This window comes from Lampris incognitus, chromosome 4 (genome assembly GCF_029633865.1).
Source record: "Lampris incognitus isolate fLamInc1 chromosome 4, fLamInc1.hap2, whole genome shotgun sequence".
Classification (NCBI taxonomy): Eukaryota; Metazoa; Chordata; class Actinopteri; order Lampriformes; family Lampridae; genus Lampris; species Lampris incognitus.
The window spans coordinates 25573053-25716372 of NC_079214.1; the positions used below are offsets into that span (position 1 = coordinate 25573053).

The following is a 143320-nucleotide window of genomic DNA, read 5'->3' on the forward strand; positions in this document are numbered from 1 at the left end:
ACAGATATGTTAAAATCTCCCAGAATCAGAACGCTATCATAGTTTGATATTTCAATTAAGAGGACTTCAGAGAACTGATCAAGAAAGCCCTACACAGATTTAGGGGGTCTGTAGATTAAAATGCAGCTTTAAGGTTCCCTCTACTAAATAGCAGGAAACTCATGACACAATAACACAATGACTTAAAAGATGAAAAGTCACCCAAGGAAATGAGTGAGAAATTGAAGTTGTCATTATAAACAAATTAAAGTCTTTCCCCTCTACCAGATGATGCCGGACGGTTGAAAAAGGAGAAATTGGGGGGTGAGGATTCTATCACAGGGACAGTCACAAACATTAAGCCAGGTTTCTGATATCATAAAAAGTCAATTTTGTTAGAGATGATAAGATCCTGGCAAGTAAAAGATTTATTGGAGGGGGACCTTATATTGAGCAGACTAAAATTAACAGAGCTACCAAGGTTTATTTGTAAAATTTGGGTTGGTAAAACAGTATGTTTGACCAACAGCCTATTCTAAAGACTGGGCCACCTCTGAATTAAAACATTTTAGCTAGCCAAAGGTTTTATTAGGACTGTTTTAACGTGATATATCCTACCGTTGTATTGCATGAAGACATTTTAAATGGGGGGAAACATTATTGCACTTTTGTCTTCAAGATAGTCCTTATGCAACACAAATTAAACACTGCCCAGTGCATCTGTTTCTAAACTACGTCTACCAGGTAATACACAATTTATGCAGTGCTGCTGCTGCATGCATCTAAGTTTTCCAAGTGTCTTCCCACCATGGAAATAAAGTATCAGGAGACAACGTTCATAAAGTCTTAACTCTTAGCCCACAGAAGTCTGGAACATGTTGGACAATGACTGCGAGTCAGGATCACTGAAAGGGTGGGAGCGATTTCCTGGAGTCTATTCTTTACTTGTTGTGTGGAACGCTGCAGCACATGTGTGCTATGGATATTGGTCATAACTGAATCCAGGGAGTAAAATGGGCTCTTGGCCTATATATGCAAATCTACAATGTGAATTTGCTTTTGTATTCTGCAAGTAGCTTTGCAAGTGTTTGTCCCATTTATTAAATTCAAATTTTCAGCATCTTTTAAAATCCTTTAGATGAGAAAGGATCCATTAAGGATGAACCCGTGACTTGAGCCACCTTAAGTCCCTTAAACTTCTTCTTCTTTCGGCTTGTTCCCTGTTTCCCAGGGGTCGCCACAGCGGAATCGACAGTTTCCATCGGTACCCTGTGAGGGCACAACACCGATGGCGGTCTTGTCAAGTCCCTTAAACTATATATTCATAATTCCATGTTTACATTTGTGGGTAACTATGACACATTGCATGCTGGAAAAAGCAGAAACATGATGAACTGAGCATGAGCCCTTGTGCTGTTGGTGACTTTAACATTCACCCTGCACAATGCGGCTCTTGTGGATTTCTCTCATTCCTGAGAAAACGAGTTCAAGCTTATCAACATCTCAGTGTCTCTCAGAACAACAGCACATGCACACAAGTGTAAACACCAATAAACACAGTGAACTTGTCTGTCTCAATGTCAGACCATTTAACTTGTGCAGTCTTGCTTACTTACTCTACTCTAAACTAAGAAACACAATATGATGGATTTTAGAGTCATCTTTTATTTATCTTTGACAGGAGATATTAAGATGACATAAAGTATCAATGCTGAAATGTTTTCACAAATCTCTGTTTTGTGACTAAATTGGGAAACCAGGCTGTAATGACCATTTTACTATGTGTTAAATTAAAATTTTATGGCCTCACAAGCCTCAGAGAGACTCCTTGGTACTAAACACACCCATGTTTTGTCTCTGTTAAATCACTGCATATTATATATTTGTGCACCAATCTACAAATTTACATCCACGAGTGTTTCCACTCTCTACTTGCATGAACAGTTTGTTATCACCTCCAACATGCAGCACAGTGTTGACTCGGGACTCTTGCTAATTGTAACCATCAGGCAGGCGTCTACTAAAACTTTGCACACATGCCGGTCCATAACCATAATCACACACTAAGACAATGTGTTTGTCAGTGGCTCTCCTAAATCTCCTATGTTTACCAGTCACGGCTGTTCAGCACTGTTCGGCCTGCAGTATAGACTTAACTTCAGCTCACAGGCTTAGACTATCAGCACGTTCAAATGATTGAGAGATAGAAAGGGAGAGAGAGGGAGAGGAAGTGTGATCCCATTACAATCCTGTCCATCCTGGGAATTTCCTATGGCCAAATTTAGAGCCCAGCAGGGCAAACACCAGAATGCTTTAACCTCACCAACTCAATTTACCATGAACTTTTTTTTCAACATTTCCAAGAGTTCTCTTGTGAGAGAGAAATTACAGAAATTACATCAGTTTTGTACATGAAGCAAAACAAGTTTAATGTGAAAGAACTTTGTGAATTATAGTTGACCAAAACACTCTGCAGCTGGATGTTCTTGGCGATACCGACATGGAAAACAAACAAGTGACTCTTTCCTCAACAGGAATTTGTAAAGTATGTTGCACCTAAAGGTTTAACTCATAGCTTAAAAACAGTAATGTGTGCTATGCTTTGCATTCCTTTACGCAATCGTTTTCGAGAGAAGATGTCTCTCTGAGAACGCCCTGTCAGGCAGTTCACAAAGCGTTGCAAGCCAGTCAATCTTGGCATTTATATGTGTGAGATAAGCAGTTATGTAACCGTGAGTGCTGGTATCATGAGCTTCAAAACCTGTTCCAGGACCTGCACTGAGGTTTGGCTTCATAGATGTTCAGCTTCAACCGCTTTGCCATCGTCTGGCTCCCAGCAGTTATTCTCCACAGCAATGCCAGGTAGTTTGCTTGGTCAGGGACACTGCCAACTACAACATGTTACAACAAAGACACCCAAAGCTTTGCGTTTTGCTTGTTTTTGTTTGTTTTTGAGCTTGAAATCTAACTAGCAACTAATTCATTAAAAAAAACTTAAAGCTACAGAAAATCACCCACCCCATTCTTCTTTTTTTTCCCTAAATTTATCATTTTCTCCCAATTTAGTGTCCAGTCGCTCCCTATTTTAATTCAAACACCCACCCTCGTACTGCATGCGCTCGCCAACTGCGTCTTTCCGGCCGGAAGTCTCGAAGGCGACTCCGCGCCACTTTCGTGACAAGGCGACTCCAGGCCGAAGCACTGCTTTTCGTCACACACACAGAGACGCGTTCTTGTGACGAACACAACCCGACTCCGCTCCCCTCCCGAAGACAATCATTGTTGCTTTATCAAGTCCGGCCACAGTCGGGTCTGACGAGACCGAGACGCGAACCTCGGGTCCCCAGTGGGCAACTGCGTCGACACAAAGCCGATGCTTGGACCGCTACACCACCGCGGACAACACCCATCCCATTCTTAACAAGACTTTTAAATATGCATTTTTAGATAGGATGTTTTTGATGAATCCATTATTGATTATTTGTGTCGAAATGGGTATGGGGCTATTTTTATTTTTCAAACTGTATCATTTTAGGGCGTCCGGGTGGCGTAGCGGTCTATTCCGTTGTCTACCAACACGAGGCTCACCGGTTCAAATCCACGTGTTACCTCCGGCTTGGTCGGGCGTCCCTACAGACACAATTGGCCGTGTCTGCGGGTGGAAAGCCGGATGTGGGTATGTGCACTGGTCGCTGCACCAGCGCCTCCTCTGGTCGGTCGGGGCGCCTGTTCGGGGGGAGGGGGAACTGAGGGGAATAGCGTGATCCTCCCACGCGCTATGTCCCCTTGGTGAAACTCCTCACTGTCAGGTGAAAAGAAGCGGCTGGCAACTCCACATATATCGGAGGAGACGTGGTAGTCTGCAGCCCTCTCCGGAACGGTGGGGGGTTGGAGCAGCGACTGGGACGGCCGGAAGAGTGGGGTAACTAGCCGGATACAGTTGGGGAGAAAAAAAGGGGGGGGGCTGTTATTTTATGTCCTTCTATCCTTGGACACTTCATTGTAAACACTCATCTATTTCAGTTTTCTGAAACTGCCGTGGGAGTATGAAATGAAATAGAATAAAAACAAAATGTAATTCCAGTCTTGCGCCTCTCTTTTACTTGATGGGGCTTGAAAGACTAAATGCAAACACATGTAGCATAGAAGGGATAAGTTGTGTGGCGAGATTTTGGACACCCATACTGCTGCTGGACTGGTCGCTGAACGCCGCAGTTATGCAAACCAAACTAACCGATGCTCTGAGGGTTACAATGAGGGACATGGAACTAGATCCTTCTGGATCTTGTTTGTTTTTGTTTTTGTTTTGCATGTGAGTGTGTGTGTGTTAATGTGTTTGTCTGTCTGTCTGTCTGTCTGCCTGCGTGTACGTCTGCGCCGTCCCCATCTCTCCGGCTCTCTATGGGCGATTCCTCCCTACACACCTCTGCAGAATACATCCAGAGTGCAGGGGAAATAGCAGCCAGTCTGCTGTGGTCGACTCAGAAAGCAACTATAAACAAAACAACACTATAAATCCTTCAGACCTCTAACTCCATACTGTTAAGGCTTAGAGCGTCATATCATCACCTCACCTTGGTCAGACAGTGGGTGCACACGCCTGCACATGACATAAACACCCTCTAACCACCCTGGCAACACACGCAACTCTGGATCTGAAAGTATCTGTCTGTAAATATAAACTTTTTGTCCTCTTCTCGCAGCGTTGCCATGCTCATCTCTCCTCATTCGTGTCCCTCTGTTACCTAACTTGAGAAAATAATGGTGACATGGCACACTCATTTAATCAAATCATTGTGCACCTCCACTGCAATTACGCCGTTCTTCAAAGCCGCCCTTTCAGCCTCAGATTTATTTCTATATTTACTGCTGCGTAAGCGGTGCCCACGAAAAACAGGCTCGGGTTCTATAAGGCCCTTTGTGTCTGCTGTGCTTATTGTGAGAATTTGTTTTCAAAAGGGCAAGCCACTGCAGACATAAAGGCCGAGAAGTGAGTGGGTTTAAATCCGCACCAAGAGTTGGCAGAAAAGTTGTCTTCTACCTTCTGTGGTTCACCAGGACCGTCTGTGTTTTCGCTAGAATGCAGAATTGGCCACAGGGGAAAGACACAACTAGATGTTGTTTAATCCATAGATTGCATTGTACAGTTTACTTTCACACACCTCACTTTTCCTCTGTAGTGGGGAGAGGCCACATTAAAAAAAACAAAAACAAAAAACAATAGGAAGTCACTAGAAACATTATGGATACTCCCTGGATTATCATGTTTAAAAAACCTATTCAGTACCATGTGTTACAGACACCCAGCTACTACCAATGTTCCCTCTGCCCACCTACCCCAAGTTACGCATGTAGTTATATAAGAGCTCATCGGAAAGGGAAAGTAAGCTCATTCAAACCTCACTTTCCTCAAAACACCCCTGAGAGATTTGTTTTCCATAGCCACTCATCCAGTACTTCACGTGGATTACAAGAGAGCATGGAATAGTACTATGCCAACCAAATGGTAAAAATCTGAGAGAGAAATAACAACATGAAGAGAGCCATATCCTGTTATGGTGGGCCATGGGAGAGGCTTGGTTCTGCTGGTCTGGACCAGCGGGTCACAGCCTCCTTTTCCTCACCCGTCTGAATCACTGTTTACATAGACAGGAAGGCTGGCCGCTACAACACCATCTGCTGCTGCTAAACGTCTCAGAGTTGCCTGTGGCTTTAGCAAGGAGGGGTTTGTTTTTCCCCCTACAGCTAAGTTTCTAAAAGCAGAGACAAGTCAAAACCAAAGCCAGGGATTGAGAGGAGCAGAGCCCAGCCTCAGAAACCACCGCTCGTCTGGCCCCTCAGCCCTTACGCACTCAACACACCCCCGCCTTCTGGGGGCAAGGGGCCCTATTCAATTAAATATCCTAACCCAGTTTTCTGGAGAATGAGACAAAACACATCAGTGTTGCAACAGTACACCAAATTGTGTCAATCCATTGTGCTTGCAAATTGACTTAAAAAAAAAACTCACAACAAAAAACAATATCAGAATACGCAGACTGCATATTCAGAAAGTGATCTTGCCATCTTTTCAACATTACCGGTATCAAGATTGACTTGTTCCTTGAGTCTAGACCCTTCCTTAGCCACATTGTGGTGCCAGTGTTGTTTCCGCTCCAAATAGGAGTGGGCGGGAGGGTGGAGTATGCCATGTTGGTTTTGAATGAGTTTCCTGCTGTAGTAATAAGAGTAAAATTAGAGTTTTATGTGAGCTTTAGGTTAGATAGAAACATGGCTGTCTTGAAATGGTAAGGAATTTAACCTACTTCCCTGTAAAGAAACACCCTTCTGTTGGGATAGTAGCATTTCTAAATTCTCTAAAAACAAAATGGTTGTAGTCCACTGATTATGAAGCAAGTGACAACTTGAGGTTTATTTGTGAAGAGCAATTACTGGAGATGGAAAGGACTGAAGTCACAAATCAGGAACCATTTTATTTAGCCAAGTTAGTTTGCACATACAAAGAATTTGACCCGATGGGATGCTCACATAAAACATACAAGGCATTAAACAACAGCATATAAGAAGACATATAACATTACATAGAACAATATCTTGGAATTTCTAAGTTTAGTAAGTTAGAAGTAAAGAATTTTGGGTACTAGCCAATGCAGCTACTTTACATTCAATGAAGTCAAGACCAAGTCTCTTCTTTGGGAGGTCTCTGCTGGCATCTAGTGGATTGTACAGGGTCACATACTCTACATCATCACCCCGCAAGTGGAACTTCACACCATATTATACGGATCAGTGGATTACACATACAACCATGCAGACAGACACATCTTCCACACACACTTAGTACACATTTGTAAAGACACAGATAAGGACCTCTATCTTGTTGATTATCAATGAAATTGGACATCTCAAGCACATTCTTCTTTTGTACAGAAATGTATCAGACAGGAGCATACAGCTTCACAGCTCTAGGTGAGACAGGCACTAGTATTCTCAAGTTTAGAATACATTACTCTAAGAAAAGTAGAATAAATAGTTCAGGAACTCAGTTTACAAAAACCCATATGTGTTGACTTTACCACTAATTGTACCAACCCACTTCAGTCCAGACATTATGGACTCAAGTGTATCGTAGTGGATGGTAGGCAATGTTGCAATTTAACCTCCATAATGTCTGTACAGCAGGAAAAAAGTCAACAAAATGTATGTAGACTGCTCATTAAATTTAAATCTACACTAACAGAGCATAAAGCCCAAGTTGAGAAATTACACCTGGAATTAAGGTGCATAATGATGCACAAAAAAAAGGTAAAAATTCAAAGCATAGGCAATATATGAATTCCACTCCAGGTCAACTTGAAAGCTACAAAAAGCTCTTTAGTAAAAATCTATTTTTTACCATTCTCAACATGGCGCTATTGTATATGTGTCATCATACATTGGACAGCGTGATAAACAGCATTACTTAATGTTTTAGTCCATTTCTTTGGTATGTGGTGCGCTTGGCAATGCCAAGGTTATTGGAGCAGTTGCAAGTGGTGAGCCTATGTTCTTTTGGCGGGTTTAGCAATGAGCTGCCTTTCTCTCTCAAGCTCCTTTTCACGTTGCTGCTCTTTTTCCAGTGCTTCCTTCTGTTTCTGCTGCTGCAGCTTCAGAGCTCTTTTCTGTAAGAGGAAAGACCCATCAACATCCAATTAATGAAGCCAGCAATTTATTTATTTATTTAAAATTTATTTCTGATTTTTCCCTTTTTCTCCCAATTTAGTGGCCAATCGATCCCTATTTTAATTCAAACACCCACCCTCGTACTGCATGCGTTCGCCAACTGCATCTCTCCAGCCGGCAGTATCGAAGGAGACACCTCCCCACTTTCGTGACAAGGCGACTCCAGGCCGAACCACTGCTTTTTCCAAAACACACAGAGACGCATTCATGTGACGAACACAAGCCGACTCCGCCCCCCTCCCGAAGACAGCGCTGCCAATTATCGCTGCTTCATCGAGTCCGGCCATAGTCGGATCTGACAAGACCGGGGCGCGAACCCAGGTCCCCAGTGGGCAACTGCATCGACACAAAGCCGATGCTTAGGCCGCTACACCACCGCGGACCAGCAATTTATTTTTATCCATCATCAACATATGTACTTTATATTTTCACCAAATAATATTGCAAACCACGAATTTAGCCAGTTTGTAGAGTATTAACAAAAAGTATTGTAAAGCAAAGCTGACCTTTAGTTTTGTTGTTTTCTCATGGAGCATTATCATCTCTTTCCGTATGTTCACCAGTTTATTGTGGTAAACTTTTGCCTCTGTAAACTGATATCAACATATTGGATGATAAATGATAAGTCATGCCTTCCGGCTACAACGGAGAGAATAAAGGAAGGATCATAACAGGTAGCTAACATACCAGTGAGTTGAGGTTCAGCAGGGCATTACACTCTCTGAACTTGGTTACTTCCTGGTCTAGGGTTTCTAGTAGTATCACCTGGTTTTTCCTAGTCAAGACAAAAATGACAGAACAGCACAAAGAAATAGATTTAAGCTTGGATAGTGTCTCACACAAACAAACTGAAATTGGAGGGAACAAGTGCAGCCATCATAATGACTCATAACAAGATTGTTAGATCAGAATGTTAATCAATGTTTAAACGTTGTGTCCAGATGAACTGATTCAACTTTCTTTGTAAGATTAGAATGCTTTTTAATTCAACTTAATACAAGATATATATGGATATGCATATCTTTTAAAAAGTTGGACATTTAGGGGGTTTAAAAGGACCTTTTAGGCCATGTCTTAGTGACTTCTTTTGAGTATTCAGCACATATGCGCCCCTTTCCTTTACTACTACTGACCCTTTAAAACAGTCATAAATTATAATGCAGGCAACAAACTGTCTAAGTAGTTTGAAAGGATAATCAAATCAGCAGCAAAAAATATACACTGATCAGCCAAAACATTAAAACCACTTGTGTAGGTCCCCCTCGTGCCGCCAAAACAGCTCTGACCCATCAAGGCATTGACTCCACAAGACCTCTGAAGGTGTCCTCTGGTATCTGCATCAAGAAGTTAGCAGCAGATCTTTTAAGTCCTGTAAGTTGCGAGGTGGGGCCTCCATGGATCGGACTAGTTTTTCAAACATATCCCACAGATGCTCCATCGGATTGAGATCTGAAGAATTTGGAGGCCAAGGCAACACCTTGAACTCTGTCATGTTCCTGAAACCATTCCTGAACAATTTTTGCAGTGTGGCAGGGTGCATTATCCTGCTGAAAGAGGTCACTGCCATCAGGGAATATTGCCATGAGGGGTGTCTGCAGCAATGTTTAGGTAGGTGGTACGTGTCAAAGTAACATCCACATAAATGCCAGCACCCAAGGTTTCCCAGCAGAACATTGGCCAGAGCATCACACTGCGTCCGCCGGTTTGCCTATAGCACATCCTGGTGTCATCTCTTCCCCAGGTAAATGACACACACACACACCCAAGCTGTCTACATGATGTAAAAAAAAAAAAAAGTGATTCATCAGACCAGGCCACCCTCTTCCATTGCTCCATGGTCCAGTTCTGATGCTCACGTGCCCATTATAGATGCTTTCAGCAGTGGACAGGTGTCAGCATGGGCACTCTGACCAGTCTGCGGCTACACAACTCCATACGCAGCACTAGCTATGATGCACTGTGTGTTCTGACACCTGTCTATCATAGCCAGCATTAACTTTTACAGCAATTTGAGCTACAGTAGCTTTTCTGTGGGACCGGACCAGATAGGGTAACCTTCGCTCCCCACAATGAGCTTTTGGCACCCATGACCATCGTTGCTTCACTGGTTGCCCTTCCTTGGACCACTTTTTGTAGGTACTGACCACTGCATAGCGGCAACACCCCACAAGACCTGCCATTTTGGAGATGCTCTGACCCAGTCATCTAGCTATCACAATTTTGCCCTTGTCAAAGCCACTCAGATCCTTAACATTTGCCCATTTTTCTTGCTTCCAACACATCAACTTCAAGAACGGACTGTTCACTTGCTGCCTAATATAGCCCACTCCTTGCGTCTCCTCATGGCCTTTGACATTTCCAGAGGCCATTTTCTTTTCTTTTTTTGGCTTTCCCCCCCATTTTCTCACCAATTGTATGCGGCCCCACTCTTCCGAGCCATCCTGGTCACTCCTCCACCCCTTCTGCTGATCCGGGGGGGGGGGCTGCAGACTACCACATGCCTCCTCCGATACATGTGGAGTTGCCAGCTGCTTCTTTTCACCTAAAAGTGAGGAATTTCGCCAGGGAGATGTAGCACGTGGGAGGATCATGCTATTTCCCCCTGTACCACTGCACCACCGTGCTGATCCCCAATACCATTTGACTGAAAGTTACCAAACCTGCACCTTATGACATCTCTATCCATGCCCAAATCACTATCCCATAAGTCTGTGGTGTCAGCCATATTGGATGTTCGCCATATTGGATAGAATGGGAAACCCATTTTCTTCTATCCTCTCCTATAACATTTGCCATATTTGAACAAAACTTGCTTTGTTATGTTCACTAGACACTGTTTATTCATAGTTATCAAAACAGTTCTGAAATTCCAAACTGCCACATGCAGAAACATATGAGCATTAACCGCCACCTCAATAGGAAGTAGGAAAAATTCCTAACAGTTGGTCAAATTGTCACCAAACATTGTGTGCAAGATCAATTAGGCCCTGAGGCCAAGCACACTTAATGAAGTAGTTGCGCTTCATAGGGGCGGTATAATAGAAAAAACATCCAGATGAGCCCTTCTTCTATACTCTGTCTTACTTGAACTAAACTTTGTTTCTGACTCTTTTGCCAATATAGTTCACTGATAATCAGAAACATTGAGTAGGCTGCACAAAAAGGTCACTAGAGGTCAAGGCCATCTATGATCTATTCCACTTGGCATCCGCTTTTTGCCACTTGCAGCTATATTTATTGTTATTATTATTTTTATTATTAAAGCTGCTTGTGGGAGTATTTTATGGCAGAATATTACCTTTTATTTGTTATTAGTTTTGAAAATATGCCCCCCAAGCCCCAGTGAAAGAAAAAACAAACTTTGTTGCATGGATTTGCGATTGCTCAGCACATCCTGTGCTTTTCTGTGAAATGTTTACTGGCACACAGGAAGTGGCATATTTTGCACATTAATAGACTAGCATTTATCTAATTTACATTTACATAACTCAAATTGAAATCAATTACTTATATTTTGTTGATTATACACAATTACATAAACTTAAAGAGGTCAGTGTTAGAAGCAATGCGGGAAGATCCAAAATTATTTTCTTATGTCATTCAAGCGACCTGGAACGCAATTTTGGGCATTACAGTCAACCGAAACTGTGTGATGCTTCATCTACTGCCACTTGGCATAAATTTCCTTATGTGGCTTTAACCTTTTTTTTTTATTATTATTATTGAAAATTAGTCATTTACAAACATCAAGGCATAGAAACTACAATGATAATAAACACCTCTTAACATACAAGGCACATTAGATAAGAAAGAAAACTTAATTATATAAAATTAGAATAGAAAAATAGAAAAAAATTGAACTTAAAAAACAACAACAACAATAATAATAATAAAAAGTCTACCCTCTTCTGTAGTTAGACAAAAGATCATCAAAAATTTTCAGTTCTTCCGATGAGAGACCCTGCATGTTTTCCTTTCATTAGTCTCAGAGCACTGAGATGGTTATCCACGAGGTCCATTCTATTAACAGAAAAAAAGGGTTTTATTTCCCTCCATTTCCTCCATGACAAGGGTACCAGCAAGAGTTAAAGGAAAGGTTTACAAGATGGTAGTGAGACCAGCTATGTTGTATGGTTTGGAGACGGTGGCACTGACAAAAAGATAGGAGGTGGAGCTGTAGGTGGCAGAGTTGAAGATGCTAAGATTGTAATTGGGAGTGATGATGAAGGACAGGATTAGCAACGGGTATATTAGAGGGACAGCTCAGGTTGGACGGTTTGGACACAAAGCAAGAGAGGCAAGTTTGAGATAGTTTGGACATGTGCGGAGGAGATGCTGGATATATTGGGAGAAGGATGCTGAATATGGAGCTGCCAGGCAAGAGGAAAAGAGGAAGGCCAAAGAGGAGGTTTATGGATGTGGAGAGGGAGGACATCCAGTGTGGATGCTGTGCAGATAAAACGCAGCAGCAAATTCACTGGTAAAATGAAATGCATGACCAAGTCTGAAAATCCATTGACAATGATCGTAGAAAGCTGAATCAGTCTTATTTCCTAATGCGTCCAACATAGTTGCAACGCATTAGAAAATAAGACTGATGACCACCGCATCTGCATAGACCCAAGAGACCTAAATAAGGCATTAATGCGCCTTCACCATCCAATGCACACAGTGGCGGAGGTAGCAGCACAGATGTCAGGTGCTACTATCTTCGCCGTCCTCAATGAAAAAAGCTCCTTCTGGCAAATCAAACTGGATGACGCCTCATCTCTCCACACAACATTTACGACTCCTTTTGTGAGATCTGAGTTCCCGAGTATGCCCTTTGGCATTAACACTGCCTCTGAAGTTTCCCAAAGAGCTATGGAACAAATCTTTGCTGGATACCCAATGCACCATAATCATGGATGGCATCATCGTTATTGGCAAAGGAGCTGAGGAGCATGACAAAAACCTGGGGAAAAAAAAGTGTTGGATCAAGCCAGACAGGTAAAGTTCAGGCTCAACCCAAAAAGTGCAAGTTCAGGATCAAGGAGTTGAGCTATGTCAGATACATGTTTACAGACAAAGGACTTAAAGCAGATGCAACAAAAATCACAGCAATTAGTGAAATGCCACCTCCAGAGGACAAGACAGCCAATGCTTCCTAGGGATGATTAATTACCTACACAAATTCATCCCAAGCCCAAGTGAACTGTCAACACCACTACACCAGCTGCTGTACAAGGATGTGGTTTGGAGCTGGATGCGGCATCAACAGGATGCTTTTGACAAGCTCAAAACATGTGTCACCAGCCCATCTATGTTTCACTATTATGATGTGCAAAAACCAGTAACTCTCACTTGTAATGTATCCCACCATGGTTTAGCAGCTGCCTGCCTCTAAGATAGCAAACCTGACCCAAACGGACACAAGATATGTGCAGATACAGAAGGAGTTACTAACAGCGGTTTTCGCTTGTTTTAAGTTTTATGGCTACATCTATGGCAAACCAGTTGTGATTGAAACTGACCACCAGCCTTTGGTTACAATCCACAACAAGACTTTTCACACAGACCCAGCACACCTACAGCGCATCATGTTAAGACTGCAAAAATTCAACTTAACTCTCATCTACAAAAAAGGAAAAACACCTCTACATGGACATTACCCTCTGATACACACCGCAGTGCAATCAATCTCTGTCCAAAAAGAGGAACAGCATGAGTTTGAGTTAATGGTGGTTCAGCTGATATCTTCACAGCGGCTCAAGGAACTCTGTGAGCACACAGCTGCAGACACAATCCTCCAGACACTCACCTGCTTCATTCAAAATGGATGGCCAAGATGTATATGCAGTGTGCCCATAGAGGTGAGACCGTTTTTTGGTTTCAGTGATGAACTCGCTGTAGAAGATAACATCATCATAAAAGGAGGCAAAGCAGTTATTCCTGCATCCCTGCATTCTGAACATTTGAAAGCATTACACAAGGGATACCCAGGTGTGGAATCCACAAAGAGAAGGGCAAGAGAAAGTGTGTTCTGCTCAGTAAATGAGGATATTGAGACTGCCAATCAGGCATGCACTATCTGTAAAAGCCTGATGCCCCATCAACAAAAAGAACCACTAAAACCACATACAGTTGTCCTGGTCTGTTGTTGCCACAGACATACTTGAATGGAACAACGACCATTATCTTGTGCTTGTGGACTCATACTCGGGATGGTTTGAAATTGATCAGCTCAGCAATTTATCATCCCCATGTGTGTGTGACTAACAAGCTGGAATGCCACTTCTCAATCCACGGCATAACACAGAAGCTGTACTCAGACAACGGCACTCAGTACACGAGTCAGACCTTCTTTGACTGTCAGATCTTGGGACTTCCTGCATGTGACAAGCAGTCCTGAGATGGAAAAGACTTCTATCTGAACCTGTTAAACATACAGAAGATGTCCCAGAACAAGATCCTGAGTTCACCTGCACAAAGACTGTTGTCCAGATGGACTTGAACAACCATGCCCATCTGCAAACAGCTGTTGAAACCAGTAGCAAAAGCAACAGCCAGCATTAAAGCCCAATTCACAAAGAAGCATTCAACACAGAAATGCTGCTATGACAACACCAGCAAGCCACTAGCTCCCCTAACACCAAACCAAGTGGTAAAACTACAAACGCAAAAAGGACATGACATAATGGGAGTTGTAAGGTGAAAGTGTGGTGAGCCACATTCATAGATGGTAGAATCTGAAGGAAAAGAATACAGACACAACCAATGTCACATTCTACAAGTGATGGAGCCACATCCTCCAAAGCCCATCACACATGTAAATGAATAAGATTTGTCACAACACACACCTGAACCACAGATGGACAAAACACAAATTACTCAAAAACCTGATAACACTGAACATATACCATCAGGACAATGTCAAAAATAAATAAGCTGGGCGCCTCCGTAGACGAACAGTTAGAGCGCACACCACATGGCCACATGGTCGCAACCGTCGCCGGTTTGAATCCAACTGGTAAACTTTGTTGCATGTCTTACCCATCTCTCTCTCCCTAATTCCTGTCTTCCTCTACTATCAATATCTAATAAAAGGTATAAAAAAATACCTGAACCAAAAAAAAAAACAAGTGCTGAAAAGACTCCAGTAGAGTGTACAGAAGTGTAGAGACAAAAGCCTAGTTCAGCCTCCCACTTCCATGTATCCCACTAGATTTGGTAGATCACAGAAATTTGAATCAGTTCATCTGGGCATAACGTTTATTGAGAGAAATGTTTCATCACTCATCCAAGTGACTTCTTCAGTCTCAACTGACTGCAGGTATCCCCATCCTTATAAACAATACAGTTTTGTAACAACTGAAACCAACGATCGGTTACATATGCAAATGACCATGAGGCAGTAACAAGGATCCCTATTGGATGCTGGAGAATGCTTGTTTGCAATTGGTCCATAGGACATGCAGAACGGGTGTGTCAGTATACTCTGTGTGTGTGTGGATCCGGCCTTCCTAAAACAAAGCAGTTAGCCTGTATGCCTCCAATACATAATAAATACTTTGAGTACATCCTCTTCTGGATCTAATTTATGTACATACGGTACAAAACAAGACAAAAACTTGAGTTACAATGGCCATGTGTACTAGTCACAGGGGGATTGGTGAACAGCTGTAATCACAGCTTTGTAAGATGGTGACAGATGTACTCTTAGCCCCCCGTTCAGGGATGGTCATTCCCTCTTCACATAGATAGCCTTTTTGACTCCCCATTCAAAGCTGCACTCCTCCCTATCAAGGATATGCACATCCTCATCCTTGAAAGAGTGGCCATTGGCCTGTAGATGGGTGTAGACCGTGGAATCCTGGCCTAATGAGGTAGCTCTTCTGTGTAGTGTCATCCTCTTCACCAGCATCTGTTCGGTTTTCCCAAAGTAAAAGTCACGGCAGTCCTCCTGGCACTTAACAGCATATACTATATTGTTCTGTTTATGCTGGGGGACCCGACCCTTGGGGTGGACTAATTTCTGGTGCAGCATGTTTTGGGGTTTGAAAGCAACTGAGACACGGTGTTTGGAAAATATATCTCTCAACTTTTCGACACTCCCACCACATACGGAATCACCACTGGTTTACACTGAGGCAGCTGTTGTCCTTCTCCTCTCTTCAATCAGCTGGTGCACTATTTGGGCATCTTCCTGGCTTTGACAAACGCCCAGTTAGGATAACCACACTTAACCAGGGCCTTTTTAATGTGGGATTTCTCCTCTTGCCCGGCCACTGTGTCGGTGGGGACATTGTCAGCTCGGTGGTACAGTGTCTTGATGACTCCTAGTTTGTGCTCCATGGATGATGAGAGTCAAACTTTAAGTACTGATCAGTATGTGTTGGTTTGCAGTAAACATCGACAATCAAATATTCCCCATCACCAATTGCAATTTCACAGTCTAAAAAGGCTAACCTGTCATTTTTCACATCCCCCCTGGTGAACTTGATGTGGTTGTCCAGAGTTAATGTGGTCAGTGAAATGTGGTACATCCTGAGATTTAATTTTAACCCAGGTGTCAACCACAAATCTGAAACAATGGCTAGGTGGTGTCCCTAGATAGGACATCAGAGCTCCCTTTTCCACTTTCTCCATATACAAGTTGGCTACTACAGGTGAAACTGGGGAACCCACAACACATCCATGCTTCTGCCTGGATTATTGAGCATGCATAAAGACATAGATTTGGTAGAGTTTCTAACAAAGTACATAAACTAGACAAGACACATCGCAAATATGAACATGGATATGTGAGAAGGTGTGAATTATTTTGTTTATGCATTTATTCATCGAGTTACAAGTATTGTTGTAGTGTATAACAGTGTAATTGCAATGCACTTTAATTTTAAGGCACTCCACTTTCAGGTTTAAGCTTGACCAGCTGAATGTTATTTCATAGTACATTGTTATATATGTTCAGAAATAATCAGTACAATGTTTCTTTTGCATTACTTCCAGTTGAGAACCAAAGCTAAAGAGGGTGGATGTAGACAGCTATACTGTTTTGACCATAGAGTGTTACCGTACCCTGCAGGAGTCTCAAGAGGTTTGTAAAACGTGATCTTGTTATATACGTTGTTGTTATCTCAACACATCCTTCTGGTTGACTCCTAACGTTAATTTGAATAAATGTTAAGTTGAACATTCATCATGACTCCCAGTCAATGAAACAACACTTATATAGAACTATTCTTAAAGTTACAAAGTGCTTTCAAACAGTAAAACACAAAATTAACAGGAAGCCAATGTAGTGATGCTAAAACAGGTGTTATGTGATCTCGTCTTTGTTCTTATCAAAAGTATTATAATAAAACCTAAGCTCAATTTAAGATTCTCTGAAGCCAAGATATAGCTAGAGCCATATAATACCCTATTCCTTACCATACCCACCTTTCTAATGGGACAGTCATGAACCAAGCTCGGGGCTCTCATTAGCCTTTCAAGTGCTCTTTAATAAGCATGTAATTCGTTTAGTAATATATAATGTAGCAGCACTTATACTATGATTTACCCACTCGTATATAGTTCCTTATAGTAAGTTAATCCGAGTTTTACCAACAATAAGTGTAACCATTTCATATTAATTTTAATGGACAAGATTAGCTGCATGGTCAGTAATGTTGTATTTTTTCCCATAGTTTTATATACACTGCTTTGTAATTTTACGTAATTGTTTATTGGTGGTTGTTATATGCGTATTTGAAATTTGCCTGCCTAGGGCCTAGGGATGAAAATTAGCTATCTAGCTATATCTCAAGAAATGCATCAGAATTCTTTGATATTGTGTTTTTATTGTATATGGTCTCTGCTAAATAAACTTGGAAACAAGAGTTTTTTTAAGCAGGGGTTCGGGATCATGTAATGACTATCAAATATTTGATGTACCATTGTAGTAGTGATCAAAGGGTTTGTAGTTTTAGTCATGCCAAGAGAATATGACGATTGTTTCCAAATACTTTGTTAAGCATTTGTGGGGATACTCACGAAAGTTCTTGAAGGGCTTGTTTGGAGTTCTGCAGATCAGGCAGATAGTGGGAGAGAAGGCCCTCTGTGAGCTTTGTTACTACGTTTTCATCCACAACCACAGGTTCATCTAGAAGTACTGAACCCTCAGGAGGCATTGATTCTTGATGTGTCAGCCCAAGATCTGGTGGTGTTAACAGACAAACACTTATCAAAGCTTATGGCACCGCTTAGAAAACTTGATTCTAAATCAACAAACAAGCCACTTCATTGGTCTGCTGGTCTACCTAAAAAAGCCACTCATTCTGACAGCTAGCAAGAGTTACAAATATTATTAACATTAGCTCACCCTATTGTGAGTTTGTCATATTTAAAAACCAGAGCAGTTCCTTCAAAACTATTCTTGCTGAAGTTGAAATATTCCTGCACAGCAGACATGAGCCTACGTACATGTAGAGACAGGTTATTGTTTTTCAGTAAATTACCTGTATTGTGGGAAGGACTGCCCTGAGACGAGGGACTGCCGTCCTCCCCCCTCTCCAACTCCATTCGGCTCGACAGCCTTCAACCAGATTGTTTACGAACCCTGGAAAGAGAAACCGAGTCAGCTACCTAAATCTCACCTTTGTCAGCACCTGTATGGAAAATGTTGGATTTTCCGTGTAAACAGCGTGAGTACGCATTTAAAACACGGGAGAAAAGTTTTCGCTTACTGGGCTGCTTTAACACAGCTCACATTACCCCGCATCAGTCTCTGTTTGCTACATGCTAACAGTCGTGAACACTAGCGTACGAATAAATATAGCTTACCTGATTGGTCGTCGGTAAACAAGATTAAAAGGAAAAATTCTCCAACTTAAATTTTACGACACGCTACACTGTTAATTGAACCTTATTATTGTTTTAAGACGAAGGTAGAGCATCTTGGACAAATTGCAATCTCGGGGCTGAACGAATTATCACGTGACATCTGGAGCCCTCCCCCCACGTGACGGTTCATGAAACCAAACTTGTTATTTTGACTTCCGGGGTCGGAGGAGAGACGGAGGTTCATTATCTGTATCAGTCGCGTAGTATTCTTAGTGAATATTTATGCAATAAAGAGACACCTTGATAGCGGAAAAGCCAGCTCATTGGTAAGTTTAGCTCCCGGGTTTCTCCTTCTTCTCAATTTTATGGCTGGTTGGCAAACAACGATATGGTGCATTACCGCAGCTCCCGGGTTTCATCGAACCCAACTAAATTCCAAGAGCATGCTGCTTGTCTGAAGAGACCAGTAAGGCAGCTAGCGTATGATAGCTTCTTAATGTTACACATTGATGTTAACTTTTACCTTTTGTTGCACAGGCATGAAACTGTTTTTTTTGGGGTTTTTTTTTAATGTGTATGTTTTTTTGGGGGGGGGGACTGTGTGTTTACAAAGTGGCAGATGCACAAAGGTCACGTAGGGGGCGTGTATTACCCCAGCACTTACCTATCATGTTGACTAGCAGGCTACTTAGCGTAGAAATTCTGTCAAAACTGACCAGTCATTATGTCTGACCAGTGGTATTTAGTAGCGGCACTGATAAACATACCGCTGACAATATCAGCAATGGTGACAACATCGGTAATTGAGCGCTTGTTTGTAATATGATCTTTTGTGGGGTTTTTTGTGGATCAGCTGTGTGATTTTACCCTAGGTGCTGAGATGATGACAGATGCAGGCTTCGTTGAAAAACAATGTCAATAGTTGAACCCCAACTGACCTGTATTACGGACAAGAACCTCCAGTGAGCTTGGGCTGATTGAACTCCTCGTAGTTGAAGATGTCGGGTGCGAACTTAATGAGCAAGGTACGGTCCGCCTTCAAAAGGGAGCGCGACGACTGGGACCTGAGCGACACGGCGACCTTTGACTTTTCCGACGAACTTACCGAAGACGAGGCGCCGAAATTCAACAAGTTGAAAGTGGTTGTTTCAGGGGAAATGTCGGACTACTCCGCCGGCACTTCGTCAAATGGGGTGACGGTGAACACCTTGGTCGTGGATGACGACGACTCTCTACTGGGGTCGTCCTCTAGTTTAGGCAGCCCGGGCCTAAACATGGACCCTTGTGACAGCTGCACCAAGAAGAGAGAGAGGATCAAGCAGAGAAGAGTCATGAAGAAGCTTGGCGTTGCAGCTGTGCTATATCTACTTTTCATGATAGGGGAGCTTGTAGGTAAGAAAATTAATACTGTCTATAATCTACTTTGCTATTTAGTCTTTCTAACCTTCATCAGGCTGTTGGAACATTCACTTGTCCTTTTTTCTTTTTCTTTTTTTTTCCTTTTTGGCAGACAGGATTTCAACCACATTTGTAGGAATAACCATAGGCTGAATTGGGCTACAGATGCATTGTCTTGAATTAGAGATGTTTACGATTTTGCTTTATTTCTGATAGTCTCATATTTTCATGGTTATTGACTTCTGCTAGCAAGGAACCATACCATCTTAACTTTCTATGAGTTGTCCCATTTACAACTTCATACATGCACAATGTCATGAGTTAGACCATCTTTAATGCTATTGTAGTGTGTATTGTGTTCTACTTATCCAACTGTATGTTTATATTTAGGTGGTTACATGGCAAACAGCTTAGCAATTATGACCGATGCCTTGCACATGCTCACTGACCTCGTGGGCATTGTTGTTTCTCTGCTGGCCCTCTGGCTGTCTGCAAAACCCCCCACAAAGAGATTCACCTTTGGACTGCATCGCTTGGGTAAGTCTCTGGTTTCCAATCCCCCTTCCCTTCCTTTTTTCTGCTCCCTCTTGTGGTATAAGGCAATGAAATAAATACAAGTGGATTTCAGACAGATGGATTATTTTCATAGGAGGTGTGTGGTTAGCAGAGTTCTAGGCTGGATCTGATCCCTTTTCATCTTATTTATGCCTCTGACCTTAGCCAGTGCTAGGGGGCCACCCTGCTTGATTCTGTAATAAACACAAACCACTTCTTTTTGCCTCACTGACCACCTATAGTTTCAATTCCTGTCCTATAAAGTAGCACATAACCTAATGGTGGGCAGCCATATCCCACGCGTTCGTAAGTTTCTATTTCAATCAGATATTTCACCAGCTGATTTCACAAATTAACTCACTCTTAACACGAGAGGCGAGAAACTTATTAGTAAAATTCTCTATCAAAGTGTTTTATGGGAATGAAAATTAAAATACACAGTGGGGTAACGGTTTCTCATCACTCCCAGAAAGTTGAATCAGTTAATCTGGACACAACATTGGACGCTAAACATTGTGTGAAGATGAACTGATTCAACTTTTCAGGATTTCCTTACTTGGATTATTGAGCATGCATCAACAGGTTTCTCATCACTGACTGTCCCAGAACTGCCAGGGTCACCAGGTCAAATTTACATGTGAGTGTATTGGTGAAGTTTAGTTGATTCTGTGAGTGTATTGGTGAAGTCTTGTTGATTCTGATTTCTTGCCACAGAGGTCGTGTCAGCAGGCATCAGTGTGCTGCTGATCTACGTTCTAACTGGGGTGTTGCTGAACGAGGCTGTCCAAAGGACCGTGCATCAAGACTTTGACATAGATGGTGATGTAATGCTCATTACTGCAGCTGTGGGAGTGGCTGTAAACCTTATGTGAGTGATACTCATGGATGCAGCTTTCTCTTCATATATTAAAATGACCCCGTTTTGTTTGTTTTTTTGTAATTGGTTGGTTTCACAAAAGTAGAACTATAGTCATGTAGGGTAAGACTTATTTTATATTCATAGTGTATCAACAAAAAATCAATCTAAAGTTCTGTCTTTATGACAGTCTTGGTAATTCACTTACATAGATTAACCTCAGTGTAATGTTTGACATTCATAATAGTAAAATGGATAATAAGATGAAAGAAGAATTACCATGTTTTCAATTCTTATCCAGATAGCCCTGAAGTGCTATTGATGATGAATATGTAGTTGATGCTTTTAACAATAATCCCTTTCTCTTGGTTTTTGTGTCTCTTTAGTATGGGGTTCCTTCTTAACCAGGGTAGTCACCTTCATGGCCATTCTCACACCAGTGGCTCTGCTGCTGGTCACAGCTCTCCAACCACAGGGACAGGCCTGCAACAGAGGCCACACGGCAGCCTAGCTGTCAGGGCAGCCTTCATCCACGCTCTGGGAGACCTAGTCCAGAGTGTTGGGGTGCTCATTGCTGCCTACATTGTCCGCTTCAAGGTACCTTGCTATTGTAATATTAATAAAAGCAGTTATAAACATTTCCTATTTGTTAAGATTAACTCTTGGCATGGGCATCATAAATCCATAAAGCGAAATTGTTGCTTTGTACCACAAATTCACTCAGGCCTCTATGATAAGGAAAGCTCCTTATCTTATTAACATGTTGCGCAGGGCCATTGTCTGTGAATATTACTTAAAGAGTGGTGCCCTAATGTATTTGGCATTAAGGTGTTTGTAAAGGAAGTGTTGTAGTATAAAGCAGGACTTCCCAAAGTTCGGATCTCGGTCTGCTCCGTGTGTGTGTGTGTGTGTGTGTGTGTGTGTGTGTGTGTGTGTGTGTGTGTGTGTGTGTGTGTGTGTGTGTGTGTGTGTGTGTGTGTGTGTGTGTGTGTGTGTGTGTGTGCGTGCGTGCGTGCGTGCGTGCGTGCGTGCGTGCGTGCGTGCGTGCGTGCGTGCGTGCGTGCGTGCGTGCGTGCGTGCGTGCGTGCGTGTGGGGGGGGGCTGAGCCCCACTCTCTTTGAAACACAGAGTAGAAGAGAGGAGAGAAACCAGTGCAACCATAAATGACAGTAACAAGTAGCCCACTGGTACGCAGGTTTTCATTATGGTTAGAGCCAATCAGAGGCAGAGTAGGGCAAGTCTTCAAAATAAACATTTGGATCGTTGTCTCTGGCTGGCAATCACACCTTTTGTGCCCAACTTCAAACAACTGATTGCAGGCAAACAATGCCATTTCTCCCACTTGGCTCGAATGTATTTTGACTATCTTGACTGTCTTGAACTTGAATGTTTGTTGCTTGAAAGTTTTAAATTACAAGTACAATTTCATTTAGCAGACACTTTTATCCAAAGCGACGTACATCTGAGAGTTAATACAACACAAGTAAGGATCTAGTCAGGAGGCGAAAACTAGGTTCAAGTCCGATAGGACATAGCTGTCAACAGGCAGTGCATGGAAGCGATTTAAAAAATTTTTTTTTAAATAGCATTAGGTGTGGAGGTGTTCGTGAAAGCGCTGGGTCTTTGGTTTCTTCTTAAAAATGGAAAGGGACTCAGCGGATCAAATGTAGTTAGGTAACTTGTTCCACCACCAGGGAACTACAGAAGAGAATAGTCTGGCTAGTGACTTAGGACCCCGTTGTGGTGGAAGTGCCAGACACCTTCCATTGGCAGAGCGTAGTGAGCAGGACTGAGTGTAGACCTGAATGAGGGAGTTCAGGTAGGCAGGAGCCATTTTAGTTGCTGTTTTGGAAGCAAGCATTAAGGTTTTGAATTTGATGCGGGCAGCAACTGGGAGCCAGTGGAGGGATATGAACAGTGGAGTTATATGTGCTGTGTTGGGTTGGTTGAATGCCAGACGCGCTGCCGCGTTCTGGATCATTTGCAGAGGTTTGAAAGTGCATGCAGGGGGATCTGCCAATAAGGAGTTGCAGTAGTCAATGTGTGATATAACAAGAGCCTGTAGCAGGAGTTGCGCTGCATGCTCAGACAGGTAGGGTCTAATTTTCCTGATGTTGTACAGGGCAAATTGGCATGACCAATCAATTGAGGCCACGTGAACCTTAAAGGTTAGTTGGTCATCAATCATGACACCCAGGTTTTGGGCAGACTTTGTGGGCATGAGTTGGGTTGATCCAAGCTGGATATTGCTCTTTTGTTGTAATGATGGACTGGCTGGGATGACAAGGAGCTCAGTCTTAGATAGATTAAGCTGAAGGTGGCGTTCTTTCATCCATGCAGAGATATCAGTAAGGCATGACGATATCCGTGCCGGGACTGTGAGGTCATCTGGCGGAAATGATAGGCAGAGCTGGGTATTGTCAGCATAGCAATAAATAAATGAGTTGATTAAATGTTATTTTGTTATCGCCAATCGTTCCGGACCTCTGCCCTTGAGTAAAAATTAGATGCAGACTTTTGAGTAATAAGTTTGGGAACCCCCTGGTATAAAGTGTTATATCGTTGATGTACTACTTTCCAGATGATGACTGTGACCAGCATCTCTTAAGGGTGACTACTTCTCTTTAGAAAAATGATAAGATGGTCAGTCTGAAATGATCTGACGTTTCCCTCTTTCCTCACAGCCAGAGTATAAGGTGGCAGACCCCATCTGTACTTACATCTTTTCGTTTCTAGTACTCTTCACCACTCTCCGTATCATACGGGACACAGGGATCATTGTACTGGAGGGTAAGGGGCCATTTTTTCCATTAACAATTTATCTCTTTACAATTGTAACAAGCCATGAATTTCCATCTGAGATTTAAGCTTGCTATATAAAATCATTGGAGGAGTTGGAGTATTCTTCATTATAAATGAAGTGAGGTGGAGTACTGAGTTGGGCGAGTGCTGTTCTCATTTGGTGATGAATATGGTTGTGCATTTCCTCCTGTGGTAGGGGCACCCAGGCACCTGGACATTCAGCAAATCAAAGAGGATTTGCTGAAGGTGGAGGATGTCCAATCAGTGGATGAGCTGAATGTTTGGGCACTGACTGCAGACAAGACTGCTGCCTTGGTGCACCTCCAGCTTGGTGAGTGGCTACATAGCACCAGCACATCCTTGTGAAAAAGAGAAACTTGGAGAGACAGGAGAATTCCTCAGATTATATTAATTTAGAGTCATTTGATCAATTAAATTGTTTACATAGCTGTCTGGCTGTTTATATTCATTTTCATGAAGCTGTATTTATGTGTGATCACGTGGGAATCGTGATTCTTATTTAGGCTATCCGTAGGCTATCGGCAGCATCAGTCACTTCCTACCCTTGTCAACTATATAAAATATAAATATAATATAATATAAAAACAGAATTAATAAAAGCAAATATCAGACATTTCTGAAAGCTTTCACAAAGAGAAAAGTTTTAAGAAGAGATGTAAAAGAAGCCAGAAAGTTCCATAGTGTGGGGGCTCTTAACAGCATAAGCCCCATCACCGTTTGTGACAAACCGTGACCTGGGACTAACCAGCAGGGCTCCATCTACAGATCTTAATGGTCGAGAGGGCGCATACCAGATCAATAAATCACAGATGTATTTAGGAGCAAGACCGTTTAAGGCAGGGGTCTCAAACTCAAATTACCTGGGGACCACTTGACAGGTGGTCTTATTTAAGACAGCCAGTGCAATAGAGATGAAGAAAAAACTGTACTACTCTATAACCTTCACATCATTTTTTACAATTATTTCAAATTTTTCAAGAGTTTTCACATAAATAGGCATAACTATGCATAACTATGTACTACATATTTAGCCTACTTCTTGCCAGAAACCTGGCACTTCTTCTGCTGACACAGGTGAGCCACATTTGCTTTTAGGGACTGGGCAGTGGACACCCTGAGGACAGCCTGAAGATGTTCATTGGTCAGTCTGGACCTATGCTTTGATTAATTAAAGTTCATAGTTGAGAACAGTTTCTCACACGGATAAGTGTTGCTGAAAATACACATGACCTGCCTGAACAGTTTGGACAACTGTGGGAATGTTTTGGGAAGCTCTCTGAGAAACTGTCCAAGCATCTCCTGCTTTCTTTGTGCCTCTCTGAACTTTGCCTTGAGATCAGTGTTGCCCTGCAAGTCTGTGAGCTCCATTTGAAATGTGCTTGGAGCACTGTCCACATCAAAGGAGAAGGGGTCTGCAAATAACTGGAAAGGGGTGCTGTGAGTCTTAAAATCAGAAAAGTGATTCTCAAACTCCTGCTGTAGATTGTCAATGGCAGTCACATACTCATCAGTATTGACTCTGGCACCATCATCAATAATTGACTGGCATGTTGGGAAGTGGACAAATCTTTTCCCTGTGAGCTGTGCTTTCCATAATCTGAGTTTCACAGAGAAGGCTTTCATACTATCAAATGCTACAGTGACAAGTTGGTCTGGCCCTGTAGTTTTAAATTAAGAGTGTTAAGTGCCTGCGTGATATCAACTAAGAAAGCGAAATCCAGGAGCCATTTGGGATCATCAAGCTCAGGAACATGCAGCCTGCCTTCTTTCATGAATTCGCTGATCATTTCCCTCGATTCAAAAAAACCTCAGGGCATCCGGGGTAGCATAGCGATCTATTCCGTTGCCTACCAACCCGGGGATCGTCCGTTCGAATCCCAGTGTTACCTCCGGTTTGATCGGGCATCCCTACAGACACAATTGGCTGTGTCTGCGGGTGGGAAGCTGGATGTGGGTATGTGTCCTGGTCGCTGCACTAGCGCCTCCTCTGATCAGTCGGGGCACCTGTCCGGGGGGGGGGCAGGGGGAATAGCGTGATCCTCCCACGCGCTATGTCCTCCTGGCGAAACTCCTCACTGTCAGGTGAGAAGAAGCAGCTGGCGACTCCACATATATCGGAGGAGACTCGATAGTCTGCAGCCCTCCCCGGATCGGCAGAGGGGGTGGAGCAGCGCCCGGGACGGCTCGGAAGAGTAGGGTGATTGGCCAAGTACAAACGGGGAGAAAAAATGGTGGGGGGGGGGGTAAAAAAAACCCTTCTCTGGATACTGCCTCTGCTCAACCAGTGCACTTCCTGTGAAGTACAACAATGTTGCATCCATTTCCTCCAGAAATGCACAGAACTGACGGTGTTGTAAACCTTGATCTGATGTAATTTATGCATTTCACCACAACAGTCATAACACTGTCAGACTTCAAACATTTGCTGCAGAGTGCCTGCTGGTGAATGATGCAGTGCAATGCAATTGCGGGATCTACGTACATTCTCTTCCTCCAGCTTTCTTTGAATCAGTGCTACAAGCCCGTTTTTTCTTCCCGTCATTGATGGGGCAGCATCAGTGGTGATTCCAGCCAATTTATTCCAGGGTAGACCAGCACCCTCAATTGCATTGCACAGCACCTGAAATTTATCTTTGGCTGTAGTCTTTCCCTGCATTGGATATGAAGTTAACAGTTCTTTGTTAACTCAAAACGGCCATTGATACCCCTTACAAATATAGCGAGCTGAGCATTGTCATTTACATCTGTGCTTTCATCAAGTGCCAAAGAATAGTGCGTGAAATCATTTGCTTTAGTGCACAACTGTCTGTAAATGTTGCCTGACAACTCGCTGATCCGTTCTGCTTTTGTATTTGGGGCTGAGACTGACGTTTCCGAATAAAGATGCCTTCTCCGGACAAACGATATTCGCTACCTGTAGCATGCCGTTTCTCAGAAACTGTCCCTCCGTAAATGGATTATTAGCCTTCACTATTGCCTCGCTTACCACATAGCTAGCTTCAACAGCTGTATCACAGTCTTTTTTGGCTTTGTGAAAAAAGTTCTACTGACAGGACAGACTTTTTTGAAAGTGTGCTGCCTTTCTCTCTCTCTCCTCGCCTTTGAGCCGATCATACTCCTCTGCATGTTTAGTAGTGTAATGTCGCTTCAGATTGAAATCCTTCAGGACAGCAACTTTTTCCTTGCAAATTAGACACATTGCGGACACATTAAATTCAGTGAAGAAGTAGTCACATGTCCATTTCTCTTAAAACTGTTGGTGCCCCTGGTCAACTTTTCTTTTGGCTTTTGAAAGTGACATTTTTACAAAACATCTGCAAGCAGTGACAACAATTTACGTTAGCAAGCTCGCGTGAGATATTTCGCAGTAGGCTAGCGTACTGGGTTTATGTACTCGCATTGCCTGGCGAGAGAGAGAGAGGTAGGATATAACTAACAATGGCACATATAACTAGTGCATATTCTCAGGTCTTATGCCTATATCTGGCACTGTCAGGCCATCGGGCAGACATTTTGTATGAGGGAAATAGTATGAGAAATAGAGAGACAGAGTGAGAGCTGCAAAACTGACATTAGGCTACTTGTCTGCAGCTGCATGCTGGTCACAGTCATCATCTGGAAAGTAGTACATCAACGATATAACACTTTATACCAGGGGGTTCCCAAACTTAGTACTTAGAACTAGAAACACAGAAATGTTTAACAACAACAAAAAAAAAAAGAGAAAAAGAAACAAACATGAAAGTAGTATGCAGAATGGATATGCGATCCGGATCTCTTAATAAATCTAAAACATTGCGTGGGCCGCACAAAACTGCCTTGCTGGCCCGTAGTTTGAGACCCTTGGTTTAAGGCCTTAAAAGTGAGCAGTAAAAATGTTTAAATCAATTTGAAATCTTGTACTAATGTGCATATAAACATAGCCTATGGTACTTGTTTATACTGGGTGTTTGTTTCTGTATTCATTTTTCACCTCAAAAGTTATTCTAATTTGCAAAACAAATGGTACATGTCTGTTATGTATTGGATTGCTGAATGAATGAAATTTTATTATTGTGTTGTGCGTACAATTACACCCAGCCTGCATGGGCTTACATGACGCCATAAGTTCAAACAAGCCAGGAGCAGAGTACAACTTACACATTGTCAAACAACAGAGAAAGAACATAAAGAAACAACTAAAGCATCATTCTCAATCAGATCTTCAGGCCATCATTGAGTAAGACAGAACTCCTAAGTCACTGACAGAGACTTACTATGTATTGCTGAAAAATCAAAATAAATGCTAATTAAACATCTATCTTGCCTTCTTTTCCAGGCTTTTGAGACACAATTAGCAAACATAAACATATAAATTAGACGTTTCAGTTTTTGCTCATCTGTACCCCAGAATATTTTAGCTTTGTCGAGCAATTTCAAGGAACATTAATTCTCTTGCATCTTCATAATTTGTACAGTACAAAAGAAGATGGGAGTCATTTCCTGATGGGGGAAAAAAAAAGTCAAGCCTGTCCATTATCCAAGCCGCTTATCCCAGTTTGGGTCACGGTATGCTGGAGCCTATCCCAGCAGTCATTGGGAGGCAGGCGGGGAAACACCCTGGACAGGCCGCCGGTTCATCACAGGGCCGACATATTCACACCTAGGAACAATTTGTTGTTCTATTTTATGTTCGATTTTGTTTTGTTTTATATTATATTGTTATTGTTATTATATTATTATGTCAAGCCTGTATTGTCTTAACATTTTTGTTTGTGTATTCGCAGCACCCTCTAGTGCTAGTAATTGGGAGGATGTCCAGGCCAAAGCTCGTCACCTGATGCTCCATACCTACGGCATCACCAGGTGTACAGTTCAGGTCCAGATACAGAGACAGAGACTGGCACACAACTGTGCAAACTGCCAACCTCCCAGCGCTTGAAGAGACATGCACCCGTGTGAAGTGAAACAGTTCATGTTATGGAGCCACCAAGTAGAGAATATGTAGAGGGTCCGCATGGTACAACCACTATTGCAACTCAGGGCAGTAGCCAGAGTCATAACATATGCAAGTGGACAAAGTCAAACATTTGTGCCAAAGGACAGTCAATGGTGTTATCCTTAACAGATGGACATTACTATTTAAAGAATGGCTTCCTCGTCTTTAAGCTTGCAAAAGCTTTTAGAAGAGTGGTTGAATATTACATGTTATACTGACAAAAAAAAAATCCTCATGCTCTTAAATCACCATTAAAGCCTATGTCAGTTGTTTTAAAAACAATGTTATTTTTTACTCTACTATTTGATTGTTGACAACTGATGTGACCTCATCAGGTGTGATTTTACTATTTGGAACTGTATGTTTTGTCTGTTGTCTTCCTAGGGTTATCTTTTTTAATTTTAGTAGGGATTATAGCACTTATGACCTCATGTCAAATGTTCATTTCTGAGATGACAGAACAGCCTCACTCATAACTGTTGTGTTACCGGCAGTGCATCATGTTTGGATCTGGCATTCGCCACAGTTCTCTCTGTGAACATTTGAGCCAGTCCAATCTCAACAGATGCATCATGTGCTATTTGCATTCTTTTGCCAAAGGCCATTATATGGTGCATTCTGTCAAAAATATTTTTTTCGGTTGAAGTTGTCTGAATTAGCTTTACTATCAAAATATCTGACTTTATTTTGTTGTTGCATGTTTATTAAGCAGTAATTTATTGTCGTGGAGGACAGGCAACTGACAATCAAAGTGTGACTGACTTTGATTAATGCTGTACATTGGTTTGAAAAGTTTTTTTATGTTGTTTCATCTGACTGTGCATAAGAAACTAGCATGTTTGCAACATGCACTGTTGCAGTGATTTCATGAGCCACAATGTTTTCCAAGTTTGCCAATTGTAGTGTTTGTCTGGTTTTCTGATGACATAGTCAGGCTCTGGTCTGTCTCCGTGTGAAACCTCCTGTTGCATTTGTTTTGATAATTAAGAGAAAATTGGAAAATGGATCGCTCTGTTTTTTTGTTTTGTTTTTTGTGCTAAAACATTGTATTTGAGCTCTTCCTTTTCTGAACATCCGTATAAGTGGATGACCTGAGGCTGTTAATGTTTTTCTTTATTTTGTATGTAAACTGCATGGTCTTGTCACCACTTCCAAGCTGGTGTCTCTCTACGTGTTTTCCCCCCATAATTTATACATTCCAAATTAAAGCTTCCATTAAAATATGCTATTTTATTTTCTTCTCTTGAAGTAGTTACTGTTGTATGTGTATGTTCCACCTTTACCCAAAATTATCATGTGGGTGTGTTCTTCAGTCATACTTTACTAATCGCACAGTTGCCACTTTTTAAACGACATTACCCAGTAACACTAACATGCATATGAAGAAACTATTGTTACATTGAAAATAAAGGATGTGATCACTCCGTGAATTTCTGATGATTTGTAACGTGGATTTTACTGTTCTCCAACCATGTTGCTGCAACGTCATAAAGCTGTAAGTTTGCAGAAGCCTTTCAGGAAAATTATCAACTCCTTAAAGCTCTTAGTTACGATAGCATTAGTTTGTCTCTTGTGTGATATAAATTATTACAATCAACTTTATTCGCCTAGTGTGGTCGCCTCACAGCAAGAAGGTCCTGGGTTCGAGCCCCGGGGTAGTCCAACCTTGGGGGTCGTCCCAGGTTGTCCTCTGTGTGGAGTTTGCATGTTCTCCCCGTGTCTGCATGGATTTTCTCCGGGTGCCCCGGTTTCCTCCCACAGTCCAAAGACATGTAGGTCAGGTGAATCAGCCATACTAAATTGTCCTTGTGTGTGTGTGTGTGTGTGTGTCAGCCCTGTGATGGACTGGCAGCCTGTCCAGGGTGTCTCCTCACCTGCTGTTCAATGACTGTTGGGATAGGCTCCAGCATCCCTATGACCCTGAGAGCAGGATAAGCAGTTTGGATAATGGATGGATATTTATTAAGTACAGAATGAACATACATTAAATAACTAAGCACTTACAGTCAGAATCAGAAGAAACAGAATACAATTTATGCAATACAATATACAATTGTAAATACACATAAAACTGCTGTATACTGGTTACAAATTATTGCTGTTACTGGTGTGGTTTTAACAAAAGTATATGATATAGTATGTAGTTGTGAGGTGGATGGTTGGTGAATATATAGTGTATACTTTTGGTATATAAGATAATAGTGTGAGTTTAAATCATTGTATATGGGCATGATTGGTTGTGGAGTTGTATTGGTATATGGTATAGTGTATGGGCAATATAGTAGTATATAAGCAATATAGTGTGATACACAATTGAGGGTAGATTCACCAGGGGCTCCTGCTTCTTTAAGGCGGACATTCAGAGTGCTGACGTAGGCACTGCTTAGAGTTTCCGGAGTGAGCCATGTTTGCAGCAGCCTAGCGGTTAACTGGTTGCCACTAGAGATTGTGCTGTATCGGTGTTGTTTTGTGTGGCGAGTAAACGGGATTGACTCGACTCGATCTCTCCGTCTCCTCATTCCTGCACTCCCACAGTAGTATAATATATGGGTATAGGTAGTTGATTATTTGACCATAGCAAAACTCTGTATAGCAGTGACAAACCTGTTGTGCCTACGTGCTGGCCTCCAATGTCCTGTTTGTTTTTCCATTTATGTCATGTTTTATTTGTTGTTTGTTTTTTGCAATCGTTGCTCACCTGACTCAACCCATTCTCTGCTCAGACACATCTGAAACTGATGTAGGAATAAGGTTGGATGGGCCTTTGCCGAGGATAATGTGCTGGCTCAGTTGTCAAAAACCTTAATGTGAAGAAGTTAAGCAGTTTTTCTAGGCTGGTTGGAGTTGTTGCTTGGGTATGGCGAGCCGCTTAAACAAGTGGTTGGGCCTGAAGAGTCAGGCCACAATGCAGGCAAAGTGGGAGACACTACCCTCAAATGAAAAAGCCAGAGTGCTTGTGCTTAATGTCAAAGACCATGAGTATGCCTTTAGAGACCTCTGTTTAGCATCTCAGGAAGGTGTGACATTCTCTGACATGACACTCAACAGGTTAGTAGTGTTAAAAGACAAAGATTCTGGACTTTTTGTCTGTGAAGGCAGGATCCAGTCCTTCAGCGAAGAAAAAACTGCAATGCCCATTCTCCCACATGAGGCATGGCTATTCTAGCTAGAGAGGCTCACAGTGTGAATCATGAGGGAGTGGCAGGAACACTCTTGAGGATGAGAAGAAAGGCCTGGGTAGTTAAAGGTCGAAGAGTAGTCAAAAAAGGTAGTAAATGGCCATGTGACATGTAGGAAAGCAAGAGCAAAGTGATGTCAACAGATAATGAGTGACCTCCCACCAGAGTGGGCAGGACCAGCAGCTCCATTTGAGTTCACCACCATGGACCTGTTTGGGCCCTATGAAGTAAAAGATGAGGTGAGGAAGCAAGTAAGGCTAAAAGTCTGGGGAATTGTATTCAGCTGCATGGCATCCAGGGCCATGTACACTAATATTGTTACCTGTCAGCAGAGGAATTTCTGCTTACCTACCAAAGGTTTATAGGCACTAACTTTGTAGAGGCGAAATCTGCCCTTGAAGAGCTCTACAGGTTCCTGGAGCACATAGAAAGGTCAGGAGTGGAGGAGGAGGCTACCAAGCATGGCACTAGGTGGTCCCAGAAAATCCATCCTGCAGACTCACCTCACAGAAATGGAGCAGCAGAGGCTGCTGTTCGGACAGTGAAGAGAGACCTGCAGAACTTGGGTGGTGAGGGTGTCTTTACATGGGGAGAATTTCAGACCTTTTTATATATGGCAGCCAATCTGGCCAACGAGAGGCATATAGATGCAAGAGCACAAAGCCAGGAAGAGTGTGTGGAGTACATCACCCCAAATTCTCTCCTGATGGGACGGGCTTGCTTGAGAGGGGACCCAGGAGATTTCCAATTCGAGGGTTACCCCTACAAAAGGCTGAGTGTCATCCAATCAGAGGTAAACAAGTTCTGGAGGAAGTGGTGTCAATTGGCAGGTCCGAACCTGTTTGTCAAAAGCAAGTGGCACATGAGAAAGAGGACTCTATGCATCCAGGCTCCCGATGAGCAGTTTAAGAGAGTTTTTTCTCCCCCTAGTGGACACAGCCCTCAACCGCTTGAATGACAGATTTTCAAAACTGGAAGATGTTTATGGCCTTTATGGTTTTCTGTTCTCAAAAGAAAACGTGTCAAACGCTATTCAGAGTGGCTAACTTGCAGACAACTGTAAGAACCAGGAGAAAACACTACATGATATAGATTGTGAGGATTTGATTCTGGAGATCAGGGCTGCTGTCCATACCTTTCCTGAAAATGTATCTTCCTCCCCAAGACAGATGCTTGATTACATTTACAAGGAACCACTTCTGGATCTCTATGGAAACCTCAGCACTGCCCTTCATCTGCTATTAACTCTTCCAGTGAGTGTTGCCTCTGGAGAGAGAAGCTTCTCAGCTTTAAAAATCATAAAAACCTACCTCAGGTCAACTATGTCCCAGGAGAGACATTCAGGACTGGCTTTTATTTCAAAAGAGCGCAATGTCCGAAGGTCTTTGGAGCTGGAAGACATGCCTTTGCACTAGCCGAGGCCCGTAAGCAGCGTTTTTAGTCTCTTTACACTCAGCTCCTTAAAGGACAAAAATATCCCTAAATATCCCCATGAGGGTTAATGGTGGTTGTTGAGCTTAGACTGTGGTTTATATATTTTGGATATATATATATATATATTGTCATATGTTTATATTGTTTTTATTTTAAGTCATTTACTGTGTTTTATTATTCTATATATGTATATTGTGCCAACTTATTTATTTTCTTTTGATGTGAGTGGCAGCATTTGCACTAGCCTTATAATTTATATATTTATAGTGCGACATTGTTCTGGTTTTTATTGTTCTTTATATTTTGAAAGTTACATTATGTGCACATTTTGAATCAAAAAAAGTTTAAATTTCGTATATTTTTTTGTTGGTGTCAGATTATTTATAACATAATGGCTATGAATGCTGGTTGGGGGCCCCTCCTGAGAATTTTTGCCTAGTGCCCCAACACACCCCAGCATCGCCACTGGCCGCCAGCAATGCAACCCTCCAGCTATCCCCACTACCCCATGCCCACACTGCCAAAGAACATTCAGGGCACAGATTGGACTAACCAGCCATCTTCGCACCCACAGAAATCGACCCCTAAAGGATGACTAGATGGTCCTCGTCGCTGCGACGGGCAAACAACATAACATAGGCCCTCTCATCACTGTCACTTATTAGTCCAATCACTGTGGTGTCATCTGCGAATTGATGATGCTGTTGTTGTCATATTTGGCAACACAGCCGTGTGTAAACAGGCTGTGCAATAGGGGACTGAGACTGTAGCCCTGAGGTGTTGAGTAAATGTGGTACTTCAGAGTTGCAGTGAATTTATGAGCCGCAATGTTTCCCGTTTGCCAATTATTGTGCGCACCGCCCTCTTATGGCAACATGGGGAACATCATTTAATATTCGTCACAAAGGTGTCAGCACATTATCATAAGATAATCATCATTAACCCATCATGTTTGCTGTATTCATCTTTAAAGTTAGTGTGAGGAAACATTAAATATTAATAACCTGTAATAACCCATTTTATGCATGCCTTACAAAGCCTATGTTGAAATTTTTTTTAATCATTTGTGCATTATGTGTATTTACTGGCCTTTAAAGCATGCGTCTCACTTTACTACCCTATTAAAGTATTTTATATAATATAATGTTCCTGGTATTACAAAACTGTACTCAAATGTGCAATACTGTTCTTCATTTTGATCTATGGTCACTGGTACAAATGGTGGGGTTCTTGTGTAACTGATTAATATATTTTTTGTATATTGTATCTCTGAGGGAACCATGACAAACTCCCATCTACTGTCAAGTTGATGTGGCAATAAAGTACATTAATATTTGAAATTCAAGTTTAATTCTAGGAACAATGAATGGCAGAAAGAGAATCAAGGGAAACAAATGGAAATTTTATTTTATAGACATTCTTATGGTAGCACACTATATTATATGTGTAAAAAGACACATAGCTCCAATTTGTCATCTAAGGGGTGTTTGATACATGTGGATTTGTTGAGCAGTGAGTGAGGGGCTCATTTTGCTGAGCGATTTGAGGAAGTATTTGTATTTAATTGAAGAAACCTCCATGTTCTCCTCTTGGAGGGCCAATAGAGCAGCCTAGAAAACAAAAAATATAGACAAAATTTTCAACACCTAAACAATCAGCCTCAATTTCTGTATTAACATAGAAGGTTTGCAAGTTGAGGGGCAGGATTACATCAAGGACAGGGTAAGGGTTAGGACAGATATAAGAAGGTGCACAGCACATTACCTCTTTGCACAGATTTTCCAGGTCTGCTCCTGAGTAAAGCTCAGTATGTGTGGCGAGTGCCTCCAGATACACATCTGCATCCACAGGCATTGTGTCTGTACACACCTTCAGGATGGCAAGACGAGCCTAAAGACACACAGTAAGAGCTTAACATCAGGTATAGATAGATCAAGGTAAGTGATAAAAGAAGTCCTGTTTTGGATGATCAATAATGTATCACATAGAAAAAGTCTGGAAAAGGGGGGAGATAAGGCTGAACTCAAGAGCTTCTGGAGGTTTGAGAGGTATGAGTCTGAGACATGATCTCAGGGGGCCTTGTTTGACTCTCTGTTTTGTTTGATGGCTTTCAGTAAAGACAGGCATAAAAATATGACATGGATATGTGACCATAATCAGGAGCTAGACGAGTCCATGTCATTGTCGAGCATGGCTTGTGCTCGAGTGTTGTGGATCATCATCTTTATAAGCATTTAAGATATAGAACAACAACAGGAATCAAATGCATGACACCAATTATTATTTACCTGCTCGTCAGGTGGTGGCACATAGATGATGTGGTCTAATCTGCCGGGCCTGAGGAGGGCGCTGTCTACGGTATCTGGCCTATTAGTTGCTGCCACAATCATCACATCTTTGTTACATACTTCCTGATAATCCAGCTGCCAGACAGCAAAAGCAGCACACAGTTATTTAACTTCACTAAGCCACTGATAAGAAATTGCGTACTATGATAAGAGGAGGTGTGAAAAAAAAATTTTTTTTCTTCCAAAGTCTGACCTGCTGATGTGTATGACACTCCTGCTCTCCCTCTGCCTGAAGTTCCTTCTCTGTTCCTCTCCTCTCCAGGGTCTTAACGCCTACCCCATCTAGCTCATTCAAAAGAACAGACAGGAGGCGCGTCTGCACACTGTTAGGCGTATGACTGCCTGACCGTGAGCCAATCAGGGAGTCAATTTCATCAAGGAACAGGATGCAAGGGGTATGGGCACGTGCCTGGCGAAACAGCTACTCACACACACAAATAAAAAAAACAAACAGACATAGGTCTCTATTAGGAAACCTACCATCAAATGTGAGGAGGGCATATAAAGATGAAAGTTTTCCACTTGTAATTCAAACAATTGGGGGGGGGGGTATTTTTGTACCTGGGCTAGAGCCTTCTCTGAGTCACCGACAAATGGAGAGTAGAGGTCAGCCCCACTGACAGACAGAAATGAACAGTGGGAGGAGGTGGCAGCTGCTCTGACCAAGGTGGTCTTTGCACAGCCTGGAGGTCCGTACAGCAGCACACCCCTGGGCCGACTCAGGCCCAGACGAACAAATGCCTCAGGGTACTTCATTGGCCACTCAATACTCTTGATAAATCGAAAAAGCAACAGACAACAAACTGTTATAAACTGAACCATTAATTCCAGCAATATATACACAAGTGACAAATTAAAGAAAAAATCAACTTAAGGTGTCTTAGTAGAGTGTTGGGCCACCAGAACAGCTTCAATGCTTCTTGTCATCGATTCTACAAATCTCTGAACTCCACTTGAGGGATGGAACACCATTCTTCCCTCATTTGGTGTTTTGATGATGGTGGTCGAGAACACTTGTCTAACACGTCAGTCCAAAATCTCCCATAGGTGTTCAATTGGTTGGCGGTCTGCTGACTGTGAAGGCCATAGCATATCATTTACATCATTTTCATCGTCATCAAACCATTCAGAGACCCCCTTGTCTCCTGTGGATGGGGGCATTGTCATCCTGGAAGAGACCACTCCCATCAAGATAGAAATGTCTCATCATAGGATAAAGGTGATCTCTCAGAATAACTTTGTATTGATTTGCAGTGACCCTTCCCTCTAAGGGAAACAAATAGACCCAAAAAGTTTACAAAAGCTGCACCTCTTTTTATTTGCAGTACAGCAGCACACAACGCACTGTTGTGTGCTGCTGTATAAATAGGGTGTTATGTGCACCGTGCTTGTTGTGTTACATCTGTCCCTCCTTCCACACCCTCCACCTCAAAAGCTGCTTAACCTGAGCCACTCCCCGAGTGTCAGTCTCTCTCTCTCTCTCTCTCTCCCTCTCTGTGTTTGTGTGTGAGTGGAGATAGGTGAGCAGAGCCTCACCAGCTGCAACCCATTCCATAATCAAGCCAACCTGCTATAAAAGACCAGCACTGCCACTTCCACCCTGCCAGATCATAGCCTCTGATCCATCAGTGTACTGCATCCAGCCCTTGCTCGCAAATCTGTTTTTTGTCTGTATTTTTTGAACCTGCTGATTGACTGATATTCTCCTTTTCACTGCGGTCATCCTGCTCTGCCTCCGGTCCCTGTTCTCCAGATCTCTGCTCTGCCCGGCTCTCTCCGCCACCCACGGTCTCTGCCCCCGGTCCTGTTTCCCCAGCCCAATTCCCTCCACTGTTTGTTGTCACCTTAGCTGGCCCCCTGTTATAAACTCTGAAGTCAGTTGGAAGCAAGTTTTGTGTCTGCACCTGAGTCCTTCCTGAGTGTCCCGTAACATGTTGATATATTTTGTTCTTATTTTATCTTTATTTCTATTTGTTTCTGTTTCTATTTTATCATCTTGTTAGTTTTTTAGTTATTAGAGCATGAGCGTCTGCAATAGAACCCAGTTTCCCCTTGGGGATGAATAAAGTATTCTGATTCTGAAAAGCATGCACATCCAAATGATAAATACTAGGTGCTGAACATGAACACGTGAAAAATGGAAAAATAGAGTCCGCACACTAGATAATGCTCCCATACCAATAAATGTTCACAGGAGCATTATTATCTAGTGTGCTGACTATTTGACAAATGGACCCAAGCAATTCCAGGAAAATGCCCCCCACAGAATAACAGCTGCCTGACCCCTTCACTGTCGGGGCAAGCATTCAGGTTTTTCCTTTAATTTGTCACCTGCCTGTATATTTCACTGTTGTAACTCTTTGTAGTACTTTCCGCTAAAACAGCGATATACTGTATTTCCCGGACTATAAATTGCTTTTTTTTTTAAACTTTGTTTTTTTTTATTTTTTATTTTATGCCTGCCGCCCAATAACTGCTGGGATAGGCTCCAGCATACCCGCGACCCTGAGAGCAGGATAAGCGGTTTGGATAATGGATGGATGGATGGCTGTGTAACAGATGTGGATAGGGCATAGAAGGAGGCAACTCTCAACGACTGTTTTTCAGCATTTACTGGCTCTGTAGAAGACAAACACAAATTTTTTGTATCTCTTCTGCACCTCTGCTCCTCATCAAAGCAAAATGGTCAGATTTCATTGGCACATTATCACAACAAAGTTTTAACTCGTTCCTCTTCAAAACTTAAATTGAACTTTGAAAAATATACAAAAGGAAACAGTGCCACCAGGTGGGCAAAGTAAAAGGTGCATGGGGTTGGTTTACTAAACAGAGACAACGAAAATGATCAATCAGTCAATCAAGTACATAAAGACTTTCATTAAGTGTGACATATGCAGGTCAGTAGACCCAAAGAAACAGAGAGTGACACTGCACCCTCATGAAATGGCATGCAGACCCTGGGCCAAGGTGGGTACAGATTTGTTTTCCTTTCATAACAAGGACTACTTGATAACAGTGGATTATTACTCCAACTTTTGGGAGGTAGATTACCTACCGGACACTAAGAGCAGTACAGTAATCAGAAAGCTGAAAGCCCACTTTGCACGACAGGGGATACCTGATGTTGTTATTTCGGATAATGGGCCGCAGCATGCATTTCAAGAGTTTCAGAGATTCAGCCAAACCTGGCAATTTGAACACAGGACATCCTCACCTGGATACGCCCAGAGCAATGGTAAAGCTGAGTCAGCTGTAAAAACAGCCAAGCGTCTCATGCTGAAAGCTATGGCTGTGGGACAGGATCCATACTTGGCTATACTGGACCATCGCAACACACCGAGCCAAGGTCTTACCACGAGCCTGGCACAGACTACTGAATAGGAGGACAAGGACCCTTCTTACTATCACAGACACTGTTGGCGCCGGCGATAATGGACAACACACAAGTACTGATGCACAACAGACAGAGACAGGAGAACTACTACAACCGCACAGTGAAGGACTTGGACCCTCTTAAAAAAAGGTGACAGTGTGAGAGTTCAACCTTTTGAACCACATAAGGTCTGGAGTGGCAAGGGTGATAAAAGCAGTGGGCCACAGATTATATAAGGTGGAGCTGGAGTCAGGAGGTGTTCTAAGGAGGACTCGCCATCACTTCTGATGCAACCACAGCAAACCAGCTGCTGCACCTGCACAAACAGGGACTATTGTTGTAAAACAGGCTCAAGTGGGGGACCAACACCCTGTCACCACCGGGTCTGGCCGACAGGTTAACAGACCGTGTTACCTAAAGGACTTTACTGAGTAATGGTTTTGTACTCTTGTAAGGACTGAAGAAAGTGTTATGTTAAGTATGGTGTAATACTCAAAAGAAAAAAAAAAGAATAAGAAAAGAAAAGAAGGAAGCGATGTAGAAGTGGAATGTTTACACACAGTTTGTTTCTTAAAATGTTTGGTTATGGATACTTGAAATGATACTGTTGTTAATAATTATTATAAGAATACAGAGTATAATGTTAGAGGATACATTTAGTTGTTATTATTAGCGTCTCCCACGCATTATGTTTTGTCCTGGGTACGACGTTAAACTGCATCCGTCATGTTGTCGGCGACTAAATCAGCACTCCCACTTCAACCTTTGGGTTGTTGTGAGGAGGGTGTGTGGACACCCAGCAGGACTAAAAACAAATCCTGTCAAGGGGCGGATAAGTTCCTCTGTGAACCAATGGCCATCCATACCTGGAGAGGAGATGGGGACCATCAGATACTCCCCCTACTGAAACACAATGATGACCCAACCTGTTGAGTCATCAGCTGTGCTCCTACGACCTTCATAGGTTACAGAACTGATGATAATGATGATGACGCGCTATGCCCCCTGGCAAAACTCCTCACTGTTAGGTGAAAAGAAGCAGCTGGCGACTCCACATGTATCGGAGGAAGCATGTGGTAGTCTGCAGCCCTCCCCGGCTTGGCAGTGGGGATGAGGCAGCGACCGGGATGGCTCAGAAGAGTGCGGTAATTGGACAGGTACAATTGGGAAGAAGAAGGAAAAAAAAGGGGGGGAGGTAAAAACAAGTGAGACAAAGGTCATGTCTTTAATGATGGGTTACTTGTTTTGCTACTATTCAACAATAAAGATCACCGTTTGGAACGATTAGTCTGTTTATTTAGTAGCATAGACCCAGACACTATTAGGCTAATATACAATAGGCTATGCCTTGCAATCAGTGCATTATGCTGGGCAAACACCCCCAAAACAAAATGGTACAACACTGCTCACTTTGCTGTAGCCTAGGCTAAAGTTGGAGGTCTGCAGGTCATGTTCGGTTCAGGTAGTTAATTAAGGCATATTTTAGCAGGTCGGGTGGTGTGGATTGGCACTCATAATGGGTCGGGTGGGTTCAGGTATTAAAAAACCCTGACCCACGTATCACTACTGTACCGCCATATCAATGCGACTTATACACCGAAGAGACTTACATATGTTTTTTTCCTCGCAACAATATGCTTTTTGCTGAGAGCAACTTGTATTTCGGTGTGACTTGTAGTCCGGGAAATACGGTACACATCTGAGCATTTCATAATAGAAATTAATTTGGTTCAAAGAACATTTGCTTTTCTTCTACGTCAGTAGTTTTCAAACTTCTCCGAATTCAAATATTTGCCCCTTTTTTGGAAAAGTAATGCATATTTGAAAATTTGTTCTGACTTTTTTTGGAGCTTGGAAGCCCAGGGCTAGCTCAGGGTATTGTGCAATATCAGCAAGTCCTTCTCATCTAAATTTGTACACTGAAAATTGAGCTTGTGGTGTTGTGAGTTTGTACTCTAGAAGACAAGTTCATATATGGAGTGCTCAGTATTTAGAAATGCTCCCTGATTGGAGGCTGAAATTATTGGAACATGTGGCCATAATTAACTACCTGGCAGAATAGGAAACCACCACTAATGAGGGTCAGTTTGAAAACCACTGCACTATGTTGTTGAATACAAGCCATTTATTACAACAGCAGGTTACCTGTCTGAGTTTGAGTTTGACCTCATTCAAGCCTCCTATCTGCTCCCAGGAGATTGGAGAGAGCTCAGTCCTGCCCAGGCTGCTCCTCAGGCAGGAGGGACTCACTGTCTTCAACGCTTCCTGGAAGTGTTTCATGCCTACAAGCTGTTCTTTTGAACCCTGTGATACATTTATACAATAAACTGTTTAATTATTAAATTGACACTTCAGATCTCTTGCAAAGTTCAAACAACGCTGTTATGTGTTAAAATAATCAATTTGGATTTGATTAGGTTACATTTTATTTACCTGTGAGTTGTATCGAATAGCATGCATGGCAGCCTCCCTACACAGGGCGTTGAGGTCTGCTCCCACATACCCTATAGTCCTCTGCGCAAGCTCTGCAAAGTCCACACTGGGACACACTGGCATCCTCTCACAAAGAACAGACAGGATAGCCTTCCTTTGCTTCAAGGTCGGCGCTCCTATTATGACCTACGGATAAGGCAAAATTAGTTGGTGTACATTTGAGCCATTATCTTTAAACTCATAACAACTGGCTCCTGGCAAATATACTCAAATGTTTGAACCTCTCTGTCGAACCGCCCGGGCCTGCGTAGTGCGGGGTCCAGGCTGTCTGGCTGGTTAGTCGCACCGACAATGAGGAAACGATCAGATTGGTTCATCCCGTCCATTAGGGTAAGAAGCTGGGCAACCAGTCGGTTCTCCGGAGTGGATGAGCCCATTCTCCTTGGGAACAAAGAGTCCAACTCATCTAAGAACAGTACACACAGACCCTCCTCTGCCGCAGTGCGTGCCCGAGCAAACACGGCTCGCAATGTTTCCTCACTCTCACCTGGCCGAGACCCCACCACCTATAACAGAAGTATGATACTTTGAATTAAGAGAAAAAAAGTATTTTCCAGGTTTGGCGTAATTATGAACCCAGTTGATACAACAGACACTGCTGGTCCCTGGACTTCCAAGGAAACAGATTCAAACAACATGATTAAGGTAAACTCAAAAACACACACTTAAAGCTGGGGTACGTAACTTTGGAAAAGGGACCAAATTTGACATAACATACTCCTCAAAACATACATCCCCCGGTCTACTTCCTCCTACCCTCCTATAACCATTTCCATTCTATCCATTATTCAAGCTGCTTATACCAATCGGGGTTGCGAGACGCTGGAGCCTATCCCAGCAGTCACTGGGCGGCAAGCAGGGAGACACCTGGACAGGCCGCCACACCATCACAGGGCAGACATATTCACACCTAGGGACAATTTAGAATGGCCGATTCACCTGACCTACATATCTTTGGACTGTGGGAGGAAACCGGAACACCCGGAGGAAACCTATGCAGACACGGGGAGAACATGCAAACTCCACACAGAGGACAATCCGGAATGACCCCCAAGGTTGGACTACCCAGGGGCTCAAACCCAGGACCTTCTTGCTGTGAGGTGATTGAGCAAACCACTGTGCCACTGTGCCTCCTGTAACCCCTCCCTCCAAACAGGTTCACATGTATGCGGAGTTTGGCTTCTGTAACAGACAAAACTTATATTTTCATTGAAAACGTGTTTCAGCGAATGTCTTAGTTACATCAACAATGATGTTGGGAAGCACTTTTGTAATTATAGGTGAAGCATTTATATATATATATATATATATATATATATATATATATATATATATATATATATATATATATATATATATCAATATTTCCAAAGAACCACCATGGTTTGTGACCTCTATCTAACATCAAAGAAAGCTGAATTGGTTCATTTGGCCACAACGTTTATTGAGAGAGAAACGTTTCATCACTCATCTAAGTGACCTCTTCAGCCTAAACTGAGTGCAGGTATCCCCACCCCTATAAACAATACTGAGACTGAAGAGGTCACTTAGATGAGTGATGAAACGTTTCTCTCTCAATAAACGTTATGTCCAGATGAACTGATTCTCAACTTTCTTGGGTTTTCTTACCTGGATTATTGAGCATGCTTTGCATAAGACATTTAATTATTCATAGCCTGAAGAGGTATATGAACTGTTTCACTAATAACGCTGAAAGAAAATTGCCTACCCCAGCTTTAATAAATGTCACTATTCTGGTTTATCTTGATCAAAACATAATGTAATGTCGGTACAAATATAATTAGGTTTGACTGACATAATTACTACCTCTGGTCCTCTGATCACCACCAGGCTGGCGCCCACCTCTCCAGCCACTCTGCGGACCAGCAAGGTCTTCCCCACACCTGGGGGTCCCACCAGAAGCACACCTCTGGGGCAGGAAACACCCAGAGAATTTAGGGTACCTGAATAGAACAGGGGAAGCTGCAACATCTCTTTGAGGGAGGCACTCACCTAATATACGATTGAGAGAGAGAACACATTCCTTATGATAAACAAAACAGGCTGAGCACTCTGTCTTATAAGTACATATATTTTCAGTGAGAAAATTGTCTTCTTCTCCAACTGACCTCATCCAGTCCCCCCAGAGGAACCATGGGCTGGTCCTGTAGCTGCCTCTTATAGTGCCCGAGGGTCTGGGTGCCAACTATTTCCACACCGGTCTTGGATGTGATCCTTCCAGCAGCAGCAGTATCCGGGTTGATGCTCTCAATAACAGCATATTTAATTTCTGTATCAAAGTCTCCAAAGTTTATCACATGTTTTTTGTGCACATATAAACCTTTAAGCATGTCTTTGAGAAGCTCATGAACATAGCGAGGAAGTGCGTCTTTCTTGAACTCAGCACTTTGGATGACCACAGACACCTTGATGCCTCTCAGCTTGGAACAGGTTATAGGTGTGAGATGGCTGGGGTTGAGATTGAGATGTTTGAGTGGATGAGAGATCAGACTGGGAGAGGAACATTTTAGATCCATCTGAAGGAAGCCCTCTGCCAGGTCAGATCTGGGCCAGGCCGTACAGAGGCAAGTTCCCCCAGGAGTAGACACCATTAGAGGGGAGCCAAGGTTCAATCCTAGGGCTGACATCAAGCCACGGCCCATTCGGCATCTCTGAGTGCCCAGATCTGCTGAATCCACTGACAATACTCTCAGAGCCATGCTTTATCATTCAGCCACTGGTCTGATGATTTGTGTCAATATCAGAAAACTAGGGACACAAATACATTCAACAAGAGCAGTAAACTTCCGAGTTTTACAGGACTGCATTACACGGCACCACCTGTACAAACACATGGGGGGGGGGGGTTAGCATGCTTTATTTGTGCATTCACTTTAGGGTGCCATGCCATTGTTCCGATTGCCAATTACTTCGAAACCCAATAGTCCGAAAATGTCCCACTGGACCAAAGGCCTATTTGTTCGACAGCCCGTTATCCCGAAAACAACGCCCATTGCTCCAAAAATACACTCCCTGCAGTTCAGTGACTGCCTTGTATCGAACTGTGTTTCCCCATCGAGATCTGTTTCCCCCTAGCCAGAGTTCGATACAACAACGAGACGCTTGATTATCCTTAACCTAATCGGAACCGATGGCTGTACACCTCATATTCACGTCCAACTGGACTATTGGGTTTGGGAACAATGGGCAGTCCCCCGTTTTAATAACTTAGCTATTTGCCAAGTTACTGGCTTTAAATACAGTAAACGTGCAACTGTCGTGGGAGTGTCTCTTACCAGTGAATGGATGTTGCCACGGAACTGTTGGCGTCAAAGCTTTCAACCAGTTAATAATTGCTGAAAGGCTTAAAAACTGTCAGCGTACTCTTCCTCTACTTTGCGTTTTTGGCGGATCGCAATACCAACTTTTAGGTGCATACCGTCACCTACCGTACCGGAGTGTGTAAATCAGGCTCTGGTTTACGTATTCTATTAAACAATCCAGTAGTTATTAAGAAATAGATTACCCCCTCTGTGTTTCTCACACTTTATTTCAATTTGTTCCTAAAATCCCTTCCAAATCCCATCCTCGTCAGGCCTCTCTCACCCTTTGTTGCAACCTTACACTTTCTTCATTAAATTTGTCACAGTGCATTATAGCGTTTTCCGCACTTTCAGTCATATTACAGTGCACGCACAATTGTGAATTTACTTTTCCCAACAGAAATAGTCTTATATAAACCATTGTGATCAAACTTTAACCCGAATAAAACTAACCCCCTCTCTTCTACTTCTCCCTTTAACACTCTGTGGTCTGTCTTGTATTCCATAGTATGTATGTTCTGTACATACATACATAGTGCTTTTTCTTCCCCTTTTCCAAACGGTATGTCAATTAAATGCATCATACTTACCACAGGGCTGTCAATGGTAGCGCTATTGTTTACAAAAACCCACGTGGTGGCGTAAAAAAATGGCCAACCCAAAAAAAAACCCCCCGCTAAAATCGGAAGTCAATACAAGTATGACGTATATTCCGCTGATTTTGGCTGTTACACTGGCTGGCTGACTCCTGTCAAAAATCAAAAGTATTTTTCAATAACACATTTCAGATAAACGTACATTATTTTGTTCAAATCTACAGCATAATTTCAAATAGTCATTCAGCACTGAGTATTTTTTTTACAAACTGTCCTCTTGCGCCACCCCGTGTACCAAAAAGATATTGCAAAGCGAGGGTTGAGCGTTCGTTTGTATCGAAGAATCTATTCATTTCACCTTTGACCAGTTTTCGATAAATGATTATAAATTCAAACCATATACCAGCATAGTTGTTGGCACCACATGCTTGTGGAATATACACAGTGATGAACAACGAAAACTATAATGGAAGGCACAGAAAGTACATATAAAACTGTTAAAAAATAATAGTAGCAAAAGGTTTATTTTTTATGACTGCACAAATATATTCTGAATTAATACAGATCGACTAAAATTATATCTAAACGGCATCGCTGTTTTATAAACTTCCCTATGGGAAATTCAATTCAAGCCATTTAACGCTGAGGTAGGGGCACTACCACCAAAGCACGACTCTTACCAATTTCCTGCAGAGACGCCGCGATGTGTTTTTGTTGTTGTTTTTATTTTCTGTGCCTTTTTAGACGCGTTTTTCGTTCTACAGGCAAGTAAACAGCATTTTATTGAGGTCGCAGGCGATAATAATCCACCAAACCCTTATCAAACAGGCTGATTTAAATGGATGTTTTAAATCGATATGAGCACCATTGAATCACAAAATTCTTCACCGATAGATGCCTCTGCATTGTTATAAGCAGGTAAATAAACCAGCTGTATCTTGATCATGAGTGAAATCACGTGGCCTTCTATTTATAGATAAATAGTGCCGCGATAACGAAATTGCTGTAGGCTACGTGAAGGTCGAGGCTGGCCTTGCTATACTTCAGGTGATCTGCCGAAACCTCGCAGGAACCGGTCTGGCAAAGTGAGAGGCAAGTATAATTCAATCCAATCAAATCTGTGAGTGAATGAAACGTGGTTGAATGGAAAGACGAGTAGGAGCAAACGCCGATCCAGTGAATGAATGAATGAATCAATCAGTTGGCAAGTGCAACTCCAGTAGAATTGAATTGAGTCAGAGATGGCTGACGTAAGCAGGTCACGGTAAACTGCAAGTTTCCTTGATATTTTTGATAAAGAGCTGTGTGTGTACGCGCATGTGTGTTGAGCCCCAATCACCCACAAGATCCAATTGGAATATTATCTTGTTGGTCCTTCCCACTACGGCTGCCCTGAACAGACAGGGCCGTCTTGGCACAGTTCCCCATAGTGCCGTCATATTTTCAGTTCTCGCGACTAAGCCTGGAGTGTGTACTCAACCCTGGGCCCCGTGTCTGTGTCTTGTGTTCTGGAGAGCTGAAATGTCACTCCACCGTCACTAGACCGCGCAGCAGAGAGGGTGTGTGTGTAGGGAGTCCTAAGGACCTACTGGGGGGGGGGGGGGATATGTGCTTTATGATCCGACAGCAGAAGTAGTGTTAACCTGTTGCCTACCTCTCTGTTTTTGTGTCAGGAGCCAGTGAGCGGAGTTTCAGGGCAGACTCTCAGTAGCCATGTCGGCCCTCCTGCACTGTGTCTCCAAAACTTCTGTCACCTTGTTCCAGAAAAGTGTTCGCCAGAGATTACCTGGGAGGAGGTTGTTCAGGGCTTTCCCTGTGTTGTGGGACCAACAGGCCTCTAAAGGTAGGAAATGCACAGCTAATTCATCTTGTTTAACCTTACAATATGTCTGCAGAGGACAGCCGGGGTCTTGCCGCTCAAGTTTAATTCTCCTGTCTGTCCAAGCAGAGGAATGAGAACACAAGGGTTCACTTAAGGACAAACTCCCCTGGCTAGACAAGTGGAAAACTGCACAGATCAAGGACTGTTTGGAGCAAGCTGTTAAAGAGACCTCCCCAAAATAGGAAACATTGTTCTTGCTTGGTCTAGCCGTGCTCACTGTACTCAGTATGCTAGCATATGAGAACATGTGAGAGGTCAGTTAAAGGTGAAATGTAGCTGTGGCTGCTGTCCAGGGGACCCTCTCTATAGACACTTGTCTGTGGGGTCAGGGTTGGTAGAGGTGCACAAGTCTGTGATTAGTGATCAGTCTTGTCTTTGTAGAAAGTTTCACATATTTACTATATGTTTTAAGTTTGAGCATGTCTGAAAGGCAATGCAGGCCTCTATGGGTAGGCTGGATCGCGGCCAATCAGCTGCTAATAATGTCTCCATGGTGGCAGGGTCACCATGCCCTAAATGGGCAGATATGTGAAATCTGATACTGTTACCACCGCCATTTTCTCAGTCATGCATGCATGCTGTCTCTTGTTTTTGCTGGTTGTAGTACAAGGAGCACTGAGATTTCATCAAGATTTCAGTCCTGGGGTAGAAACTAAAATTTATTGTTTTTCTTCAGAATTTTATGCTCTCACTGAACAACCTGTGAAATCTTACCAATCATATTTGGGGAGGAAAAAGAGGCTTAATTGGAGTTTTCTGACTTAATGATATAAATCTGTTTATTAAGCGTCATGAGGCCATGTTTATACTGTAGACTCAAGTGTGTGTGTGTGTGTGTGTGTGTGTGTGTGTGTGTCCTCAGGTGTATTGTACAAAGACCTTGTGGTGGGTGTTCCTAAGGAGACTGTACAAAATGAGCGTCGTGTGGCACTGTCACCTGCGGGGGTCCAGGCATTGGTCAAACAGGGCTTTAATGTTCAAGTAGAGAGTGGAGCTGGAGATGAATCCCAGTTCTCTGACCAGCAGTACAAGGATGCTGGAGCCAGTATCACTGATACCAAGGGAGCCTTTGGCTCTGACCTGTTGCTCAAGGTTGGTACATCTCAGACCAATAATTCTCTGGGCAATAACTCAATATTATCATTTATTATCTTTTAGTGGTATTGTATCTGGATGAAATTCAAATATTGCCATATCATGATACACAATTTTGTTCTCTAGATTAATGATGTCAATGATCTGTTACCTAGAATTTCTCACAAAATAAGGTCTGAAATATTTGAATTATTTGAAAACTAGTTTAGGTTTAATGCTTTATTTGACATTACCAAACAGTTAAATGTGATGAACCTCAGCTGGATTCATAAACATTATTTTTGCTTGATTCATTCATTCATTCATTCATCTTCAGCCGCTTCTCCGGGGTAGGGTGGCAGTGGCAGTAAGCTAAGTAGGGCACTCCAGACATCCCTCTCCCCAGCAATGCCCTCTAGCTCCTCCAGGGGGATCCCAAGGCTTTCCCAGGCCAGATTGGACATGTAGTCCCTCCAGCGAGTTCTGAGTCTATCCCGGGGTCTCCTGCCAGTTGGCTGTGCCCGGTAAACCTCCAAAGGAAGGCACCCAGGAGGCATCCTAATCAGATTCCTGAACCACCTCAACTGGCTCCTTTCAACGCAAAGGAGCAGCGGCTCTACTCCGAGCTCCCTCTGGATGTCTGAGCTCCTCACCCTATCTCTAAGGCTGAACCCAGACACCCTGCGGAGGAAACTCATTTCAGCCGCGTGTATCCACAGTCTCGCCCTTTTGGTCACTACCTAAAGCTCATGACCATAGGTGAGGGTTGGAACGAGGATTGACTGGTAAATTGAGAGCTTTGCCTTCTGGCTCAGCAACTTCTTCGCCACAACGGTCTGGTACAACGTCCGCATTACTGCTGATGCTGCACCAATCCACCTCCCTCACTCATGAACAAGACCCCGAGATACTTGAACTCCTTCGCTTGAGGCAGCAACTCATCCCCAACCCGGAGGGAGCAATCCACCATTTTCCGGTAGAGAACCATGGCCTCAGACTTGGAGGTGCTGACTCTCATCCCAGCCATTTCACACTCAGCTGCAAACCACCCCAGTGCACGCTGGAAGTCATGTGCTGATGAGCCAACAAAACCACATTGTCTGCGAAGAGCAGAGATACAATTCTTAGGTTCCCAAAATGGACACACTCCTCACCTTAGCTGTGCCTTGAGATCCTCTCCATGAATATCACAAACAGAATCGGCGACAAGGACAACCTTGGTGGAGTCCGACACCCACCGAAAACGTATTTGACTTTGTGCCGAGAATGTGGACACAGCTCTCACTTTGGTTAAACAAGGACCGGATGGCTTGTGGCAACTGCCCCGGTACCCCATACCCCCGCAGTACCCCCCCACAGAGTACCCCAGGGTACATGGTCATAAGCCTTCTCCAAGTCCACAAAACACGTAGACTGGCTGGTCAAACTCCCATGCTCCCCTCAGTACTTCCGCAAGGGTTAAGAGTTGGTGTTGTTCCACGGCCAGGACGGAATCCGCATTGTTCCTACTGGATCCGAGGTTTGACAATCGGTCGGAGCCTCCTTTCCAGCACCCTAGAGTAGACTTTCCCCAGGGAGGCTGAGTTGTGTGATGCCCCGATAATTGGATAATAATTTGTGCTTGATATCGTGTAAAATTCCACATGATTATTGTGGTGATATTTTCCATATCGCCTGACACAAGTACATCTCCATGTACTGTATTCACTTTTAACAGTAAGTCTGCTTTTAACAAGCTCTTGGCCCAGTTTATTTGCAAAAGCATATGGTTTTTACATGTGACCTCTGTATTAAATCGTAGGTGCGAGCCCCCGGTTTGAGTGAGGTAGACTTGATAAAACCTAAGTCCACCTTGGTGAGCTTTATCTATCCAGCCCAGAACCAAGAGCTGATGAAGAAGTTGTCAGAAAGACAGAGCAATGTGCTGGCCATGGACCAAGTGCCCAGAGTCACCATCGCACAGGGCTATGATGCACTCAGCTCTATGGCTAACATCGCTGGGTATGAAAACACAAACTTGCATTTAGTTGCAGAGAAATGTAGCCGACAGCTTGTTCTGACATGGTTTCCTTTATAGGTATAAGGCTGTGGTTTTGGCTGCCAACCACTTTGGCAGGTTCTTCACTGGTCAAATCACAGCAGCAGGAAAAGTACCCCCAGCCAAGGTAATATTTTGGAGGCCATATTTTGTCAGCTTGACCAATTTTATGATTTGATTCATTGTGGCTCAGTTGTTTTTTTTTGTAGGTTCCCCATGCATTTTAATAATCCTAATACAGTGGTTCATACTATTCTATCACATCTGTGTTCCTGCGTTTCCTGTTTCACTTCATTGAACCCTTTGAAATCATGCTTAGATGCCCCCCATGAATAATATATATGGGTGTTGACACTGTGGGTAGGTCCTGGTTATCGGAGGTGGGGTGGCTGGGTTGGCAGCAGCAGGAGCGGCCAAGTCCATGGGGGCCATAGTTAGAGGATTTGATACCAGGTAGGTATAGTATAGCACAGTTCAGTCTGACATTGTACTAACTTGGCTGTATTAGAGTCACACTACATATGTCCTAATAATAATGATGATTGTGAAAGTGAAGATGACCCTTGTTGACTGCAGACCAGCTGCTTTGGAACAGTTCAAGTCATTTGGAGCAGAGCCTTTAGAGGTAGAAGTCCAAGAATCTGGGGAAGGGGTTGGAGGTTACGCCAAGGAGATGTCTAAGGAGTTTATTGATGCTGAGATGGCCCTCTTCGCTAAGCAGTGCAAAGAGGTAGACATCATCATCACTACTGCCCTCATTCCAGGTGAGTTTTCCCCATATACATATTTATTCATTCTGGAAATTTCAAAAGTCTCACCTGCTTTGTTTTGTTTCTGTGCAGGGAAGCGGGCTCCCATCCTGATCAAGAAGGAGTTTGTTGAGTCAATGAAAGATGGCTCAGTTGTGGTGGATTTGGCTGCAGAGGCAGGTGGCAACATTGAGACCATCAAGCCTGGAGAGCTGCACGTCCACAAGGTGAGTGCACTGCTTAGCCAGCAAGCAAATGTGAGGGGCAGGAGATTGAGCGTTTTTTTTTTTTTTTTAATTTCCTAATTTATATTTTTTGCCAAAAGCTAGCCTTATCTCCCTGGTTTTCCTCTGACTGGACAGCAATAGGCCTGGCCTGTCACAATAGTATGCCTTCTTTTAGCAAAAGTATGATATGATCTACAAAAATCAAGACATGACACTCAACAAACATTTTATGGCGTTCACCATTTCTCCATTCAGGTATTGTGAGTTGTGGTAATGTGATTTTTGCATTATGGTTATAAGTTAATTCAGTTGTTGTTTGACATAAGAGCAACTTGAATAGGCTGGACAAGAATTTAATTACAACCAAGACATTGCTCAAATGGTGCAGTCATATCACAAGTTCAGGGCTTCAGTAACATAATTATGACATTAAAAAAAATCAGACAAATAATGCTACTGAGACTTAAAATCATTAATATTTGATTGATTGATAGAAGCCACTGTTAGTGGGTCCATGGTATATGATTTATTTATAGTATTTGAAAATTGGACATGTAGATAAGTACTACTTATAAGCTAAGACATTTTTCATATATGCCAAGATTAACACACAGATGCTCTCTTCAGACAATTTAATCAAGTCGCGTCTTTTTTTGTTCCAGCAGAGGTCTAACAAACATGACAACTTATGGCAGAGAAATACACAACAAATTAGGACTAAATTCAATTTGTCATGTGGGGAGAGATGACAAATTCTTCTGCAATGAATCCATGTGAGCTTCTTGCCAACAAACGTACCCTGTAGCCAACAACTGTACTCTGCAAGCGTTCCTTGGTGCAGCATCTGTCAGTGCACACTGAGCAAGAAGCACCTCATCTGTCAATCGCAGGGTGGAACTTGATGAAAAGGGGGAGGGGGGGCGATAAAGACAGATTAAGCATGATATCATACATTTTAGATAAAATATCAATTGCATTCAAATTATATTAATTAATTTCAGGGTGTGACTCACATTGGCTATACGGACCTGCCCAGCCGCATGGCCACCCAGGCCAGTACCCTTTACTCCAACAATGTACTGAAGCTACTCAAGGCCATCAGTCCAGACAAGGAATACTTTCACTATGAGCCCAAGGATGAGTTTGGCTATGGAACTGTTGACCATGTAATCCGTGGCACTCTTGTAATGAAGGTAGGTTTTTTTTTTATTGTCGTATTAGTCAGCTGACCCTGCTTGGCTACAGTATTGTGCCAAACAGACTCTAAAATATTTCCTCTTATCATGGAACCAGTCAGAAGAATATAATGAATATTTCAAAACATACTTTCTCCAGGAATTTTGGCTTTGACACATTTGTTTATAGCAAGAAATCAGGCATCCCAATTGGGACATATCGGTTTACCCTCTTGTTATACTAAGCCTTATTCAGGCTTCTTTTTAGAGAATTTGTCTTTCAAAACCACGGGTAGCTGGTTCATGATTGCTGTTTGTTCAGCATAATCTCCCCAGCAGTCCACGACATGGTTTGAGTGATCCCATCACCAAGGCAAGATCCCACAATGTGAAATTCCAAACCCCTTCATGTCTTCCTCACGCACAACTCTAGAGGTTTTTTTATTATTCTGTTCCCTTTCATTTTCTCACTGGCTGTCTCATGCCTTTTTCAAACATGTAGGATGGAAAGAACATATTCCCATCCCCCCTCCCCAAGACGGCGCCCCCGGCCCCTGTCAAACTGAAGTCCGTGGCTGAACTGAATGCTGAGAAGGCGGCTACGGTCTCGCCCTTCAACCGCACCATGACCTCTGCTGGCATGTACACCGCAGGTCAGACACAGACATGCACATCACTGTAAAGCAGAACACAGCACACGTGTATTAGCTCTGCTGTGAAAACGGCTGTTTTCTTGTAGGTCTGTCCACCTGTCTGGCTCTGGGAATCGTCTCTCCCAACGCTGCATTTACTCAGATGGTGACAACCTTCGGCCTGGCTGGGATTGTGGGTTACCACACAGTGTGGGGGGTGACCCCTGCTCTGCACTCGCCCCTCATGTCCGTCACAAATGCCATCTCAGGTTAGCAGTCAAGTTGCCTCAAGTTAGTCTTATGAACTAATATGCAATAGTTATTATGGTTAAGAAATATAACTCAGTTGCATGCTGGGAGAAAAGCAAATGATGAGTGCCATAATAGTGTAATGTAATATTCATTCATTAATTGCTACCATTCTGTTCTCTTAGGTCTCACAGCAGTGGGAGGTCTGGTTCTAATGGGTGGAGGTCTCACCCCCTCCACATTGCCCGAGAGTCTGGCTCTGGCTGCTGCCTTTGTTTCCTCCATCAACATCGCTGGTCTGGCTTTTGACCCCTTCTTAAAATAGAGAGGGGGATGGTCAAAAATATAATTGAAAGCAAATTACATTGCCTATCTTTTAAGTACCTCTGATTCTTAGGTGCCTGCGGTTTTTGTTTCTATGTATTTAGGTGGTTTTCTAATCACCCAGAGGATGTTGGACATGTTCAAGCGTCCCACCGACCCTCCTGAGTACAACTACCTGTATGCCCTGCCAGGGGCTGCCTTTGTAGGGGGATATGGAGCATCGTTGGCTGCTGGATACAATATTGAGCAGGTGATGGGCATTCAGCCTTTTACTACACACAAATTAGTTATTCTGGCTGAACATAATATTCCACAGCATGTTGGATCCCAATCTGTTAACTGTTTAGCCTTGTAATTAAAGTTGCAGATAAGATGTAATGTCCGAATATGGGACACTGTGGTCCAGCTATAGTCAACCATGTGCCATGGAGGGGGTGTATGCAGGTTTTCTTTCCAACACAACACTCTACCAACTAATTTAAAGGTCTCATAAAATGAAAAATACATTTTGATTTGTTACTTTTATTTTGCACTTAATCGTCATCTACTTTCTAGAAATTCTGAGTTTATTTGTTTCTGTAAGAATGTTTGTTTTTGACTTACCCACAAATACAAAACTTTTTTTTTTTAATCGCATCACCATGCACTTTAGGGTGTACACTAACAAATGTTCACTGAATTGGGAGCAAGCTTGAGGGAAGATGAGTGATCCTCTACCACCAAATTTAAACTGGATAATAGCACGTCAATGTTCACATTCTTCAAAAAATGGCCTGCAATTGTTGACTGTTAGTCAAATCAGTTGCCGTCTTTTCACAAAATCCCAGTGGACCGCTCTATTTCATCCAGCTACACATCAAATGGTGGAAGTCTTGGGTATTCATAATTTCCATTTCATGGGACCTTTTTAACACTTTAGTCCTTCCCTATCTGGATGATGGTGTGTGTGAATCAGTGAAATCAGCTGGTGTTTGGTTGGAATGAAAACCTGCATACAAGTGTCCCTCTGTAGCACAATATATAATGCCATGGCCAATACTGATGTGGTTGTGATTGTTGGTTATATAGATGATCTACTTGGGCTCAGGCTTGTGCTGTGTGGGGGCGCTAGCAGGCCTTTCCGCCCAGGGCACCAGCCGCCTGGGGAATGCCTTGGGCATGATGGGAGTGGCAGGTGGGATTGCTGCCACCCTTGGCTCCCTCAAACCCTCTCCTGAACTATTGTCCCAGATGTCTCTGGCCATGGCCACTGGAGGCACCATTGGTAGGTACCCAATTGCTCTAGGGCTGTTGCTAGATCCAGAGAAGGTACAGAAGGGCGATTACGGTTTGGGTGCCCAGCCAATCAGCAATGTGTATGAAATTACCTGCTCGATTTACCCACTTTCTAACCTCAACTCTAAACTTAACCACCATCTAACCATGGGTGCCAACTCTTTGTACCTTCGCTTCATTGACTCCAGCATCAACCTTGCTTTAGCTAGCAGTACAGAGTGGAGCAATAGTGTAATTATACTCTTTACCCCTGCCGGTAGATGTTTAGAAGCTCAACTTTGTCTGAAATATTGTCCCAGATGTCTCTGGCCACAGCCACTGGAGGAACCATTGGTAGGTACCCAATTGCTATAGGGCTGTTGCTAGATCCAGAGAAGGTACAGAAGGGCGATTACGGTTTGGGTGCCCAGCCAATCAGCAATGTGTATGAAATTACCTGCTCGATTTACCCACTTTCTAACCTCAACTCTAAACTTAACCACCATCTAACCATGGGTGTCAACTCTTTGTACCTTCGCTTCATTGACTCCAGCATCAACCTTGCTTTAGCTAGCAGTACAGAGTGGAGCAATAGTGTAATTATACTCTTTACCCCTGCCGGTAGATGTTTAGAAGCTCAACTTTGTCTGAAATATTGTCCCAGATGTCTCTGGCCACAGCCACTGGAGGAACCATTGGTAGGTACCCAATTGCTATAGGGCTGTTGCTAGAGCCATCAAAGTGGAGGTACAGAGGGGGGATATGGTTTGGGTGCCCAGCCAGTTAGCAATGTGTACAAAATTACATGTTCGATCTAACCTCAACCCTAAACTTAATGACTATCTTGGCATCCTGCGCATCATATTCTTCATAAATTTTATAAGTCCATTATAATTGCGTTATCCTCTTTCAAGGTTGTATTGTGTAAATTGCGTAAACACAACATCCATTGCACGTTGTCCATCTTGGGAGAGAGATCCCTCCTCTGTTGCTCTCCCTGAGGTTTCTTCCTATTTTTTCTCTCTTAAATGTTTTTTTTTTTTTTTAGGGAGCTGTTTATCCGATGAGAGGGTCTAAGGACAGGATGTTGTGTTGCTGTTAAGCCCACTGAGGCAAATTTGTGATATTGGGCTACACAAATAAAATTGATTTAATTTGATTTGACTATCTAACCATGGCTGTCACCCCTTTGTACCTTCGCTTCATCGAATCCAGCATCAACCTTGCTTTAGCTAGCAAATCCAAAGAGTGGAGCAATAGTGTAATTGTACCCTTTACCCCTGACGGGAGATTTTTAGAAGTTTTTGAGTTTGTTTTCCTTCTAATCATAAACATTAAAAAAAAAACTTAAGATTTTAATTATGTCTTCCAATGTGTCTATTCGGACGTTTTTTTTCTTGTTATTTGATTTGTTATAACAGGATCTTATCAGATTGCTCAAATATAGATACTCATCTTTCAATAGCCACTATCACACAGGAGAATGTAATACAATATCCTGCCATGGAGTTGATGGCTATGGTAGAATAGGACCAATTACTTTGGGGTTTCAGCCTGGACCAAGATGAAACAAGACTTTAAAAGCTTGGGCATGTCTCGCTTGATGCTGGACCCCACGGTTGTTTAAAAAACGAGACCATGATGGATGAGTTTCATGTTATTAACCTTGTGTTTGATTTCTCGTGTGTTTGAGGAGCGAGTGTGGATCTTGGACTTGACAGAAACATCAGTCACTCTGTCTAGATACAGAGATGAGTTGATATCTTCATGTGTGAATGTTCTTTATGTTAATAATGATTTTTAGATGGCAGCATGATGAATGGTGTTACGCATGTGCCAGGGCATTGTTGTACCAAGCTTTCAGTTGGTAACACTATCCTTTTTAGAGGAAATTACTTCATTAGCCTTTTTGACAACAGTTTAGAGCGTGACTCCAGTCTATTTAGTTCAATGCCCATTTTGAAAAGGAAAATGACTGAAAACAGGTGTCAGCATTTTCAATGGATCTTTCCAGCTTCAGTGACTCACACATAGACTGAGTCACAGTGAGTATGTTTGTGGCTGAAACACAACTTATCCCAACAAAATAAATCTCCCCTCTTTGTTACATTCATTTCTATATCTTAAGTATGTTTGTATGTGTGTATCCTCTTAGGTCTGACCATTGCCAAACGGATTGAGATCACAGACCTGCCCCAGCTAGTGGCAGCTTTCCACAGCCTGGTGGGACTGGCAGCCGTTCTCACCTGTGTTGCGGAGTTCATGATTGAGTATCCCCACCTGGACGTTCACCCATCTGCCAACGTAGTCAAGACTGTGGCATACCTGGGCACTTACATCGGAGGGGTCACCTTCAGTGGATCCCTTGTGGCTTATGGCAAGCTTCAAGGTGCTGGATCATTTTATGAGGCGTTCTGGCAGGACTGTTCATTTAGATATTGTACAGGTGGTGAGATATTAGGGGTGCTGTCTTACACCTGGCACAAAGCGCAGTGCAAGTGTCATTTCTAGGTCTGACCAACACAGTTGTCATTTTCCCACCCAGTTCCCACTTGTTTCAATAGCAAATGTTATTGCGCCCATGGGTGTGTTGGTCTTCAAATGAGATGTGGTCAGGCATATTGCTATCCTGAAGCAGCGGAAAGTGATTGCTCCATTGACTTAACAAAAACCTGGTCTTAATTCAGTGGCGCAGTATTTTCCTGTTATTTAAAGGGTGCATTATTCAGATAGTGGTGGTTAGTGTGGTCGCCTCACAGCAAGAAGGTCCTGGGTTCGAGCCCTGGGGTAGTCCAATCTTGGTGGGTCATCCTCTGTGTGGAGTTTGCATGTTCTCCCCATGTCTGCGTGGGTTTTCTCGGGGGGCTCCGGTTTCCTCTCACAGTCCAAAGACATGTAGGTCAGGTGAATTGGCCATACTAAATTGTCCCTGTGTGTGTGTGTGTGTGGGCCCTGTGGTGGCCTGGTGGCCTGTCCAGGGTGTTTCCCCGCCTGCCGCCCAATGACTGCTGGAATAGACTCCAGCATCCCTGTGACCCCGAGAGCAGGATAAGCGGTTCAGATAATGAATGGATGGATAGATTATTCAGATAGTAAGATGCACCTACATAGGTGGGTGTACAGCGTGCATACACTGCCTGTTACACACACAGGGACACACAGCAGTGCACAAACATGCAAAAGCTTACAACCAAAAACATCACAATGTAAAGGAGTAGTGTACATTGCGATATCTAAAAAATAAATGATCTGAAGTCATACATGTTTTGTAATTCTAGTGGGATAAAAAAAATTGAAAATCAATAAAATATATTGGTTACACTCGATTTTAGGGGGTCAGAGGGGTCGGAAATTACCTAGTAATAAAGTGGTAATTATCACGTGATCTTAGAAATAAGGTTGAAATTACCTTGTAATTTGGGTTGGGGTTAGCTGTAAAAATTACCACCTTATTACAAGGTAATTTCAACCTAATGTCTAAGAAATTACGTGATAATTATCACCTTATTACTAGGGAATTTCCGACCCCCTAAAATAAAGTGTTACCAATATATTTACAAAAAAAAAAGTCAAAATGGAATCTGAGCTTTGGATTCCCACTGCTCCCGTAGATGTCTGTTCACACACTCCCACTTCGCACACTGTGCACGAGCAGATCCATTTCCTCAGCAGAAAACTGTTTGTTTTGACAACTTGCCAAATCCGCCATTTGAATAGCAATGTGCCAAGGTGCAAGCACACCTGGCTTTTAAAGGGAATGGGAAATGACACTCTCATTGGTTTAATTCATGTTACGCCCAAAACACACCTATGATTAATTAAGAGACTTAGTACAGCTCCTTTGCACCAGATTATCTGCCATTTAACTAGCAAAAGTGGATTTGGGCACACCCTAATGTGCACTTGCGTCACGTGCTATAGATCATATTAATAGGGCCCTAGATGTTAACAAATCTGATCCTTGTACTCACAAGGATCAGATTTGTGTAAGGCAGACAGATTACAAACACCCATATAAACATAATGGGCCTCATTCATCAATCATCCGTACGTACAAATTTGTTTTTACACACCCATGGGATTTTTTTCTCTTTTTAGCCCTGAAGTTCATCTCCGAGACCAGTGTAGAACCCGGGTAACCCCTGACTTCAGACACAAATTGGCTCATACTGATGTCTTTGCAAGCCTGGGTGATTGTTCGCTGCAAGAGGTAGACAATAGATGTTAGGGGGAAGGAATTGCAAATAACCATCATTCTTTACTTCAGCCTGTCAGACTATGTTGAGAGCTAAAAAAAAATTCCATGGGTGTGTAAGAACAAATTTGTATGTATGGACAATTGATGAATGAGGCCCATTGAGCTCTATGCCCTCTGGTGCTGATTACATCCTTTCATCTAGTTAAAGCCATAGATCCCCTGGTAAATCCAGGCTTGGGCTAGGAGTTGTGCACATTCATATCATAGTGACCGATAAAGAGGAACATATGAGAATCTTTCTTGGAAGGTACCCTGAGCTGGGCAACACACAGTGGCTTTCTGGTTGTCGTGCTGCTCTCTGATCAGTGAATGGGACAGATTTTTAGAGGACTGATTACTGGGCTGCGAGGACTACTCAGGACATTCCTCTAGGCTTAGACACTGCAAGCCACTGAGGAGAACAGTCATATTTGATCTCATCACATGACTTCTTCCAAGGTCTAAAAGAATTCCAATGGCACACTGTAGCATCTGTTGCTACAGGATCACTTGTCACCCTATAAGAAGCGTTGTCCATCTGCTGTGATGTTTTTTTTTTTTTTTTAATCGGATCGTTTTTCAGAAATCATGTTTTTAACTCATAAAATCAAAAGGTTGCTTGGACACTACCTTTTTCTAAAACCTGGGATAGAATTGTTATTTGGATATCTGTTTGTAATTTCTAAGATCTGTAAGACGTCCGAGTAGCATCCTTTTGTCTTCCACAATTATTTCTACTGTGATCCTCCTATAAGGTACTATTAACAGAATTGTGTACTTTTTCTTTGATAGCAGCTCTAAATGTTTCACAGTTTAAATACAGGTATAGAAAAAGCTGGAGTTATGTTTCTGATAAGAGTTTATTTCATTGGTTTCAGGCATTTTGAACTCTGCTCCTCTGCTGTTGCCGGGCCGTCACATGTTGAATGCTGGTCTAATGGCAGCATCCATTGGGGGTATGATACCCTTCATGCTCGGCTCCAGCTACGACACTGGTATGGGATGTCTAATAGGAGTGTCTGGGCTTTCCACCATTATGGTAAGACTTCTACTCCTACAAAAAATACACTTCAGCTTGATCTCGTTTTTTTATTTTTTATGCACCTGACCTTGCATATTTCTGTTGGGGCAATTTTTTTCTTTTCTTTTCCACAGGGTGTGACACTGACGGCTGCTATCGGGGGTGCTGATATGCCTGTGGTCATCACCGTGTTAAACAGCTACTCCGGTTGGGCGCTCTGTGCTGAAGGCTTCCTATTGGACAATAACCTCATGACTATTGTCGGGGCTCTCATTGGCTCTTCTGGTGCCATCCTCTCCTACATCATGTGTGTGGTGAGTAGACGTGTGTGTCCATATAAACACTATGATTCTGATGCTATGGCAACTGTCATTATTTCAAAGTGGTGGTGGCCTAGTTGTCAGGTGCCCCACCCACCCCCTCCAGTTTAAGATACTTAACTACTACAGGATCCAGGGGATGCCAAATTAGCTGGCATAGGTGAAATATCAAATCAACTACTATATCTTATAACAGTATGGATCTGAACTATCATTCCCTCCCCTCCTTTCAAGGCCATGAACCGTTCCCTGCCCAATGTGATCCTGGGTGGGTATGGTACCACCTCTACAGCGGGGGGTAAGCCCATGGAGATTGTGGGAACTCACACCGAAGTTAATGTGGACCAGTCAATCGACTTGATCAAAGAGGCCAACAGCATCATCATCACACCGGGTATATGCATAGAAATTAAACTGTAGTGAAGAGTTGTTGTGGGGATCAATGTGGACTTCTACGTATGGAAACTTCAGCTGCTGATGTAATTGTAGCATGTGAGGCTGGAGGAGGGGAGGTTTTGGGTCCACATCAGAGAGACTAAGATGGGACACACCTGTGCTGTCAGACTTTCTATGGCAGCAGGGATCCTCTACTGTAGTCCAGATGCTGCCCTCAGACTGCTGGGGTCAATAAGATCCAACTGGCTCTCATACAATGGGCTTTGCGTGACATGAGGGCTGATTGCATCTTCCAGAGCATCGGCTTTGGAAAAGCTAGAAGCTATATGGCACCTTTTGGATTGAACGTGGTTTGGAACATGGACTGATTGATGGCCATTTAACTAGAAACACTTGTGGAGGACAGATGTGGTGAAACAAGGTAACCATGAGAGGGAGCTATTGACCTGGTTACGGCTCTGTATTTGTGAATTCTGTCAGCTGGTTCTGTCAGTGATTTTACGGTCCTTTTAAAAGAAGATGCGTTTTATGTATAGTTGGAAGTGTTTCTCTTGATCCATCAAGTTACGAAATAAAAATGGTCTGAACTGAAGTTTTGAGCCAGCTGAAAGGAGGCAGTGTCATGTTGACCTGAACAAGGAGGGCACAATTCTGATCACTTAAAATGCCTTTGTTGTTCTTCTCTGCATGTTTATGACCAATGTGAGGGCAGCTGACACTGTTTTTGGAAACAAAGATGGTAGACCTATTCAGTAAAAAGTCAGATTCCATGGACTGACACCAACAAATTAAGGCAGTGAGGAAACAGAAGGCTCCAGCTGTCTGAGGAGTCAGAGGAAATGGGTTAAGATTGACTAGGTTGGATGTTTCCAAAGGGACTTGATTAGAGGCAACACTGAACTGTGCAAGCTACCTGACCACAGAGGTTAAGCAGGGGTTAGTCAGTCACAGGGAAAGGAGTTCTTTGCACGCAGGGCACCCAGACGCACACCACACATGGAGCTCCATCAAAGAGGGTTTTCCTTTTCAATGTTTCCCAAACCATCAAGCCTCTGATTTAATAAAGAGAGGAGACTGTGGTGATCGGAAAGACGGCGTAGAGAGTGATGTAAAAGTACAAGGGGAAGGAATGTAGGGGAAAAGGGTAGCGGTTTTCATTGGGTCCCTGCTGTTTCTCTATTTTACCAGATTTTATACTATGTTTTGCATCAGTAAAATTTCTTTCCAAGGGTATCAAATCTGTGATTGGAGAAATCTGAGTGATCAAATGTATTTTAACTTCAAAACAATGTATTTCATTCATAGCATGGATGAACTGTAACATCACTAAGGTATTGTAAAGTATGTGGCTTATTATATTAGGGGGTAACTGGTTTAGCTGTTGTAGCTTTTATTCTACATAAGTGTGTGCTAATTCATTGTTTGTTTGTGTGTTTAGGTTGGGGCCTGTGTGCAGCAAAAGCCCAGTACCCAATTGCAGACATGGTGAAGATGCTGAGGGAACAGGGAAAGACTGTCAGGTAAATTTTACACTTGTACTTCATGCCATTTCCATTAAATGTATCACCCAAAGTTACTGTAAACTGCCCAACAACCAACCACGACAGTGTAGTTAATCTTCATATGAGCTTGATAGCGGCTGTACCCAGAAGACGATGGATGCTCTGTCATTGGTTTTTGAGTTTGTCCCCTCTGTCAATGTTTGGGTTGAAAAATCTCTGAAGAATGACGACTCCTCTAACCGTTTCTCACTCCACTGAGTTCCATACCCTCTGCGACCCATGAACTGGCAGAATGGGCTTTATATTAAGGATAAAACAAAACACATCTGGGACTAATACAGCCATATCAAAGTGATAAACACAACTGTTAAGCTCTCTGTGTTGTCTCAAACAGTACTTATTCTGATGCCATGTAAAACAAGTGTTTGGATGTGGTGTACAGAGAGATTGGGTGTCACTGATCAGGAGAGAGTGAGATTTCTTTATCAATAAAAGCATTGGTTGATAAATGATGGCGTTGGCCTTGTTTTTGTGTACTAGGTTCGGTATTCACCCAGTTGCTGGTCGGATGCCAGGCCAGCTGAACGTTCTCTTGGCCGAGGCTGGTGTTCCCTACGATGTGGTCCTGGAGATGGATGAAATTAATGATGACTTCCCAGGTACACTGGCATTGAATGTGATTAATCCCAGAGCCCTTTAGGTTTATATGTCGAGTTATTAACATCTGCTGCTCAAGCGATAGGGTGGTGGCATATGGGTAATAGACTGACCACCTTTCATCTATGCCTGGAGCAACCTAATGTTTATTACATATTGATGTTTAGACATGCCATGTATCAGGGCAACAGACTTGTTTTCACAGCAACCAGGCATGCAGCTTGAGACACATGTTTCTGTTTATGACAATGGGAGATAAGTGTGGTGCTAGAGGAACCCGACAATGCTGGCCGGGACAATTGCAGTGTGCTTCCCCATGTGTTTGTTGCACTGCTTTTCATTTGAATTACATTACAAATAAATGTTTTACATATTGCGTGACCCACAGAGACAGACCTGACACTGGTCATCGGTGCCAATGACACGGTGAATTCCGCAGCACAGGAAGATCCAAACTCCATCATAGCCGGCATGCCTGTCCTGGAGGTCTGGAAGTCGAAGCAGGTGGGTTCCTCCATCAAGTTGTTGACATATGGTAAATTGACCCAGCTGCTTTTCACTGTGGTACAGAAAGCAAACGGTAAAACAAATCTGGTGTTCATTCAGGTGATTGTGATGAAGCGTACTCTGGGAGTGGGCTATGCTGCAGTGGATAACCCCATTTTTTACAAGCCAAACACATCCATGCTGCTGGGAGATGCCAAGAAGACATGCGACAGCCTACAAGCAAAGATCAGAGAGACCTTTTACTAGTTATTCCTTACCAGTGTATCATGTATTTCATTCAGTGACAGATGAACCAATATGTATCCTAAATGCCATGTGGGGAAATAAGGAATTTTCAAAAGCTTGAAAAGATTTCTTTTTATCTTCAACTGTTTGTAACGTAATGCTGTATTTAATGTGCCAAAGATTGACAAAGATGATTTTCTTGACTTTGTGGGGAAAAAAAATAACTTGACGCATGTACACACTGATTTGTAAATAAAATATTTAAACATGATTAAGATGCACTCATTGTCATCTTAATATCTGGTGAAATATGAAATCCACTCATTCTAAATCAAATTGCAAGAGAATATTTGGCAAAAACCATGACAAAGATTAAAATCTCAATCATAAAACTGGGGCAGGGTTCATTTAAAAATACAAATAGGATGGAATTTAAGACATTAAAGAAAGCCCAAGACAACTGTCCTTTTCCCACTAGCTAATGTAAAGTTGGATTAGATATTTCCACATTAAGGATTAGGCTAGATTAGAAAGTCTGAGATGTTATTGGGCTGAAGAGCTCCTTTCCAATTTGGTTTGTATTCAGCTCAAAGTAACTTCTCAGGGTCATTAAATAGCTCCTCTACAGATGTGTTCAAATTTGTTGGTACCCTTACAGCTCATTGAAATAATACTTAATTTCTCCTGAAAACATGAAATTTAAAGCTATTTTGGCATGTCATAGAATAAAGCAAAGAAGGTGTGAAGACAATTATTGCTTATTCTACACAAAGATATTCTAAAATGGCCTGGACACAGTTGTTGGTACCCATTAGAAAAGATAATTGTATTATAGTGACATTTCAAACTAATTTCTTAGTATCACGTCTCCAATCTTGTAATCAGTTATTCAGCCTATTTAAATGGCAAAAAGTCCTCATTGTGCTGTTTGGTATTGTGTGCACCACACTGAACATGGACCAGAGAAAACAAAGGAGAGAGTTGTCTGAGGAGATCAGAAAGAAAATAGTAGACAAGCATGGTAAAGGTAAAGGCTACAACACCTTCTCAAAGCAGCTTGATGTTCCTGTGACAACAGTTGCAAATATTAAGATGTTTAAGATCCATGGAACTGTAGCCAACCTCCCTGGGTGCGGCCGCAAGAGGAAAATCGACCCCAGATTAAACAGCAGGATAGTGCGAATGGTAGAAAAAGAACCAAAGATAACTGCCAAAGAGATACAAGCTGAACGCCAAGGTGGAGGTACATCAGTTTCTGATAGCACCATCCATCACTTTGAGTGAAAGTGGGCTCCATGGAAGAAGATCCAGAAGGACTCCACTTTTGAAAGAAAAACAAAGCCAGACTGGAATTGGCTAAAATGCATATTGACATGCCACAATCTTTCTGGGGGAATGTCCTTTGGACAGATGAGTCAAAACTGGGGCTTTTTGGCAAGTCACATCAGTTCTATGTTCACAGACGAAAAAATAACCTTTCAAACAAAAGAGCACCATACCTACAGTGAAACATGGAGGAGGCTCAGTTATGTTTGGGGCTGCTTTGCTGTGCCTGGCACAGGGTGCCTTGAATCTGTGCAGGGCACAGTGACATCTCAAGACTATCAAAGCATTCTGGAGCAAAATGTACTGCCTGGTGTCAGAAAGCTCAGTCGCAGGTCATGGGTCTTCCAACAGGATAATGACCTAAAACACACAGCTGAAAGCACCCAAGAATGAAGTGTCTTTCTATGAGTCCTGATCTGAATCCTATCGAACATCTATGGAAAGAGCTAAAACTTACAGTCTGGAGAAAGCACCCATCAAACTGAGACAGCTGGGTCAGTTTGCTCAGGAAGTGGGCCAAAATACATGCCAACAGGTACAGAAGTCTCATTGAGAGCTATAGAAAATGTTTGATTGCAGTAATTGCCTCTAAAGGTTGTACAATAAAATATTAGTTTAAGGGTCCCATCATTTTTGTTCATGCCGTTTTCATTTGTTTTTTTACAATATGTTGAATAAAAAAATCAAAAGCAAAGTCTGATTTCTATGAAATATGGAATAAACAATGGTAGATGCAAAGTACTTTCGTCAGTTTCGAGTTATCTTAAGAGAAAATTGTGCATTCTTTGCTTTTTGTGGAGGGGTACCAACAAATTTGAGTAGTTCTGTTTATCTTGAACCCCCCTCCAGACATTCAGGCTCAAGCACACTTCCTTGAAGAATGGGTGTGTGTACTGCAACATGTTTTTATTTGTATTTACGTATTAAACCCTCTCCGTGTCTTTTCACCTGTGTTAATATACAGGTTAATTTTGATATATGGGTGTCACAGTAGCCTTCAAAACTAAAATATCCATCCTCTAAATGGTAAAAATAACCACAACATCTTTCAGATATGTCAACACTTTGGCAGGGGCTCATGGTGATCATCATTCACTGTTGCTCTGTCTTTCCTCAAAGCATTCCTCAGAGTTTTCCAGCAGAAGTCTTTGCTTTGGTGATGAGTGAGTGCAGATAGGTGTAGAAGAAGAGGAGGTTATCATATTCTCCATGGTACTCTTGAGTCAGGCACTGCTCATGGTAGTCCTTTAGGAAGTAGTAGATTGCTTCAATAGTTGCCAGGTAGGTCTCTGGCTTGCCCTTTTGGTGGCGCCAGAAACATGTTTTCCTCATCTTCAGCTCTACCTGGAGCAAAGCTACAGATACACCACACTTCAGTCAAAATTCACACAAAATGATGCAATATTGTGTGAGTGAAGTAAGTGTGCCCTTTATAATGACCAGCAATAAGAGGTCTTCAAAATGAGCAATCTCTTATAATTACCTTGAAGTCTCTCATCTGTGATGATCCGGTTGGTCTGGTTCCATGTGCTGTCGATGAAGACCACCCTCTCAAGGGGACAAACCCTTGACTCTGAGCTCTTAGGCTCATCTGAGGTCTTTGACCCCTGGTCCTGCGCAACATGTGTGGCCCCTGGTGTTTCTTCTCTCTTTAGCCTCTTTGGGAAAGGCTCATCAGGACAGTCCTGTGCCGTGTCAGTCTTGACGTGCAAAGTCTGCATCATGTCTTGCATTGTGACTGATCCTGGACCAGGAAACACCAACACCACCTGTAGAGAGAAGAGTGTGACATCACATAATGAAAGCAGACCTATAAAATGCAAAACTACAAACATTCAATAGTAAATGTTTCCTTGTGAGTTAAGCATCACAGTTTATAAAAGTGTCTGTATAAGGAACAATATATAGTATATGGATTAGTACAATTTTAGAACAGATACTTTAATGCTAAAAAGGACATTTCATTTAATGATGTCATAAGAAGGACGGTATGAAAGAAAGGACCTTTAAATTGTTTTATATGTATATATTAAGATAGATGCTGGGAAAAAAACCTACATATTTCTTATTTTTATTTTTTCAATTTTATTAAGGTAGATGTAGGAAAAAAGCACACATTTTTCCTATATCTATCTTAATATTCTACTCTTGATTTGTTGAGCACTTTTATCTACACTACTGATGGTTTCCAGAAAAAAACCTGCTATATATATATATATATATATATATATATATATATATATATAGCTTTTTTTCCCGGAAACCGTGGCTATACATAGGCTATATGTATAGCCATGAAACAGCCTTGTACTGCTATGAATTAAAGTTTTTTTTCCTGCATCTATATCTATATATATATAAAGATAGCTGTAGGAAAAAACTTTATATATACATTATATTGTAGCGTGCACTGATAAGTAGGCACGTTGGTCCTTGACTAACGGGCCGGACCCTTTAGTCGACTAGTTAACATTGCCGCTTGCGGGTTCGCGTCCCGGTTGTGGCGGTTCCTGGACTGCCCCCTGAATTCGCAACATTGGTGTCAGAAGTGGGATGGTGAGACCGTGAGGTCATCGGAAGCGCGTGTGCCCAGAGGCGTGAGGGAGCTGATATGCTGAAGCGTGGGGACGCACTTCCCGAAGGAAGGTGGTAGTTTAGCGTGCATGGATAAGTAGGCACGTTGGTCCTTGACTAACGGGTCAGATTCTTTAGTCGACTGGTTAACGTTGTCGCTTGCGGTGTGGGAGCCACGGGTTTGCGTCCTGGTTGTGGCGGTTCCCGGACTGCCTCCTGAATTGGCTACAATATATACATTGACGGTTTCGGGAAAAAAAAACGCTCTCTATATATATATGTGTGTGTATATATATATTTTGTTCTATGTGAAAAGTACTAAAACAAAAATAAAAACATTCTGATTATGCCCAAAATAAATTATATCAAACTTAGGTCTTCCAGTATGACACTTAAAAAAGCCCCTTTTTATGAAAAAAGTGCCACAATTAAGCTGCTGTTGCATGAAAAAGCTATACAAGTACTACATAGACCAAAATGCCGCACAAAATGAAAGTTGATTTGAGGTTCTTGTTCTAAGCCTATGCTCAGAGGGACAAATCTGGTTTGTTTTTAAAGTTGGACCTTTTATAACTGATTGTTCACACTGCTATTTTCAAGTGATCAGATCAATTTTGTGTTTAGGCAGCTGTATTCATTTGCCGGCATAATGGGTTGCCATTGCAATGCCATAGACATGTGTATACTGACAGATGATACATTTTCCAACTCTGGTAAATGTACTCCCGAGTCTGGGTCCAGAAAGTGCCTATTCACCATGGCAATATCTAGTCATGGGGCAGCACAAATGGGACACATGAAACAATGTGAATGATGGATGATTGTTAGTCGTTCCATACTGCTGTCATCATGGGCAACACTGTTCAGTGAGAGGTATTGACGCAAAACAGAACTGATGATTGGAGGAGAGATGTAGTTGGGAGTTTAAAAATTTGCTGCATTTTTGTAGGCACTTTCGGGTTTGGTCTGCTCTGAAGAGTCCCCCTACAGAGAAAGCAGACCTGTCATATCGGCATTTGACCGTGAAAGGCTGTTCTACTGGCTCTCCTCCATGCTAGCTTGTTCCATTTGTTTTTGTTACAGCCGAGGGATGTACTGTCACGCACTTGCCTAGTGACTGTGTATGATGCAGAGGAGCAGGGGGAGGTGCTTGAGGTCCAATCTGAGCACTCAAACACATCTGCAGAAACGCAGTATAATCAGTTCATAGTCAAGATATACAAAAAAATTGATTTGGACTGCCAGTCTTAACATAGTCTATTGGTTTTTAAAAATATACTGATAGCAATGTTAACAGTATCAAAACAATCAAAACTGCTTGCTATCAGCTTCAATTAAAATTTTCAATCCTGAAGATTGTCATTTTTGTTTACCTTACCTGTGCTTACACTGGTAAATGAATCAGTGCTTGATTACTCAAAATCCAGAGGTCCATTAGAAACAAAAAAAACTCACCTGTGCTGTTGTATCAGCACTCAGGTTTAAAAAGGTTGAATCTGGGTCTTGGCTACTGATATAGTAGCTGTTTGTAAAGTTCTACTACGAACTTATACTGCCATGTCTGATTGTTTGCCACAACCATTTTGCTTCTTCTTCAAACTCTGCCCCCTGGCTTATTCTTTCACATGTGCTTTTAATGGCAAAGATATACAATGTTACGCAGTGAGTACTTTTTCTGGGGAAAGTCATAACCAAATGTAACCATTGAAATGTGTAAATACAGTTTGATATTCTCAGATTAGCACATGTCTTAAGCATGGCAGTGATAGTATAGAAAAAGGCATTTGTTTGCATGGAAATCTGATTTGTATAAGATTTATATGGAAAAATGTCCTCTTGTTAACTTGACAAATGCTAAACCACAACTATCTGAATCATGGATGCTTTGGAATTGCAAATTTCAATGGTTACTATTGGGTATGACTTGCCCATGAAAAATGATATACCACACAGTGTTAATATGTCTTTCGGACAGCAGCCAAAATATGGAAGAACAATGCTGGAAGTGGTGAGTTGAAACAGCAAAAGTTGTTGTGGCTAACAAGCAGATATGACAGAACAAGTTTGAAAGCGATATATTTACCAACAGATACTACAACACTGAAAATTAAACCCTACATTGAACCATTTCTTTGTTTGGCGGTGGAAAAGATGCCGACGGCACGAGTGTGTCTGTTTTATTTCAAATGGATCTCTGGAATTTGGAGCACTCAAATACCACTGCAACTATTACAAAGCACTACTAGTGTCAGTAAGTTCAAGAAAAACAATAATCTTCAGGATTTTAACTTTAAATGTATGTATGGTAAAAAAATTAGAAAAAAAGTGAAGCAACTGAAAATGCATCAAGAATATTTCAGAGAAAAATAACAGAAAACAGGTCCCAAAGAATCTACTTTTTTTTTTACATCATCTATCTATAGTTAGATTTTTTTAAAAATATCTGAAACATATAACGAACAGCGCATTTTATGAAATGTTTTGAGGAATTCCTTAATTCAGGATGAAGAGCATCTTACTCTGTCCCTTTCAAATTCAGGTATGCAGGGGTAAGTGTAAATGGTGACATCACTGGGTGCAAGGATCTTGGCATGGACAGCAGTACTCTTCCCATCTGTCTCATTGGGGTGCTTGATGATGTCTATCTTTAAAGGGAGCTAAACAAGAAATAATTGATATGGTCAAGAGAGTTTAATTTTAACTTCCAGAAGTCCGGAGCAAAAAAGTTGCAATGTGCACAGTTTCATAAGATATACATCAAGCTTTCAATTTCTTCAATTTTTAAAAAGATGATTAAAGTATTACTGCTACTACAAGGGTACAGACTTTTCTTTTGAGAGCAATCAAGTGAATCCTAAACTATTACTGACCTTGATTGAGGGGATTTCTTCCTGGCTGACACCAACTAATGAACAGCATGTGTAGCAGAAAAACATCCTTGATCCTCCACATTTTGAGCACTTCAACCTGCCCCTTTGCTGTGCTTTCTCTAGTACTACATGTGATGCCAATTTCAGACCCTGGAGAGGTTGTTCTACAAGCTCATTCATTTCCGATGAATCACTAGAGATTGTTTTTTTGCCAGGACAACTGGGATGGAGATGCCGTTCTGGATCCAGACTGTCCATGTCCCCCTTTTAAGATGGTGGTACACCAGTGCAGGAGGAATTAGTTAGAACACACGGGTCAAACTTTGAAAGCTGTAAGAAAACAACAACACGTGTTATGTGCTGAAACTGTATGTTAAAACCAATAGTTCTTATTTTCAAGGGTTGCTGCGGTCAGTAACGCCAAAGGCAGGACGTTAACAGAGGTCTGAGACCGCATGACAGAAGATTCAACCCCATGTGATCTCGACTAGTTTGTTCACTAACGCTACACATTAATCATAAGTGTTTTGCTGAGACAGCACAGCAGACTCGCAGGAATCTGACATAAGTTGACAAAGACATTAGCGACACTCAGACAACTGCGAGAATGGGTTTACATTTATCCGAATCAGAAACACTTTTTCATTTCATGCACTTGCGAAGATGAAATGAAACGAAATATCGTTTTCCCCAGCCCACAACAGTGCAACTGTTCTGTGCACCTGTAGTGTGTTCTTGTTACCTTCTAGCAAGTAGTCAAAATGTGCTAACGCGCTGGGGGGATTGAATGAGTTGGTAACGCTCAGTGCGTCTGTCTACTATTCAGTCAATGTATTTTATGTATTTATTCGTATTTTGTGTATGGAGTATAAATCACTTTGTAACTGTATGTTTTTAAAAGTGCTATATAAATAAAATTTTGCTTGCTCGCTTACTACGAGTATGAATGAAGGTTACGTGCAACCCCAAATTCTCCTCTGAGAAGACAAGAAAACCCGTAGTAATTATTTCGCCAGCTACTCACGTCTCCCTAGTACTTACGTCATTTCATTTCGCTTGACTTGTTCATTTGAAGCGTGGAAGTTAATAAGTTAGCTGTTAACTGCTAGCCCCATCAGAAATGGTCTGGCATGCTTTCACTGTTAGCTAACATTAGCCTGCAATGTGCTCCACCGCACACCAACGTTAGCCTCTACCATAAAGCCCTAGTGTAACACTGGCCGCCATGGGCACGACTAAATTAGTGTTAAATAGCTTGGATGACGTTTTGTAACTCGCTACTTACTTCACAACCATCGCGAAATTATTCAATAGAAAACCATGGCGTCACAAAACATTAAAGCAGGATATACGTCTTCTTCTACGCCGGAAGTACAGCCCCAAGCGTTCCAACCCGTTGCTTAGCAACACACATAAACTCATGGAAGAGGTCCTTTATCACTAGTTCATCTCGAAGATTTTTGATCAGAGAAAATGAACAACGCTCAGAAAAAAAAGGCACAAGAAAGAAGACTTAATTGATAGTGATGAAAAAATATCAAACATCAGCGACTGGTAACGTTTTAAGGCATCTTAGCTAACCAATGCTATAGCTTGAACTTGATATTTGCAATGCCTGATCTGAATGTTAAGTTAGGTTTAATTTTGCTAATGTGTATCTATGTAGGTTTAAAGTAGAGAGAGTGAGGAAAGGAAACTTGGCTAACGATAACTGGGTTGAAAAGCTTCTCCCGGGTTAATGGTCCCGGGTCAAACGTGGAGAAGAGGGTTAACGATACACTTGGTTAAATTTACGCTGTGTAAAAAGCATGAACGGTACTAAATCAACCGTGGACAAATAAAAGTAGGGTGTAATTATCAGGATATCTACATCCCTTTTGGATTTTTTTGTTGTTATTCTTATTAGTACAAGAAAAACGTAACCCCTATGTGACCAGTGTCCAAAGTAGTTCAACAACCACCCAGTTGTCTTTTTTAATTTTTACATTTTCACATTTTTTGGGATTACATATTTATGGTAAAATAATTTCAAATTAAGATTCAGCTGATTGGAAGTTGTAAGGGTGTCCTATTACAAAGGATTTTTTTTATAACAGTAATGAAAATGCTTTTTAGTGGAACTTGGAAAAAAAAATTGTAAATCAGAATAAGAATCATGATGATCACAATTAATTAGGGTGACCTACAGGCCACATCAGAAACAAGCTGCTGCAGCTGAATTATTTTAACCCCCTCCCAATTTTTTCCCTTTACGATAAGAGGGCTTAAAATTGGAAAACAAAGGAAATATCTGTAAATAAGAAAGATGATGTTATCAATGAGGATGGATGAGGTTTCTGGATCACATGAAAAACAAGTGACTTTAATTTTTTTTCTCACTGAAAAATATTTTTATGCTAACAGAAATTATGCGGTCTCCATTTTTTGTTTAAAAGTTTTAATACATTTATCCACACAATAGCTAGTATATATCCAATTCCAATATGCTTTTCCTTTTGTGGACTGCTCAGAGAACTTTCGTTATTGCCCTTCCTCATTTTGACCATTTGTTTTGCTGGCCTCTGTTTACAGTGTTAACATTCCACTTTGTATGCTATGCACGCTTATCTCATGTTTACTGGAAATTTCAGAAGGAACTTTGAGCCATGGTGAATGTTTTTCTTTTTCTTTTTTAAATAATAATTGACACAGTGTTATGATACTGCTAATTCCTGAACATTCTGATTAGAAATAAAATTTTGGTTAACAACACAATCTTAAGACTATTTTGGCCCGTGAAATGGGATGGCTAGTTTGAAGGGGTGTGCATAAGACTGACACGACACCGTCATCAGCATGACATGACATCTGTTTGTCACAGCCCTCGCGGTCTATATTCAGACAGCCAAACGCCTGAAATCCAGGCAAGCCAGGTGGGCCTTTTTCTTTGGCCGGTTTAATTTTATTCTAACATTGTCCAGGGTCGAAATTGTCAAGCCCGACGCTCTCTCCCAGTAGTTCATCACGGACGACACCTATCACCAACCTGAACCCATCTTGCCCCTCGTGCATTGTGGCTGCTGTTTCTTGGGAACTTGAGTCCCGCATCAGTCAGCCCCAGGAGACCCAGCCTGATCCTGGCGGCAGACCTCCCAACACCTTGTTCATCCCCGATGCTGGCCGCTCTGATGTTCTCCAGTGGGGCCACTGCAGCAAGCTGGCCTGCCATCCTGGAATCGATCGGACCCTCTCTTTCCTTCAGCGGCGATTTTGGTGGCCCTCTATGGAAAAGGACACACAGGGCTTCGTTGCAGCGTGCTTGCGCTATGCCCGGGGTAAATCCTCCACTAAACCCCCCTCCGGGTTGTTACGTCCCTTGCCCATACTTAGTCGCCCCTGGTCGCACACTGCCCTGGACTTTGTCACGGGTCTGCCCCCGTCTCATGGCCACATGGTCATCTTCAACTTAGTTGACTGTTTCTCCAAGTCACTGCATTTCGTCCCTCTGCCGAAGCTCCTATCCTCCAAGGAGACCACCAATCTCCTGGTTCAACATGTCCTCTGCCTGCATGGTATCCTGGTGGACATCATTTCAGACAGAGGTCCCCAGTTCAGATCCTAGGTGTGGAGGTCATTCTGCACTGCCCTGGGTACCATCGTAAGTCTGTCGTCTGGATACCACCCCCAGTCCAATGGCCAGACTGAGCGTGTCAACCAGGAGCTAGAGGCCACCCTACGTTGTATGGCCACTTCCAACCCGTCCTCCTGGAGCCAGCACCTGCCTTGGGTTGAGTATGCTCACAATGCCCACCTCAGTGCCTCATTGGAGATGTCCCCCTTCGAGTGCACCCTGGGCTACCAATCTCCCCTGTTCCCTGCTCAGGAGGGTGAAGTCACAGTGCCATCAGTGCAGGACCACCTACGACACTGCCAGCGCATCTGGAACCAGGCCCGTGCTGCCCTGCTCCACGCCTCCACCCGATCCCAGTCCCAGTCCCAGGTTAATGGTCACTGTACCCCTGCCTATGTCCCTGGTCAAGAGGTGTGGCTTTCCACCAAGGACCTGCTGCTGAAGGTGGAATTAAATAAGCTTGCTCCCCACTTTGTAGGTCCTTTTCTGGTGGACAAGGTTATTAATCCAGTGGCAGCACAGTTCAAGCTTCTGACCTCACTTTGGGTGCACCCCATGTTCCATGTTTCCCATCTCAAGCCCGCCCTCTCCAGTCCCTCTCCTCCATCTCCACACATGGTAGGAGGCGGCCCAGTTTATACCATCCAGTGGCTTCTGGACGTATGCCGTCAGGGCAGTGATCTGCAGTACCTGGTGGATTGGGAGGGCTACGGCTCTGATGAACACTGATAGGTTCCTTGTTGCACTCCAGCTCCTGCCTATGTCCTTGGTTAAGACGTGTGGCTTACCACCAAAGACCTACCACTGAAGGTGGAATCCAAGAAGCTCGCTCCCTGCTTCGTAGGTCCTTTCCTAGGGGACAAGGTTATTAATCCAGTGGCAATACGGCTCAAGCTCCCGACCTCCCTTTGGGTGCACCTCCTGTTCTATGTCTCCCATCTGAAGCCTGCCCTTTCTAGTCCCTTGTCCTCCCCAGCAGTGGCTCTCCATCTCCACACATGGTAGGTGGCGGCCCAGTATATACCATCTGGTGGCTTCTGGATGTATGCTATCTGGGCAGTGGTCTGCAGTACCTGGTGGATTGGGAGGGGTACGGTCCTGAGGAACGCTGCTGGGTCCCTCGCTGCACTCCAGCTCCTGTCTATGTCCTTGGTCAAGAGGTGTGACATTCCGCCAAGGACCTACCACTGAAGGTGGAATCCAAGAAGCTCGCTCCCCGCTTCGTAGGTCCTTTCCTGGTGGACAAGGTTATTAATCCATTGGCAGTACGGCTCAAGCTCCCGGCCTCCCATATTCCATGTCTCCCATCTCAAGCTCATCCTCTCCAGTCCCGTGCCCCCCCCCCCCCCCAAGCAGTGTCTCCTGCACACATGGTAGGCAGCGGCCCAGTATATACCTTCAAGCGGCTTCTGGACGTATGCCGTAAGGGTGGCGGTCTGCAGTACCTGTCGGGTTGGGAGGGGTACGGTCCTGAGTAATGTTGCTAGGTCCTTTGTTGTCACATCTAGGACCCCCAGCTCATCCGCGCTTTCCATGCGCTCCATCCAGAGAGGGAGGTAGGGTACTGTTACAGCCGCCCCTGTGTCCTCCCAGGACTCACCCTCTTCATCACAGTCTCCCTAATTGTCTTCATTATCTTGGCCACTCCCCCTACCCTAGTTTCTCTCTTCTGTTTGTGTGTGTGTGTGTGTGTGTGTGTGTGTGTGTGTGTGTGTGTGTGTGTGTGTGTGTGTGTGTGTGTGTGTGTGCATATATATATATATGTCTTCAGGATTGGAGGCAGGTGTGTGGCAGGCAGAGCAGAGATCCACCACCTGCATCTCATCTATGGCAATCAACCGTACTCTTCATAAACCCAGCCTTGCCACGGCCCCCTTGCCCGATCGTAGTGCCTGCTCAGTTCAGTCTACGCGTCCAGCCTTTATGTTGAGACATTGCCTGTTACCTGTTTCCTTGCCGAGACCTGGCTCTCCATGTTTCCCACAGTCCTGCCTGCCTGCTTGCCTGCCTACTCTATCCAGCCCCTGCCTCCCGTCGTTAAGTCTGTTTGTGTTGGCATATTGGGTTCAGCCTTGCAGTGTTATAACGTAAAAGTGTTATTAATGTAAAAGTCTATGAGTTTTTATGACTTAATTTTTATGATTGTCATTCAGTCAATTATGTAATTTTAATGCAAAGTTGACATTGTTTGAGATGCCTGTTTTCGAGCTACAGACGCGCAATATATATAAACTCTAGTGGGCAGCGGCACTCGGGTTTCTACAACAAAGACATCTCAAACAATGTCAACTTGCATTAAGAATGTCATAATTGGCCTAATGACAACAGTCATAAAGATTCCTTCATGCTTACGACAGATATCATGGTTATGACAGTGTCATGTCAGTCTTATACACACCTTCAAATAAAGTGTTACTCTTTAAACGTTTCTTGGTCCTTTCCGAAGTAGGGTCACAGGATGCTGGAGCCTATCCCAGCAGTCATTGGGCGGCAGGCAGGGAGACACCCTGGACAGGCCGCCAGTCAGTCACAGCGCCGACAGATTCAGACCTAGGGACAATTTAGTATGGTTGATTCACCTGGTCTGCATGTCTTTGGACTGTGGGAGGAAACCGGAGCACCCAGGGGAAACCCATGCAGACACGGGGAGAACATGCAAACTCCACACAGGGGGTGACCACCCAGGTTGGATAACCCCAGACCTTCTTACTGTGAGGCGACCGCGCTAACCACTGTGCCACCATGTCACCTCCAGATAACTTTCAAATCTTAATATTTTTTTTCTTTTTTGTGGAGTGGCCAATAAATGTGGCTGAAAATGTTAGTAAAATGCCATCTAACTATGTTCATTCCATATCATTAGACACATTGTTTGTCATTTAAGCAAGTGCCTTTCCCAGTGGATACAACTCGCTCATTTAAGAGCAGCCTTGGTGAACTATTGATAAGGTTCACAAAATAGACGTCCATGTTGTGTCAAGCACAAACAAGAAGGGCCAGATAAACAGCAGACACCAGAAAGTTTAAGTAAACTATTAGTGATCCTGATGCTCAGAAAAGTTAACAGAAAATGTTGCAGTCTGCCTGTGAGCTGATGAAGGATTTGATTGTAATCTGTCCTGTGTTTCAGTGTCCTGTGTTTCAGTAGATGAACAAGTTGAGCAAGCACAAAGGAAAAAGATGACATCAGTAAACAGTCTGAGAGGTGTCTAAAATCAGCCTACCATTGTAACTTTTTGTATTCCAATAATGAAATGAAAAAGCCACATTATTTGACACTGTATTCTTACAGTGAAGTTTGTTCTCTGCATTTAACCCATTTATTGTATAGGAGCAGTGGGCAGCTGCAGCGCCTGGGGACCAACTCCAGTTCTTCTTTCCATTGCCTTGCTCAGGGCCACAGACAAGAGTATTAACCCCAATATGCATGTCTTTTTGATGGTGGGAGGAAACCAGAGCACCTGGAGGAAACGCACACCGACACGGGGAGAACATGCAAACTCCACCCAGAAAGAACTTGGGACAGCCTGGAGTAAGAACCCAGGACCTTCTTGTTGTGAGGCAACAGTGCTAACCACTGGGCCACTGGGCCACCGTGCTGCCAAATAATTCCCCAAATAATTTGGGGAACAAGCTGTAATTTCTCCTCTGCCAAATACTGGATGTTTTATTTACAGGGGGAGGAAATATTCAGTTTTTTTGTTTAGATTGAGCTCATTTTGGCATCTCCTAAGACTACGACTACCCACAATTGACTGAAGTAGACTGTACTGATATTCTGGGGCTTCTTGACCCTCTTTGACATTCACACGATGTTTTAGATGCTCAAAAGTTCGTTTTTTTGGGTTATGTATCACCATATTTTTTAGCCTAGGTTTTGAATTGACTTGAAAAAGGCCTGTTGTTTGTTGGACACATTTTCCCCCCTTCCTGATTAGCTCGTATTCTCGACTGACTCCATATCGTATTCTGTGCAAAACATTGTGTTTTGGAGGTCAGTAGAGCAGCAATTATGTGTTTGGTTTTCTACTCCCATCTATCACAGTGGAACTTTCTGGCACGTTCTGTAACCAATCGGCCCTCGTATGAGAAGTAGACACCCATTTAAGTCCTAATATATTAGCAAAGTCAAAGTTTCACTAATGACCTTTTCCAAATATTGGCTTGACAAAACTGAAAAGGTCAATTCAGGCCAAACTGGTGAAAGGTTTATTTATTAGTTAAAATCCAGTCTTCTTCAAAGCCATATGGGGTTGGTGTGATGTGAAACAGACTTATGTCAAGTTTCACAGATACCTGAGAGCTGTCACACTTTTTATTAAAGAAGATTACACACAACCTTGCATGATCAACAGATGTGTATTGAATGATCCCTTTCGATGTAGGTGTTGTTGGATTTCAAATATGAGCATCCTGCCATATGTACACTGTCCACCATGTTACTTTGAAATTTATGGTAAGTATATATTGTTTAACGATATTGTTTGTCAATAACAGTCATATTATCAAATTGGTATCAAATCTAACAATTCTAATTGACATTAATTTGAATTCCCTTTTCCAGAAGCCACTTAGAAGCCACTTTATTTTTGTCATTGTACAGGTTACAACGAAATTTATTTTCTGCATTTAACCCACCCTATTGTTAGGAGCATCTTCACCTCTCCTGCAGGGAGTGCAGGAGAGGTGAAGAAGAGAGTGCAGGCAGGGTGGAGTGGGTGGAGAAGAGTGTCAGGAGTGATTTGTGACAGAAGGGTCCCAGCAAGAGTTAAAGGGAAGGTTTACAAGATGGTTGTGAGACCAGCTATGTTATATGGTTTGGAGACAGTGGCACTGACGAAAACACAGGGGGCGGAGCTGGAGGTGGCAGAGTTGAAGATGCTAATGTAGCCCGTGGAATTAGATACCACACAGGACACAATTACTTCCGGGGTTCTTGTAGCTTTAATTTTATTGTTTGAACCTTCGAATGCAGATCGTTTTACTGAGTGCATAAATTCCTGTGTCTTTCGAGCAAACAGCTCATAAATGTTCACAGATGTGGCAAGTTTAACAGAAAAGATTTTAAAAGGAAAATAAATACAACATACAACATACGGTGCAAAATACGGCAGTGGACTATGTATGTTAAACAGGGTTTAACAAAGACATGTGGAACTTCCTGAAGATCGCGCAACTTCTCACGCTGTCAGTTACCTTGTCATGCCTGCAATGGCGAACAGTGGTCGACGGCTCGCGCCCAAAATCACCGAACATCAACTCCAGTGGCGTCCTTACTTACTGCGGAGTCAGAGCACCGTCACACCGCAATCTTCAGGTGCTCCACACAAGAAAAAAAAAAGAAAGAATACCCAAGATGCACTTGGATAACTTGCAGAAAGGGTGCACTTACTGGTCAAAACATGCAATGACAACCAAAACTATAAAAATACACTCACAATCTGCTTCACAATTTAAATACATCAAATGACATTTTACATGGCTTGACAGTGTAACAATTACATATATTAACAGTTAAACTATACTAAATTTAAGTGAAAAATCATTTAACATATTTAACAGATTTACCACCCGGCTACACTAAGATTTTCGAAGGACAGGATTAGGAATGATTATATAAGAGGGACTGCTCAAGTTGGACGGTTTGGAGACAAAGCAAGAGAGGCAAGACTGAGATGGCTTGGACATGTGTAGAGGAGAGGTTCTGGGTATATTGGGAGAAGGATGCTGAATACGGAGCTGCCAGGGAAGAGGAAAAGAGGAAGGCCAAAGAGGAGGTTTATGGATGTGGTGAGGGAAGACATGCAGGTGGCTGGTGTGACAGAGGAAGATGCAGAAGACAGGAAGAAATGGAAACGGATGATCTACTGTGGCGACCCCTAACGGGAGCAGCCGAAAGTAGTAGTAGTAGTATTGTATAGGAGCAGTGAGCAGCTGCAGCGCCTGGTGACCAACTTTAGTCCTTCTTTCCATTGCATTGGTCAGGGACACAGGCAGGAGTATTAATCCCAGTGATGGTGGGAGGAAACTGGAGCACCAAGAGGAAACCCATGCAGACACAGGGAGAACATACAAACTCCACACAGAAAAGACCTGGGACGGCCTGGGGTTTGAACCCAGGACCCTTCTTGCTGTGAGAAACAGTGCTAACCACTGGGCCACCATGCCGCCTTCTGGGTCTAATATGTTGAATGAGGAAATTCGTTGTCATTACTGATGCCAGTCTATAGATGGATTCAAGGACAAACTGTTTTAAGGTACATAATTCCAGTATGTGTTCCATGTAGTCACTAGCTGTAAACTCAATCTCACCTGTAAATGCATTGACCATTGGCTTTCATGTGGCTTTAGGTGAATGCGGACTGCAAGGCCCAGACAGTCTATGTACAGCATTTTATGAAGCGTTCCCCGACTTGAAGGTGCAACTGCATAATGTCCTCAAGAGAGACCTAGCAGACATGATTATATCCTCTGGAGTTCAGGTAAACTCACACCAACAAGATAAAAGTTTGCTCTGAATTAAATTTTAATACCGTGATTCCCATATTTGTGTAATGAGATTGCTGGAATATTCTTTTGGTGTGCACTTAGGCGTGAAGCCCAAACCATTGTTTTGGCAGTATCAGAGCTGGCCACAGCAGACATTACCGTGAGACATTTGTGTGTGTGTGTAATTGTGTGCAAAGAGCAACAGTGGCCAGGATTAGAGGGAACAGAGTAAATTAACTTGTGCTCTGTGTGACTGTTAAATATCATCGGTAAATCATCGGTAGGTTCATAGCCAAAGGTCAAGTCTCTTAACGGTTGCGAAGAGTTGCTTGGTTGCAATCACGACTAGATGTAATATAAGTCCAAGTTGGCAAACAGAGCAGGTGTCAACGCCAGCTCTGTAAGATGGTGATTGATGCTGCACCGCCAGTTCTTTAAGATGAATTGCAATTTTTAGCGCCAATAAAGAGGGAACAGTTACTTTGTCGGAGAGTCAAAAGGGGCTATGTGACTTGACTTTTTTTGTGTGTGACCTAATGGAACATTTCAGCAGCATGGCTCTAATCCTGCAAAGGTGTGAAAATATAATTGGCTATATGTACACTGCATTGAAAGGCCTATGAATAAAACTAGTTGTGGGAGATCCATATGCAAAAGCTATATGGCAATATAGCTGTGATGTTCAGTAGTAGGGGAATACACCTTTAAGGACACATGGAATTATGGGATAGTAAAACAGAGCAGCCACGGGGGGGAAGGTAGATGAGGGTCAGTCGGATTATGTGCACATTATGTATGGAGCGAAATAAACATGCCGAAGTTCCACGGCTAATTCAGAAACGGTGTTATCATCTGTGAGAGTGAAAAGTAGGTCATTACAATAGCCAAACGTTGTTATCTTTCCACTTCGTCTGCGAGATAGTGAGTGGCTTTGTGCAGAAACTGAACACACACCAAACAGAATTAAACAGCTTTAGGCTTAGAAGTACAGCTTTGAAATTTAAGGATGGTTTTAGTTAGGCTGTGCATCAGAGCTGGAGTTATATGGCTAAGAGTATAATTATTTTACTCTCAGATTCATTTTGCTTGCTGAATTCATTTTTTGGCTGTCAAATATTGTTTCCAGATTTGATTAAGGGGCCATTAACAAACCAGCACTATCCGTTGTTTTTTTGGCTTCAATTTGTTGCTGTGCTTAGGAGAAATGAAGTCACTTTTGATGATAGAGTTTATGTTGATGATGTTGATATTTAGACTATTCATCCTCTGACAATCCCCCAGCATTGGAAATATTTTGGCAACTTTTCCTGCTATCACAACTGTCAACAAGAGATTTGCATGTATTTTGGAAATATGAAATAGACTGTCTCTTCCTGTGTGGTTTTGATTTTGTGGTTAAGGAAAGTGTGACATCGTTGTTAGGAGGTCTGGGTTTCCCATCTCCCTTTCCCAGTGATCTGGTGTTCTGGGGGTTCCGTGCTAAGACTAAAAACACAGAATTCCCCAGGTTGCATAACTACACATGTCCTCCAGGGAAATAAAAGGTTCATGGCCCTGAATTGTATCAAGTTCAGCTGTCTGGGCCCCCTTGGGCCTCCCCCTGTTCCAACGACCTCCAGACCACATTTCCATCTCCCATGTGACTCCATGCCCTCTCCTCATCCTCAGTTTCCTTATTTTCTCATCTTCCCCTTGTGTCTTTGTCTAACGTTGTCTTTTCTTACAGTGTCTCCTACACGCCCGCATCCACATCCAGAATCAGACTTCCTCCAACCTCCCTTCAGACTCTGCCTCTGTCTACACATGCTGTTGGTATTATCGGGCACATGTGGTCCTGTGCGTTCTTGCTCCAACACAACTGCGAACGCACCACCGCTACTCTAAACTGTTGCACTGGATAGTTATAAATCATGCCTCACTTGACTTTTACAAGTGGAGGGTTTTCCCTCCAGTCATTGTTCATTGCAAGAGTTCCAGCTAGCTGTACAGTAGCTCTATGGTTGTCTGTTTGAACCCAGGAAACGTAGATTGGAAGTGTAGACTTGAGTACCAATTCAGTTTGTCTTTGTTATATTGGGTCTATGCCGTGCATTTAAATTCAACAATAGATCATTATAAATATTGGAAAGGAGTTTTAGATCGTTAAATACCAATGTAAACATTTGACCCGATTAATGACTAGCAATAATCTAATTCTCAAGGCCATTTTATTCAGACAAGATATTTATTTTCTGATAACGCATTAGTCTTTTTTAATAAGGAAATTATATCTTAGCTGTTTTGATGGCCCTAGGTCAATAACAATGAGCGAGAGAGGTTGGTCTCATAACGTTAATGCTAAACAGATGAACAATGCGGGCGAATATTTGTAAAAAAGAGAAAAAAATATTAAAATGATTTGTAATTTCTATTATTATTATAACAGAGATTATGTTGATCCTGAAACACCTTGTAAGCATTAATTATGTTTCTGACATCCCCATGGCTTGTTTCCCTGGAAATCTGCAGCTTTGTGTCTATGACGGTGCTCACTAGCTCCTGCTGGCTGGAGCCTCTCTGTCCTGCTGGGAATACACAGCCTTGAGTCTGAAATGTGTTTACATTTTGAGCATGTTACAAATTATCCGCTAAGACTAACTTTGCGTGACTTGGCAGAAGCCCTCACCTTGCTCAGATGTTGTTTGGGTCAAATGTATTTCAGGGGTTTGCTCTCTCAATTTGACTGTCTTTATCTGACAGGGGTTCTCCAAGCCAGATGTGAACCCAAACAAAAGGTAAAGTTCTTTATGTGAGTGTGGGTGTACGTGCATTTGTGTGCGTGAATGCAGATGGACGTGTATACGCCTGTCTGCCTATGTGTGGCGTGGCAGTCTGCCAGTGTGTCTGCAAAACTGGGCTGCACCATGACAGAATTCCAGTTTCACTCATTACAATATAAACCTATGAGCAAATTAATGCAACATTTGACCATGTTGACATATTTTTATCCATCCCAGGGTAAATTAATAGATTTATCCTGATAATACTGTGTCTTAATTTTGCTTATCAGATTGAGCGATGTTACTCATGTGTATCATGTGTCCACGATTGTCCAAGCACACTTATCTAAAATTGATGTTTTCCCAAAAATTTCTTTGCAATGTGTATTCAAAACCTCCTCATCACAAAGGTCAAAAGATTTGATCATGTTGTCATTTAGTCATCTAGGCTGGGAAATGGACTCCCTAATGTCTCCAGAGAACTCCAGCAATGTCAAAGTTTGAATTATTCGAGGTGGTTAATGTCTGATATGTAATCCGATCTTCATTACCGACCTGTGAGATTAATGTTGGCTGAATGGCTCTCCAGTTCTGTCTTAGGCTATCATAGATTTCAGTCAAGGCTAATTCTCAATCCACAATTTTCAAACAAGATGAATATCGTATTTATTATATGAGTTAGAGACTCATACATGATGGCAAATGGAGGGCATGATTTATGTGTCTTTCATAGTCATTATCTGTCTATCTATCTGTCTGTCTGTCAACAGCATCACACTAAATCCTTGCAAATAAAGACACAACACAGTGGTGAGAAAAAGAAGCACAATCCTGGTAATTTATCGTTCTTTTATATATAAATAACACAAATAACTTACAACACTGAATGATAACATAATGCTATATGCCATTATTAAGATATTGCAGTGATATGCTGTAATGCAGAGTTTAAGAAAGTAGGCTGTTGAGATTGAGATTGAGATGAGAAGGTGATATATATATATATATATATATATATATATATATATATATATATATATATATATATATATATATATATATATATATATTCGAAAAATTAATTACATAAGTGGCCCTTCTGGTAAATACTTTCAATGCTTCTTTGCAGGATGACTGTCAGATCTGGTGAAAAAATTGGAATGTCCTAACAGTTAAAAAAACAACTCTCAAATAAATAGTGGTTTTACATATATGGAAAGGGAATAGAATTTCACGTGAAACATTTATATGATCATTAGTTGTGAGGCCGAAAAAAAATGAATTGCATAACATACACATTTAAAATGGTGTTCACTTTGTATTTGTATTTTAATCTTTATAGCTCGTCAGCAGCAGCAGCAGAGTATTCTAACATCTTAGAGTCACACCTTGATAATGAAGAGGGAGGCAGTGAGCAGCTATAATGCATGTGACCCAAGTCCAGCCCACGAGCATTAAGGACTAGATAACAGATCAACAGTTCATCAAAAAAGGTGACACAAATTCACTGAATGTGCTGGATGCAATGTCACCAGGGCTCTGTTTATGGTGCTCTGTGCACTCACGCCACAATAAGAAAGAAAGTCCAGCTTGCTTCCTCTTATAGCTCGAGACAAGTAACTTGGATGTTAATCTTGGTTTTGGGCCTTTTTTGTGGATAACCAGGTCCCTTTTTCTGGCTGTTGATAGATGACTTCTTGTTATACAGAAACTTTCATAAAGAGATATTCAAATGTGCTATAAGGAGACATACTTAACCATCATAACTGATTCGAATTTGATGGTTTCATCATTTCTATTTCAGCTGACCATAAAGTAAGCATAAGATCCTCTGGAGGAAATTGTATCAACGCGGTTAGATTTTTTTTCAACTGGAATCTTTCTGGGAAATTTTCAAACGTTCCTAATGTGTCTTTGTTGATTTCTCATAAATATGCCAAAAATGTTCGGGACATCAAATGACTAATTCACAATTCAACAAGTAGGAGAGTAGACCATGATGTGGGTACTAAGATTATGTCAGTTCTGTGTCGAGACACTTTTACTGGTATATGTGGTTGAAACCATACATGATATGCTGCTCATAAGTCCTTGGGTTTGTCAGTCCACCCGCCTCTCCTCATCCCTACATTTCATAGGGATGAAGTGAGATGCTATGTGCTCCCTCCTGGTCTTCTTCCCCCGCAATGGCCTTCCCTTTTGAGACAGGGCTATGAACATTTCTTTGCCAGTTACCGTCCACTTTGCAGAGGAGTAAGCATTGAAGTAATTTTCTAGGAAAACCTCCTTGAAGTTGCAGTTCTCATTGTAGATCTTCTGTATAAGGATAAAAAAATACAATCACATGCTTTATTGTACATTTTTTTACATGTCACCAGCACCAAGTGTAACTTCTAAGCATTGTTTTTGGTCCCTTTTTTTTTTCTATTTAGATATTTTGCCACAGAGGAGGAATGTTACCTTGCCTTGCAGCTGCCCATTCTTGTTCATGGAGATATAATACTGACTCTTCACCCCCTTGATAGCCAATATACCCCCCTCAGACACCGTCCGGATCTCCAGGATACCTAAAAGATAGTCACACAGTACAGAGGATGACAGCTATTATAGAACAGATAGCAGACTATCAACATTCAGACTTTTGCCCCGGCGCTGCACTGTGCTCAGAATTCATCTCCATTAACAGACGGGATTGGCGTTCCTGTGCTTAATCAGTCTGCGGTCCCCCTGGCTTCATTCAAGCCTTGTTAACTGGCCTGGGTGGCCATTACACAAACCACAACCTTTGCCTTGGCACATATGGGAGACAGATTAGGCCTCCCTCCCTTGGGATTGAGAAAACTACCTCCTTGCATATGCTTTGCACGCTAAGATTCAGACCTGCTCTCCACTTCTGCAGGAGAGTAAACCATCTACTGCCAAACTATTTTGGCATTGTGGTAGTTTTGTGAAACAATGCAGTGGTTCAGCAGAAATGTATATCGCTGATTTGATATAAATCCTTACAATGAAAATGCTTGGTAATGTATTTTATTAATTGTTTTGAGTTATATGAATAAATAAAAAAAATGCAAAAGAATGCAATAAAAGCAGAAAGTCATCGGTTGTATCTTGCATGGACTAAAGTCTATCTCAACTAACCGAAGTTCAACATAAAGCAAAGAGAATGTGTATTCAGTCTCCAAAGAGAAACTACACACTTCAGAATTCAGTAGAGTTGAATCTCAGTGATGGTTAAACAGTATGCCCACTCACCTTTCCCGAAGATGAATGAGTTTATTTCTGGTCTTTTGTGACTATAAAGCTAAGTCTATTATCCTTACTCATTACCATCCAACGCTTTGACTCTGCACATGCCCAGAATGTACAACCTGACTCTGTAAAGAGCTATGAAAAAAAAAGTCTACTCTGAAAAACACAATTCTTTTTCCGTGTTGTTACAAAAATTGTTGACTCTGACTTTGGACCCAGATTAGACTTGACTGGACCCAGAAAGATCTTTCAGAAAGGTTTTGCATTTGCATCCCTGCTCTCAGGTTAACACACATCTGTCTTTTAATAATGTTTCATACATCTTAAGCCATCCCATCATACTACAGAACCCTAATCTAGCATGTGAATATCATATTTATTGCCTTTGTGATGAAACGCAAGGCTCAAGCTCTGTTGAGTTTAATAAAAAATAACATTTCCGCATCAAAGCTCTCAAACTTGTGACCTGATCCAAGGAGGGGGGGGATACTTCAAAGAATCAGAACCCAGCCCAGGTTTGAGTCAGATTCTCGGCTATTTGCAGGGAAGGAGACCTTTAATGTTGATTTAAACATCTAGCTGTGATTTTTCCATTCGACAGACAGAGACATATAGAAAGGAGAGCATCATTAAAGGTGTTTCATTGCTTTTCAGATCACAAACAGATGGCAGTCTCCCAGGCGTCCCAAAATTTGTCTGTGTTGCACCAAGGTTTCATATTAGACTTGACATTGCTACTCATTTACCGTGCGTACGGATTTATTTAACAGGACAAGCACTGATGTTACTTTTGTGGTGGTTGTGTGGTGCAGGAGCAAAGGAACCTCTGTGAGGGGCAGGAGAAAACCCAAATGGACAGAGCTGCCATCTCAAACGACACAAAATTCACTGTTAATGTTAAGGATCACGGTTAACCCTGATTGAATTAAAGTTCTGAGACTCGGGGAGGATGAAATTGTCTCAGATACACAGACACCAACACACTTCCTCACACAAAGTATTAACAAGTTGGCTCGGTGGTATACGGGGAGCCTCTCGGGCTTTCCTCAGCTTGAACAGATTTGCCTTCGCTCTCTGGTCCAGTCCCCGGCAATGTAAACTCATTTGTGGGTGATCCTTAATTCTTTCCTCCCTGGATAGAGGAAACACATTGCATTGCTTCACTGCAATGAAACAGACTTCTAGCAATAGTGGGTTCTTGCCCAGGCTGAAAAATCTTATCATCACACATTAACAATATCACAACCTTATTCCAGTGATCAGAAAAAAATAACGCTATTGATAAAATAACATTTTCCAAATCTAAGAAAAAGAGAAACCCAGTTTCCAAAGCATCGCGTTTTACATATTGTGAATTAAATGGTGACTGTAAGACATGATGAGTCTTGTATTTGCTGTGGGCTAACCTCACCCATTTCACAAGTGTATGTTTGGGTAATTAGGGGAAATATCATGTGAAGTTAGCACAAAAAGAAGTAGGCTCAGGCACAGTTTATTCTTTTGATTTGCTTTAAATTTGTCTTTAAAATTTGTCTACGTCGTTTGTCATTCTTAGATTTAGGAACTGCCGTGTATGAGAAGTTCTTTATATGAGGCTATGTAAGGTTCTTTTGCTCGAACTTTTGTCAATGTTATAATCACACCGTAGTTATTCTCAGGATCTGGGATGCTCCAGTGTCCTCCACTGTGATGCAGACATGCATGTGTTAGTAATTAGTAGTGGACATTTGAAGACTTATTTTATTCGTTTGTTGATATGCAACCTGTATTGGGTGTCAGGCTGTGTTTACACAGTGAAAGGGGAATTGTCCAGTCCTCTACGGTTCAGTGTACGGGAGCAATGCAAAACATAGGTTCTGTCCTCGACCAGCCTCCACAGTTGTACTTCCTGTTTGTTGGATTGTTCTCATCTTATTTATTCGATGTTTACTGCACTCTTTGGGTTCCAGCATAACTTAAAAAACCTATATATTGTGGTTTCAATGCCTGCTTAAAACAATGCATAATTTTGAATACTGCCTGGCATTAAGTCTTTGATCGGCACATCCTCTGAGAGTGTTGTGCTTACAAGGACAAGTCTGAAATTGCTTCTTTTCTAAAGATGAGACTCTTTGGAAATAGGCCTATATATACATTTTTGTTATAAGGGCACAGGAACTGTAGCAGCCAAACATGCCTAAGTTAGTCATTTTGGTTTCTTTCTTTCTGGCTGTTTTTTCCTTCTTCTTCTTTTTGTCTTTTTTTTTTTTGGTGAAAGCCGCTGACTGCATGTGGTAATCTTTTCAAGGCTCGATATTTCACACAGCCAAAAAGTATGAATCAGTGATTTATCCCATATATTTTTATACATTTGTACACCATACTGGTCAGTTCAAAGGCTTGTTGGGCATATTTCTGTGCACTTTGTGCGTGCTTCTGTCAGCCACATCTGGGTGTATCAATTTTTTTCTGCTTCTCATTGCCAATTGTTACGCAAGCCTCTTTTCCAGTCACAGGCAATCCCTGTCACGCCAACATTCCAGCTACAGCCGCACCGTCAGATAGGAGGAAATGATAGCTATCTGAAACATCCTCACCATCACAGAGGTTTCTAATGGTATCTAAATACACGTCTTTAAAACTAAATGACGAATTGCCGTGGTTAGCCATAATCATAATCAGCATGCTTGATAATATTTCATGCATTTGTCTATCTATCATTATTAACAATAAGTTTGATGAAATTAAAATTGTGTAGTTGGATTGTGTTAAATAGGGTGAAATGTTCCCCCAAAGGATGCCATGTGTCCTCCTGCTAGTGCAACGCCAGAGGAGGCAAGATTGGCCATCGCTATGTTAGGATAAACAGAGATAAACTCACCCGTGGTTGTGTAAGATGCTAAGCTATCATTCCAAGAAAAGTTTAGAGGGTGACTATGATGATAACTCTTTCCATTTCTATATCGGTCAACTGCCCCGGTGTTCCCAGATTATTCGGACGCAGTGTTTGTGAGAGAGAAACCGCCTGAGCAAGTGCGAGTCACTGCCAGGGAGTGCCTTTGTCATGAGCCGATAAGGCCTTGGCTCCAAGCAGCCTTCAATCTCCGTTAGTTTACTTCATTACAAACTGTGTTTAGATGGTGTTATGATTGGGCAGGCCAAAGCCCACACCTGCTTCGCTTTACCTCTGTCACTTTGGCCGCGCTAACAGAGACACATCACCCATTAACACTATGATTACACTGTGGAGAACATTTGACAATAACACCTCCCACGTGCTCCCATCACCTTGCCGGGCCAAAGACTCATTACTCACTCAGCACAGAGATCCCTCACACTGAAATCAGTCTGGCAGAACTCAGACACTTCACCTGAGTGGGATTTATCCCTACATCCATTTATGCCGACATCTCAGGGTCAAACCGGTAATGATAAACATGGGTTGTTGTTTTTTAAAATGTTCTTATTAGGAATCAATATAAAAGAAATGCTGAAGCAAACACTGATAATCAGGGGAATGAAAAGGTCTTCCTTACTGTAGCAGTTGGTGGGGTCTTGAGTTCCATTGATGTTGCCGTAGTCGTCAATGGTTAGGAACCACTGCGTGCGACTGAACAGTTGTCGGATGCGCACGTCCCCTCCTTCCATGTAGTCGTAGTTCCTGGTGTGGCGCTCGTGCTTGGAGCAGTTCATGATGGCAGCCAGTTGCTCTGGAGTACGGTCACTACAGGCCACACACACACTGCCAAACAGGAAGATCATGTGCACGTACAGTCCCGAGAGCAAATTTGGCAGGTTCCATGTCAGCATCCATTTGGGCATTATAATGCAATGCAGTGGAGCTCCATGAACAACATACTGAAATGTGAGATAGAGATCCGTGAGCTGTTCCACTGCCCCACGACCCTAGGCCCCTGACCCCCTTAGTTGTGACCTTGCATGTCCTTCTTGCGGCGGGGACTCCTGGTGGGACGCTGAGACAGACTGGTGGCTTCGGAAGTTATGGTTGGAGAATGAATTGGAGCAGACCGGTCAATGAGGTGATGCTTCTCTTTAATCCTCACTAGCTGTGTGTGTTGCCTGGACCATCGTTTGGGGAATTAAGTCCAAAAACAGACATCGTAATCCACTTCAGCAACCTTGATGCGGGGCATCACTGTGAAAACAAGACATATCCATCCACATATATAATATATATATATATGTATTTATATAAATACTGTGCTTGTTTAATTTCATGCGTACAATTTTTTTTTACAGGAATGTTAAACTGGTTGAATATATTAAACATAAAAGCCTGTCAAAATAGCACTTTAGAGATGCTGTGAATTGCATAATGTTAAACACTTGCACTGAACATCTGCTTTTTTCAAATCATATTAGATATTTTCAAACTGCTCTTCTAGCATTCAATCAGAATTTCAACATCTTATGCTTGCGTGCGCTCTCCTCCCCGTGATACAAAGTTGCGAAATATTGTGGCAATACTTTTCAACATCAGCCTCACTGTTCAGAAATCCCCTCTCTGTCAGCATGCATAAGTCACAGAGGACCACAATTATCATCAGTACGTGTTTCAGACAAACCTTCAAGTCTTTGCCGTTTTTCAGCTGCGAAAGAGCCTGGTCGAATAACTTACATGTGCTGTGAGGGATGATAGGTGCTGAAAGAGGTGTATTCCTTTTCCCCTTAGCGTTTTAATTTGTAGATTCTCTAGTTGCAGAGTTGCAGACTCAGTGGTGAACCGAGCCCAGTGCTGCTGGTGAGCTAGGCAGGAGCTGAGAGCCTCTGTCACTTCCCATGGATGTCTCCCTGACTCTGGCAGGCTGGCTCTGTGCATCTTCCACTGTTGTTGTGCACTCTGGTTAGATAAATGCCTCTTGCTGACCTCACTTGAGAGCAATTAGATCCCAACCAGTCAGCTGTCCCTTGGCGAGATGCGATAGAGAAACACCCTCTGCCTGCCTTTCTCTGTCACTTACCCACCGGACATGAGAGGGAGCTATAAACATTTGGAATAGCTGACTCTCCTCGGTACGCAGCCTGAAAACGTTTCCAGCATTTGCATGTGCAGTGACTGTGCTACGTCCTACTATTCCTCTGCCTTTTTCCAAGAAACCCTCTGCTTTTAAATATGTTTGCACTGTGTATGTTAAGAGTCTCATATTGACTTGCATTTGGTGAATTGATGGTTCGGGTGTTTGCTCTGATTATAAAGCTCCCAGGAATTTCTCCCCTATCATTTAAATTGTCAGTATCATTTAGTGTGTATGTTTTGTTGCCTTGAATTATACACGAGGATTTATTGACTTGAGAGCCGAAAAAAAAAAAACATCAAAGAATTGACTCACTTCGTTGGCTTATTAAGAGTAATGGGGGAAGCAATAAGTTACAACTGGCAGGCATCCATCAAGGAAGGGAAAAACAGAAGACATTATATAACTGCTTAGAAGTAGTCATCTCTGTGTCAGGGAGTCATGCACTCTTTCACTTTTTGTGTTTGTATTTAAAGCTACAATATATCACTTTACATACCTGGCCTTTCCTTGGACTCACCACTTCAAAAGTTTATATGGGCCCTAATGACGCACTCCCCTGGGGAGGTCAGGGCTGCAGACCTGAGAGAGAGGGACTTCTGGCCACAGCAGGCCTCCCTCTCATCTGCTAAACTGGTGGTCATAAAGGCCTGATCTATTAGGTGTCACTCAGGCATGCTTGTCTGTCCCCTCCATCACCTGAGAGACAGTTCACACACTCTCAACACCATACACAAGATATGACTGCCACTAGCCTGTCTGGATTGCCCATCCAAACACTTCAGTATTAGACGTAAGATGACTGACTTTAGTAGGAGCATGGATTTCTAGACTCAACGCAGCAGTGGACATGTCATTCCATCAGCAAACCTATACATTTTGACACCCCCCCCCAATAAAGCTGACAAAAGTAAGTGTTTTTGATTGATATTTAGTTTGAATTCTGAAATATTGTTTCTCATGACAGGTGGATGTTGATTCATTTGACACTATGGGAGTTTCAGTATAGTTTTAGTTATAGCGAGAGGTCCACCATGCTGTAACAATTTCCTCTACCAGGTGACCCCTGCTGTCAGTCACATCCATGTGTATGGTGTGTGGTGTGTGTATGGGGTGGGGGTGGACGGGGGGCAAAGACAGATGGGTCAGTGGAAATAAGGGAAAATTAGATAGGGGTGTCCCATTATTAGCTGGAGTTTTTGAATTGTAATCGAATTCAAACTTGCCTGTTGCGCTCCGAACCTGTGTTAAGATTAAAATGTCAAAACCTGTTCTTATGTAGCCTGCCCATGTACAAAATGTACTGTACAGAGAGGCGGTATCTGAACTCTCATCTTTAATAGCTGATTGCAGCAGTTAAATTTACTCCACCTGGCTGCCCCGTGGGCCTCTCTTTAGAGATTTTACAAGAGAACCCAGTTCACAGGTTAAGGATGGCGCCCTTGACCTCGCGTGATTAAGATACATGAGGCTGGGAAGGAGAAGCCTTGACAGACCGATTTAATGGCAATGACACTGATTATACAATCAACAGGGTGTGATCATAACAATAACCAGACTAATTGGACTGAAAAGACACCCTCCCCCCTAACTCCTTAGTTTATTTGTTTTCTGACTTTATCCTTTGGATGTACTCAGGATTGTGCCTCATGCACTTCCTCCAGACTCCACAAGATTTATCATCTTCTGAGCATCACGCTCTTGGGAGGGGTTTTCCAGAACACTGATGGTTCTCAGTTTGATTCTTTAATCTGCTCTCTCAAATGTGTTTACAAAATGTTATGAAATTGATGCTTGGCTGTTTACCCACTTGGTAATATATTGAACATATGTTGAAACAAGACATTTATGTGAAGAGGAGGATCAGCTGCACTGATCAAACTTCGTAAGGCTATGAAAAAGTGCTTGAAAGACTGAATCTAAGGATCTGTTTATGTGTACTTGAGAATAAATTAAATCCCATATCATGAAAGAATGACTTCATGTTATTTCCGTTCTTAATTTTCCAAAACAAACTTCCAGCATGTCAGCATGTGCCTGTGGGTATGTGTATTTGTTTGTTTATCTGTGTGTGTGTGTGTGTATGTACGCGTGCGCGAATTCGTGTATGTGTATCAAGTGAAGTCAAGTTTATTCATATAGCGCTAAATCACATTCTTAAGACCCTCTGAGACTGAGACTGATACTGAGGGTGACTGAGAAGCAGGTAGATACAGTAAACAACAGTAGACAGCAATCCTTAGACCCTCTATTTGTGTGTGTGTGTGTGTGTGTGTGTGTGTGTGTGTGTGTGTGTGTGTGTGTGTGTGTGTGTATGTGTGCGTGTGTGCCGGTTGTTTGGTTTTATAGTTTGAATGGTTGCCTGCTGGCATTCTAGGATCAAAGTCCCAGAACTGTCTGGAGTTTACAGTAGCATAGGAAGTGCTGTGGCTGCAGGGCTCACTAAGTGGACCTGTGTTCTTCTTTGATTTTGTGTGACTATCTGTCTGTCCATGTATCAGCTTGCCTCTAGTTCCTCTCTGCTGTGTCTGTCTCTTTCTCCCAGGGTTTCTTGCAGGTTTGAAAGTGGAGAGTTAGCGTTAAAAACGTCACCTCTCCCTGCAATTGAATTCTGCTGGTGAAACCAACAGACACACTCTCAAGAGTCTGAGAGGGTTCACGGCAGTGTAACATGCAATTGTGCATACTCACAGTCCTCCAGCACCAGGTTTGTAAGCATACCTAGTTTCTACCTGTCACAGCCAGCTAAAGGCCAGTGTATTGGCATCATTAACTGGTTTCAATTATAATGCTATCTGTACAACATAAGTAAAGTGACTAGACATAAAGTTTAATTTTTGTTATAAGCTTATGACTTTATAGAAGTTCTGTCTACATGTAGCTGTGTAGTCACGTTTCTTATGTGATGTAATGTAACATTTGCATGACAGTAGTAAATGCACGATTATGGAGTTGGCTATTTGAGATGGGGTGAGTCCAGAGTTATAGCAGAAGCATAACACACAAGCTAAAACACATGCAAACACGTGCACATGCACGCACAATCACACAGAAGTTTCTCAGGACAGTTTTATTACAGTTTACCCATTCAAACAACAGGACCAGTTCATTTTACTCTTCCATTCTTTTCTAAAGTACTAGAGAGAGTTTTATATCAAAAACTTTTGACCCATATAGAAGAAAAATACCTATATGAACCATTTCAATCAGCTTTCAGGGCCTGTCACTCCACTGAAACTGCTCTGACCACAGTGGTGAACAATCTTCTACTTGATATGGACTCTGATTCCACCTCTGTGCTTCTACTACTCGACCTCAGTACAACCTTTGACACCACTGATCACTGTATACCATTAGACAGAATATTTTTTTCAATTTTGGTATCTCTGGCTTAGATCTCTTTTGGCTTAACTCGTACTTATCTGGATGAACACAGTGTGTCTGCAACAATAATGTGACATCGAAATTATCTGACGTTAAATATGGTGTACCTCAGGGTTCGGTTCTTGGCCCTCTATTTTTCTCTCTTTATATTTCATCTCTTTGCCAAATTATATGCAGACATGGAATAAATTTCCATTGCTATGCTGCTAATACTCAGCTGTATGTGCCTGTAAGGGCTGATGATCATACTCAAATGATTAATTCAGAGGCCTGCTTGAATGCTGTGAAAAATGGGATGTCACTAAATTTCCTGCTTTTAAATTTAGCTAAAACTGAGATGCTGGTGTTTGGCCTTGCTAGACACAGACATTAATTTGATCAAGTAACAATAAGAATCGACAATTCTGTGATTTCACAAAGTGTGGCAGCCAAAAATCTTGGTGTTACGTTTGATCCCAGCCTTTCCTTTGATAAGCACATTAAAGAAATCACCAAGACTGTCTTTTTTCACTTACGTAACATAGCTAGAATTCGGTCCTTCCTGTCCAAGTCTAACACAGAGACTCTAATCCATGCATTTGTTTTATCCAGACTTGATTATTGTAATTTTCTGTTCAGACCTGCCACATGCTAGTACTAAAAGTCTTCAGATGGTTCAAAATGCTGCAGCTAGAATCCTAACTAAATCTAGGAAATTTGACCATATTACACTGGTTCTTGCCTCCCTTCTTTGGCTTCCTATCCATGTTAGATCAGACTTCAAGGTGCTTCTGCTGACTTATAAAATCCTAAATGGGCTTACCCATCATACCCGTCTGATCTCATTAAACCGTACATTCCATCTCGAGCTCTCTGCTCTCAAAATACAGGGCTCCTGTGTGTACCCAAAGTTAAAAAGTAGTCAGCTGGTGGCAGGGCCTTTTCCTGTCGGGCCTCATTCTTGTGAAATAACATGCCTACTGTCGTCAGACAATCAGAGTCTGTCGAGTCCTTTAAATCCAAATTTAAAACTCATCTTTTGGCCGCTCTGATGGCCGAGCGGAATAAACCGCCGTTCTTGCAATCATGAGGCTAGGAGGTTCATATCCCAGACTCGCCGTAACCGGTCACGGCCAGAGCGTCCACAGGGTAAGGCATGCATTAGGCCACCCTTACCCGAAGGATCGTGGGTGTAGATCGGTATAGTGTTGGGGGACTCGTCGTTCTCCAGCGACCCCTCTGGCCCATCCCGGCATCTGCAGCCAAGCAACCAAAAGCATTCTCCCTATGTCTCTTTCGCGGCCTGAAGGTAAAGCAATCCATGTGAGGCTTCAGTGTGTAAAATAGCGAGAGCAGCCGACACGACTTTGAAGGAAGCTGGTGTTACGACTATCTCCTTCCTGTGGAAACGTGAGCCAGGGGAGTTATTCAACAAGCGTTCCGGCCATATGCCATTGGGTTAAGCGGGTGGGATAAAGGGAAAAACTAGAAATAAATGTTTTTTTAAAAACTTTTTTGCCTTAACCTACAATTTTAAATTGAGTACTTCACGGCTTACGGGTTGGTGTGTGTCTCAATGAATTTACCAAGCACTGTTCTGCTGATGAAATTATAGCGTATAGATTATTGACTATGGCAAACTCTTCTCTCCTCTCACATATTTTCTCTCTCTCTCTGAACGATGTCTTCTCCTTTCTCTTCTCCTGTGTATTTGAATGGTGTGATGTGAGTCTCTCCTGTGTGCACGTGTAGTCTGTCCTCCTCCCAGGTCTCCATGGTGATGGTGATCACCACTTGGACACTGCTTAGCATCCTCCTCATCACATTTTTTATATATCTTATAAGCCCATAAAATATGTTTTATCCTGTTTCAATGTTATAGCCTTCTCTCTCTTCAGTGTGTGACTAATGTCTTTTATTGTCTCTTCTCCCATGTATGTGAATGGTGTGATGTGAGTCTCCCCTGTGTGCATGTGTAGTCCTTCCTCTTGTCAGGTCTACATGGTGATGGTGGTCATGTGATTCAGGTCCTAGGCTGTTCTGGTGGCATCTGGACACTGCTTGGCATCCTCCTCGTCATATTCTTCATATATATTATAATTCCATTATAATTCTGTTATCCTCTTTCAATGTTGTATTCTGTAAATTGTGTTTTATTCTGTGCACACAACATCCATTGCATGTTGTCCGTCTTGGGAGAGAGATCCCTCCTCTGTTGCTCTCCCTGAGGTTTCTTCCTATTATTTCTCCATGTTAACGGGGTTTTTTTTTTAAAGGAAGTTGTTCCTTCTCCGATGTAAGGGTCTAAGGACAGGATGTTGTATTGCTGTAAAGTCCCCTGGGGCAAATTTGTAATTTGTGATATTGGGCTGTACAAATAAAATTGACTTGACTGGTTTGGAGGTTCACTAGATAAGCAGTTGTCGAACAAGTTGTTTCCAGTCCCTCATTTGCAGAATGGACGTATCACTCTGTGATTTATCTAAGGTCTGTTTCTCGAGAACTTCTCGTGCTGTTAGCACATGGTGCTAGATCCAGAATTTATGATAGTTTCCACTATTACTGCAAAGACATCTGCCTCCATGCACTGTCTGCTCTCTGCACTCTAAAAGCATTCCTGGAGAGTGAAGGGCCTTTGTTTGTGTGTGTGTGTGTGTGTGTGTGTGTGTGTGTGTGTGTGTGTGTGTGTGTGTGTGTGTGTGTGTGTTCAGATCACCGATTCTTCACCCTGTCTTCCACTGATATGATTGCCTTTATGCTTGCAGAATGGATTGTGTTTAAGGTCAGGCTATTCTTAGTGCTGGTTTTAGACTGTTTGGGTTTAGCTTTTGCTTTCTAAATTCCATTATAATTGGGGATCTCTGGGGATGGAGCCTCACAACATTAGCCCCAACTATAAATAACCATAGCTCACAACACACACATATACACAATTAACATAATGTACACACTCACACACACACACATGCAGGCATGCCCACCCACTCACACAGACACACCCACACCCTCACACAACATGGTACATGGCATAGCAGTTTAATACAACAGTGTCCTTCTTACTCAGCAAAAGGATTTTTTTTTTGTAAATCAGCAGCAGTCAAAAAACACTTTTTACGTATTGTGGGGTATGCAGATCTTTCTTTATCAGTATGTCATTATGCCAAAGTAACTGTCTACCATTCACAAACTTATACTTTATGTAGCTATGTCATCATTTCCAATACTCATTGTAATGAAAAGTCAGTTTTAATAAGGGGGAAAAAATGACCTCTCACCAATGCAGAGATTTAGCCCCCTATACTTTTTTTTCTGTAGTCATTGGGTCATTACATCATACAATACAGACCAACTTTGTCAGTCTATATTTCTAGAGCAAGTACACTACTCAAAAAACTCAACAAAAAAAAAAGAAAAGAAAAGAAAGAAAACTCTCAAAAAAGGGTAAAGTGTCAAATATTTTGTGAGTAAATCATGTACTCACTGTGTATGGCAGTGTCCAGAGATGAGCAGTGAAGCTCTGACTGTGGCAGCAGGCTTTGCAGTATTCTGTCGTGGGCACAGTATATGCACACACACATACACACGTGCACGCACACACACATACACACATACATACATATACACACACGGCGCGAGCTGCAAATGTTTAGCTGCTTGCTTGTCTGTGCTCTTTGAAGCCTGTCTTTCTGGGTCCTGCTGACACACTGAGTGTTAGTGCAATAAAAAGTGACACATGGTCACTGTTCAGGCCATCACTGAGGCCTCAGCCCAAGCCGAGGTGTGAAATGGGATATCGCTAATGGTCTTCAACTTCCCTCACGAGAGCCTGTTTCCGTCTGGTTGTATTCTTTTTTATCATCTGTGATCCATCATGATTCTGCTGTGTTGTGAATTGACTTCTAGATCCAATTAATCCACTGCTTATCCACTAAGAAAATGGCAATTAATAGCTACCTGTGCTCCCCTTTGCACTGCTGATAAGAGGACCGCATTTTTTAAAGCACTTTTCTAGCTGAAACAGCCACTCAAACACTTTACAATTATCGAATGCCTCACATTCACATTCACACTCACACACACACACACACACACACACACACACACACACACACACACACACACACACACACACACACACACACACACACACACATGCTGATGATAAGCAATTTACAAATAGGACAAATTATTTTATAAGACCATCAACTTTAATTAGGTTACTTTAGGTTAAAAAAGAAAACACAAATTCTGCCGTGATTGGATAGATTTGACGATTGGCATGTTCGGCTCAGAGACTTGTGTGTGACATACTTTTGAAGAAAGGTGCATTGCACGACGCCATGGGTAGTTTGTTCGCCTGTGTATTATGACTGGTGTAATAGGCCTTGTTAGAGAACCTGAACCCGTGTTGTGGTCCACCAGCGGGGGAATAGACTTATCCCACCTAATGCAGGAACAGCTGTTAGGGATCACTGTCTTAGCTGCTCACCATATCTGCTCATGTATCAGAAAAAGCGGGGGCTTGCTTGTAAAAACACACTCTGTCTTAGTGGCTTTAAAGGAGAAAGAGCTTCTAAAATAAGCAGAAGGGTATGAGTCAAGATGCAGGGTGACGGGTTTTTAGGAGAAACCTCTGCTCTGGCTCACTGTTGTAATGCTTGCACTTAGATGAGGAAAATATATAAACCTTAACAATAACAAAATTACCAGCTGTCTGTTGTCAAATGAAATTAGTCTGTTCAACTGGCCTTGGTGAAATCTCATCAATTTCAGCTGCAAAGTAGATGCTGTCTCTCCTGATCATCCTTATGACCTGGATGGTATGTATATATATATATACATGTGTGTGCATGCGTGTGTGTGTGTTTGCTGCTTGTCCTTTCCAGAGGGATGGGACTACATGTAAAAAGGGTTGTCGGCGAGTTATTTTGACCTTTGACCCTTGAGCTCAACGCCAGTGGCACCAGGGGGATTTGATCCGTGGCGGTCATACTACATAAGCATGGACGTTCCCCACACTGCAGACCCTTTTGTTACCCACTTGATCAGCTAATCCATCTATAAAGACCAAGAACAGAATGTTTCACATCCCTGGGTTTTAAAGTTTGAGTGTTTTTGTGAACAAATAAAACTACGCTATTTGTTTTTTTTATGTGTCTGTTACCAGAACTGCAGATGGCGTTTGGCGAGCTCACGACTCAAACTTGGAGGCTGACCTTTGCTGAGGCTGACGTCAGAGCAGAATTTCCCATCAGTCACACTAAGAGAGAAAGGAAGCGAGAGTGAGAGAGAGACAGAGACAGAGAGAGAGGTAAATTAAACAAGTTTTTGGCGCAATAGCCTCTTGTTTCTCAGTTTTGCTGTTTTACTCATGATAGGTGGAAATGCATGCTCATGCATACTCACTGAAATTATAATCTTAAACTGTATACTGCACTTTTTAACACTGTCGCAAGCCCATACATATACCAAGAAACAATAGTATCTGAAAGCCAGTGAGCATAAGTTTGGCCAAATCTGAATTAGACAGACAATAGATAGCAAGAAACAGATCAGAAAGTCTGTATGTGAACATTTCTTGAACATACTGATAAGATCACACTGAATCTGCCAACCTGAACTCTCCCTGAAAAGGCAGTCCAAAGTCCAGGAGCCCAGGTCTGATCATTTTTAGTCAGTAGTCCGGACTTCTAAATGGCAGGAAGGATGCTCCAGCTATTCCAGGGTTAAAACACCTAAAATATATCCACACTTAAGTGTAACTGGTAAAAGTGACTTGTGTTATATAATTCCATAAATCATTGACGCTTCCTTAAAAATCTTTTTGTTTTAGGCTTTAATTCGTTAGATATTTAGTTGTTGTCCTGAAAATCCATTTCTCTATGATATACAATGCAGATGATGTGCATGGAGATTATGCACCTAATACAGTAAGTGCCCCTTCACATGAGAAAAAGAAATCTGTATGTGCATGTGCGTGTGTGTACACCAGGTTTTTGTATCCTAATGGGGACGTATGGTCCCCATTAGGATACAAAAACCTGAACCGCCTACCTTTTATGGGTCCCCATGAGGAAAAGGGTCTATTTTAAGGTTAGGGCTTGGTTTTGGGGTTAAGGTTAGGGTAAGGGTTAAGGTTAGACATGTTATGATGTTTAAGGTTAAGGACTAGGGAGTGATCGTAGTCATTGAGGGGTTGCCACAAGTATACGTGACATGGTATGTGTATGTGTGTGTGTGTTCCCCAGTCCCATTATTTTAGTCCCAATCCAGAATTGTAGTACATACAGTTCAAGCCATATGCTCTCAGGGAAACCCGTACGAGCTGGATCGTACTCCTATAGAAACAAATACTGAGATTTCTTCACTGCCATATCCTACCCCCAAACTGTTAGTTAGATGGGTGATGGTTGCTTTTGGGGGTAAAAAATATACTGTAAGAGTTAATAATAATAATAGTAATAATGATTTTATTTATATAGCATGTTTCTTGGGGGTCAACTGTCCAAAGTAATGGGGAGTGTAGAAGAGAGGTGAGGAAGAGAGTGCAGGCAGGGTGGAGAAGAGTGTCAGGAGTGATTTGTGACAGAAGGGTACCAGCAAGAGTTAAAGGGAAGGTTTACAAGATGGTTGTGAGACCAGCTATGTTATATGGTTTGGAGACAGTGGCACTGATGAAAAGACAGTCGGCGGAGCTGGAGGTGGCAGAGTTGAAGATGCTAAGATTTTCATTCGGAGTGACGAAGGACAGGATTAGGAACAATTATATTAGAGGGACCACTAAAGTTGGACGGTTTGGAGACAAAGCAAGAGAGGCAAGATTGAGATGGCTTGGACATGTGTGGAGGAGAGATGCTGGGTATATTGGGGGAAGGATGCTGAATATGGAGCTGCCAGGGAAGAGGAAAAGAGGAAGGCCAAAGAGGAGGTTTATGGATGTGGTGAGGGAAGACATGCAGGTGGCTGATGTGACAGAGGAAGACGCAGAAGACAGGAAGAAATGGAAACGGATGATCCGCTGTGGTGACCCCTAACGGGAACAGCTGAAAGTAGTAGTAGTAGTAGTTATATAGCATTTTTCTGAAACAATGTTACAAAGTGCTTCACAAAAAAAAAGAAACAAGGATAAAACCAGACAAGGCAAAATAAGAATAAGATCAAATAAGAGTACAAATAAAATCAGTATAAATAAAAACCAATATCAAACATTTGTAAAAGCTCTCATAAAAAGAAAAGTTTTGAGATGAGATTTAAAAGAAGCTAGAGACTTAGTTCATCTTAGCTCTACAGGAAGAGCATTCCACAGTGTGGGGGCTCTAACAGCAAAAGCCCGATCACCCTTTGTAACAAAGTGAGCCCTTGTCATGTTAACATGAGTTTTGAGATCTCATCTTTTTTGAATATAGGATTGTATAAGATTGCATTGTTGCATACCTAGGCTTTGCATGAGAGTGGCTGCAACATCAGCATTACTTTTACCCCACCCTCATTCTGAACATCCTGAAGTATGCATGTTGTATCTCATATGCATCCACACTATGGGCATGATTACTTCCAGAACTGTTTTTGAAGAGCTGAGTATGAAACCTGTCACTTCACATGTCCTGGCAGGATCAGATTACAAAGTGACAAGTGTAGCTGTCGCTAGATGGATTAACATTGTGAATAATCTTGTTTGTTTTGTATCAGGCAGCTCAGCTCAGTGCAAAGGAAGATGCTGTTAAACTGTTGAGGAATATGCTAAACGACAAGTGATCACTCACATGCATGACGAAGCACAGCAGGGGCTTCAGTAGAGCCTGCTGGTTATTGGTCTTGTCTCTCTGTGTGTAATGGCTGCCAGCAGCCTAGAGCTGATCTCACCTTCAAGTATCAGATAAGACTCCATCCTTTCATAGATTTTCCCTTTATGGAGATCACTGCTATTTTCAGAACCGAAGTCGTCCTCCTTACTGGCACAAAATGATTCCAGATGAGTCTCAACCTGTTCCCCTGAGTCTTGGCCAGCATCTCTTTTGTTTCTGTTATTGTCTCAGTTTCTTTCTTTCTTTCTCTCTCTCCGTCTCTCTTCCTGTTGGTGTTATTTACTTTTATCTGCCCTTCTATCGGTGTCTGTTAGTGCATCCCTCCCTCTAAATCCCAATACAGCTGGTGTGCACGTTGTTTTAGAATAATGCCATGTTAGCTTCCTGAGCAACATGCTTATAAAACTTACTAACAAATGCTATTTAAATGACAAGGCTCATCCAGCAACAGTCCCCCAGATTCTAGTCTAGGTCCAAGTGACTATGAACAGCAGGGTGAAGTGATAATAATGTGTTAGGTTCAAACGCACCAAACCCGTTAACTTGATGAAAAGCCCCATGCATGTGACTTCACTGGGGTAAATGGGGCACTTAATGAACCTGGCAGTGGTGTGTGTGTGTGAGGAGGAGGACAGGAAGAGGTTAAGAGATTTTCTGAGGACGTAAAAGCGCCTTGGGCAGTGTTGGAACTTGTTATTCTGTGGCTGGACTGATGGTGCAATACTAATCGGGTGGCTTATAGTCATATAATATGAAGAAAGTTTCTTTTACAAATCTAAGTTCTTTAAAAGTGCTGTTTGTTTTTCGTTTTTTTTTTTTTTTTTTTACATTAAAGGTGTCAGCGGCATTTTTGTGACACTATTGCACACAGCAAGAAAGGTGTTCATGGTAAGAAAAGTGGTCACAGGGTGCCCGGGTAGCGTAGCTATTCCGTTGCCTACCAACACGGGGATCGTCGGTTCGAATCCCCGTGTTGTGTTATGTCCGGCTTGGTCAGGCGTCCCTACAGACACGATTGGCTGTGTCTGCGGGTGGGAAACCGGTGGGTATGTGTCCTGGTCGCTGCACTAGCACCTCCTCTGGTTGGTGGGACTCCTGTTCAGGGGGAGGGGGAACTGGGGGGAATAGCGTGATCCCCCCCTTCTGCTACATCCTCCTGGCGAAACTCCTCACTGTCAGGTGAAGAGAAGCTGCTGGCATCTGCGGCCCTTCCCGGATCAGCAGAGGGGGTCGAGCAGTGACAGGGATGGCTCGGAAAATAGGGTAATTGGCCGGATGCAATTAGAGAGAAAAAGGGGGAAAGTTCCATAAAAAAAAAAATTTTTCAAAAGAAAGAAGAAAATGTGGGCACGAGCATGGGAGTGACATATTACATGTTTCTAAGGGCAAAGAAGTAGAAGAAGAATAAGACGTGTTGGAGGATGTTTTATTGGGATTCACTGATCAGGACAGAAATTCGAGCACATAGTTTTAACTAATCAGTTTAACTTTTTATTAGCTAAATTCTACATCCTTAAAGGCAGACTGCACTCAAAAACAACACGAGGCTCAGTAACTACAATGCCAAACTATCACACAGATGATGCTGATATGCATTACCAAACTTATTCCCGAACAGAAACTAAATCGTTCTCTGCTAGCACTGCTGTAGGATAATGCATTGAATGACAGCACATCCTTGGAAAGTAAAAAACTAAGAGACAACAGGACAGAGAGAGAGAGACAGTGTGTGTGTGCGCCGATGTTACACCCCTGTAAGGGGGGATAGAAAGAAACAACAAACGGACACGATGTTGCTGCAGCCAAGTCCGATGTTGTAATGCATTTTCCAAAACTTTCATATTTACATGTTCACAAAGCTTCTCAATAAACATTGCATTGTCCCTATAAGAAAGTACACAATTAGAAAAATATAGCATTGCCAATTGTCACAATGAAAAATACCAATATCGTCTTTATGTTACCTTAAACAACACAGAAAACACATTGGATATAAATCAGAAAAATATCTGCACTAGACATTTCACCAGAATAAGCAAAATGTCTTTACAGCATCTTAAAACAGCATTAGAAAAAGAATATCTTTACATTAGCTTTAAAACTGACTTCGTAATTTGCTTTTTTTTTAATCATTCTTGTCTTTTTAATGTGTGCTTTTTATTTATTTTATTGTTGCACCACAGTGGAGTTGGACTCCCAGTTTCGTTGTATTGAAAGGTACGATGACAATAAAGGCATTCATTCATTCAAAAATACTTTGAATCATCACCTTGAACGGACTTTGAAAATTACCTATTGCACCTTTAAAATAAACAGCATAATATGTGTGCATTTTTCCAATACGACATACTATTGTACCCGGTTAATTTTCGCCCGGTGCGGGATTCGATATTTGGTATACTGCACCACAAGGCGACATCACTAACCGCTCGACTAAAGCATCAGACTCGTTAGATAGGAACTAACGTGTCTTATTAGTAGTTTACACTACTGTTATGCATTTAACCCTGAGAACAGTTTAATCTCAATTAAACTTAAACACAAATAAAAGTAATTTCGCATTCACACATTCAACTGATGTATTTCGTAAACTGCAACACTTTAGCATTACTATTGTAAACTACTAATAAGACACATTAGTCCCTAGCTAACGAGTCTGACCCTTTAGTCGAGCGGTTAGTGACATCGCCTTGTGGAGCAGTACACCCCATATCGAATCCCGCACCGGGCAAGAAAATAACCGGTTACAACATTGTAACCATATCATGTAGAATGAATGCAGAGCAAACATGCTTTGTCATGAGATGCTTCCTCACTAAATGGCGACCATTACGTTTCTACTGCGCTGCTGCGGACGTAACGCTACGAGCTAGCATGCTACAGCAGAGCAACATCTCCAGATTAGCCAAACTACGTTCAGATGCTAAAGTTACTGCAGACACGGATATTTTTCTCCCTGCGTGTTCCTTATAGCATAGAAAACATATACCCACCGTGAAACATATCACAACTATCGTTCTTACCTGTAAGGGGGGATAGAAAGAAACAACACACGGACACGATGTTGCTGCAGCCAAGTCAGTTGTTGTAATGGCCGACCGCAGACAACACCCCATGACCCCACAGGTCTGAACAAGGCATTAGCAATCGACAACAGATCAGCAGATTACAGGCAGACGCCCAAACCTGGCGAAATAAGGAAACGCTGCCTCCAGTGTACCTTCCCAAAACATCATGGGATGTTAATTAGAACTAGACTGTGCATTTTAAACACAGCAACTTCATAACCATTACACTGACATATTAGAAATATTATGGCTGAAGCGGTTTGTCAAGATGGTTCTGATGTGAGGGTCAAAGGACAGGATGTTGTATTGCTGTAAAACCCACTGGGGCAAATTTGTAATTTGTGAGTATTGGGCTATACAAATGCAAATGACTTGACATTTGTATCCTTGCGCAGTGCTTTCTCGTACATTGGAGGGATGAAATTTCCCTATAAGTCCAAATTTACAAATAATAAACCTTTTTTTGTGTGACTGTTTGTTGATCTCAACCAATACATTTTTGCGGTGGCAGAATGTAATATTTGGGATGTTAACGAATACAAATGCCATAGTCTGGAAGGGCGTTCTCTCGGAATGTTTTCTTCTCCCGAATTTAGTCAATAATATTCGGTTTCACTTTTTTTTTTTACCTAAGTCCCTCCAAAGTCCTGTACAACCATGCCAGTGACTGCTTCTGCTTCCAGTCATCTCTGAGCAATGACAACAGCATCAAGTTACTGGAAGTACAGCACTGTGATTAAAAATCGAACACTGGTCAGTCTGCTCTGCCGACAAAACATTAACAGTTAACCGACCTGTACCTATAGTGTTTCCTCCATGCAGCTGTTCAGTATGACTCCAGACTGATCCCAGCTCATGTGCAGGTGCTTCTCAAAATACAACATAGGGAAGTTGTATTTTGAGAAGTATAGGCCTCAACTCCCTCAGTCAGATCAGATATGGATATAGGTTCAGAAGTGTAATTACCACCAGACACCCCCTATATATGGATGGCATTATGCTGTATGCCAGGAATGAGCAAGACATTTACTTGCTGATCCACCTCACCGGGATCTACAACGATGACATCAGAATGTCCTTCAGACTGGTCAAGTGCGGATGAAGGGTGGCAAAAAGAGGAAAGGTGGTGAGGACTGAAGGGGTTGAATTACCAGATGGCAGGACAACAGATATACAGGGCAGTTACAAGTACCTGGGTAGCTCACAGGCAATGGAAACCATGAGGAGACAGAAAGGAGGTCAGCTACAGCCAAATACCTCCGGAGAGTGAGGCAGGTCGTGAGGACCCAGCTCAATGGTAAGAATAAGATCCAAGCCATCAACACATATGCCCTACCAGTCATCAGACACACAGCTGGAATAATAAGCTGGCCAAGGGAGGAGATGAGGGCCACAGATATTAGGACACGGAAACTCCTCACAATACACAGAGGGTTCCACCAGCCCAGCAGCCTGAGACTGTACGATAAGTGAAAAGTTGGGGGACCAAGGGCAAGTGAGAGCCACTATCCAGGGTGAAATCAGCATCAGAATCAGAGTCAGAATACTTTAGTTATCCCCGAGGGGAAATTGGGTAATTGGAGACAATGAACATCCACGAGTACATAGAAAGAGAGCCCCTCAGGAAAAGTGCTGAGTACCTGAGGCAACAGAAGACAGGGAGTGGGGAGGAAGAAGAGGAGGTATCACTGAAGACTAAGCCCCTCCATGAGATGTACCACTGACAGATAGAAGACGTGGATATCAAGAAATCCTACTAGTGGCTAGAAAAGGCTGGACTGAAGGACAGCACAAAGTCTGTGACCACAGCAGCACAAGAACTGACACTCAGCACCAGATCGGTTGAGGCAGGGATCTACCACACCAGACAAGACCAAAGATGCATAGCCTGCATCTTGGGTCTTGGGACTGTCTCAGATGCCTCTGAGACAGTCCAGCATGTAGTAGCAGGGTGTAAGATGCTATCTGGGAAGGCGTACACTGAAAAGCATAACCAAATGGCTGGGATAATGCACAGGAACATCTGTACTGAATACAGACTGGAAGTCCCCAAGTCCAAACGGGAGACACTACTAAAGATGGTTGAAAATAGCAGAGCTAAGATCCTGTGGGACTTCACGTTCCAGACTGACAAGCAGGTGCTGGCTAACCAACCAGACATTGTGGTGTCGACAAAGAACAGAAGACAGCAGCAATGATTGATGTAGCAATCCCAAGTGATGGCAACATTTAGGAAGAAAGAGCATGAAAAGCTAGAGAAATACCAAGGGCTGAATGAAGAACTAGATCAGATGTGGAAGGTGAAATCTACAGTAGTTCCAGTGGTAATAGGCGCACTAGGGGCTGTGAACCCCAAACTGGGAGAGTGGATCCAACAGATTCCAGGAACAATATCTGAGGTCATTGTCCAGAAGAGTGCAATCCTAGGAACAGCCAATATACTGAACAAAACTCTTAAATTCCCAGTTCTTTGGTAGAAGAACCAAGCTTGAGGAAGACACACACCACACGAAAAAGGGTGAGAGAGAGATTTTTTTTTTATAGTATGAATAATGCACATAAAATTTTGCTAAATCAGTATGCAGATTGACAAGACCGTACCGGCTCAGTCAAGGCCCGCATTAACAACGGCCAGCATTGGTGCTGTACCCTCACAGGGTCCTGATGGAAACTGTAAAATCTGCTGTGGCAACCCTGAAAAACAGGGAAAAAGCTGAAAGAAGAAGATATAAATAATGCAGATTTCAAACCATTCCAAAAAAAGGCTTTGAGAATGTTTCATGAGGTTGGAAATGCATTCAACATATTTGTTTGGCACCAAGGACACATACAATATGTTCGGTGGCAAACTTTGAATATAAACAAAACCAATTTGTTTATTAGGAAAACTCTATTGGATACCTTTAAATGTGCCATGAGTTATAATACTTGAATGAGGATGGCACGGGCGAGCAAAGTCTTTTGCTGGCAGAGGTGTCAAGAGGAAAAGCGAAAACACACCCTTATAAGCTAACCTTCACTGTTGTGTTGGTTATTGTAAATAATGACTATTTTAACCAGTGCCAGCTCACAGTCAAAATAAATTCCTCTCCACTGAAAGGCCAAATAAAATTCCTTTAGGGGCAGAACTCATTTTGGACCCAACTGAAATCCTCCATAATCTTCTCATAGCTACTGGCTTTAGCGGAGCCATAACCATAACACTGAGTCACTCAACTGCTCATTGGCTTCTAATAGGAATGTCTGTGTCATGTGTTATGACAGTGGTTAATGAGAGCCAGTATTTTGCACTTTATTTTCATAACCCTCATTTGAAAAGGTTGAGACAAGTTGATGTGTGGTTGAGCACCAACACACACACGCACAGAGAGAATCCTTTTAAGAATTTATATGGTAACCATTTTTCCAAACATCATGCAAATAAATATTTTTATCAAGTTTATACCCTTCTCTTTCAACTCTGAACATAATCACAATGGTATTTATATGTTTATTTGGGTCCACAAGCTAGTCAGTTCTCACGTCCATTTGTTTGTGAACAGTTATGATTGATAACACAAGGTTAACTGACTGTGCAGATGTCACTTTGCATGTGCAAGAGTGTGTATATATGTGTGTGTGTGCATGTATGTGTGGTGTATGTGTGTGTGTGTGCACACGCGTATGTGTCCAGCATTGTCTTTGTGTGAGTGCAGTCTTGTCTGTGTCTGTGTAAAGTATCTCTCTGTGGTTTTATTTCCGACAAGAAAAGCACCATCTTCTTTTGCTCATAGATAACAGTGATTCTCCATCTGTCTCTTCTCCCTCTCTGTCTCCTTAGGAGGATGAATGTCTTTTTAATGGGGGGAGTGGAGAAGGCAGAGCGGAACAGAGCAAGTGAAAAGGAGCTGATGTTGGGAAGAAATCAGTCGTTGGCCATCTGAATTTCTGATCTTTTCTGATAGTGGCTAACTCGCCATCAAATTTGTTACCACTAGTTAGCAAGCAATTACCCAAGTCTCCCTCCCTCTCCCTATCTCTCTCCTTACCTCTTTTTACCTCTCTCCCTCTCGCTATATAAATCTTTACCTCTCTCTCTCCTTATCGCTCTTTACCCCCTCTCTCTCTCGCTCTCTCTCTCTTTATCTCTCTTTACCCCCCCCTCTCCACCTCTGTCCACCTCTCTCTCTCTCTCTCTTTGACTCTCTCACCCTGTCCCCCTCCAGTACTGGGCCTTGTGCTTGGTGATTTGGCAAGGGTCTCTTATCATGGCCCCACACCAGTTTTTCTTCATTTTTCATGTAATTCCATCCACCTTTTTGTCTTTCTCTATTCCAACCTTTCGACTGCTCATAGTCCCTCGCTGAGCATTTTGTCTGGCTAGGCCACAGGTTGCAGTTGCAGAGTGTTTCATTAAAACCCTCTGAAATCCCGGAAGCCAAAGCTCGCCATAGAGATTACAGAGGGCAGAGACACTTTCTGAGAGACAACGAGGAGACGTTCATGTGTAGAACAGGTGGTGTCAAAAGGAAAGGGCATGGATCATCCTCTGTGTGTGTGTGTGTGTGTGTGTGTGTGTGTGTGTGCGTGCGTGCGTGCGTGCGTGCGTGCGTGCGTGCGTGCGTGCGTGTTGTATGCCAGATACCACAGATAAGGAACTGTGATCGAGGTTATAGGCCTCTAGGGCAGAGGAAATAAATTTGGTGGACCATAATGTCCTGAGGTGGCCCGGTTTATAACCAAGGGTGCACTGCTGTCATGTGCTCAAACAAAACAAACTGTGGAACCTGGGCAGGCAACATGTGTTTCTGTTTACCTGTGACATCTGTTGTAGGGAATTAGTCATAAAAGCCCTTAAACATGTCTTTAACTGCCATTGTGCTTAGTAACAAAACACGCAACAAGTTCGTGTTAAAAAAAACCCATCGTCAAACAACACAAGATGAATTACTCGTAATCCCAGTTTTATTTATGTAACTCCAGCCCATACAGTACTTATATTTGTTGCTGAACACTAGAGTCAGTGAAAATAGGTATGAATTTAAAATGGCTGGGCATGCTTACAGTTTTGTCTATATTTATTCCATTTTTAGCACTTAAATTATATTATTAGAAGTGGCAAAATTGGCTGAAATAGTCACACTTCAATTTTGGCAAACGTCATTGCAGAAAATTTCCACTATTTTGCATGCAGTGTTCACAAATTCTTTTGCATGTGGAAAAAAAAAGTAGAAAAAATGTGTGAGCAGTAACAAGAAGCAGACATTTAACTGGTCAGTTATGCGTTCATGTGTATTTATGCATTAGTGCAATGCAGTTACACATCTGTAAATATCAGTGAATTACTACTTTGGCAAATTCCATGTGGCTGTTAAAAAAGGCCAGGAATGTGTCTTATAACTATGACTAAGAGGTGACACTTTTGTATAAGGTTAAGGGAGGGAGACTACCTTGAAATGCCACCATGCTTTTCCCATTAGCTAACGAAGACATGGCTCTCTACCTAAGAAGATGACAGACTAGGGGGATGAAAACATTGAATAAATAGCTCTGGCCAAATGGAGGGATAGCATGCGTTTATAGATTAGTCCTTCCCACAGGGATGAGGGGCCTGTTTCACAATGTGCTTTCACTCAGCCCGTATCTAGAGTTGCGTGAGAGATTTCCATATCTCACACAGTCTTGTAAATCACAATTGAACAGTAGTAACTCAGAGAATGAACTCCAAACACGTCTGCTTTCAATTTGAGCCCAGGGGTCCTGCCAAGGCTGGGGCGGGCTGAGGGACCACCCTTCATAGCTGATTTACTGGCCTCATCACCTCACACGACTCATAGGACCGCCAGCCCCGCTTCCGTCACATTAGATACAATGCTTTGCACCTTTATGGCTGGAGAGGGGGCAGGGCTGTTTTCACACAAACTATCTGCACCTCATGAAGACATATTTACAGGATTGGATATTGAAAAAAAAAACATACACAGAAATACCCATATGTATGCACATATACAAATGCAAAAAAAATTATCTTGTATAAAACAAATGATTTCTCATCCCTTAGTGTTGAGCTGATTTGGCAACATATGCAAGTTTGTAATACTACGCTACAAACTTTTGTTTAATAAAACGCAGAAATATCTCATCCATCAAATTGTAATACAAATTGTAATTCATTCTCCTTTAAGATTTATTTGTTTTGAACTTGTTGTGAGTCTTGGATCTCTGTACTCTTGTACTCTGGTTCTTCTTGGTTGACCAGCCGTTGCTCTGACTTAGTGGCTTCATGCGACCTCTAAAATCACAGAAGTCATGCAAACTGGAGATTTATAGTCCCTCTCCAGTGTGCTCCTGGCCTTACTCAGCAATTGGACACACCAGTTCACATGTTAGATTGAATACTCCCCAGGTATGGACTCTTTCTGATCCCACAACATCGAACAGTATATGAAACAGGTTCAGCTCTCATTAATATTGTTTCTGCTGTGGCATGGTCACGCCTTTCATATGTATTCAGGCAAGGGCCAGCATAGCTCAGGGGCTTGCAAAGTGAAGTCCACTATACTGTCAGATATGAGCAGTATAGAGCAGTGACACTCATTCATGTACTATGGAGGGTCAAGTGTGTGCAGGTGTTTTCAACTCTGAACATAATCACAATGGTATTTATATGTTTATTTGGCTCCACAAGCTAGTCAGCTCTCACGTCCAACTTAACACTACACTGGCTGATTTCACTGATTAGTGCTCTCCTGTCTGGATGAAGATGTGTTAACTGGTACAATCAGAAGAAGACAGAAAACAAAGCCACTTTATTGTGTCATTACACATGTTACAATTAAATTTGTCTTCTGCATTTAACCCATCCTATTGTACAGGAGCAGTGGGCAGCTGCAGCACCCGGGGACCAACTCCAGTTCTTCTTTCCATTGCCTCAGGGGCACAAGCAGGAGTATTAACCCTAACATGCATGTCTTTTTGATGGTGGGAGGAAACCGGAGCACCCAGAGGAAACCCACAGACATGGGGAGAACATGCAAACTCCACAAAGAAAGGACCTGGGGCGACCTGGGGTTTGAACCCAGGACCTTCTTGCTGTGAGGCAACAGTGCTAACCACTGGGCCACCGTGCTGCCAGACAGTGTAGTGTTGGTTTGGAAAGAAAACACTGTGAATATTTTGTGTCTGGGTCACTTTGGTGTTCCTAAAACACCCCCTCGAAACACACAGTGTGGTGTATCATATCCTTGTACGTGACCCGAAGGCATCGTACCATTGTGGTCTGCATCCTCGTGGGCACATTAGACTTCTGGGTTAAGGCAAAGGCCCCCACACGACTGTGGCCGTCTTGCACATTTAATGTACATACATAGTATGTGTCATACTGTATGATAGGAAAAAAATGAATCTCCTTGCCAAATTGTGCGAGCTGAAGTGAGTCTACTGTCACATTGTACGGTGATGTTATGATCTACGTCAGCCAACAGCAAGCTGACCGTGCCACAAAAACGCAACTCCATCCGGGGACATTAAGCATGGTGTGGTAGAAAAAAAATTCCTGCAGTTGCATTCATGATGGCAATTTTTGCCTCAAGAAACCCAAAAAGAAAGGACAACATGTGTTGACAATTCTCCCAAGTGCGCTTGAGGTCCAGTAATATCTCCAGATATGTTAAACAAAACTGTCTGCACACAAGTCTGTGAATGTTCTCATTCATCCAGTTCATGGTTATCCAAAGGGGTGTGTGTGTGTGTGCGTGTGTGTATTGCCGTCGGGGAATTAATGAAATTCATCTGATAGTCTACAATACTTGTGTGCAGACATCCAAAGGAGTTGAATCGAGTGCAACTGGACTTGGTATATATCCGTGAAGACGTTTCGCCTCTCATCCAAGAGGCTTCATCACTTCGTGCCTTTCTGACTAGACCAAGCTAGTCTGACTGGCTGGTGATGAAACTCAGATATTTATCCTCTTTGGAGTCGTTATCAGAGCTATTGATGTCCATGGCTCTTTGTGTTCCGATGTTTAGCAACGACCATCGTTATCAGAGGTATTGACAATGTGCCCAGCAGCACTCAGGCCCAACGGGAAGAACACAAACACCTGAGGGGAGCTTTAAAAACGTGCGGCTACCCCAGTTGGACCTTTGTGAAAACTGCAACACGTTCCAAAAAGACCAACCGGGTGAGTGATGAGGAGAAAAGGAACAGAAGGAATAACATAGTCATCCCGTATGTTTCTGGGGTCTCCGAGAAACTCAGGAGAATTTTTAACAAACACCGCATCCCGGTATACTTCAAACCCAGCAACACACTCCGACAAAGACTGGTTCATCCCAAAGACCGTGTACCACACACCCAAAAAAGCAATCTGGTGTATGCTGTACAATGCAATGAGGATTGCACTGACCTATACATAGGAGAAACCAAACAACCACTACACAAACGGATGGCCCAACACAGAAGGCCAAACTCCTCAGGACAAGACTCAGCAGTTTATCTACACCTAAAGGAGAAGACACACTCCTTCGAGGACAGCAACGTACACATTTTGGACAGGGAAGATAGATGGTTTGAAAGAGGCGTGAAGGAAGCCATCTATGCGAAACTGGAAAAACCATCCCTCAACAGAGGAGGAGGTCTGCGACACCACCTATCTCCCACCTACAATGCCGTCCTTTCATCTCTACCCAGGAGACTCAAGAAGCCTAGCCTCCAAGAACAAGTCGGTCACTAATGGCTCCAACGACTCCTGACCATTGAATGGGGCACTAACGTAGTTGAAACTAACACCCCCAATGACTGTCGCTGCTTAACATCGGATCACAAAGAGCCATGGACATCAAAAGCTCTGATAACGACTCCAAAGAGGATAAATATCTGAGTTTCGAGTTTCATCACCAGCCAGTCAGACTAGCTTGGTCTAGTCAGAAAGGCACGAAGTGATGAAGCCTCTTGGATGAGAGGCGAAATGTCTTCACGGATATATACCAAGTCCAGTTGCACTCGATTCAACTCCTTTGGATGTCTGCACACAAGTATTGTAGACTATCAGATGAATTTCATTAATTCCCCGACGGCAATACACACACGCACACACACAGACAGACACACACACACACACACACACACACACACAAAGAAATAGAGTACTGAGCAGTGATCAGATACTTTTGTGATGCTTTTTTTTATTCACTCCCTTTTTTTATTTCCCCCCTTTTTTCTCCCCAGTTGTACTTGACCAGTTACCCCACTCTTCCTAGCCATCCTTGTCGCTGCCCCACCCCGTTTGTCGATCCGGGGAGGGCTGCAGACTATCACATGAACAGACTACATGTGGAGTCGCCAGCTGCTTCTTTTCACTTGGCAGTGAGAAGTTTCGCCAGGGGGATGTAGCGCGTGGGAGGATCACCCCTCCCCCCTTAACAGGTGCCCCGACCAACCAGAGAAGGCGCTAGTGCAGTGACCAGGACACATACCCACATCCGGCTTCTGTGCATAACTGTAGTCCACTGACTTCCGGTTTCTACTGCAGCAGTCATACCAGTTTCCTGTTTGTTGGTGTGTGCTGTTGACAGTGGCATATTTTTTGCGATGCCTGAAAGATTTACCATGGATAAATGTCAACATGCACAAAACTGTTAACAAACTTTCACCTGCACCTTCCAGCAAATGGGTGAAACGTTTCAAGTTGTACATTTAAAGTTGCCTCCACAATTCCGCCCGTCCGTCTGCTCATCCTCATAATTGTGGACATAACTTGATATGTACAACTTGAAACGTTTCAACCGTTTGCTGGTAGGTGCAGGTGGATGTGTGTCAACAATTCTGTGCATGTCGTTGACATTTATCCACGGTAAATCTTGCAAGCATCACGAAAAATGTCATTGTCAATAGCACACCCCAACAAACAGGAAACTGGTATGACAGCTGCAGTAGAAACCGGAAGTCAGTGGACTACAGTAATGCACAGAGTCAGTTGTGTTTGTAGGGATGCCTGACCAAGCCAGAGGTAACACGGGGATCCCTGTCTTGGTAGGCAATGGAATAGACCGCTACGCTACCCGGACGCCCTAAAGTGTGTGATATTGGGCTATACAAATAAAATTGACTTGACTTTTAGTAGAAATAGGCAACTATACCACAGTCACTAGGATTTTTTCTACCATGTTCCTACAGGTCATTCACCAGGATGGTGTAATTTCTATCATCGTGTCCCTGACCCCTGCCACTCTACATAACCACATCTGACATTTTCTGGCACTGCTAGAATTTCATCAGAACCTCCGACTCCATGGATCAGCACTCTGTCAGGTGTCCTTAACCCTGTCGCACTGAATGATCCAAGACAGGCGACTATCATCCATGATGAACGATTTTCTACAACTTGAAAAACCTGTCTGAGATGGAACTATGGTCAGAATTGCAGTGTGAATGGAGGGCTTTAAGGGTATCCATAAATATCGCAAACCGGTGTGTCTGTCTATACAGACATGGAGACATTGTGTATCATATATTGACGCTTTGGTAAGAGCGTTATGTGTGACACTGTTAGATGAGAATGGGTGTGTCATATCCATGATGAAGTCCATCCATCCATCTATTGTCTTAACCGCTTATCCTGCTCTCAGGGTCGCGGGGATGCTGGAGCCTATCCCAGCAGTCATTGGGTAGCAGGCGGGGAGACACCCTGGACAGGCCGCCAGGCCATCACACACACACACACACACACACACACACACACACACACACACACACACACACACACATTCATTCCTAGGGACAGTTTAGTACCGCCAATTCACCTGACCTACATGTCTTTGGATTGTGGGAGGAAACCGGAGCCCCCGCAGGAAACCCACGCAGACACGGGGAGAACATGCAACACAGAGGATGACCCGAGATGACCCATCAAGGTTGGACTACCCTGGGGCTCGAACACAGAACCTTCTTGCTGTGAGGTGACTGCGCTAACCACTGCGCCGCCGTGCCGCTGGATGAGAATGGGCATGTCATATCCATGATGAAGTTCAGGAGGAAAATAAATCTTTGAATAGTTTCACTAAGGCTTTAATTCAAATCCTGTTACTGGTTCACCAATATGGTTTTGTATAAGGAAAAGGTTTGGGCGATTGAAGAGTGACTCATAGAAGGTCAGTATGTATTAACTGATCAAGTGGATATGCAGAAACAAGCCAATGCAGTGGTCATATCTTTATCCATCACTTGTCTAAGTGCAGGATGTGGGGTGCCGACCTTCCTCCTGGGTGTTTCATCATCGGCCTGATCTGATCTTCAACAAGTCCCAAACCTCCGCTTCAGCAGACCATGCCAAAGAGATCCAGACCTCAGTGTGTTAGACACAACAAGTAAATGGATTAGTCAAATTAAAACCAGCTGCAAGATGATTGTCTCAGCTGTGGGATGATTGTCTGCTCACATGGACATTACTTGATCAGCTTAAAGGCTTATTAAATATCAACATTTTGAATAGTAAAAACATTACGATATTCAGTCTTAATTTGACACTTGTCCAGTCGCCGGATGATGGAACGATGACTGGCCCTGGGCATGACAATGATTGAGTGCAAGAGAAGTGCCAGACCACAACAGCTGTAAAGACTGAAAGAAAAGGAGGCAGTAGAGTAAATACGGTTTTGCAGTTACCATGAATCCCACGCCAAGGCCATGTGGGGCTACTTTGTCAAAGGCCCCAGAAACCTATTAGTTCGTGTGAGACTGCGGGCAACACCCCATCTACAGATCTAAACACAACATGCAACAGCCACCCTCCTCATTATCTAAAGCTGGCTGACAGGGAGAGCACCCCTGTTCACACATGTACGGACTTCATTAGGAGGGATGGCAACACATTTCTCAAATTCTCGAAACTAATGGCAGATTGCTCCACAGGTGACTGTATTACATAAAGGCATAGAGGCAGGCGGTAGTTTAACAAACTCACGCACCCTCGCCCTGCCCACTGAGGGATAGGATTCTCACATGAAAAAGCATGACAGAAATTTCTAAGAACCTGAATAATCAGCCTACATTGAAGCTAAGTAGGAACAGAGGGTTGTAGACATGTTGTTTGCTTTCCATTTTCAGCTCTGGCACAGATTCAGGCCACCTTGAAGAATCTGAAAACCATTACCCAGGACTGTTGGTCAAAAGTGCAGCCAGTATAGGATATCACAGCACTGTGCCTCACAGAGACAAAGTGATGGGGATGAAGATGGAGGGGGCAGTGGAAGGGAAGGGGTATCATGCATGGTGATATCGTGCGAGGAGAGGAGAGTTGAGACTAACAGACGTCCAGCTCGCCTGGCTTCCACCTAGACTGCTCAATTACAGCCAACCTCCATGTCATTCATGTGAATATATTTGGTTTCACAGAAACAAGGGTATCCTCACACAGTGACGTAATGCTGAGCAGCCACTTGTGTGTATTCTGAGTATCTCTGCAGTTGCTTTCATGGTTATCTGGCATGCCACCTCTGACATGCAGCAGCAGACTAGGCACAGACAGGTCTTATGTGCTCGTTTTCCCTCCCGTTGTTTCAAACACATGCACACACTATATGTGAGAAGATGGGTGAAGTCGTCAGTGTTGGGAGGGTTACTTTTCAAATGTATTCCGCTACAGATTACAGAATACATGTCATGAAATGTAATTTGTAACGTATTCCGTTAGATTACTCAATGTGAGTAACGTATTCTAAATACTTTGGATTACTTCCAATATTTTCTTACATTTTGTGTAACAGTATCTGTAGCATTCACACAATACTACTTACTTGAGTAGACTATTCTGTTTCTTCTATTGTATCAACTGGCTGAATGCATTTGAGTTACCTTAAATATATATCAATAAAGGCTAGAAGAGTATTTAAACACAAAAGATCTATGGTTTTTTTAATCTGGAAAAAAAGAAAGAAAGTGTAGAGCCGAAGGAACGGAGAAGACCGTAGGTTCACACTTTAGCCGTGTAGGCAACTTTCTTTAATCTATGGTAAATCAGAGAGACAACAAAACCACAGCTCGACTGAGCGGAGGCGGCAAGAATAATCAGAAAACTGGCTGAACAACCATAACTTAACCCTGCGTTAACCTGCCAGGGCAACCCTGACTTAACCCTTAGTTCCTGGGGTGAATTCTATCCCCAATACGTGTCCACCACATGAGCCCCCCTAGAATTCGCCCTAGTAATCGAAGTCAGGCAGGCGCGGACGGCCTGTCGTCCCCCCGCGGCGGCTCCGGGTAACAGGGGCCGGAGTGTCTCTGGGAGGCATTGACGCGGGCCTGTGGAGGTCGGCCTGAGGAGCAGAAGAGGCAGCGCGGGCCTCCACGGGGGGAGGAGGCGGAGCCGGGGGACGACCGTGACGAGGAGGTTGGGCTAACTCCAACGGCTGCGTCAAGTCCAGGTGTGCGGGTTTAACTCGGTCCACTGAAACATGCTCGGCCGTGCCCCCAAAATCCACCACCAGGTGCTTAGTTCCCTGTTCCAGGACGCGGAAAGGGCCGTCATAAGGGGGTTGCAGAGGGGGGCGGTGTGCGTCGTGAAGAATGAACACGTAGTCCGCTGACTGCAGACCTGGGGGCACCTGGGACACCGGAGCGCCGTGTTGGGCGGTAGGGACGGGTGTGAAAGCTCTGACCCCGTCCAGCAAGGAGGCTCGTTGGTCCACAGCTGACCAGGGACGCGTTGCGTTGGGCATGAAATCGCCTGGGACTCGCAGCGGCGTGCCGTACACCAGCTCCGCAGAGGAGGCTTGTAGGTCTTCCTTCGGGGCGGTCCGCAGGCCCAGCATGACCCATGGGAGCTTGTCGACCCAGTTGCAGTCCTTGAGAGTAGCCCGAAGCGCAGCCTTCGTAGACTGGTGGAAGAGCTCACATAGGCCGTTCGCCTGAGGGTGGTAGGCGGTAGTGCGGTGAAGCTTGATGCCCAGAGCCTCACCCACAGCATTCCATAGCTCTGAAGTAAACTGTGGCCCGCGGTCAGATGAAAGGTCGGAAGGCGTACCGAAACGTGAGACCCACGACCCAATAAAAGCCCGGGCCACATCAGCAGACGTCATGGATGCCAGGGGAACAGCTTCAGGCCAGCGCGTAGTCCTGTCCACCACAGTGAAAAGGTAGGTGAACCCATGGGAGGGGGGTAGGGGACCAACCAGGTCGACGTGGACATGGTCAAATCGTCTCTCCGGCACTGCGAAGCGTTCCAGGGGCGCCTTAATGTGGCGGTGTATCTTAGCCCGCTGACAGGCAACACACGAGTCGGCCCACGCTTTCACGTCTCTCTTAAGTCCCTCCCACACAAACTTAGCAGAGGTCAGGTGCACGGATGGCTTACCGCCTGGATGAGAGAGGCCGTGCACAGCTTCAAACACAGGGCGTCTCCAGCTGTCCGGGACGATGGGCCTGGGCTGTCCTGTGGAGACGTCACACAGGAGGGTGACACCTGTGTCGCTGAAAGGAACGTCCTGCAGGCGGAGCCCTGTGTCGGAGGTCCGGAGACGGAGGATGCTCGGGTCCGTGGCCTGGTCAGCGGCCATCTGTGCATAGTCCAGGCCTACGTGGACTGCTCCAATCACTGCCCTAGAGAGGCAGTCAGCTACCTGGTTAGACTTACCAGCGACGTGCTGGATGTCGGTAGTGAATTCCGAAATGTAGGAGAGTTGTCGCTGCTGGCGAGCGGACCATAGCTCGGCCGTCTTGGACATGGCAAATGTGAGGGGCTTGTGGTCCACGTATGCAGTAAACTCGCGGCCCTCTAGCAGGAACCGGAAATGCCGGACGGCGAGCCAGAGACCGAGGAGTTCCCTATCAAAAGTACTATACTTGCGCTCTCGGGGTGTAAGCTGGCGACTGAAAAAGGCCAAAGGCTGCCAAGCCCCCCCCACCCACTGCTCGTGAACCGCACCAACAGCATAGTCCGATGCATCCGTGGTTATGGAAATAGGCACTGTAGGTGAAGGATGCGCTAGCAGGGTAGCCTGGGAGAGCGCAGCTTTAGTCTCGGCGAACGCACGGTCCTGCTCTGCTGTCCAGTCGACCGCCTGGTTGGGGGACTTGCCTTTCAGCGCCTCGTACAGTGGCCGGATTATAAAGGCGGCTCGGGGAATGAAGCAGTGGTAGAATGTCACCATCCCGATGAACTCCCTGAGCGCACGAGCTGTTTGGGGGCGCGGAAAGGCCGCCACCGCTTCCACCTTTGAGGGCAGGGGGACCGCCCCGTCCCCAGTGATGCGGTGCCCGAGGAAATCAATGGCCATCAGCCCGAACCGGCACTTCGCCGGGGTGACGATCAGCCCATGCTGGCTGAGGCGTGTGAAGAGGGCGTGAAGATGGGACAGGTGTTCTTCCTTGGAGGCGCTGGCGATGAGTATGTCGTCCAAATAGACGAAGATGGAAGGAAGGCCACGGAGCACTGAATCCATCAGCCGCTGAAAGGACTGGGCTGCGTTTTTGAGTCCAAATGGCATTCGTAGGAATTCAAATAGGCCGAATGGGGTAGTCACCGCTGTCTTGGGGATGTCCGAGAGGTACACGGGAACTTGATGATAACCACGGACCAGGTCGACTTTTGAGAAGATGCGTTTGCCAGACAGGTTTGCAGAAAAGTCCTGGATATGCGGGACAGGATAGCGGTCGGGCGTGGTGGCGTCATTTAGTTGGCGGTAGTCCCCGCATGGGCGCCAACCTCCATCAGGCTTAGTGACGATGTGGAGTGGGGACGTCCACGGGCTGTCAGAGCGGCGGATGATCCCCATGCGTTCCAGGTGCTCGAACTCAGACTTGGCAATGGCGAGTTTGGCGGGGTTGAGACGCCTGGCTCTGGCGTAGACCGGGGGCCCCTTCGTAGCAATGTGATGCTCCACCCCATGCTTAGCGGTGGGTGCAGAGAAGGTAGGCTGGGTGAGGTCAGGGAACTCAGCGAGGAGGCGGTTGAACTTGTCTGCCTCTGAGAGAGAGTTGGCTAGACCTGCATAGGCCGCTTCCCCCCGCGTACATGCGAAGGAGGAGAAGGTTAAGGCGTCGACCAGACGGCTGTTCTGAATGTCCACTAGCAAACCGTAAGCGCACAAAAAATCAGCTCCGAGGAGGGGAAGCGTTACATTGGCCATGACGAACTCCCACGTGAAACGTTGTCCACCAAAACACAGTTCTACAGACCGCATGCCGTAGGTGTGGATAGGGCTGCCGTCAGCCGTCGCCAACTGGGGACCCCGCTCCCCGCCCATGATGTCGACGTCAGTAGCAGGGAGCACGCTTCTCTGTGCGCCCGTGTCACAGAGAAATCGCCGACCAGAGATGGTGTCGAGGATGAAGAGTAGCCTGCTCGTATCGCCAACACTCATGGCCACTACTGAGTGTTGGCCCTCTCGTTTCCCGTCGGCCTGTAGTTGCAGGGGGAACGGCACCGTTTAGCTTTCGCACCAAATCGAGCGTGGTACATACAGGGTCCAGAGGGCTTGTAGCGGTCTGACGCTGTGGCGCCACCGTCGGGCCACGCCCGCGATGTCGGCGGGGGGCCAGTGAAGGTAGGAGCCAGCACCCCGGCATGGGAGGAACGTTGTGTAGCGACGAAGAATCGGTCAGCCTCCTTTGCCAGCTCACGGGGATCAGTGATGGTGGAGTTAGCGAGCGCAGTCTGGACGTGGGACGGCATGTTGCGCAGAAACAGCTCCATAAACAGGAAACATGGCTTTTCTTGACCCAGTAGATTTAACATCCTGCTCATTAGCTCCGATGGTTTGCCATCTCCCAAGCCCTGAATTGCGAAGAGGCGACGTGCTCTCTCCGTTGTTGACAGTTCAAAAGTTTCAAGGAGGAGATTTTTAAGTGCGGCGTATTTACCATCGGCCGGTGGGTTGGTTATGAAACCGCTTATCCTGGAAGCCGTAGCGCCCCCCAGCGCCGCCACTACGTAGTAGTACCTGGTCTCGTCCGCTGTTATGTCTCTGAGCGCGAACTGTGCCTCAGCCTGCGCGAACCATGTAGCCGTGGAAGACTCCCAAAACTCAGTTTAATTGCAACGGCGTTCGTAGCCATAATGTGCGTGGTTTCAGAAAACTTATCCGAAAACCGACGTCGGGGTCACCAGTGTAGAGCCGAAGGAACGGAGAAGACCGTAGGTTCACACTTTAGCCGTGTAGGCAACTTTCTTTAATCAACGGTACATCAGAGAGACAACAAAACCACAGCTCGACGGAGCGGAGGCGGCAAGAATAACCAGAAAACTGGCTGAACAACCATAACTTAACCCTGCGTTAACCTGCCAGGCCAACCCTGACTTAACCCTTAGTTCCTGGGGTGAATTCTATCCCCAATACGTGTCCACCACAAAAGAAAGAAGGGAACTTTTCCATGTCCTTTTCTTTATTTCCATAGCTGTTAGAATGAAAAACCTCAGACAAAGATGAAAATATAGCATACTGTTTTACTGAATTTACTGTTGAGCTAACATTTAGGTATCACTTTCACTGCATTTTGTGCTGCAATCCTCTTAAAATAAGAATGGCACCAAAGAAAAAAAAATTAAGTAATCTATTAATTTCAAGAATGTAACTGTATTCTGAATACCATAAATTTAAATTGTAACTGTATTTGAATACAGTTACTCATATTTTGTATTCTAAATGCGTGACGCCATTACATGTATTCCGTTGCTCCCCAAAACTGGAAGTCGTGCACATGAAGACAACAGCAACTGCTCTGTTATGGCTCTAAGCAGGCTGCTGAATGCCTCCTAACAGGAGCCAACCATAAAGGTGTGTAAATGCAAGTCTGTGCGCGTGAGTGGATGTGTGCATCTGTAATACGACTTTATGCACATGTGCAGCTGTGTGTGTGTGTGTGTGTACCAGGTTTTTCTATCCTAATGGGGACCAAATGTCCACATCTGGATACAAAAACCTGAAACCATCTACCTTGCGGGGACATTTTATGGGTCCCCATGAGGAAAAGGGTCTATTTTAGGTCTTAGAAAGTTGAATCAGTTTATCTGGACACAAAATTTATTGGGAGAAATGTTTCATCCCTCATCTCAGAAATTAGAAACACTTTGGCATTTCATTTCATGCACTTGCACACATGAAATGAAACGAAACATCATTTCCCCAGCCCACAGCAGAGCAACACAAAGATGAAAACACATATCCAAAAACTACAAGAACACATATATCCAAACTAACACATATTTCTAAATTTAAAAAAAAAACACACTGTCCAGGAGAACAAACGCCAGCCAGGATGACTGTCGGAACTGCTGGTATGAGCTAGCAGTTAGCTTATCCTGTCCCACTTCCGCGTCCTGTCGGACCACCCTCGGTGTTTTCTCTTCAGCCACAGGTCTGGTCAGAATCGTGGTCCTTGGGCCCACAGGATGCAGCAGACCTAGCTCCCTCAGCCGATCCAACACTCGCTCTCCCAGCCAGACACCTTCGACACACCTCCCTGCACTCCACATGAACACTAAAAACACAGTCAAGGCCAGGCGAGGCTGCCACCAGATTGTCTTCAGTGTTGTCGGAACTGCTGGTCTGCATGGGCTAGCAGTTAGCTTAGCCTGCCCCGCTTCCGCGTCCTGTCAGACCGCCCTCAGTGTTACCTCTTAAGGCACAGCTCCAGGCAGGGCTGTGGTCCCTGGGCCCACAGGACGCAGCAGACCAAGCTCTCCCAGCCGATCCAGTGCCAACTCTCCCAGCCATCAAACGAAGACACAAACTTAGACGCAGACATGGACAAAGACACTGCATGGACGGTACTGGGTGAGGCCACCGCAAACGTGAATTCGCGCTGCCATCCTCCCACTCTGGTACTGGGTGAGGTCGCTGCAAACGTTAATTTGCGCCGCCATCTTCCCACACCAGAAGCGGAATCTAAGTGACCTCTTGGGCAGCATGATGGCCCAGTTGTTAGCACTGTTGCTTCACAGCAAGAAGGTCCTGGGTTCAAACCCCACATCACCCCAGGTCCTTTCTGTGTGGAGTTTTCATGTTTTCCCCGTGTCTGTGTGGGTTTCCTCCCACCATCAAAAAGACATGCATGGTAGAGTTCATACTCCTGTCTGTACGCCTGACCAAGGCAATGGAAAGAAGAACTGGAGTTGGTCCCCGGGCGCTGCAGCTGCCCACTGCTCCTATACAATAGGACGGGTTTAATACAGAGAACAAATTTCATTGTAACTGAACAACTGTACAATGACAAAATAAAGTGGCTTTCTCTCTCTTTTTCTTTCTCAATCTCAGTTAACTGCAGGTATCCTCACCCTTACAAACAGCACCGTTTATAGTAAGGTTAGGGGATACCTGCAGTCAGTTTAGACTGAAGAGGTCACTTAGATGAGTGATGAAACATTTCTCTCAATAAACATTGTGTCCAGATGAACTGATTCAACTTTCTGGGATTTCCTTAACTGGCTTGTTGAGCATGCATCAAGACAGGTCTATTTTAGCGTTAGGACTTGAGTTTAGGGTTAAGGCTGGAATTATGATTATGTCAAGGTTAGGGTAAGGGTTAAGGTTAGGCATGTCGTTATGATGGTTAAGGTTAGGGTTAACAGATAGGGAATGAATGTAGTCAATGAGGGGCCCACACAAGTATAGGGTGACGTATGTGTGTGTGTGTGTGCGTGCGTGCGTGCGTGCGTGCGTGCGTGCGTGCGTGCGTGTGTGCGTGTGTGTGAAGAGTCAGTATATCAAACTGTGCCCATTCCTGTCCTCTGCTAAAAGGCTGGGGCCAGCTCTGATGTTGCGTCCACCAGCCATCTTTGGATGATATTAAGGCGTTTCTGTTTTCCTGTGTCTCAGCTTACTGTAGTGCTCATTTATTTGTGTACTCTGCAGCCATATTCATGGAATGGTCTTCCTGTTTTGATAGAAGGAGTGCAAGAGATTTCAAAACAGATCACATCAGTGGCAGGCTATGGAAAACAATACAATACAATAGAATACAATACAATAGAATACAGTACAATACAATACAATACAAACAGGCTACAAAATTTTCTGAGGTGGTCTCTTTAACTCTTACTCTATGCATCATTCCAATTAATTTGATAATGATTCATTCACATTAAAATGTTAAACAGGTAATGAAATTCTAGTTTATAATATTCAATTCAAAAATTCAAAAACTTTATTGCAGACTCAGGGTCCATAACAGACAAAGAAAAATAGGTAAAAGACAAACCCTAGATAATACACAGAGTAAACACAATAAAATAACATAAATGGAACAAGTCAGTGTGTTAAAAGAAGGCAGCTGTACCAGTGGTCCCTCTGCCGGGATTGGTAGTGTTTGGCACTGAATCTTATATTAGTTAAACTCTTGATGATTCCTTAGAAGAGCCTGAAAGGTACTGACTCCTGCAGCCACAAACATTTCACTTGCACTACACCATCTAGGTCTTTTTAGTAGTATTCTCATAGCATCATTATAAGCCACTCGAAGCCTCTGTAAGCTTGCTTTTTTATAGTTTGACCACAGGTGTGCAGTATAGTGTTGTACAATATGCTCTGATCAGAGACATCTTCACACTAACTGAACACATACCAAACTTGCGTGACTGAGTGTTTGCTTGTGCATACATCATGCGGCATTGCGTATAAATATCATCGTCTGTCATTTGTTCAGTAATATAATGTTCAAGATATTTCACCTTATGACATACCCCAAGGTTATTATCAGACAATTTAAAATCAGGAAATTTTTAGATGATTGACTTCTTTGGCTCTGCAGATCATGACAACACTCTTACTAACATTGTATTTGATATCATGCTCAACAACATACACAGAACATATATCAAGGAGCTGCTGGAGACCAGCGCTACGGGGACTAAGAATGACAAGGTCATCTGCATACATAATATGGTTCACCAAGGTATTACCAGTCATGCACCCAGTGTTACAGGCTTGCAGCTGCTTGGACAAATCATCAATATATAAATTGTAGAGAACTGGAGATAGAATTCCCCCTTGTATGACACCATTGCTGACCCCAAATGGGGCTGAAACACTATTACCCCATTTCACTTGCATAGTCTGGTGGGCAAACCAATAAGCCAGGATTCTCACAATGTATTTAGGCACCCCTCTTTGACTCAGTTTAACAAACAAGTATTATTCAGCCTATATGAACAATTCCTTAAATTTTGATAAATTTAGATTTTCTTTAGGAAAATACTTTTCTTTTTTTTCTCTTTTTTTTTAATTCCTCCAGTTTTATGTTCACTTTGCATAGAGCTTGAGAAAGCTACATAATTTCAAGAATGAAATTAATCACACCATTAGGTTTAGACGTGAAATCCTCGGTTAAGAGATGGCCTCTTGCTGAATTTTCCAAAGTTCTATTAATTAAAATCTCTGGTCTGATATTTGAGAACATTTTCCAAGTATTCCCTGAGGAAGAGGAAAGGAGCCCAGGGTGATTTGAAGGGGCAATTTTGCCCCCTCTTATAATCGGCGAAAGGGACGATATCTTTTGAAACATTAGATCGTTAAATGAGATCATCTTAAAGCAATCATCCCTTGACAGCAATCATGACAGATCTTCAGCAGTCTACCTCCAACTCTCACGCTAGCACTGATGTCATTTAGGCCTCTCTTCTTCTTCTAAAATGCTTTTTCTAACTGTGGCCACAATAATAGGTTTTATTATGTTATGCTCCATTACAGAGTAACAGATCTAAAAGTGGAGGAAACGAGTGGCAAATGCTGTTTAATCAACCCCTTCACTGCCTTGAATGAGAAAATCCAGATCGGAACTGACAAGTGATGATATTCACTATTGAAAAAAAAAATCAAGTGCAAAGCAATCTTCAATATGTGAGATGTTTTTGTTCCTTTTTCATGATCTGACCACCTGCAACCTGCATATGTCATGCTGGTGCCAGTTAAGACATAAAGTAAATGAAAGCCAGACCTATGCATTGGGGTCTAGTTAAGAGCTATAGGGGGGGGGGGGTAATGGGAAAGCAGCACAATCCCTCTCCACTGTACACAACAGTCATTAGGCAACCCATCTGCTCAATGCTTGCATGCTAAGCTGTAATTTTCAGGCTCAGGCTCTGCTCTGGTTTGTGTGTGTGTGTGTGTGTGTGTGTGTGTGTGTGTGTGTGTGTGTGTGTGTGTGTGTGTGTGTGTGTGTGTGTGTGTGTGTACACGTGTGTATGTGTGTGTATATATATTACTGTGTGTATGATTGAGGGTTGTAGTGCCGGGTGTGGAGCAGAGACGTGTGTGTGTGTGTGTGTGTGTGTGTGTATCTACTATTATCTGAATGTCATCATAACCACAGAAATCAGGGCCTGATGGTATCTCCCCCACTCCCAACTCCTCTCCTTAGCCAGAGTCACGAGAGCCGGGGGTCTCCTATGACCACACACACACACACACACACACACACACACACACATACATTCATGGATGCACATAACATCATGCTTTCACATTTTGTAGGTAAACATCTCCAGATTGGTGAAGCGGGATGGAATTCCCGCCGTTGTGGGAAATGTGCCCAGAACCATTTGTAAGCCCTCTACTCCGCCGCCTCCTAACTCTTTACAGATTGTAAAACTCTGTATTTCTATATTAGGTTACTCTGTTGGAGTTCTTAACCCTTCTTTTCTCCAGGTCACAAGAGGAAAAAAAATACACTCATGAAAAACACAGTATATTTAGCTTGGTCAGTCCAGAAAACCTATGAGATTTTGCCCCATGAATTCATTTTAAGGGAATTTTAAGAACATACACTGAGCTATATGCTGCTGCTTCTGTGTAAATATGTGGTTAGCAGAGTTTAACATAACACAGACGATTTACATGTATAGGCAGCACTGTGAACCATACATTTCACTGCATCATTGTGTATGTTACACATTAGGCCCAAGGATTTACTCTTATTGCAAAGGGAAAGTGTTTGCCTGCTTTTCCTTTATTGGCATAGAAGACTGCAATCACATGGCAGCATTGGCCGCCAGCCAGCCTTTACTGTGGTCATGGCTAAACCCGAGCCATATGCCTCATCTCAATCACTAATAGATTGTAATGTGTGTAATAACATTTCTTTTATTACACTTAGCACGAATCATACCTCACAAATATGAAATATTTTGGCAACCACGTGGAGTTCATAAAATGTCTGCACGCAAACTGTCATCTGATGCGACCCCGGCCCTAGGATTTACAAATAAAAGTCACATCAGCCTTAGAATTAGGCCCAGCTTCATCACAAACTCCAGCCCTGGCTTTAACCCCAACTGCAGGCTAGCTAACTCTAGCTGTAGTTGCAGTCTTGGTCTGCAATCTTGGTCTTAATCTTCACTTGCTGCTTCATGTTAGCCATTAGCGTGTGTCTGACGTTCTTGTGTAGGGTTGCCAACCGTTCCTTAAAAATAAGGAATCGTTCCCTATTTTATATATATATATATACAGTGCATCCGGAAAGTATTCACACCCCTTCACTTTCCCCACATTTTGTTTTGTTACAGCCTTATTCCAAAATGGATTAAATTCCTTTTTTTCTCATCAATCTACATACAATACCCCATAATGACAAACCGAAAAAGGTTTTGTAGAAATTTCTGCAAATTTATTAAAAATAAAAAACTGAAATATTGCATGTACATAAGTATTCACACCCTTTACTCAGTACTTGGTTGAGGCACCCTTGGCAGCGATTACAGCCTCAAGTCTTCTTGGGTATGAAGCTGCAAGCTTGGCACGCCTATATTTGGGGTATTTCTCCCATTCTTCTCTGCAGATCCTCTCGAGCTCTGTAAGGTTCGATGGGGAGCGTTGCTGCACAGCTATTTTCAGGTCTTTCCAGAGATGTCCAATGGGGTTCAAGTCTGGGCTCTGGCTGGGCCACTCAAGGACATTCACAGACTTGTCCCAAAGCCACTCCTTTGTTGTCTTGGCTGTGTGCGTAGGGTCGTTGTCGTGTTGAAAGGTAAACCTTCGCCCCAGTCTGAGGTCCTGAGTGCTCTGGAGCAGGTTTTCATCAAGGATCTCTCTGTACTTTGCTCCATTCATCTTTCCCTCGATCCTGTCTAGTCTCCCAGTTCCTGCCGCTGAAAACCATCCCCACAGCATGATGCTGCCACCACCATGCTTCACTGTAGGGATGGTATTAGCAAGGTGATGAGAGGTGCCTGGTTTCCTCCAGACGTGACGTTTGGCATTCAGGCCAAAGAGTTCAATCTTGGTTTCATCAGACCAGAGAATCTTGTTTCTCATGGTCTGAGAGTCCTTTAGGTGCTTTCTGGCAAACTCCAAGCGGGCTGTCATGTGCCTTTTACTGAGCAGAGGCTTCCGTCTGGCCACTCTACCATAAAGGCCTGATTGGTGGAGTGCTGCAGAGATGGTTGTCCTTCTGGAAGGTTCTCCCATCTCCAAAGAGGAACGCTGGAGCTCTGTCAGAGTGACCATCGGGTTCTTGGTCACCTCCCTGACCAAGGCCCTTCTCCCAAACTTCCTTCCATTTACGAATGATGGAAACCACTGTGCTCTTCGGGACGTTCAAAGCTGTAGACATTTTTTTGCACCCTTCCCCAGATCTGTGCCTTGATACAATCCTGTCTCGGAGGTCCACAGACAATTCCTTTGACTTCATGGCTTGGTTTCTGCTCGGACATGAACTGTCAACAGTCGGACCTTATATAGACAGGTGTGTACCTTTCCAAATCATGTCCAATCCATTGAATTTACTACAAGTGGACTCCAATCAAGATGTACAAACATCTCAAGGATGATCAGTGGAAACAGGATGAACCTGAGCTCAATTTTGAGTGTCATAGCAAAGGCTGTGAATACTTACGCACATGCAATATTTCAGTTTTTTATTTTTAATAAATTTGCAAAAATTTCTACAAAACCTTTTTCGCTTTGTCATTGTGGGGTATTGTATGTAGATTGATGAGGGGGAAAAAATAATTTAATCCATTTTGGAATAAGGCTGTAACATAACAAAATGTGGGGAAAGTGAAAGGGTGTGAATACTTTCCGGATGCACTCTATATATATATATATATATATATATATATATATATATATATACACTACCGTTCAAAAGTTTGGGATCACCCAAACAATTTTGTGTTTTCCATGAAAAGTCACACTTATTCACCACCATATGTTGTGAAATGAATAGAAAATAGAGTCAAGACATTGACAAGGTTAGAAATAATGATTTGTATTTGAAATAAGATTTTTTTTACATCAAACTTTGCTTTCGTCAAAGAATCCTCCATTTGCAGCAATTACAGCATTGCAGACCTTTGGCATTCTAGCTGTTAATTTGTTGAGGTAATCTGGAGAAATTGCACCCCACGCTTCCAGAAGCAGCTCCCACAAGTTGGATTGGTTGGATGGGCACTTCTTTGAGCAGATTGAGTTTCTGGAGCATCACATTTGTGGGGTCAATTAAACGCTCAAAATGGCCAGAAAAAGAGAACTTTCATCTGAAACTCGACAGTCTATTCTTGTTCTTAGAAATGAAGGCTATTCCATGCGAGAAATTGCTAAGAAATTGAAGATTTCCTACACCGGTGTGTACTACTCCCTTCAGAGGACAGCACAAACAGGCTCTAACCAGAGTAGAAAAAGAAGTGGGAGGCCGCGTTGCACAACTGAGCAAGAAGATAAGTACATTAGAGTCTCTAGTTTGAGAAACAGACGCCTCACAGGTCCCCAACTGGCATCTTCAATAAATAATACCTGTTAGAGCCTGTTTGTGCTGTCCTCTGAAGGGAGTAGTACACACCGGTGTAGGAAATCTTCAATTTCTTAGCAATTTCTCGCATGGAATAGCCTTCATTTCTAAGAACAAGAATAGACTGTCGAGTTTCAGATGAAAGTTCTCTTTTTCTGGCCATTTTGAGCGTTTAATTGACCCCACAAATGTGATGCTCCAGAAACTCAATCTGCTCAAAGAAGTGCCCATCCAACCAATCCAACTTGTGGGAGCTGCTTCTGGAAGCGTGGGGTGCAATTTCTCCAGATTACCTCAACAAATTAACAGCTAGAATGCCAAAGGTCTGCAATGCTGTAATTGCTGCAAATGGAGGATTCTTTGACGAAAGCAAAGTTTGATGTAAAAAAAATCTTATTTCAAATACAAATCATTATTTCTAACCTTGTCAATGTCTTGACTCTATTTTCTATTCATTTCACAACATATGGTGGTGAATAAGTGTGACTTTTCATGGAAAACACAAAATTGTTTGGGTGATCCCAAACTTTTGAACGGTAGTGTATATATAATATATATATATATATATATAATATATATATATATGTGTGTGTGTGTGTGTGTGTGTGTGTGTATAGTCTAAGGTACATTATATTTGTTATGCCCACACCGCCCCGTCCATCCAACCCCCGTCCCTGTCCCCTGTTCTTTATTTCCATTTCAAGGAGTTGGCAACCCTCTTCTTGTGCAAGATGTCGGGTTGTTGTGAATTGTCTAGTGTGTTGGTGTAGTGTTCTGTGCCTGTCACGTCTCACTCTCAACCATCACCGCTGGCAAGCAGAAATGCGAACAGGAGAGCTGAGCACCTAATTCTCCCTGCCGGTACATAGCCTCTCCAACAGCAAGCCCTATGTAGTGCCTCCTTGTGGCGACACATGGTAACTGGGTACACCTTGGACCCTGGCTGAACTACAAGGGACTTGGAGGAGGTTTGGCCCCTAGACGTGTGGTACGCAGGCCCACTGGTATGTGGCTATTCCCTGATGCCCACGAACGACCCCCCAGCTATGGGTTAAATAGTGCCACTGCCTAGTGGATACCTCGGGAGAGGAATAGGCTACGGGAGTAAACCCCTACAGAAAATCAACATCCACAGCGCTGTTGTTTTTTGTTTTTCTTGCCCTTTTGTATCTGTTTAAGTCGGAGAGTACTGCTGGCATCGTGTGTGGCTGCCGCTTCTCCTTCTCGTAACCCCCCCCCCCCCCAAAAAAAGGCTGGATTACGGACAGGGCATGCCGGGCGAGTGCCCTGGGGCCCTGGAACAAGAGGGGCCCCAAAAGTTAGGGGTATTGTGTTTGCGTATAGTAGGGATCCCCAATCATACCCTACAAGGGGCGTTTGCTCCAACCCTGCATCGTGATGCAGGGCCTGTAGGGCTCAAGCTAGTCTCTATTGATGCGGGAGCCCCAAGTTACAGTCTCTACTGATGCAGGGCCCCAGGCTACAAAGTCTCCATTGATATGGGAGCCCCAAGCTACAATCTCTACTGATGCAGGGCCCCAAGCTGCAAAGTCTCTACTGATGCTGTGAGCTGCTATTCTCATCTGTTTTGTGATTCAAAATTGTGTTGTACTTCATAGTCGCCATATGAATCCCATGCAGATTGGCAGAGCGTTGATTATCATGTTGAGTATTTGCATTAGTTTTACATTTAACAATGTTTAGTATTGTTTGCGTAGCCTAATTGACGGGGCGGGGGGTCCAATGGACGTGTGTGCCCCGGGGCCCCCTGGTGGGTTAATCCGGCCATGCCCCCCCCCACCTCTTCCCATCCACCCCTGTATGTCTGTGTTATCTGTTGTCTTGTTTCACTGCCGTTTATTGTAAAGCGACTTTGAGTGTTAGAAATAAGTTTGATTTATTATTATTATGTCCTAGGCACCAAACGTCAAGATTAAGACAGTGCTACAGAAGCAAGGGTTAAGGGTGTAATATTGAGCTTCTGTTTGTCCTGCACACCCCCCCCCCCACTGGTGGTCTGAATACTGTTAACCGCACCGTCATCTGTGGTAGTTTATACATGCACTGCCTGCACAGAGGAATGGGAACAAAATGAAAGCAATGTGGTTTTGATCATGTTTCTTGTTAAATGTCTCTGTTTATAGTGTTCTGTGTAGATTGAAATTATTTCTGTGTTAATATTTGCGTAACTCACAGCAGTGGCCAGTGTTGACTGCTGTATTTTGCCTCATTGGGATGCCTCCTTATCATGTCAGAGTCCATTATTCCATAAACCACTGATATCACTGCTGCATCATGTGTGGGAAGCAAAGGCTCATAGCAGATGATCAGTCTCAAGGAGGGTTGAGAGATAGCAACATCAGCAGCGACACAAGACTTGCATGAGCGTCACTGCATCAACAATAACATGTGCTCTCACATATTTGCAGACAAATAGGCATAAACACAACATCAGGAGCCAGTGAATGGCTGCCCACATCGATGAGGACGTCCATCCTCCTGTTTCAATGCGCCGTGCCTCCCTCAGAACACCGCTTTGTTTTCATTAAACATTCTAGGCACTCACTAGGTGGATAAAGCACATCAAAGCACCGTCTCTGTGAGGACCCTGGTTCCATGCAATGGAAAGTTACTATTTGTGACTGGCTCCTCGGTGGAAAATCTCAAATCTCACTGGCCTCATTGGGAGCAGACCACCAGTCTAAGTGTTCACAATGGATGCCGCACTGGTTGGAGGAGTAAACAAAGTAGATTCTAATGAACAAATGTTAAGAGGAGCCCACTGAGAGCATAAAGGTCAGACACGCACAGCCACTGCAGTGCTGTGTTCAGCCTCACACCGTGGCTGCTCTACCCTCAAGGATTCATATCCAGAATTCATATTTTCCCATTTTCCCCCATTTGAAAAATATAAATCTTGTATTATTACGTGGCTTTTCAGCAGTGCCTTATCATGTTTGAGGAGGAATAGTTTGCAATCGTTCAGGAAGTAAACTGTGTGTGTGTGGGGGGGGAATAATTTCACAGTTGGAGACTTCTGAAAAATAAATGAAACTGTTTACATCTAGAAAACATCATCAAGGAGGGTGGAAGAAGAAACGACCTTGATTTCAACCAAAGGTTGCACAATTACTGATATATGTTTATACACACAGAGAGAAAAAGTGGTCTTATGATTTATATTCTGCTTTATGGCCCACCAGTGGGGAAACTCCTTTATCAGTAACACATCATACATCTCAAGTTATACAACCGCAAAGGACGTATTATGTAATGATCACGGATGACTAGACTCGCTAGCCCTTGGCTAACGGGTCGGATCCTTTAGTCGACTGGTTAACGTAGTCACCCGTAGTGCGGGAGACCCGGGTTCGCGTACCGGCTGCCTTCCGAACTGGCTACATTGGTGTCAGAAGTGGGATTGTGAAAACGTGAGACCATCGGAACCATCGGAAGCGCGTGTGCCCAGAGGCGTAAGGAAGTTGGTATGGTCCGCTTTCTGAAGGAAGGGGGGTAGTGTAACGATCACGGATGAATAGACTCGCCAGCCCTTGGCTAATGGGTCGGACCCTTTAGTCCACTGGTTAGCGTAGTCGCCCGTGGTGCGGGAGACATCGCTAACCACTCGACTAAAGGGTCAGACTCGCCAGCCAGCGGCCAGCGTGTCTTCTTATCCATATTTATATAGCGCCTCCAGTGCAAACTAGGGGTAACAGTAGAGGCGCTAACATCTAACTAGGCTTGGTGAGAGGTTTACCTTAACTAACTCACGAGAGGAGTTGATGTGTAGTTGAACAGTTGACAATTTTATTGCCTCACAACAGCAAAATATACACAACGCTGACTTTTACATAAAAGAATTGAAATAAAACAAAATAGAGCTCTTTAAAGTAAATAAAATAATAAACTAGGGCTGGGCAAGTTAACGCGTTAACGCCGACATTATTTTATCTCGGATTAACGCAGTTTTTTTTATTATTATTATTTTGAAAGTCTGTTGCTCACTGGCTCTGGATACACATACAGACAAACCATGGGTCACAGGAGGGGTGGGGATGTTGATCAGTATTGGCTTGGGGTGGGCCAATGAGAGCATTTGGGGAGGGCCTAAGACGGCTGCAGTGCTCACATGAACCGGAACAGAAAAAATTGGCGTGGAGAGAAAAAAATGGAGAAAGGTAACGAACTATTACATGGACATTTCCATTTTAAATCAATTCCAGACGGCGGAGTTGATAGAACGAAAGTTATTTGTAATTACTGTAATGTTGAATTTTCCTATCACCGGAGTACTTCGAGTCTGAATTATCACCTCAATGTAAAACACACCGTTGATGCCAGCAAATCACCCACCAAAGGGAGGTTTCGGCAGACTACGTTAGATACGTTTGGGAGAAGTATAGATAAAAAGAAGCAAGACAAGCTAACCGACGCCACAGCGAAGTGGATAGCTACAAACTGCAGGCCGGCTAGTATTGTGGAAGATGTCGGTCTGAGGAATATTCTTAGGATCGCAACGAATGATGGCACGTATGAGCCTCCCTCAAGATGCACCATCACGCGAAGAATACACGAGTTGTACGAAAAGGAGAGGACTACAAAAGCGATGGCGTTACAACGTGCACCAACTGTTGCTCTCACTGGAGACTGTTGGACATCGCTGGGTAACCATAATTACCTCTGAGTTACAGTGCATTATACTGATGAACAGTGGGAGCTGCATTCACATGCTCTGACTGTAATGAAAACAGAAGACAGACATTTTGCTGAAACGTGCGCGGGACATTTTATTCATGTTGCACAGCAGTGGAACATTTCAAATAAAGTCAGCACACTTAGCACAGATAGTGCAAGAAATATGATCGCTGCTGCGAGACAGCTGCCTTTTGAACACGTTCCCTGCGTCGCGCACAGTCTCCAGCGTTCTGTCACAGTATCACTGCAGAACAGTGCGTTTGACAATGTCCTGGCCAAATGTAGAAAAGTTGTGGGCCACTTTAAACACAGTCCAGCGAGTGCTGCAGAATTAGAACAACAACAAATTGAACATGGACAAAAGGAGGAGTCGCTTATACAAGACATTCCAACCAGATGGAATTCGACTCTGGACATGATAAAAAGCGTCCGCAGAAATGAACAGCCACTGAGGGATGTCCTCGCCACACACAACACCAAGATTGCCATGCCAACTACAGCTGAAATGGACAAACTACAGAGGTTGGAAACGCTACTGGAGGTCTGCAGGTATATTTTACGTCATATATTTCTCACTGTCCTGTCTGAGTGCGTGTGAGAGAGAAATAGTGTCTGTATGTGTGTGTGTAAATATAGCATAAATATGTAGAGGACATTTTAGTAGGTGAATGCAATACATTTTGACTGAAATGGGTTTGATTTTTTTTTTTCAGGTATGTGACTGAACTTCTGGGAGGAGAAAATTGTGTTTCATGCTCTGTGGTTCTGCCTGCTTTTTTGCCATCTCTCTCGGGTGATGGAGAGCTCAGATGATGACCTTGCCTATGTGGTCAAATTCAAGTCTACATTCAGAACAGACATGGAGACACGCAAGGAAAATGCCAACATTGCATATCTGAAGATTGCTACCGCAGTGGACCCAAGATTCAAGGACTTCAAGTGTATACCCAGAGCTGAGAGGGGTGAGGTGTGGGCCTCAGTCACCAACTTACTCAAGGAACAGAGGGTTGTTGCAGAGAAACCTGTGGGAGCAACAACATCTGGGCCATCAAAGAAAAAGTTAGCCCTATTGGCTGCTTCATCAGAGTCTGATTCTGAACAAGAGGAAGACTCAGTTGAGAACTGTGTGCGTCGATACAGAGCGGAGCCCACCATCAGTACAGAGGCCTGTCCGTTAGAGTGGTGGTCCAAACATGCAGGCTCACACAGCAGGCTGGCCTCCATTGCACAGAAGTACTTGGCCACACCTGCAACATCCGTACCCTGTGAAAGGTTGTTTTCTCTTGCTGATCATATTGTACAGAAGAAGACAGTTTCTTTATCATCTGAAAATGTAAATGACCTTGTATGTCTTAGCAACTGGCTTGGTGAAGAGGAGTAAGAAAATGTAAAGTCGGAGGAATGGATAAATGCAGTTGTGGCAGACTGGAGGGAGGGAGTGGGTGAGGCGTGGGCTGGGTCCAGGTGAGAGTCGAGTCAGCAGACTGATTCTCCCCTGGGCCCAGGTTCATATAGCACCTTATTTGTTAGTGTTTGCAAATCAAATGTTATTGCACTTTTGTTCACATAGCAGTACTTTTTGTGCAATACACTACTTTTGAATTCATTATTGAATTTTGCGCATAACAATGCGATTAATCGCGATTAAAAATTTTAATCGTTGCCCAGCACTATAATAAACCAAAGAAAACCTCGTTCAAATCACAACTCTCAATTAGTGTTAGCAGTTTGAAATGAAAGAAAAATTCAGTTCCTTGTCCTTGAGTGTATGTGTTGGTCCAAGAGTTCAGTTCCTGATCCGTGAGTGTATTGAATATACTTCAACGATGACTATTTCTACCCTGGTAGAGGACATAGGCTAGTGTGTATGGGTTCTTATCTGGTGTCTGGATGAATGATTCCGGCTTGTCAGACGTTTCCTGGGACAGATCCTACGGTAGGCCACCGCTTCTATGATCGTCCACAGTCTCACTGGGCTGGGCTCGCCATCACAATCTTCCAAATTATATCTGGTAGTTAAAAAAAAAACAATCCACACAAATAGTGCAGAATAGTAAGTATTTCATTCTATATCCGTTTCTAACATGAGATCTCATTAATTTCTTTTCATTCAGAACATCTTTCAATATGCTTTCCATTAGCATGTATATGAATTGCAATATCATTACTTAATCACTACATATATATATATAATTCTGTTACATAAAATCAGTACAATCACAGTGTAGCCTCAATACAAACCATTTAAGTGCGCTAACCACTTAAAAACGAATGGCTTTAACGTCAACAGGATAAGTGCCACGCATCTTTAATGCTACACAATTCCCCAGCGCTTCACTGACTGAGCTAGCGCTTAGCACTAGCTAACAATTGGCGTGAGCTATCTTCTAAAACATTCAAAATGACACAATGATACAATACGTACCAAAGAACAGGCTATTCAAACATTAGACATTCTTATAACCCCGACTGGTTTTATGAAGAGTATCTTAACAGCTATATGATCCAGCGTTATCGTTTCTCTTCAGTGGTTAGCAATAAACTAGCACAAAAACGTGCTTTACTCACCGGAGTTCCAAATACTTAAAACTCGACAGACCTTCGTCTCGTAAGCTCACAGATGAGATTCTGATTATACATAGTACTTTTCAGAATCAAAAAATGTCAATACTCTTACTTTCTGGGGCTATGTATAATAAAATTCAGTCGTCGGTTCAAGAGCACAATTTCCAGGATGTTCACGAAAAGAAAATGACGACTGCGTGTAGCAGTCTCTACCCTAGCGAGTTGCATAGTGCGCCCCTTAAGGAGCGGCATGTCACTACACCTCTAAATCAACGACTATTAGTAGCCCTATATGTCATATGGGTTACATTTACAAAAACATATATGGAGTGCAAACCTATTGCTGGGACAGCTCCTGTGTGGCATCCGTATATCATGCCCAGGCTGTAGAAAGTTGACTTGGACGTAATTTTTTTCTATTGTGCAGTTTGTTTAGTGACACAAGATACCAACTGTCAGACAATGTTCCTCCTCGTCTTTCCCAGGCAGTTGTCCCCCAGATAGTATCTGGATGTGGGCCACTTCAGGCAATGATGCAGCACTGATGGCCTTCTTCTGGCCCTTGACAAAATGGATGTGAGCCTGAAGTGGCCAACATGTATAATAGCAAATATGGTCCAAATATGTCAAATCAAATGTGGGCCTTTTTTGGCAAAGATGTGGTGCTCTCAGCAAGATGTAATCTGGATGTGACCCTGAAGTGGCCCATGTGGTAAGTGGTGAATATGGCCCAAATATCACAAAACAAGTATGGGCCACCTTTGGCAAATGTGTGGCACATGCAGCATTGCTATGGCTTGGTTCTGGCCCAGATCTGGCAAACAGGAACGGATCGTCCAAGTGCCATCATTCCACGTGGTATGTGGGCCAGATGAAGTGTCAGGTGTGGGATGGGTCCGGGCCACAGCAATTTTGCTATCTGGGCCTTTTTTTCAGAGAGAAAAGTGAGAAAAAGGGCAGTAACTCAAGAGGCAGCTGTGATAGCCGTGCACTAAAAGGAGGTGGTACAAAAACAAGAAGTAGAAAATCAGAAATTATGGGGTAAATTGTGTCAGTGTTAGAAAAAAAAAACATAGTGAGGGAGGCTGAAGATGAAGACAATAATTTCCCCATGCTGTTAATGGATAGAGAGATTTCAGAAAAAAACACAATCTGATCTACTATACCATACGCGGAAACTGCAGACACATGCAAACCTTTCAGCAGGCCAAGAGTTATGCGCAGATGGAGGATTTCATTCCTCCACCTCTGATTGCGCGTTCACGGCTGTAGCTCTCACAAGCTTGGCTGTCGACTAGGGGCGTAGATCATTCTGCTCAGTCTGACAGGTCAGCACCACCACAGCGATGGGTTAAGTTCACTCATGGGACCCAGCTACACTGCTGCGAACTCACACTTCGCCATCAGTATGATTTCTGACAGTGGATCTGAATCTGTCTCAGATTAATGAAATTGTTTACGGCATGGCACATGCTCCATCAGACTGGTCCGTCTTGTAGGAGCTAGTAGAAACATGCGGTTTATGGCTGGCCTGTTGGCTTTGCGTGAACGTGAAGCTGGAAACCGCTGCCCCCACAGTCTCAGCTGTGGCATGTAAAAAATGTAAGGGTGTCTAAATATACCCTGTTGCCCAGTTTGGTTTTCTGAGCCAAACTGACAGAGATGAGTGCAAAAGAAAATCAGACTGGAGACGAGAGGATGGAGCAGAAGAGGAGAGAATTAGACAGAGGAAGGTGAGAGAAGCAGCAGGAGAGGCAATGAGTCATTTATAGTATATTATTTGAGCTAATTTTGAGCTCTCTCTGATTTTTTTGAGCACATATTGTGTTCATTTTCAGTACAAAAAGAACAGTAAAACAACAATAAGCAATAACATAAGCAACAGACAATAAAATCTTAATGAAAGGGGGAAATTGCAACGCCTGTCCGAGCGTAAGAGGGGAGTCAAAAAGGTGAGCGAAGACTGGTATAGTTTGATCTTCCTTGCTATGGGGTAACCTTTGGCTGGATGTTGCATTGTTGTGAATTGTTCACAGTTCTGCTGTTTCAAAGGCCCTTCTGTGTCCAAACTCACCATCCCAGTAAAGCTGTGGTGTGGCTTGGGTGTCAACTGGAGACAGAGGGCCTGGTGAGGCTCTGTGGCATCAGCAACACACCTGCAAAGAGACAGTGATTTGTCAGCTTTGTCACAGTTGTGCACCATTACTTTATTAACCTGTGTATATGTGTTTGTGTGTATGTGTATTTAATTTCCCTGCACTGATACTGAAACAGTGAACACACCAGTGCAATGAGCCAGCAAGCCGACTGGGAGGGAAGTCAGCAGGCAACTTGCCTTGTAGAGGTTAAAAAGGATAAAGAACTTGACAGCTATGTTTGTCAAGAGTTGCCTGCATCTGGAGAACAATAAAACGATGTGTTCAGTGTTAACTCTGCTATGGAACATTCATCATCTATATAATCCATGACAAATGCATTTTTATCGAATTGACCTATTTCTGTGTTTATATGATGGGAATCACTGTGCCACCAAAAATGTGGGGGATTTTTAAAAAAAATCTCAGACAAGAACCTCTGGATCTGGAGAATTTGTGATATTCGAAGACATTTTGTGTAGAAGCCCTCCTCGATCTACCCTGTAGAAGTTTTCACATTAATGTTCCCGTTTTATTGAATCAGGAGCCTTGATTCAGAACAGGATCATTCAGCCAGAACTGAAACCTTGACTAACAGACCATGCCCCAGGCTAGTCTAACTCACAATAACCCAGATGAATCCATTCTGTGCAAGCCCAGCCATATCCAATCCTGTGCCGTTCAGCGTTTCCAGAAGCATTGCCCAATCGAGCCCTTTCCGTCTGTGTCGTGAGGACTTGTATGTCCTGCCTACTGGGACCAGGAGCCTGCCTGGTTTATTTAGAGTGACAATAGTCACTGGCAGCACTCATCCAACCTCCATACTCACAAGCTCCCTTTACACTGCACTCATACACTCCAGACACCAACTCCCACAACCCCGAGCTCCAACCCACACACCCCACTCAAAGCACATACCACACACATCCCACAGCATGCTAGCGTGCGATGCAGAGAGGGTGCCTGTGGACTTGGCTGCAGTGTGAGTTTCAGCTCTTGGAACTAGGATTTGATGTGCAATAACAACCCCACTAGATCAAAATGGTTGTATAAAAAGGAGACACGCTTCTGCGTACCTTGTAAAAATGAAAAGAGCAACAGAAAAACAAAGTGTCTAGTCACGCATCTCGCACAGGTTGACTGAATGAGAGCAGTGAAGATTACCGTAGAGGGAGCTTGGTCGAGGTCGGCAATCACATTTTTTTCCCTTGCACATGTGAAAGAAAGTGTGTATGATTTCCTGTGCATGTGTTTGATTAGGCAGCTGTATAGATTAAAGTATATACTGAATGTGTTTGTGTGCGTGTGATCTGCTGAGGAGCTGGCACTGACACAGCGAGATTTAGCACCCTTCCATGAGCTCTATAGTGGTGAGGGCCATTTAGGGAGAGTATAAAAGCAAGCAGCGGAGAGAGAGGTATACAGGTCTTTGCTGCCAGATGCCATGCTGGAGAAATATAAAAGACTCAACTCATGTTTAAGGAACTGTCACAAATGAGATTACATTAACTCTAACATGGTTATTAGGTTCTGCATAAAAAGATTTTTGGCAACCATAAATTAAACGGCTGATGAAACTTCGTGTATTCATTGATGCCAAGCTTATTTGAGAGGTGAGGGGCTGCTTTGAGGTATTTAATAATGCTCAATAGTACACTTCTGTTTCTCAAAATAGGGTTAGTGGGTTCAAATGGTAAAGTTGAACCTGGTGAAATCATGTCTATCAGATCATCCCCCTGAGTTGGTTTGATAAATGAAAAGGTTTT

At 43.2% G+C, this 143320-nt stretch overlaps 6 protein-coding genes across 10 annotated transcripts; 2 read left to right on the forward strand and 4 right to left on the reverse strand.

The window, feature by feature from the left end:
• Nucleotides 1-6433: 6433 nt before the first annotated feature.
• bloc1s6 (biogenesis of lysosomal organelles complex-1, subunit 6, pallidin) lies at nt 6434-18670 on the reverse strand. The gene is made up of 6 exons (XM_056278197.1): nt 18508-18670; nt 18183-18283; nt 17719-17881; nt 8389-8476; nt 8208-8294; nt 6434-7640 (listed from the first exon to the last, which is right to left on the reverse strand). The coding sequence occupies exons 2-6, from the start codon at nt 18244-18246 to the stop codon at nt 7521-7523; spliced, it is 522 nt and encodes a 173-aa protein (XP_056134172.1). The 5' UTR covers nt 18247-18283; nt 18508-18670; the 3' UTR covers nt 6434-7520.
• A 66-nt stretch (nt 18671-18736) lies between these two features.
• On the forward strand, nt 18737-30540 carry slc30a4 (solute carrier family 30 member 4). The gene is made up of 8 exons (XM_056278196.1): nt 18737-18833; nt 19380-19899; nt 20296-20442; nt 21175-21328; nt 21703-21913; nt 24001-24106; nt 24315-24449; nt 28906-30540. The coding sequence occupies exons 2-8, from the start codon at nt 19506-19508 to the stop codon at nt 29058-29060; spliced, it is 1302 nt and encodes a 433-aa protein (XP_056134171.1). The 5' UTR covers nt 18737-18833; nt 19380-19505; the 3' UTR covers nt 29061-30540.
• Nucleotides 30541-35118: 4578 nt separating this feature from the next.
• Nucleotides 35119-45895, reverse strand: afg2b (AFG2 AAA ATPase homolog B). Of its 3 annotated transcripts, none has more exons than XM_056278776.1 (11): nt 45858-45895; nt 44074-44785; nt 43772-43957; nt 42166-42450; nt 41885-42070; nt 41597-41755; nt 36640-36849; nt 36272-36499; nt 36019-36153; nt 35495-35620; nt 35119-35340 (listed from the first exon to the last, which is right to left on the reverse strand). In XM_056278776.1, the coding sequence occupies exons 2-11, from the start codon at nt 44662-44664 to the stop codon at nt 35203-35205; spliced, it is 2244 nt and encodes a 747-aa protein (XP_056134751.1). In that variant the 5' UTR covers nt 44665-44785; nt 45858-45895; the 3' UTR covers nt 35119-35202. The 3 variants fall into 3 exon arrangements, with proteins under 3 accessions (XP_056134751.1, XP_056134749.1, XP_056134750.1); XM_056278774.1 differs by lacking the exon at nt 45858-45895 and adding an exon at nt 45241-45300; XM_056278775.1 differs by lacking the exon at nt 45858-45895 and having other exon boundaries at nt 44074-45115.
• Nucleotides 45896-47332: 1437 nt separating this feature from the next.
• Nucleotides 47333-64360, forward strand: LOC130111149 (NAD(P) transhydrogenase, mitochondrial-like). Its single transcript, XM_056278198.1, has 22 exons — nt 47333-47422; nt 47537-47706; nt 48608-48837; nt 50621-50820; nt 50897-50984; nt 51222-51310; nt 51434-51621; nt 51700-51833; nt 52835-53026; nt 53511-53661; nt 53748-53909; nt 54075-54185; nt 54318-54463; nt 55282-55477; nt 57623-57856; nt 60583-60743; nt 60860-61039; nt 61280-61439; nt 62880-62961; nt 63484-63602; nt 63989-64104; nt 64207-64360. Exons 2-22 carry the CDS (start codon nt 47577-47579, stop codon nt 64351-64353), a joined length of 3216 nt encoding a protein of 1071 aa, XP_056134173.1. The 5' UTR covers nt 47333-47422; nt 47537-47576; the 3' UTR covers nt 64354-64360.
• Nucleotides 64361-66639: 2279 nt separating this feature from the next.
• dtwd1 (DTW domain containing 1) lies at nt 66640-72416 on the reverse strand. Of its 2 annotated transcripts, none has more exons than XM_056278199.1 (5): nt 72388-72416; nt 71103-71432; nt 70752-70889; nt 67142-67427; nt 66640-67013 (listed from the first exon to the last, which is right to left on the reverse strand). In XM_056278199.1, exons 2-5 carry the CDS (start codon nt 71358-71360, stop codon nt 66784-66786), a joined length of 912 nt encoding a protein of 303 aa, XP_056134174.1. In that variant the 5' UTR covers nt 71361-71432; nt 72388-72416; the 3' UTR covers nt 66640-66783. The 2 variants fall into 2 exon arrangements, with proteins under 2 accessions (XP_056134174.1, XP_056134175.1); XM_056278200.1 differs by lacking the exon at nt 72388-72416 and adding an exon at nt 72144-72206.
• Nucleotides 72417-85009: 12593 nt separating this feature from the next.
• On the reverse strand, nt 85010-91998 carry fgf7 (fibroblast growth factor 7). 2 transcript variants are annotated; one of them, XM_056278908.1, is made up of 4 exons: nt 91831-91998; nt 90728-91347; nt 86421-86527; nt 85010-86276 (listed from the first exon to the last, which is right to left on the reverse strand). In XM_056278908.1, the coding sequence occupies exons 2-4, from the start codon at nt 91011-91013 to the stop codon at nt 86061-86063; spliced, it is 609 nt and encodes a 202-aa protein (XP_056134883.1). In that variant the 5' UTR covers nt 91014-91347; nt 91831-91998; the 3' UTR covers nt 85010-86060. The 2 variants fall into 2 exon arrangements, with proteins under 2 accessions (XP_056134883.1, XP_056134884.1); XM_056278909.1 differs by having other exon boundaries at nt 91778-91998.
• Nucleotides 91999-143320: the final 51322 nt, after the last annotated feature.

Bases quoted from the DNA above. Each gene is read 5' to 3' on its own strand.
- afg2b (XM_056278776.1), bottom strand. From the start codon at position 44,664: ATGGCTCTGAGAGTATTGTCAGTGGATTCAGCAGATCTGGGCACTCAG. The intron at 36,850-41,596 runs GTAACCTGCTGT...CGATTTATCAAG, and splicing joins TCAAACTCAAACTCAGACAG to AGTATTGAGTGGCCAATGAA. The intron at 35,621-36,018 runs GTAAATAATAAT...GTGTGTCTTTAG, and splicing joins TGCCACCACCTGACGAGCAG to GCTCGTCTTGCCATCCTGAA.
- LOC130111149 (XM_056278198.1), top strand. From the start codon at position 47,577: ATGTCGGCCCTCCTGCACTGTGTCTCCAAAACTTCTGTCACCTTGTTC. The intron at 48,838-50,620 runs GTTGGTACATCT...ATTAAATCGTAG, and splicing joins GCTCTGACCTGTTGCTCAAG to GTGCGAGCCCCCGGTTTGAG. The intron at 51,311-51,433 runs GTAGGTATAGTA...TGTTGACTGCAG, and splicing joins GTTAGAGGATTTGATACCAG to ACCAGCTGCTTTGGAACAGT.
- slc30a4 (XM_056278196.1), top strand. From the start codon at position 19,506: ATGTCGGGTGCGAACTTAATGAGCAAGGTACGGTCCGCCTTCAAAAGG. The intron at 20,443-21,174 runs GTAAGTCTCTGG...TTCTTGCCACAG, and splicing joins CTTTGGACTGCATCGCTTGG to AGGTCGTGTCAGCAGGCATC. The intron at 21,914-24,000 runs GTACCTTGCTAT...CTTTCCTCACAG, and splicing joins CCTACATTGTCCGCTTCAAG to CCAGAGTATAAGGTGGCAGA.
- bloc1s6 (XM_056278197.1), bottom strand. From the start codon at position 18,246: ATGGAGTTGGAGAGGGGGGAGGACGGCAGTCCCTCGTCTCAGGGCAGT. The intron at 8,295-8,388 runs GTATGTTAGCTA...TGTTGATATCAG, and splicing joins TGCTGAACCTCAACTCACTG to TTTACAGAGGCAAAAGTTTA. The intron at 7,641-8,207 runs GTCAGCTTTGCT...TTCCTCTTACAG, and splicing joins AGAAAACAACAAAACTAAAG to AAAAGAGCTCTGAAGCTGCA.
- dtwd1 (XM_056278199.1), bottom strand. From the start codon at position 71,360: ATGGACAGTCTGGATCCAGAACGGCATCTCCATCCCAGTTGTCCTGGC. The intron at 70,890-71,102 runs GTCAGTAATAGT...TTTCTTGTTTAG, and splicing joins AAGAAATCCCCTCAATCAAG to CTCCCTTTAAAGATAGACAT. The intron at 67,428-70,751 runs GTAAGATGCTCT...TTCTCTCTACAG, and splicing joins CTGAATTTGAAAGGGACAGA to GTGGTGTTGGTGTTTCCTGG.
- fgf7 (XM_056278908.1), bottom strand. From the start codon at position 91,013: ATGCCCAAATGGATGCTGACATGGAACCTGCCAAATTTGCTCTCGGGA. The intron at 86,528-90,727 runs GTAAGGAAGACC...ACTATCTTTTAG, and splicing joins AGACCCCACCAACTGCTACA to GTATCCTGGAGATCCGGACG. The intron at 86,277-86,420 runs GTAACATTCCTC...ATCCTTATACAG, and splicing joins ATGGGCAGCTGCAAGGCAAG to AAGATCTACAATGAGAACTG.